Raw genomic sequence first — 144179 nt, 5'->3', positions numbered from 1 at the left:
ACAATGTTTCTCCATTTTGCTAAGTATTACTTGCAGCACAGTATTGCAAAACAGTTTTACAGCTGCGCCAATCAATGAGTTGACCTGAACTTGCATTCGGTTTCAGAATATGCTTATGCTTCAAGCATGGGGATGTGACAGTTTAATTTTATAGCTGGAGAATGTTTGCAAGGATAATCTCATTCTCACTGCTGGATAAATATGTCCTATTCTGTGACTTTGGGCCTATAAAACCATTAACTGTAAATTGTGCACTGGCTTCATGATCTTCTTAACTTGTAAGCCAACATTTACTTGGCAGTTTATTGTTCTGAATAGGCGATTTCCTCATAAAGCTGTCTGACCCCATCCCCTTTTCCATAAAGCTGACAGAATGCAGTGACTGCAATTATCTGTTAATTTCATGCATTTCCTTTGATGTCTGAATTATATGTTTATTATTCAAAATAGGAGGTACAGAGTGTCATTAGGCGTCAAACACAATTGATGTAAAATACCACAGTGAAAGAGTATTGAGCTGTTATATGCAAGCAGTATGGTGAATTTAACATTCATATTTCAGAAGATTTAACAAATCAAAAATGAATGCTGCTCTGTATGGTTAGCTAAGTGATGATTGCAAAAAAGAAATTAGCTATCAAGAGACTGTGTATTCCAACTTTAATTACTGACTGAATTTTTGCCACTTAAGTTCAAAATGATGGCTAAGAATAATAACAACGACAATGACAATTTATTTGAGACTATGAAATTAATATAGTTATGACTTCTTTAATTATCAGCATGTTTTCTTATTTTAATAACTACATGTTTTCTAAATATCAAAAGCTGTTGTCACATTCAAGACAAATATATGTGCAACTGTTTACATATTATGGTAATGGCAGAAAGATACAGACACTTTACTTCTATAATGTTCCCTGTTTAACTGCAAGAATGGCAGACATTTAATGAATGCATCTTAAAGGATATATTCATCTTAAAGAGTACATGCAAAGGTACCAGTGCATTAGTCTTTAATTATAAAATTTGTTCGCACAGGAGAAATCATTACCTTACTGATAGGATAGTGCAAGTCATAGAATTAAAAACTCCCTCCTTTCAGTAACAGATAGAATATTATCATAGGATCATAGGATCACAGGAGATTACTAGGATATCAACCCAGAGGTCATTTTAACCATAGCGGTTTCATCCCAATCTAATACCATAGAAATGCTAGTCAGTACCCAAGATTACATTTATTGATGACTGCCCATGTCCAGGATGGTTGTGGGCACTATTCCCAGTAAGAATTTATAGTGCTTCAGCCACTAGTCCAGGTTCTTCTTGTACAGTGTCATACAGGTGCTCTGGTTCACATGAATTGGTAGCCTGTTACATAGATGTGGCAGATGCTGACAGATAAATATGTCTCTCCAGCATGTTCTATTTAAGTTGATGGCAATATTTAGGTCCCTGGAATGGGTAGCTCTAGTCCTGTTTGATTTACCGATATGTAGCAAGATCATTAGGTTTGGGACTTGGATTGCTCTGTAGGCCAGGCATAAGTCTCCCCTAAGAAGTCTATACAATATAGAGTATAATGACAGGGACTTTATTCAGTCTGTGTAAGGCACATGCTGGAGCCCCTTGATCTTCTTTGTTAGAAAACTCTGAGCTCTCTCTAATTTCTGCAGGTGCTTAGTATGGTACATGACAAACGGGGTCTTATACTAAATTTGGGTTTGGATAAGTGCCAAGTATAGGGGGTTATAACTTCTTTTGCTCTTGAGGTAATGCCTTTATTAATCAATTGTGCTATGTAGAAAGCTTTCCTTACTGCAATAGACACATGGTTGTCAAAGTTAAGGTCACAGTCAACTTATGATCCATGGTTTCTTACCACTTCATGGGTACTTAGGGTATTGTTGTTGATTTGATAGTGTGAAGCAACATTATTTGTGCCAAAGGAAATGGTGATGCATTTCTGTGCATTCAGTTTGAGACTGTGACTAATACACCAGTCACCAGTCTGTGTGAGACCCTCCTGGAGTATACTGACATCATTTGGGGATTCAATGATTGCACCTAGTTTGCAGTTGTCTGCTTACTTGGTCAGCTACAACCCCTCAGTTTTGACCTGAACTTCTGAGAACTATATAACAAACAGTAGGGGGCTGAGCACTGACCCCTGTGGCAACCCACTGGTAACAGGTCTGCTGGTTGATGTGGAGTCATCTACTTTGATAATATATGTCCAGTCTGTGAGCCAGTTGGCAACCAGTCTTAAAACGAAGGGGTTTACATTCAGTTTGCTAAGTCTATCAGTAATACCTAAATGTGGGATTGTGTCAGAAGCCTTTGCCAGGTCAAGATATGCTGTGTGCAAAGATTTTACCTTATCAATGGCCTTGGTCACATTTTCAAAGAAATCCACCAGGTTTAACAGGCAGGATCTGCCCTTCACGAAACCAAATTGGGTAGGATCCAGGGTATAGAAGTTGCTTATGTCTTTACTTATGAGGTCCATAATGATACGTTCCATGGGCTTACAGATGAGCCTGATCAGGCTTATGGGTCTGTAATTCCCCAGATCTATTGCTAGGCCATGTTTATGGAGTGGAATAACTGTTGCTGTTCTCCATACCTCAGGAACAAAGCCTGTGGTTAGGCTATGATTGAAAATGGTAATTAGTGGGACTGCTAGCTCATGTTTTAACCTGTTTAATAGACAGTCTGGGATGTCATTTGTTCCCAAGGAGGCTGTGTTTTTTGCCTAGAACAGGGCTTTAAGGACCTGCTCTTCACATATGTAGGGTGGGGGATGTTTGGGGGAAGGTTTGTTTTATGTTAGGAGGGGATAAAGGAGTGAAATTTTCACCAAAGCTATCAGCTAGCAGGTTTGTTATCTCTGTGGGGTCAGTTTGTGTGATATTGTTGACCACTAGTTCTGCACATGCTTGTGTCCTACCCTTTATTTATTTTATTTATTTATTTTACATTTGTTGACCGGGCTAGTCTAGTTGGATATATTTCCATTTTCAGTAGAGGCCCGGGGAGAAAAGCTCCACACAGAAATACACATAAAAAGGGAAAAAAAACCTTATAATTAAAAAGCAATTACAATAATAACAAATAGCAATATAATGTCAAAATAAAACTTAATTAAAAAAGATATATCAAAAGTCTAACTTGTATGAGTAACTAAGATTCAGGTTAAAGGATGAGATGACAGTAAGAAAACTGATATAGGGTGACAAGTTATTGTACAGAGAGAGTTAGAGGTAAGCAAAAGGGTAAAATATCTCTGTGGGGTCAGTTTTTGTGATATTGTTGACCACTAGTTCTGCACATGCTTGGGTCCTACCCTTTAGGTTATGTAAGTAGCTGTAAAAGGCCTTATGGTTATCCTTGGCTGTACTTGCTAAGTTTCTCTCAAAGGAGCCCTTGGAGGATTTTGACAAGATATCTTATTTTCCTGTGAGGGCTGAGGAGGGTGTTTTTCCATTGTTGCAACTTTGCCTTTGTTTTATTGGACAGCAACTTTTTGTGTTTATTGTAAAGTTTGTTGTTACTGAATGTCCACCATGGCAGCTTGTTTTTACTTGGGCCTCTGGCTTTAATTCTTTCTGGTACAGATAAGTTTATACACTCATGCAAGTGATTGTACAGGGCTTCAGTGTAAGCTTTGGCATAGTTACCACTTACAGCTTTGGGCGGGGCTTGAAATGTATTTATATCTTCACCTAGGAGGGTATAGTTTGCTTTGGTGAAGTTATTTAGTCTGATTTCTCCCTTTGTGAGTTTGGGTGTTAGTGCTAGCTCAAAGGTGACTGATTTGTTGTCAGTTTTAACTAATGAGGGTCTGACGGTTGTGGCAGTGCATCTGTTTGACATGTTGGTGAGGATCAGATCCAGAATGCTTGTTCCCCTTTTCTGGGTATGGAAAATTTGTTCCAGGGCATTTGAATTAACAAAGTCAAGGAACTTTTGCACTAGCGAGTTAGGGCTAGCATAGGTTTCCCAGTTGATGATGGGATAATTGAAATCCTCATAAACTGTGTTTGGCAAATTTTGGATTGTCTTCAGTTTGGAAAAGTAGGCTTCATGGGTGTCATGACCCATGGAGGGGATCTATAACAGGCTATGACTTGAATGTGGGTCTTACCCACCATAACCTGGACCTGGAATAACTCCATGAAGTTGTCCAGTCTAACTGGACGGGAGGTTAATTTATCTGTAATGTAGATTGAACCACCACCTTCTTTGGTTTTCACATGTTCATTTTGTGGTCTAAAGGTGTGGAAGCCATTGTAGCCTTGTAAAGCCAGGGTACTCTCTGAGGCCTTGAACCAGGTTTCTGTAACTGCACAGACATCTACATCTTTTAGTGATAGAAGTGCTTCCAGGGAATGCAGTTTTTGGTTTAAGCACCTAACATTTAGCAGCATGACCCTTATTTTGTCCTGATAAGTTAATTTCATGTCTGGAATGTTGTTTATGAGACCTTGCCTAAAAAAAAGGCACTATGGTGGAGGCAAGAGCCTTTGCCAGCAGCCGAAAGCCTAGAGGTGCCACGTCTAAACCATCTCTGACAAAGCAGTGAGGTTTGTTGACCATGGCTTCCAAGGCTGACAGAAACTGGATCCCTAAAAACAAATGAAATAAAATAAAACCACACCAGTGGTAAAACAGACCCTCATTTTTAATGAAATACAATCAAAATAACTAAGGGCTTTCACCCTACACACAAAAGGGCATCTTCAGTCACCATTTTGTTAAAAACACTTCCTTAAATACAATGATAAATTAAACAATTAACCATCAATTGATTATATCATTAAAAATCTATGCCTTCTAATTCTGTTTTACTGATTAAGACAACAATCCTAACCAACATTCTTAAAACTTTATTTTACTAACTCCAATTAAATATGAAAAAAAGGTCCCCTTCACATGATCGACTTTTCACAAAGTCAAAACTTATATGACCAAAACCATATGATCGACTTTTGAAAAGCTGACCATGGGGAACTGCTATCTCCGTACAGTGCAGAATTGGAAAATTTCCCTCTTCCGCACTGTATTGCGATCTCGGAGTTGGTCTATTTAAGTTAGGGGGGTGTGGGGGGTGAAGCTGCCATGGGGGGGTGCAGGGGGGCTTGCCTCTGCTAACAGTTTTAAGGTAAGTGCTTGTTGTGTTTTTTGTGTTTATTTTACATGGTTGGCTTTCTGAAAGTTGAACATATGGTCTCGGCCATATGAAAGTCGACTTTGTGAAAAGTTGACCATGTAAAGTAGACCCAGAGAGACAAAGTGGCAAATGAGATGAAATGCCAAACAAGAGCCAGGTTTAAATGATTGAATTTCTATTGCAGCATTGCTTAAGCATAGGGCTATGAAGGTTTAATAATACTGAAAAAGTTATATAACTGTTTCTATATCCTGGTTTGTTAAGTAAAGGACTTTTTTTCGGGTCTACTTTACATGGTCGACTTTTCACAAAGTCGACCTTCATATGGCCAAAACCATATGATCGACTTTCAGAAAGCCGACCATGTAAAATAAACACAGAAAAACACAACAAACATTTACCATAAAACTGTTAGCAGGAGGGCAAGCCCCCTTGAACCCCCCATATGGGGCTCCACCCCCCCACACCCCCCCGTAAGTTAAATATACCAACTCCAAGATTGCACTACAGTGTGGAAGAGGGAAATTTTCTCATTTTGCACTGTACAGAGATAGCGGTTCCCCATGGTCGGCTTTTCAAAAGCCGATCATATGGTCTCGGCCATATGAATTTTGACGTTGTGAAAAGTTGATCATGTGAAGGGGACCCGTCTCTCTAGCTTCAACTTCTAATTTAATATTACCACCCCTTTAATTAAATTCCACCTTGTCAATAATAAAAAATAGAAACTCTTAAAATTAATACATAAAGTGCTATGTATATGCAAGGCACTACAAATTTTTCTGTTTCTGATGTCCCTAATATGTTCTGCTATCCTATCTCTTAGTCTCCGTGTGGTTTTCCCTCATAAAATCATGGACACGCTGTACAAGTAGCCACATATACCACATTTCTGGTACAGCACCCTGGACATTGAAGGGTCCTATTGTAACCTGCCTTGGAGACATAAGGTCCATCATTTATAAATGTGCAATAGCTGCAAGCCCCACATATATACATTTTATACGTATAATAACTGTAGCTCCTCTCATGGGACACTAAACAATTTTTTTAAGTTTTTTTCCTCTACTATATCCAACCTTAAGTTTCACCTCTAATTTCACTCTTAGTTCACTGTCTAAACTCCAGTCCCAGATTTTATGAAGCTTAACTACTATGCAAGGTACATCTTTATTGTACTGAATAAGCATGACATCACTACAGAATAAATCACTTAATCTCCCTAAACTTAAATTCCCCTCTTTCCTCAAGATGGAGACAAACACTGTGGGCCTCTTTCTATATATTTCCCACCTGATTTTCAATAGCATTTTGATAGGATAACCTCTATTTTTGAACATTCCAATGAATGAGGACATCTCTTTTTTAAAAGCTTTGTCTTCACTGGTTAGTCTCAGCAACTTAACCATCTGACCTTTGACAACACTCTTTTTTTGATGCAGAGGATGACAGCTGTCATAATGTAACACCGTATTGGAGTAGGTTTCTTTTCTGAAAATGGTAGATGTTAACCTACCATCCGCTTCTCCATTTCTTTTTAATAAAATATCTAAAAAATCCATCTGCTCATCATGGTATCTATGGGTAAATGAAAAAAAGGAGTAGTATTGCTCAAAAATAACATAAATTCAACAATTCCCTCCACCTTACCTGACTATAAAATTAGAATGTCATCCAAAAATCTTAAATATAATCTAATCCTGGACATATAGAGGCATGTGAACACATACGTTTTCTCCCACTCAAGCAAAACTAGATTGGCCAAAACAGGTGCACACTTGGCATCCATTGCCACCCCTGCTACTTGGCAAAAATATTCCCCCTCAAAAAACAGAAAATTGTTATTCAATACTAACTCCATTAAGTCAACCAAAAGGTTGACCTTACCATTTCTCAAAGTGGTCCCATTGCTTAAACTTTTGTAAAATACTCTAATCCAATCTTGACGGGTATAATGGAAAATAAATTTACTACATTCATCAAAACAAAAACATAATGATCATCACATTTAATGTCCCTTAATACTTCCAAACAATGCCATGACTCTCTTAGTATGTGGGTTAGATTTTCTGAAACTGATTTAGAATACTTATCAATGTATGCTGCCAAGGGTTCAGTCTTAGAACCCCTAGCTGCTACTATCAGTCTAAATTGTGGACTGCTCTGTTTTTTATGGATTTTGGGTATTCCAAAAATAACAGGTATAATAGGTGTCTCGGTGTTTAAAAAATGTGACTCTATTGCCTCAGTCATTCCCTGTGAAAAGGCATCAAATAATTCTAAGTCTATCTTTGAATGCACTCTATTAATTTCATTCAATGAAGCTCTTTCATAAGTGGAGGTATCATTGAGGATTTCATACAATTTACAATTTAAGCTTCAGAAATTAAAAAATGATATTGCAGAATTGAATTTAAGTATCACAAGCAATTTGTTGTTTCTACAATATAAGGACAAGTACAATAGAATTTTAATGGACTTAGAAAAGTTTGTTAAAGAGAGTATTGAGAATTAACATTGGGAATTGTAGCAAGATATGAACAAATATGATACTAACAAGGTGTTTCCCTCCACAAGGCAAACTAGAGAGTGGGAACATAGAAATCAAGGTATTTATAAAACAAGGGACAATATTGAGTTAAATGAGGTTAATGCTGTGAAGAGAAAGGGAAACAAATGTGAATTTTTTTAGACAACCCCCCAGAACTGAGATGTTCGGAATGTCTCAAGAATCAGGACAAGCAGATGCAAAAGGGTCAAATGAACAACTGGACTTCCAATGGGAGGGTTGGAAAGGGAGAGGGAAGAGAAATTACTAACTTGTTTGAATTCAAATTGTGAAACACTAAATGGTGAACTTGTCAACTGTGTCAATGATTTGCAGATTGTGAAATATGGTGATCTCTCTATTTACAATTTTAGCAATCTCAATTTAACAATTGTTCATTGTGAGTTGATGAAGGTTTTTTTTTATTTGTTCCCTGCTTTAAAACAGATTTAGCTGAGTTGTTGTTGAATTTAAAGTTGCATACGAGGCAATTAAATTTACAGTTATTTTTTTCTCATCAAAATTAAAGGATCAACAATGATAGTGTAATGAGACATAAAAGTACCTTTATTCCAGCGTACAATGCTAGTGTATTGTCTTTTGAACATATGTGTGAGATTGAGTTTAGGGATATAGTAAGCTGTAACTATGAATATATGGATAAAGTAACCAAAGATGAAAGAAATGTACTCAAGTGATTGGCCAGGGAGAGTGAGAACAGGGTTATGAAACCAGATAAATGTGGGGCTGTCATTATTATGCCTCAAACTAAAAATGTATGTAAAATATATGAACTCCTTAATGACCCCTCCACTTATAAAAGAGTTTCATTGAATGAAATTAATAGGGCATATTCAAAGATAGACTTAGAATTATTTGATGCCTTTTCACAGGGAACGGATGAGGCAGTGGAATTAGATTTTTTAATAATTGAGACACTTATTATACCTGTTATTTTTTGAATACCCAAAATCTTTAAAAAACAGACCAATCTGTCTTTTAGACCCATAGTAGCAGCTAGAGGTTCTAAGACTGAACCCTTGGAAACATACATTGATAAGGATTCTAAATCAGCTTTAGAAAATGTAACCCACATACTAAGAGATTCATGGCATGGTTTGGAAGTATTAATGGACATTACAAGTGATGATCATTATGTTTTTGCTACGGTGGATGTAGTAAATTTATTTTCCATTATATCACACGAGATTGGAGTAGAGTATTTTTGCTAAAGTTTAAGCAGTGGGACCACCTTGAGTAATGGTGAGGTCAGCCTTTTAGTTGACCTTATGGAGTTAGTATTGAGTAACAAGTTTCTGTTTTTTGAGGGGGAATATTTTTGTCAAGAAGCAGGGATGGCAATGGATTACAAGTGTGCCCCTATTTTTGCCAATCTAGTTTTGCTTGAGTATGAGAAAACGTATATGTTCACATCTCTATATATGTCCAAGATTAAATTATATTTAGATTTTTGGATGACATTCTAATTTTGTGGTCACTTAAGGTGGAGGAAACTGTTGAATTTATGGATCTTTTGAACAATACTACTCCTTTTGTTTCATTTACCCATATATACTTTGATGAGCAGATGGATTTTTTAGATATTTTATTAAAAAGAAATGGAGTAGGGGATGGTAGGTTAACATCTATCATTTTCAGAAAAGAAACCTACTCCAATATGTTGTTACATTATGACAGTTGTCATCCTCCACATCAAAAAAGAGTGTTGTCAGAGGTGAGATGGATAGGTTATCGAGACTAACCAATGAGGATGAAAATTTAAAAAAAATGTCCACATTAATTGGAATGTTCAAAAAGAGAGGCTATGCTATGAAACTGCTGTTAAAAATCAGGTGGGAAATATACAGAAAGAGACCAAAAGTGTTTGCCCTCATCTTCAGGAAAGAGTGGAATTTAAGTTTAGGGAGATGAAGTGATTTTATTCGGTAGTGACGTTATGATTATTCAGTACAATAAGACATGCCCCACATAGTAGCTAAGCTTCATAAAATCTGGGACCAGAATTTTGACTGTGAATGAAAAATGAAATTAGGGGTGAAACCTAAGGTTGGATATAGTAGAGGAAAACAGAGTCCCATGAGAGAAGGATCTGCAATTATTATAAGTCTAAAATGTATAAATGTGGGGGTTGCAGTTATTGCAAGTTTATAAACAATAGACCTTATGTCTCCATGGAAGGTTACGAAAGGACCCCTCAATGTCCAGGGTGTTGTAATTGTATCACCAAAAATGTGGTATATGTGACTATTTGTACAGCATGTCCAGGATTTTATGTGGGGAAAAAACACACATAGACTAAGAGATAGGATAGCAGAACATATTAGGGACATCAAAAACAGAAAAAACTTGTAGTGACTTGTATATACATAACACTTTATGTAATAATTTTAAGAGATTTCTATTTTTTCTTATTGACAGGGTAGAATTTAATGAAAGGGGTGATAATATTAAATTAGAAGTTGAAGCTAGAGAGACAAAGTGGCAACTGAGATGAAATGCCAAACAAGAGCCAGGTTTAAATGATTGAATTTCTGTTGCAACATTGCTTAAGCACAGGACTTTGAAGGTTTAATAATACTGAAAAAGTTATATAATTGTTTCTATATCCTGGTTTGTTAAGTAAAGGATGTTTTTTCATGCAATAAAAGACAGCAGCAAACTGGATAAATGATACACTAAGTCCAAATATATAAAAAGTTGTAGCAAAAAATGAGACTGAACCAAACCATGGCAACAGCTATGAGCATGCATATCTATTCAGCACAAAACAGTCGAAAATACTAGGAACAATGCAAGTTTATTGTCAGCCCTTTCGCAGTAACAACTACTGCTTCATCAGACAATGAATACATCCATCCATTCACCTTTTTAAAAAACAATTCAAAAATCAAAGTACTTCTATATCATCACATGACATAATTTAAAGTGCTATATGAAAATACTAGCTAAAACAGGTATGCAAAAAACTATATAAAGAAGCTATATAAAAAATTATATAACAATTAATATATATATATTTTTAAATGCCTTTCATCTCCTTCTGGACCTTGCTTTTAATATAGGTTTAATACATATTTTGTCATTTAATCCACTACCCCTATTTGCCCTCATTCTAATTATCCATTTCATTTCACATGTTTCAGTTGTATTCCTGATGTCTCCCCCTTTTTCACTGGGGGTAATGATATCAATGGTAAAAAACTTAAAACTAGGAGATGTACCTTCTTTTGCAACATGCTTTGCAAGTACATTGGTACTAATCATGTTGTTAATATTATAAGTGTGTTCTCTCACTCTATCATGAAATCTTCTGTCTTATCTATGTAAAAAAATGAACAGTGGGCTAAATAAACCATATGACTTGTGTTACAAGTCACCATTTCTCTAAAAGTCAATTCTCTCCCTGTGTCCAGGTGTAGAAACCTATTTGAGGTATCCAAAAACCTGCAATATTTGCATTTATTGCATAGACAAGTGCCACGTATGTTCTTTATTTCCACTGGGAGATCTATCGTTCTGGGGTAACATAGTCTTCTCTTCAATGACTTTTTATTTTAAAAAACAAAGGTAGGTTTATTGCCCATTACTGATTTAATTTCAGGGTTAGTCAATAAGATACTCCAATGTTTCATCACAACATCGTTTATCCTAGCAATATTGCTGGAATAATCATTGGTACTTTCACAACAGGTTCATATTTATGTTGGGTCTGCCTCACCCAGGGACCTGCCAAAAAATAAGGTTTACCTTCATTTTCTCCAACCCTATGCATCTCATCTAAAACTCTGTCTACTTCATTGGGTTATACCCTCAAAATACAAATCTACCCTTTAAGAGGTTCAGTTCAGTATGAAATCCCTCATCACTTGCATTCAACCTAGAAGCCTATAACCCCTGGCTCTTTATAATGTTTTTAAATATGTGAGGGGGTGCATGCTGTGTCTGTGCAAAAGTGAGTTTCCAAAGCAAGTCTTCCTATAAATCTTCATATTTATTCTGCCTGTGCTATCCTTCATTATACTGAAATCTAAAAAAGTTATACTATTAGGAGAACTATTCATAGTAAATTTTAAAAATGAGGTAAAACTATTCCAGTGGGCACATAAGTTGGTAACTCATCATTATGACCTTCACATATTAAAAATAAGTCGTCAACAAATCTCTGATAGAATATGAACTCCTCTTTGTAAGGTCTAAAATTTATAAATGTGGTGCTTGCAGTTATTGCAAGTTTATAAATGATGGACTTTATGTCTCCATGGAAGGATGCAAAAGGACCCTTCAATGTCCAGGGTGCTGTAATTGTAACACCAAAAATGTGGTATTTGTGGCTACATGTACAGCATGTACAGGATTTTATGCGGGGAAAACCACACAGAGACTAAGAGATACGATAGCAGAACATATTAGGGGCATCAAAAACAGAAAAACATGTTGTGCCTTGTATATACATAGCACTTTCTCTATTAATTTTAAAAGATTTCTGTTTTTTATTACTGGCAAGGTGGAATTTAATGAAAGGAGTGGTAATATTAAAATTAGAAGTTAAAGCTAGAGACAAAGTGGCGACGGAGATTAAATGTCAAACAAAAGCCAGGTTTAAATTATTGAATTTCTATTGCAGCATTGTTTAAGCAGAGGTCTATGAAGGTTTAATCATATTGAAAAAGTTATATAAATGTTTCCATGTCCTGGTTTGTTAAGTAAAGAATTTTTCATATTTAATTGGAGTTAGTAAAATAAAGTTTTAAAAATTTTGGTTATGATTGTTGTATTAAACAGTAAAACAGAACTAGAAGGCATAGTTTTTAATGATGGTTAATTGTTTAATTTACCATTGTATTTAAGGAAGTGTTTTTAACAAAATGGTGACTCTGAAGATGCCCTTTTGTGTGTAGGGCAAAAGCGCTCAGTCACTTTGATGGTATTTCATTAAAAATGAGGCGCAGTTTTACCACTGGTGTGGTTTTATTTTATTTCATTTGTTTTAGTGCCTTTAGCCATTTTTTTTGTTTGTTTATTTGGTGGAGGAACTGGATCCTTTTTGAATGGCACCAAACACTGAGCCAATTATTGAAATCAATCATTTTTGTTTATACTGTGGCATCATTTTAAGTGAGGGTAGTATGTTTTTTAAGGATAGGGACATACCTGCCTGGGACACATACTCAGAGAGCTCAACCATGCCTCTCTTCATATAGGCCAGTGAGATACATCTCAGGCCATTCACAGCAACATGAGCTATGACAAGTCATAATGGTTCTTGTTGCTGAGAAACCTGAGTGCTTGTGTGATCTGATGAATCCTGGCACCAGACAGGCAGCTGACCATGACTTTCTCCTTGTCCAATCTGGTGAGTGGGACATCTGTGTGTCTCACAATTGATTCCCCAATGACAATAACATTTGTTTTTTGAGTGTTACACCTTATTGGCTTGGTCGGTGAGACACTGGTGTTGCTATGTGTTATGGGAACAGTGGGTACTGTGTTAGTTGTAGCAATCTTGTGTTTTGGAGGTCTCTGTTGTATCAGTAAGTTTTTTTAGAGTACCTCCATGTATGTGGATTTACATGTTTGATGTGTACTATGTGTATGAGTAATGGTACTATGAGGATATGTAGTGGTAGGTGAGTTAACACCCTTCTTCATGTTACTGTTTTTTAGTGATACACAGCATGGATTTTAGATTCTTGGTACAAATACATCTCTCACACTCTGTACTAGAGTGTGTTACTAGTAGAGTGTTGTCTGTGTACATGAGGTAATTGCTACCACTGCCTCAAGAGCCCAAAGTCAACAAGGTTGGCAGGAGAAGCAAGGGTAGTCCAACTGTCCATAAAGCTAGTTTGAAGACTGTCACTAGGGGTGGCTATTTAGAATTGATCACAGAGGAGCTCAGTAGATGGATATTTCTGCTTGGGTTTGGGGAAAATTTGTTGAATTTGACTGTCGAGCTTTGACACACAACTGCACAGCAGTGCTCAGTGCTGAGTGATGCACAAACAGGCGGAAACCTGCTGAAATGCGAGGCCTAAATACCAGAAGCTAAAAATTTGAAAAAAAATTTAAAAAGATCCAAAAGGACAAATGAGGGTGCTTATTGCAAGCCCTGGACCAGCATCCCTTTACCAGACAGGTCCCAGTCAGCACAATTCTCTCACAAATGGGCAGATAGGCCCCTTCCAATAGAAGATGGCCTGGAAAATGTGCTCAGAAGAAACAAACCACTACAAACAATTCCAGAAGCAGCCAGCCTTTATGATATGGCTACTAGCTACCCTAGTTTCAGCAGGAAACACTAGACAACGTTTAAAACAGCAGAAAAATAGCAATGAGGCACTAAAACATGTTTAAAACAGGAGAAAATCAGCAAAGAGACACTAAAGAATGTTTTAAACAGTTAATAAATCAATTATTTAAACTCTGCTTGGTGGTAAAAAAAAAAAACAGAACAAGCAGAACACATAGCTTAAAAACAGTGAAAAATACCAGTTATCCTGATACTCATTATCCTAATGAGGCCTAGAATAAGATCTTCCAGTGGTGGCTTGTGCTATAGGACTTCAGGACTGCAGCCCCCCCACACTTGTAGAAAGAAGGAAGAAAGGAAGATTAAAAAAAACGTGAGTCCCGTAACTCCACGCGTTCGTGCTTGGAGTTCCTGGTACTCACAGAACTCCAGACTGCTGCGTTAGGCAGTCCAGATAGAGGAAAAAGGCATCTCTACCCTGCAGCCCCAGAAATCTGTGTGGTGACAACCACACAGAATGGAAGAACACCGGACTGCATCGCCCTCAAGCTGGAGCCTCCGGCCTACTCTCATGTGCCAAGAGAATGGAAACCAGCTGATGCTGAGAGGAAACAAGCCGTTAGCCTTGCAGGTACGAAAGATTTAGCTGTTGCAGAAGAATCAGCCTTGCAGGTACGGAGGATTGGCTGCTGCCGAGGAACTGTTAGCCTTGCAGGTACAGAGGATTATTTTGCTGCTGCGGAACCAGCCTTGCAGGTACACAGGATGTACCAGCCATTAGCGGTACAGAGGATTTAGCATGTGTGTCTGTGTGTGTGTGTGTGTGTGTGTGTGTGTGTGTGTGTGTGTGTGTGTGTGTGTGTGTGTGTGTGTGAGAGAGAGATGCCCCAGGTGCTATATACAGGTGGGTACAGATACTCAGTCCTGAACCCTGTACCTTGGGTGCAGGTGGCAAGGGCCTGAATTCCCTACCCACCACCATTTGTAAAACATTTGCAGATTTTTGCCTCATATTTGCTCTGTTCCTCATAAAATCTGTGGTTTCTGTATCTTCATTTTTCCTTGCAAAGTCTATGGTGCAGTGGTGCACTGGTAGCATTGTTGCCTAACAACTACAGGTTCTCTGGTTTGATTCTTGGCTGGGGTGCCTTCTTTGTGGAGTTTGCATGTCCTTCCATCTTACAAAGACATGTCTGGAGTGCTTCTCCCTGCTCTGCTGAAAATTGGCTTTTATTCCAAGTCAGACTACTTTCCTGGTTAACAAATGTTTAAAAATAATAGGCATTTGAATTTCAGACTTCATATTCTTCAGAAAGTACATGGTAACACAAAACCTTTTATTCTAGCAATTTTCTAAGTTTATAACATGGATATCTGAAATGTGTCCCTATTTTTGGGACTGTATTCCCCCATTATTGGCTTTGTCCAGGTATTTTGTGCTAAGGTTGAGAGCTATGGTGAGAATTGAATTCAATGAATATGTTTGGGGGCTGTATTCCCCATTATTGGCTTTGTTCAGGTGTTTTGTGCTAAGAGGTTGACAGCTATGGTAAGAACTGAATTCACTAAATGGTACCCATTTAAGTTTCAGTCTTCCTCTCTTTCACAAAATAGCTGATTTGGCATAGTGGTATGTTTCTCTGACTGTTTTGCACAGGGAACCTTGGGTTCAAGACTTGGCAGTGAAATGTATGGTGGTAACACAGCATTTTATTCTAGCAACTTTCCAACATTATACAAGCAATGTTTAAAATATATCCCTGGTTTTGGGCTTTTGCCCCCCCCCCCAATACATTTCGGATTTTTCCAGATTTCGTGTGCTGAAAAGTTCAGAGATACAGCTGAGTGTTGAGTAGATTTTACAAGTTAACTGAGAGCTGCAGGGGAACAAAAGTTTAGTGCTGCTTATGCTGAAGTTGCTTGCATTGTTAATAGCACAACAGGTAGTATACTTGGACTATCCCAGTCAACAAATGAAAAATAAAATAAATAAAAATAAAATCAGATTTATAGATTACTTTTATTTCAGAAATGCATGCAGATGCTCTTATTTTGTTAGCTGCTCAAGTTAACAGTGTTACTATTAAAAAGGTGCCCCTTCTTTGACAGATTCCCAGCTGTATTGTGTGGCAATTTTATATTTTTGCATCACATTTTTGGTCTGTTTTTCATAAAATTGTGGTTTTCTGGCAAATTAGTGGCAAATCATTAAAGATTGAAGTTAGAAAATAATGGAAGACATTTGGGTTTCAGATTTCATACCCTTCAGAAAATTCATACTAATGCAAGACCTACTACTGTTCTATTACCTTTCTAAGTTTATAAGAGAAATATTTAAAAATTGTCATTATTTTTGGGCCTGTGTCCCACTTCTAGTTTTATGTATGGCTTTGTCCAGATTTCTTGCTCTGAAGTTGAGAGGTATGTGTGTCAGAGCCATCACCGTTAGCCAGCGACATTTCAAATTGTGACATACTTGTTGCACCCCACTCCCCATTGTAGTGACTCTGGATGTGTCCAATTAAGGTAAAAAGCAGTTATGCAGTGTAAGTGTGCAGAGTATTCCCCATCCAAGGCAGACCACAAGTACGACCTTGGCTTTTCATCTGTCCTTGATTTTGCAAAATGTTCTGGTTTTCTGTCATATTTTTATACTGTTGATTTATGCTTCTTATTATACAGGAAATGCATGCTGTCGCAGTGCCTTGTTTCTCTCTGTTTAAGTAGCAATGCTTTAATGACCATCAGGTAAGCTTGTCAGAGATTGTAAGATGCAAGTAAGCTTTAATAAGCATACTGTAAAAGAATTACCAGCACTGAAAGCCTTTTCGTTGTTGCCATGCAGAGTATATTTACATAACTAGATACTGTATAAGCCTTGGGTATTGAAATGCATATGACGGAATTTGTAATAAAGGACAGGATTACAGTATTTTCAGAAGCTCATTACATTTGTTGGAGACTTGCACTCATTTCTTGTTGGAGACTTGCAGTCATCTTCGCAACCTTTACCTGTAAACTAAACAGAATGCCAATCTATCAGGTGTGGTCCATAACTTGTGCAGGAATCCTTTAAGCAATTTATATTGAGCTTGTTTCTTGTTTGCTGTTCATTTTTTACTTTGATCATGTCTCCCCATGAAACAAGTAGATAGTTGTCAGGCAGCAGGTGTTTTTTGGATAAGAAACATTTTTACAAGTGGGGGTATCACAGAGATTGCTACTTTCAGTGTGTTACTTGGTAATTTTATAAATCTGAATATAAGTTATAATTAGAACTGCAGTGCAAGGAGAAGTGGTTGGAGTTCAGTGCTGCTTGTTTTTTTTTATACTTGATTTTGACTGGCATTCCAGTAATGCATTTAAAAAGTAATTTATTTTTTCATGCCTTACAACCTGTGTTTCCATCTAGATATTAAGTAAGTTGTCATGTAGCCAATGCATTGAAATATTTTCTTCTTCCACACTTCATTTTGTCTTGATTGGACTCTCATAATGACTAGCACCCAGGGCAGCGTATTTAATTAAAGTTCCAGTGGTGGTTTTGAACATAACCCCACCCCCTTTTCATTGGCCACACCCTTCCCATTGGCCCCACCCATTCAGCTGTCTCCTGCAGCCCCCCTTTAATTTGAAGTCACCAGCAGCCACTGAGATCTTCCAAGAAGTTCTGTCTCTTTTTAATTCACTTTGTTGATTTATCATATACATGGCAATTGTACTACATGTGTTTAAAATTTGCTTTGTAACTTAGGCTTCATGTTTAAAGACATTATGCTTAATGTATTTTTGTTAGTACTTTTTGCCACCATTGCCAGGTCTGAAGTTGAAATCCATCCTATTTCTATGGATATCTATAGTTTGTATTTCACATTATTTATATTATGACTTGCAGCATTTTTCATGTGCATACTGATATTTTTTGGGCAATTTTAATTTTCTTGCTACTGAATATAGTATGTTTGATTTAATGCAGGTCTAAATATGGCCCTTGTCATCAGCATACTCACTTGTTTTTGCAAATAAATTATACCACTGATAAATTATAATTGATATAAAATACTTCAATGAGAAAGTAACACTCTTCAAATTCTCAGTGAACCCTTTCTCACCCTTTCACTTCCAATGACTGAAGTTTGTTTTTTTAGTATCGGCTGCCACATATCCTTGCTAGCTGTAACCTAGCTTTATACCTTTAAAAAATATTATGTCTTATATACTGAAATCTGAGTTAAGCTAAAATAGATAATATAATTTAATACAATGTAAGTACATGGCATTTGTCTTAGGAAGGAAGTTATTTACTACCTTTAGCAGAACAGCCACACTGTGGAATTATGAAAAGATCTTTCTTTTCATTAAAAAAATTAAACTGCTCTGCAAATGTCAAGCAATTTATCAATTACACACATTTTATGTGTCTGTGACTTTAAGGAGAAAATGAAAAAAAAAATGCACCCATAATGGGAAGGGTAACTTAGTTGATTAAGTATTACTAAAAACAACCAGCAGGATGAGTACTAACTCATGTTAGTCATATTGATCAAAGCTGTAGTAGCCTTAGATATATGGGTTATATCCTGCCAAGGATATAACAGCTGGCCAGCTTCAAAAGCTTCAAGGAACCTTCCCCATGCCCAAACTGTCAAGCAGCTCAAACTCAGATAACTAAAAAGGAAGTTTGGGTGTAAAGTCCTTTAGAGCTTTATGCCACCAAAGAGTATGCTCTGCTGAGGCTTTTGAGGATCAATGGCAGATGAGTTCTGTTTGGGGGGGGGGACTTTCATTTTCTTACTTTTTAATGTTTTATTACTTCCATCATTAGGAAAGTTATTTTAAGGAGTTTTGTGTTTTAACAGATTGTCTTGATATTGTAACATACTTTTAAACAGATTGTGTCTGTCAGATTAAAAGTAGTGTTATCTCACTGATTAACTACTTTTTGGATTATTTTAAGTTCATGGGACTGCCTCAGTTTTTGAAAGTGCTTTTTCCTGTGTTTTGTTCTGTCAAAAAGTATCTTTTATGGACCGGTACTGGTATTGTTGTTTCCTTTCCCTAGGATTGTGGCATCATTTTCAGCTTGGCCATGGAACAGATTGTTACTTTCATATTTGGTCTTTCTTGTAGCCACAAAAAGACATTGCAAATGGAGAGCATAGAAAGAGAGATTTTGAATTTGTGTAGGCAGTCATGTAGTGGCTATCTTATGGTTATGGATTGCCCAGGGAATTCATGGACAGATGTTATGCACAGGGTATGAATCCCTGTAATGCACCCTGCAAGTGTTGAAATATGTGACTGAATATTTAGTGTTTTAAATTCCTAAAGCCATATTTTTTTTTTGGAATGCCCATTTGCGTGGCGTGGTGCAGAGCACAGCGGTGCTGAACTGCACTCACATCTATACAGCTGACATGCTAGACCTCTAATTATAGAAACCAGATGTAATTAGTTATTATATCTGTTTTTATTTATTTATTTATTTTTTATTGCATGTTTGCACGGTGCGCAGTGCAGCAAAGCTGAGCTGCTATTACATACACAGACCTGACACCTGCCAGACATCTAAAAATAGAAAACAGATGTAATTATTTATGTCTGGATATGTTTGAGCCCATTTGCATGGCAGAGCATGGTCCTTAGCAACTCTAACATGTAGCTTAGTAATACATGTGAAGGTTCCCTATTACAATGTCACAGACGCAGTTTGTCAAATGCATCTTCATTGAACCGAAAAGCGCAAAAAGGCAAAATAGTGAAGTGGCTTTTCAGTGAATTCTTTCCCTGGGAAATAATTTGCTTGGCTGCTTTTGTTACTTTGCTGTTTTCAGCACCGTAGTATGATCTCGGAGTTGGTATATTTAAGTAGGGGGGTGTGGGGGCAAAGCCCCCCACATTATGTAATGTTTTAAAGTTTTTTTTTTCGGAACAGCAATTTTTTTCCCTTGGATAAAAATTGCTGTTCTGAGGTTTTGGCGTTGTAATCTTTCGCTTACATGGGGTCGATTATTTGTCGTTCGCTGTTGTGAGGGTGCGATATTATAATATAGACCCCATGAGAAGGTATACTAGTTTACATACTATCCAAATAGCTAAATGGTTAGAGTCATGGCCTAAAGCTTAGTAGGTCCTGGGTTTGAGTCCCTAACAGTCATACATTTTTTAGTAATGTAAGTGAATGTTTTGCTTAATTTAAAAACAAATTCGTGATAAGCACTGCTTAAACATGGTTAATGGCTACTACTGTTTGTGTATTGCTAAGCTTCACTAAAACATGGTTGTGTGAGTTTACACAATGCTAAGCAGGTTTGCGTGATGCTAAGTAATGCAGCACTTTTTTGAAGGTTGCAGCATGACGTGTAAGAGCGGGAGAACAGCCTATGGGCAGGAACTCTACAACATTTGTTAAAGTTTTTCTAACTGTTGGTATGCCAGGTGGTGTTGGAGAAGGTGCTCTCTTTTGGGAGCAGAGGTGGCGTGTGCAGGAGTCCAGGGTGTTTGTTTGGTTCCTGGTACAGAATTATGAACCTAGGTTATTGCAGGGAGATTACCAGGGCTCAGAATATAAGGCTGAGGCCTGGGATCAGTTGGCCAGGGATCTTACCAATGTTACTTGTATCCCCCACACTGGTGAGCAGTGTTGTCACCACTATGATGACCTGTAGTGACTGAAGAGGGGAACTTTGGACACCTGGGTCCAAAAGGCCAGGGATGGGCATTTCCCACATATAAGTAAGTATTTTTGCCACTACTTTACTAAAATGCAAGCTGAGTCTGTGCAAAACTGGTATGGACAATGGTGTTCTTCTCTTCTAAAAGCTGCAGCTGAGAGACCTCATGCAGTCTAATGGTGGGTGCCTGGCCACGATGTGCTGTGAGTGTGGTAAGTATGGATATTTTATAACTGTAGTGCAATAAACAATAAACAATAAAAAACTGTAGTGCAATAAACAATAACCAATTAAGAATACAAATAACAGTAAGCAATAAGGTATAAAGCAGGATTATGGTATCATAACATAATTGCAGTAAAGCTGTATGCATTGCATTCCTATTGTAATGTTGCTGCAGTTAACTGTAAAACTGCAATAACTGTGGAATGCAACAGTAATTGCCTTTCAGTTCTATAATGCTCTCTTTTCCTTCACTCCAGGAATAAAGTATATGGGTGAGGTAGCCCACTTTATGGGCAGATATTGTGTGCATACTTCACAGATACTTAGCAGCAATGCCAATAAAGTGTAAAGCATGATTGTTTTTTCATAACTAAATGTACCTATATCCTTGCCAGTATGGGCTGTATTCATTGCATGTCTGTTCTAATGTCACTGCAGTCAACTGTAAAACTGTAATAACTGTAGACTGCAGCAGTAATTGCCCAATAAATTCATTGCACAATCCACAGAATGTTCAAGGCTGTCTCCAGGCCACTTTCAGTCACATAATAGTCTCTTTTCCTCCCACTCCAGGAACAAAGTACATAGATGAGGTAGCCAAATTTATGGGCAGATATTGTGGGTATACTTCACAGATACTTATCAGCAGTACCAATAAAGTGTAAAGCAGGATTGTGATTTCAAAACTAAATGTGTCTAAATCCTTGGAGCAGGGCTATATTCACTGCATGTCTGTTTTAAGTTGCTGCAGTCAACTGTTACTTTATTTGCAGATGTCCACTGCAGTCACTCCTTTTGGGTTTTACTCTCATGCCTGCCAATTAAGACATGACAGCTTTCTAGTCTACTTAATGTACACAAACATACCTCTCAAATGCCAAGATTTTTTGTAATGTAAATATAACCACACAATCTGTCTGGTCCATGATTAGCAGATAAATGATTATCTGGACTGCAATGTATTTTCAAATCTATTTACAGAACACCTTGGCAGTCATGTACATGCACAGTATGTGAAACAGTTCCTTGTAGTTGCGTACTTGCATTTGTTAGCGCTTGGCCCATACTGTCCCATGCTAATAGTGTGAGAGGTATGTACATGCTACATCATCTATAGAAGAACTGTAGTCACTGTACTCACAACTGACACTGCACACTAGTAGAATTATGTATTAGCAGTCTTTTTAGGAATATCATCTGCAATGTCACTAATGGTATGTTTTTCTCTCTCACCGTATGTCTTACCTTCTTTAATTTATTATTATTTATTATTATGATTTAATATTAATATATTCTGTTAAAATAACTGCTTTGTTGGCCCTATGGGTTATTTCATACTGGCTTGCTGTTAGCATACTTACTGCTATGTTATTTAATGTTGTGTTCCACATAATATACCTTAATATGTATTTTTATTAATCAAGATTATATCCATTATATTAATATTAACATTGGGTATGGTTATTCCTAACCTTAACTTACTGTTATAACTAATTTAATGCAGTGCATCAAGGTAGGCCAGTTCCTGGTGATCCACCTACTTTGCCTCCTCCGGCTGTGGCAGCTGGGCCCAGCATGTCTGGGACCCAGCCTGGTGGTGATCCCTCTGCTGCCCATACACTACCTGTGGTGTCCAGTAGTTCTGACCCTCAGCACAGGGCTCATGCCCCCTCTGAGATTGGTGTTAGAGGTGGAGTTGTCACCTGTGAGGAACTGCCAGGTTTTGTATGGATGATTTTGTACTGTGGGTTTGGACACTGCCTGCAGCAGATGGAGAGCATGCTGGCCACCCTTGTGAGGCAGGTTTGCCCCAGAGCCCAGCCTCAACCACTGCCACATCCGGGGCAGTGACAAAGCACCGTTGACAGTCCCAAGGGTGAGGACATGAGTCATGCTGCTACCCTGTGGAGGCACATGAGACTGCGATTCCACAACACCATCCCCATCCAAGGTGTTCACCATCTCTTGTGTCACACACCACTCCTGTCTGCTGCCTTGTCTGTCTTTTCTGTCTGCTAAAGCTTCTTCACCTACCCAACTTACCTTCCCTATATGTATCTATGCTTCTTCCCCAACATTCCACTCTCACCTTAAAAAAAAATGGGCACCTGTCCCAAAAGAAATCTTCTCATACATAACTCTCCATTTTAAACAAGTGTCCACTGGACACACATAATTTGGTCCAATAGGCCTGTCAATGTAGTTATGTTGTCCTCATCCCTCTGTCTGGGGGTGACATTCCAAATCCATCTATAAATTCTCAAAAGTGAACAGTTGTTGATGTACAAGAAATGGATAGCTATGTTTTTTTCTACATCTTTCCTACACATACCTACCTGCCTTTCACTATGTTTCCCCCCTGCTTGCACCCCATTTTAACACTTTCCTATTTACTCATTTTTCTTTTCTTAGAGATTTTTTGTGAGACGCTGCACAAAGCGACACATCATGCAGCATTGCTAAGCTCAGCTAAATGGAGTTATAGTGATATATGTGTTTTAAATAATATACATGTACAAAATAAACACCTGTCAAACTCAAGACCATTGCACCTACAAACCACTGCATTAACATGCCATGTCACACAGCTGTTAAATAAAACAGGTGGTGCAAGCAAAATATAGTAACTGCAATTTGCAGGTATTAGGTGAGTTTAAGCAGAGCTGTGCATCACACCATATCATGCAAACTTGCTTAAAGAGTAGTGAAAGAAATGGGAGTGTAATTTGGAACGTGGTGCAAGAGTACAGCAGTAGAAAGCCAGGCACAGAATAATGAATGCAAGTGAGGTCTCTAATAGCAGGTAAATGTGCATGTTTATCAGCAACATTTAGAAATACGCCAGCTAAAACATTAATGGCAACATACATGTTCATCTGGGACTCTGATGGAGAAATGCATCTATATGAAGCTATTCACATAATGAAGGATGTAAATAAAGTATAACACAGCCTGTATGTGTGCACTGATATCCTGACAAATACACCTACTGTATCAGTGACTCAGTAGCTCAGTCTGTTAAATAATGTGCAAACAGTAAGTTTTGCCACTAGCAGTTCTGGGTTCAAATCCATTGATGTGTAGCATTTAAATTACATTATTGTGAAGCCAGCAATTAATGACTAAGTCATGCATTCTTTATCCACACAATGCATTCCAAATGAAATGTCTGCTTTTCATTGATGGAAGTCACAGGCCTGCAGATAGGAAAATACTTTGCATATCCTTATAGCAACACTATAAGTGCATAAACTCTCAGGTCATGCATTAATATGCATTTACAGAGGATGTTAACTTAGGTAATGCAAATGAGGCCCACTAATATCAGAGTGCCACACACAATCCTTTCATAATCATGTTACAGATTAGCACAGCTGCACAACTAACATACACATATGAAGCCCCTGCTAGTAACAAGGGCTGCCAGCATACATGTTCCAAATGAGTACCACACTGTAACACATGGCCTCACAGTTGCCCAAATGGTTGACTTAATGTTATTTTTACCCCCTATGTTGCTCAAAGACACAACAAACATGTTGTTTAGTACTTTGCTAGTGATATTATTGCCTAACATACTTACCTTAAACATATGCCTTAATATGAGTGGAAGGTGTATCCTCACTCTGGCTCTGCCTCTACAACAAGGCTGACACAGCTCCCACAGTAACTCTAACAGCTTGTTGTTCTTCAAAGTGTTCACACTCTCTGCTTATGCCTATTGTCTGCAGCAGCAGCAGCTGCAGCCTGTGGAACACACATCTGTATGTAAAAGTAGCTGCTACAGACCCGCCCCTCTGTGATGACGTAGTCTCTTGGCCCCAGTAATGTCCGGCACAACATATCAGAAAGGGCTTCTACTCTACATGAAGACCTTATATTTAATTCACTGGTTGCATGTCATTGGCTGATGATACTGCAAATCAGCTGTGTTGGCTGCAATTAGCATTTCACAACCACAGATTGGTTAACAGGCAATCACCTGGTACTGAGAAGCATGTTAAAAAGGCAAACAGCTGTCTATGGGAAACCAGTGTGTTTGAGACTTTCTTCACACAGTAAACACATTGCCAAAAACTGTATATATATGCACATATCAACAGAGGAGTATTGTACTCCATCAAGTATGTAACCTTTTTGTTTACAACATGATGCATATGTGTGAATATACTTAGAGGGAATGGGGATTACAGCATTAAGCCTTTCTTAGAACTGTAATGATGATGTGTCATTGATCTTCAGATTTGCTACACCTACAGATGACATACAATACATCAAGGGTGGAATTTTTTTTGTCAATGTGGCATACTGGTCTCGTGGGACTGTCCCTTTATAGTAGTTGTAATAGTACACTGCTATTTGTTTGGCACTGCTGCTTTGAGATATTATCAGGGGGTTGCCCTAGGGGACACACTACAATGGACTCCAGTGTTGGGTGTATGATCATACAGCAGTATCTGCATGGCACACATAGGAATAGCTGACTATTGCTAGTATCTTAGTTGTAATCACATGCTTAGTATGTTTGCACACTGTGAAATATGACATGTGTGATCAAGCATTGGATACTGCCAGAGATTATGTTCTTTTTGTTATCTCTACATTGTGTACTTCCAAGTATGTGATCACATTTTGTTGCCTTTCAGGAAACATGTTTCCCAGACATTGTGCCCCTTTCATGGATGCAGAGAATGATATAATACTGGAAGGTTTCCATCAACACCATGAACTCCTACTGTCCAGGGGAGGCAAAGCAGAGAACAGCAGGCAGCATTGTGGGCTGGTCTTGTCCGTGATGTGAATGCACTAGGTCACCAGAGCAGGACATATGAGCAGGTTTGACACTGTGCAACAGACATGATTAATTCTGCATGCAGAAGAGTAGAAGATGTAGCTAGGGATCATGGTATTACCAGTGAAGGGCCTGCTGCAGAACAACCACTCTTAGCCACTGAGGAATTCTTGATGAACCTAGGAACACACAACAGCTCACAGGCATCCGTCACATCATACATCGTGGATGTGAGTGCCACAGTTCCCATGGCAGAGGAGTTTCCAGGTAACCTTAGTCTGATCAGCATTGGAATTCAGTAGCATTCAGTGTGTCAGGGTGTACATACTGTTATGTGGATGTCAGGTCTTTGTTCTTTGGAGGGGTGGTTAACAGCAGTTTGAATCACATGCTCAGCTTTTGACCAACATAACAATTAACACAGTGGCTACTGTAAATGTGAGATATATGGACCTATTACCTTGTTATAGTGGAACATGCAATGGTACTTACATTACTCCCCCAACCTTTCACAGGTCCGTCAGGTATCGGACAAGGCCGTGGTCCTGATCGAGGTAAGCACAACACTGTTTTTTACAGATGTAGATATACAGCGATGTATTCCCTAAAGTGTCATCCCAAGCCTGCTGCCTGGATTGCTGTACTGTCAGCCAACTTCACAGATATTTTCTGACTGTACACACGTTAGAGTCATACCTATGCCTTGTAGGTGAGACCACACTGATAGATGTGACAGCATTGTCAGGACATTACAGATTGCCATATGTGTCAACTGTGCAGAGTCTTCACAAATTTCAACAGTGTACCTGATCAGTATCAGTAAGAAACTAAGGTCCCTCATGAAATCATCCAAGACTAACTTTGAAAGAAAAATAGCCAAGGATTCAAAAGATAACCTCAAAGCCTTCTTTAGCTATGTTAAGAATCTAAGTGGCAACTCACAGATATGCACTGAACTAGTGCAAAACAGCAAAAAATATACTGAACCTACTGATATTGCCAACATCCTGGCAGATAGATTCAGTGCAAACTTCACCACCCTCTCACCTCCAAAAGGGCCCACAACAATACCAAAAAAGTGTAGTGTCCCAAAAATCACAGATGCACAGGTGAAAATAGCCCTTTCAAAATCCAAAACCACAGCGTCAATGGGACAAGATGGTGTCCCAGGCTGCGTCTTGCACGAACTAAGGAACGAACTAACCCCCCACCTAAACACGCTGTTCAACCTCAGCCTCTCCACAGGCTACATGCCCATAGAATGGTGCACAGCAACGGTTATTCCTCTCCACAAAGGAGGGGCCACAACTGACCCTGGTAACTATCCCCCCATAAGTCTGACTAGCCTGGTCTGCAAGGCTATGGAGCGCATCATCATGTAACTCATTAACAAAGACATTGGGAACCTCCAAACACTTGACTCAACCAAGTTTGGCTTTGTTAAGGGCAGATCATGCCTACTAAACCTGGTTGACTTCTTTGAGACAGTCACCAAGGCCATAGATGAGGGAAAGGTGGTTCACACAGCCTACCTTGACCTTCGCAAGGCTTTTGACACCATTCCCCACTCAGGTATTACAGAAAATCTCACCAGCCTGAACATAAACCCCTATGTCACGAGATGGGTAGCCAAATGGCTTGCAAACAGAACTCACACGGTAAGAATAGCAGGCTCCAGGTCTGATTATAAACCAGTCACAAGTGATGTCCCGCAAGGCTCGGTCCTGGGACCGCTACTGTTCGGCATATACTTCTCAGAAGTACAGGCAAACACAGGAGGAATATGGCTAACCAAGTTCACCGATGACTGCAAACTGGGAGCCATAATTGACTCTCCGGCTGACACGGGCATCCTCCAAAAGGGCCTTACTGACACGGACACCTGGTGTCAAAGTCATAGCCTCAAGCTAAATGCCAAAAAATGCATAGTCATCCCATTTGGGAAAAACAAAACACCCATGAATTACCACATAGGTGGCAGCCCCCTTAATACAGAACAGGTAATAAGAGATCTGGGAACCCAGGCAGATAGTAATCTCTCCTTTGACAATCATATTGCCAAAGTAGTTAGGAAATCCTTCTATGTGGCCCATCTAATTACTAAAGTGTTCACATCTAGAAATAAAGAGGTTATAGTGCCCCTCTACTCGTCACTCATTAGACCCATCATAGAGGACAATGCCCCATTTGGGATGTAACTCACAAGACACTTCCAACAGCTGGAAAGACCAGAAAGGTACCTCTCCAAGAGGATTACTGGCCTCAAACATATGTCCTATGCAGCCCAACTGAAAAAACTCTGGCTGTACTTAATGGCATATCGCTTACTCAGAGGTGATTTCTGCCTGACTTACAAAGCCATGTCCAACTCAGAATTGATGGACATGCTCCACCTAAAGAAATCCAAGTCACTGCGAGCCACGCGTTCTAGTGAACTAAACCACACCACAACAATAAATAGAACATGCTGGAGAGATAGATTCCTGTCACAGAGACTCCCCATGCTTTGGAACAAAATTCCAAATTACATCAGGCAGAGCCCCTCACTAACACTCTTCAAGAGAAACTTTGACGAGTGGATGGGTAACAGAAAATACACCCCTGGGATCACTTCATTGACTCTGCTTGACAGAGGTTCAGTTAATTAATCAATGGGGTGGCGAAAGCCGACACACTCTGGCTAGGCTTATAAATGCTCTCGGGCAGATAGCCTAGTATTTACCTATGAACCTATGAACCTATGAACCACATAATTGCTGATGAGATTGCTGTGTAAGGAGCTTTTATTTGCAAGTAACTATGACTGTTTGTGGGAAAAGTGTCCTCATGTCCTACTATATGAGGTTGGGTTTTAAACAGGTCTGTATAAGTGACAACTATGTATAGAGCTTTACATATATTGCAACATAGTACTGCAGGGCATAATAGTACAAGTATTAATGTACTGCTTTTCACTTTCTTATCACAGGTGATCAGGGAATTGGTCTCTGTCCCCTTCACAACCTGATGTCAGTGTCTCTTCCGACTCTGATGATTATGCTGGCCAGAATGAGGCACAGGTGGGGGTTTCAGGGGTGGAATCTGTCCCAGAGGTTGACATCCCTCTTCTGCCTCATTGTCACCACAAACAGTATGCCTACACATGCCCAGTCCCCGGTGGCTACAGATATTGGACAGTCAGAGCTTGGGGACATTGAACAGGAAAGTGTGTCAACTGTGGCTCCAGTGAATGTAGACACTGGTCATAGCCAGAAAACTGGTGAGGATCCACACAGGAAGATTGATAGGGGTGCTCATAGGATGCCTGTTGTCCTTCCACCATCTGTTGCAGGTGTCAAATCACGGTTCACTCGGTGTATGTTTTGGGCTGTCATGGAGACAAAGGCACATTCTGAAAGGAACTCTAGATGTATGCTCTGGGTTATGGATGCAGCACAGCTTGACATCTATGATTATACCTTCCAGTCATACTTGAATTCCTCTGTATTTACCAGTTTTGAGGGCAAAATAATGGGATGCCATGAATTTCTAAGTGGCCCCTTCAATTGCTGATATTTGCTGGAAGCAAAGAAAACACTTTTCTACTGAAACTATGCAAGTGTTAAAAAAGAAGTCCAATCTTTTGAAAATACCATAGGTAATAAGACTCTACTTAGTCCTTGTTATCTTTTAAAAGGTATCCAAAATCCAAGTAATACCCTGTAGTAACACCTCCTGTGACCATGGACTGTCGTGATTCATTAGATCACTGAGCTCATGTGATGTTTGTGTGGGCACTACAGTGTGCAGGCACTGCTGAAAATTGCTTGTCTACAATGAGACAAGCTAGTCCTGCATGACAGCAAAGAAGTTATCTCTGACCAAGAAAGAGTGCAACAGTGACAGTTAATATCACACCATCGAGTACCGTTTACTTCCTTCCTAACATTCAAAAGCTACAAGACACTTCAGAATCACAGTGCTGGCTATCTTTACTATAAAACTCCAAACAGCTATCTTTTACTTTAACTTCTTCTTTTAGGTACAGAAACACAATCACCCTTAAATTCGGCTTCCATCTTGAGTTACACCTTCTGGAGACACATATGGTATTTCAGAATTCAAATGGCTGTCAGAATACATAAATATAGCCAAAAATAAAAAAAAAAGTTTCATGACAAGAGTAAGAAATAAATAAAAATTGCGGAACACAAATCCATAAAGCTTTCTCAAATAATGGGTTTTAATCATGGGTAGCCATTTAAGTTCCCCATAATCCCATAAAAATAGCAGAACATTTAAAATTAATGCAAACTCTGGTAATCCACCTCTAAATCAAAAATCTGGCAGACAAAAACAGCCCTACACACATTTGACATACTTATCACTTTAGTCTGTCAGTAGAGCATCGAAATAAAATTGCCCTGAGCAACTAACTTGATATTTTACACAACTTTCAGCTCCACCCAAGTCCAACCAAAATGGGCACGCATGCTATGTGCCTTATCCTTAGATAACCGAGCTCTCCAATGGTTTCAAGTCTACCTGAATGGTAGGCAACAAGCCGTATCATGGCAGAACAAGCTCTCTTTCCTGTTACCTAATATCATAGGAGTTCCCCAGGGCTCCATATTAGTACCCCTTCTCTTTTTGATCTTTATTAATGATCTCCACACAGCCATCCCAGATGCTACCTGCATTCAATATGTGGATGACTCCACACTGGTATGCTTTGACACCTCTGCAACAAATCTACTGTCAATAACACAGAATGCATTCACCATAGATGAAAACTGGCTCTCTCATTGGCACCTGATCTTAAACCCAAGCAAAACCAAACTACTACTTTTCTCAACCACCAATAAATCCTCAGCAGTATCCTTTACCATTAAATCTAATAATGGCACCATCATCTCCCCAGACCCCTACACAAAACTCCTAGGTGTAATTGTTGGTAACAATCTTAGATTTGACATTGATGTCAATCAAACCATTAAAACCATAAATAGAAAACGTGGGTCACTATACAGGATTAAATCTTTCCTAACTCCATCAATTAGAACAGCCATTGCCCGCTATCATCTTCTCTCTACCCTTCTTTATGCCTCTCCTATGCTTACTAACCTTAGTAAATCTGCCCTTAGCAAACTCTCCAGCTGCTATAATCACATCGCCAGACTTGCCACTGGTATGCCCTATAGGACACATCACTGCCTCAATCTAAAAGACCTCGTGTGGATAGAACTGCATAGCCTTCTCCAGCTAAACCAGCTTATAGAAGCATATGAAATCCTCAAACAACCAGGCAACACCCCAGCACTGGAAAATATAATCATCCCATACAGCAATCTAAGCTCACTCCGCTCATCAAATAGACTGCTTGTCCAAACAGTCAAATCCTATAACTCAGTTGGAAATTCTCTATTCACTAATGCTGTTGGTAGAACATGGAACTCCCTCCCTGCCAACCTTACTCTCATGATCTCCTTAGCCCAATTCAAGAAAAGTCTCAAACTCCACTTCAAATCACACTGGCTATGTCCATGTTCTAGCCTTGATTAGCTCCTTACTCTAAAACTTCGTACTAAAAAATGCTCTTGCAAAAAATTAGTATCCATCTAACCTTATTCATTTCTGGATATGATGTAACTCTATACTTGTTTTGACTGAGTCAGTCTACAAAAAGATGCCTTTATCATGATTAATACCATATATAAATATCTATTTGCACGTATGTATACTGGAGCCTCAATAGGAGCTATGTATACAAACTAAGTTTATTTCTGCATTTGATGTAACTGAATAACTAGCTGGCTTGAACAAGTCTGCAAAAAGAAGTATTTCTCATAAATAATACTATATGTAATATTTTCTGAATGTATGTATGCTGGAGCTTTTCTCCCCATGCCTCCACTGAAAATGGTCATGTATCCAGTCGGACTATCCCAGTCAACACATGTAAAATAAATAAAATGTGATGTTCTAAAGAGCATAAAGACGCCCAAGTAACTTTGTATATAAAGAAGTTGTAATATGCTATCAAGCTGTTATGTAAATAAACTAGTATTGGTTCTCAAAAAAAAAAAAACAGTCATGCTTTCAGATTAATCATCCATTTCCAAGAATCAGATGATGCCATCTGAAAGGTACAGGATTATATAAAATTAAGAAAAACTTTTTGATTTAAGATGGGACTGTGTATGATGACCGGTACTTAACACTTCATTTGTTTGTGTGAAGAAAAAAGTAATAAGCTCCATTCAGGTGTTCCTTTTTAACAATTATGATTTGCTTCCTGGACAGGCAGGGGCTGCCTCAGTAAAAGAAATGTGAATAACTTTTGTTTGATTGAAAGGTGATGACCGACATCAGACAAAAAGTTTTCAGATACCCCGTAACTGCAGAGGGCTATGGATACTAAATGCATGTGGTGGGAGGAGGCGTGAAACTGATAGTCTCGAATTTCATTTATTGTCTGCAGGCTGCATTTGTATTGGTGGGCTGTTGAATTCCATTAAATGCAGATGCAGATAATGTATCAGCCCTACTGTTTGAGCTTTTGAATAAATTACTTAAGTGACAATTTGCCGATTCCGCTTCTGTCACGATCACGCATATTGCAGTTGAATCAAAAGCCAGTAATCTTGATTACTTAATAATGCTGGGCTCTAAAGTTTGCTGTGTTTATGTGTTGCTTTTGTTTCTCTGCCAGCTGCTTTTGTGGCGGTTTTCTTGTAGGTTGCAGTCAGGGAAATGAAATATTTTAGATATTTTTTTTTTTTTTGGTTTTTCTGCAGCAAGGCAGTTTAGAACTGGCAAAGTTATTAATTAATTTATTTTTTTGCTTCCATTTAACACCCATAGTTCATAAGAACATCCAAACACTTTTCATACTGGCCTACTGAAACAGTTGACTTTCCAATTAATATTAGGTAGCTGGAGAAACAGAAAGGTATAAATAAAAATTATACTACTATCGTTAAATCTATAATAGCCTACAGTGGAAATGTTCATTTTTCACTTGTTCATAGTTTTACATTTACATTCATATTTTAAAAACTCATCTGGGAGAACTACATTTTATTAAGGGCATTGTATGAAAACCAGTTGTGGGAGACAGAAAAATGTATTGTCAATATTCATTTACAACAGGGAGGGTCTTGTAAAGATTACTGTTTCGTAACATTTCTCTCTTAGATTCTCACTAACTACCTTGATATCATGTTTTTATCTGTTTTTGTGTTTCCATTTCACAGATACACAACAATATTTCACAGTGACACAATGTCATCACTGGAAGGTCAAATGCATCTTGCAAAGGCAGTTAGACCCCTAAAAAATGAAAAAAAATGAATGCTGCATTTTGATCACTTTCTTGCTGTTGTCAAAATTTGTGCAGTGTCTACGCTAGTATATTAATCCATCCATCCACAGTCTCTTTTTCCCATTTTTGCAGATGGGGTCAGGTTTTCACATCAGCAGTGACAATCAACTTTAGCCAATGTTCACAGTGAACACTGGCTAAAGATGACTGTCACTGTTCTGTTAAGATTAATAGAGTGAATATTTCTTTTATATATGATGTTACAGTTACTGATGTATGTTATTTTAATGAATTTTTGTAAGGGTGCAGCTAACGTAATGGTGATGTTAGCGTGTGCATGCCAGAAGTGTGGCAGGGCAGAAAGCAGAATGCAAAAATTGTTTTCCATACCTAATATTGCCTACTACTTCCCTTAAGATTTTTTGTTAATGTCGTAAAAGGACGTTAACTGGTGTTTCTGTGTGAATGTATATTTTCATAGTTAAGGGTAAATTGGGGAACATTTTCACAATTATTTAAATGTTGGTATCCCACAATCCCATTGGAATGGGCAGAGTTACATTATTTCATATGCAATTTTATGTTGATTAGTGGCCAGATTTCTGGCCAGTTGTACCTACTTTTGATGGGCTTTTGTCCAGATTTTGATGTCTAAGTTTGACACATATGTCCATGACTGCCTACACTGCATTGGTGACACCCTGGATCAGTTCACTGATGTAATGGATAGAAGGTGGTCTGAGACAGATCACACAGTATCTGTCTTGGAATGCACATTGTCTGTGCTGGACCATCTGGTTGCAACTGAATATCAGACTTGTGGATGTAGGTCAGCACCCCCATCGACTGAGAGTCCTCTTGGCCATACGCAATCACACTACCTTAGTGGTAGTACATCCAGCACTCCAGAGGAGAGTGTGTTGTCCAAGATGTGGCAGGCCATGGGCTTATAGTCCTGGGTGTTGCTGTGGAGGACACGGTCCCAGCAGACAGCAGTCACCATCAGGTACTAGCACTGCTTCTGACCTTGGCCATGGAGGTGCCAATCCAACTCCTGGCAGAGCCGGTTCCCATGTTCGTGGGTGGAGATTGTGAACTGTCAGCTCTACCATGCATGATTCAAAGCTGTCCAGCATGCACACATGTATGTCTAGCACTGAGCTTGACTATTTCATGCACACAGTCACACACCACTGTCAAATTCAGGTCACCTACAGACCACATGGTACATTTCCATGGTCCATCTTGCCTGCTTCCCTTCCTGACTCACACACATGCTTTCAACCACCCCCACACAACACCCTCTGCAAGTGATAATACCTGTGCTACATCCCTGTCATCAATGCAGGGAAATTAAGCTATGTGTCTGATGCACAGGGTGACTATATAAATTAATATGTACTTCTGTAATGCAGTGTTGCTTTGCCATGCCACTTGTACTGATCACTGACAGATACCATATGATGACATTTGTAATGAGTAAGTCACATAATTTTATGTACCTTATGTTGTATGATGTTGTACTGGCTGTATACTTACACGATGAAAGGTGTGGCATGGGCCTGTTTATTTTTCAGTTTCAGGAGTCTGTAGGGGACACCTATGAATACACAGTGACAATAAACCCATAGACATCACAGCACAGGATGGAATTTCAACACAGAAGAAATATATCTTCAGCAATTCACAGCACTATAGGTGCATGGCTCCATAGGTTCATATGTGTATAATTGGCTAGCAAGGACAATGGCATCAATCAGCCTACTCATGCATCCCTAATCTATGAAAAGATCTGATACCCTTAATAAGTGTCACCAGTGTTTCAAGAGCTAACACATCTGAAAGCTGTGGTGATGGAGATGACCCATCTACAGTTTCTCTGTGTCCATTACAGACATTTGTCTTATACCAGTTATGAATGTCTTGTTCCGCATCCCATTGCGTAACTTGCACATGATGTGTGTTACAGCAGATGTGTGCTTCACATGTATGGGCACCTGTTACATGTAGGATGTAATGTCTTTGTTGCATACCTGTCTCTTCACCATATACTATTTTTTACCACAGTGATGGCATAGGTGTGTAGAAAAGGTAAGACATGTTAGTCCTGTCTTGGATATGTGGGTGGTACACAGAGGGATCTGACAACTCCCAATATGGCAACCATACACACACCCACCAAAGCAGGTAGGACACAGACTACACATGTACAGTCTTGACAAGGACTGCACAGGACATGTTATCTACAATGTGCATTGGTTTACGATGAACCTGTTTGGCTGCTACAGCTGTAAGATACGCCTGTGTAGTGACATAGCAAAGGTGCCATTAGACTCAATGAGAGGTGTTATGAGTGCCAAATTTGGTATAGCAGTGATAGTCTGGGATTTACATGCCATACCTTTCTGCATAGGTTGTACAAATCTGAATGGCTCTCCACTTCTTACTGACCAGTGAAAGTCAAAGGCTACATTACTGTCTGTGTCCATAACTCCATGAGCAATGGCTCAACTGTATGCGGTTTGTGGACACTATCATATTTTCCAGGGGTGGATGACTTCCCAAAAGATAGTATTGTGCAGTCATTAATCGAAAAAAAAGAAAAACAAAAAACAAACCAATAAAATGAACATAAAGTGAGTGAAACACAATGAGAGCACAAAATAAAAGCTTGTAAAATCCAAAAGACTGTTTAGTGAGCGCTTTCGGTATGTACTGTGCCTCACATTCATCAGACAAAAGACATCCAATTAACAATCTATTTATATTAATTCCAATCAATTAAATTAGTTAATATAGGCTCGTAAAAAATTAAAGGTAAATCGCAGACAACATCCAAAAAGCAAGTAAATAAGAAATATGCTCTATAGCATATTAATAGTAATAACAAATTAATAAAAGAAATAAATTAATAAAAGAAAAAATATAAAACCAGCAACCGGAGGGTATTAGTGTATATACCCAGTACATAGAGGCAGTCAAAAAACTACTTTATATAACAAAGTCTTACTAAAGCGCATTGTTAAGTTTATGCTGTAACCTAACTGGCCACCCAAATTCAAACTTGTGAATTATTATCATTTAATTAAAGACAAATTAAACTATAAAATATGTATTGATTGACCTTATATATAATATCAATAATGGTTTATCTAAACAAAACTACATAACAGATAAAAATGGGATATTTTACTAGTCTGTCTTAAATGCATGTATATGCCAGTTATCTCCTCAAGGCTAAAAGTCTCAGAATACTTTTAATAGATAAATATTCATTGAGACCCGGAAAAGTATGTGCCCCTGTTCTAATTTGCCACATCAGTTCGTTGATCTCTAATAAGAGTTGCCAAGGTCCCCCTCTTATATCAGAACAGGAGCACATACTTTTCCAGGTCTCAATGAATACTTATCAGGGGGTTTTACACAGGTATTCTGCAGTTGGACACTACCCAAGTGGTGTATACTGGAATGAAACAATTATCTTGTGAAGACTGTTGAAAGCAGGGGAGTCCTTGGAATTGCTCATGCCTGGCAACTACTAATGCTAGTTTCACCAAAACCACTCTCACATAGGATACCATGCTTCAATAAGTTGTCTCTCATCTCATCCAAAATATTTCTTTGAAACTCCTGGTGAGAAGCAAGACACAGCTTGTTTGTTCATCCACATTGTTGCCCCACATCATGAAAGGCTCTGTAAGCTTCACATACCCTTCTGCAGGTTGATGCCTTGATTAGCAAGCTGGGCACTTGGTTGCTTTTTGTATGTATTATGCCTTCTGTTAAAGGATTGGTGGTATGTCACTAGGGAAATGACAAGATGGTGATTAGGAGCACTGCTGTACCATCACAATATAATGTGCAATGTCCAGTGACATAGATGTCTAGGCTTGCTGAAACAAGCAGCACAGCAGTAGTGAGCCATTGTAGGTGACAATTTCACAGCAAGTCATGCATCCTGCCCTTCAACAAATTAATGGTGGATATCTGCATGACATGGCTGGGAGGCCTGCTGCAGCGGACTGGCCACCTTTGGCCAATGTGTGTCCACCTGCCACATGTCCTAGTCATGTCATACTATAGAGTTATGTACCCAAAACACATGTCTGTGTTCCCACATGTCACAGACCAATCAGTGTGCTATCTGTTTTCTTGGCAGGCATCTTATGCTTGCTAGGCCAATGTAATGTCAACAAAGTTGAACAAGTCCTCTTTGCATGCGTGGGCATCCACATCCTCACTGCAAGAGTACATACAAATACTGTATGTCAGGCTGTCAACCCCAAGGGTGTGGCATCATGTCCTTAACTTTGCATGACCTGCTGATGAGATTTAGAAAGTGTACTCAACACTCTACTCCTATGACACACAAACACAATGTGTGACAGATGTCACTGCATTTCAAACATTGCTTCCATTGTGTCTCCAACAACAGTTATAACATATGGCAATGAGCATTTTGCCAACATGCACAGCTCACATCCTGCACCACCTACACCCATATCACACATACCTGCATGTGTGCAGCACCTTAGCAGACACATCCCCAAACAACAGAAACCTCAGAAAATCCTGCCTTTTGAGAGCACAGTGCACATAATATTGCATGCCACTCCATCTCACCAGTCAAATACCTGAGGCAAAACTCAAAATCACACCTTTTATTCATAGGTGGTGGCATTGTGAGATGCAATAACTGTGTCAACAGGCTAAACATGGGTAACATCACAGTTAGCTGTCTGTGAGTTGACACACTATGCCATACCACACATTGCCGCAAATCAAGGAATATCAGTTAACATAATGTTGACATTATAGCTCCTGTAGGTGTATACATTTAGGGACATACGTCATCAGACTGTATGCAGACACATCACTGAGCTTAGACAGTCTGTGTCTCTCATCAGTATGCAAATAACTTTCAGCTGCAGTTGAACCTCTCCTAGAATGATGGTTCCATACACAATGGAAAGTGATGGAAGTCAATAATTGCCTTATCATGTGGTGTCATTGTAAGGGGATCTGCTACCTGTCTGCCGGGGATGCCTTGCTCAACAGACATCAATGTTTCACCAGTGATGACCTTCATTTCTCACCCCTGAGATTTGGAGTACTGGCCAAGGCTGCTGACATCCCCACAATGCATCTTATATGCACTGTCTGGAGGGATACCTTTGAAATGAAAACACCATCTTCATACGTCATAGTTATGCTGGTACACACTGGGAATGGCAACAATGAACCCCACACTGTAGAAGGTGTCCCCACCTTGGAATATGCATACATGTGTGCAGTCAAGGACATCTGGTTCAAGGCTGTGAACAGCACCACAGCCATATCAGACTACACGTCCTTCCACATGTTCACACCTCAAAATGACAATATGCAAGGTAATGCAGGTGGTGTCTATATAGTTATTGAGGATAGATACACATCCAGATTTTGTGAAACACTGATTTCCCAGAGACACTGCAACTGCCATTTACTACTGGAAGGGCATATAATCACGCAATTGTTGGCTACAGGAGCAGCTTCATGAATCCAGACACCCATTGTGCTTATTTGGATGTATGTGTGCCTGTCAAGATATATCTTTACACCATGGTTTGGGATGGCATTAAGTGACAACCAACTGTGCTGCTAAGTCATGCTGAAGCTCACTGCTTAAATGTTTGTCCACATCCTTAAATGCAATGCCCTGGAGCAGTGCTGTGACATCCCCACAAGGGAAGACAATGTACTGCATCATGTGTTTACCAATATGGGTGACCATTGCAGCCCCCCCCCCACTGTGAGGTCTTCCCTGGTGGGATCTGACCACAGATCAGTCTCATTAAAACTACCTGAACTAACTCCCCCCCTGCAGATAATACAGACATATATATCAACAAAGCAAATTATTTCCTCCTGTGGGATGGTATACATAGCTTGACTGCACCTCCCCCCTCAGGTTAGACAGGCAAGTATGTCGAGCTCTACACCCATGCATTATGCAAGCAGCAGTACAACTGCATGAACTTGGCTATACCTGAGAGGAGGAAGCCCGGTCCTTCGTGGTGCAGCAAACCTGCCTGGTGAACAACTGCCATTAGCTGACTGTACAAAAAGAAGTGGACATTGCTGTGTTACAGTTGGAGTGACAGTGCCCCCTAAAATGGCGGCACAACCTCCTTAGCTACAACAAGCATATAGTGTTGTTGTGACAACATGTAGACACAGTAGATGACAAAATTAGCTACCCACACAAAGCAGAACCACAACACACAGTGTAGCTACATGTGTAACCTCAGAGGACAGGCCCAGAATGTCAGTAAACTTGTACATAATGATAATACATATAATGGGTCTGTACTTATTGCTAACCTGTAGTTCCTCGGGTTCTGCTTCAACTTCACACCCCTGTCCCCACCACATGTGCCACATGACATTCCTACAACCTTCCCCATACATTCCATATCGACAGAGCAGGTTGTAACTGCCCTCTCTCTGGGAGATACACAGCTTCTATTGGACATGCTGCAATCCCAGGCTGCATCCTACATGGGATCTGACAAGGATTACTAACACCATTGGGACACTTTGCACTCAAACTGAAACCACTGGCTGCACCCCAGATGACTGGACAATGGCAACTGTTATACCCTTACACAAAGGTGGTGCATCTACTGACCATCAGAACTATAGACCTCTTTGTCTGAGTATCCATATATGTATGCTCGTAGGGCAAATCATCATGGAGCTGATCAGCACACATATATGTGATCTACATAAAGTTGACTGTAAACAGTTTGGATGTCTGACAGGGAGATCATGACTATTAAACATGGTGGGCATGTCCAAGGCAGTCACCAAGGACCTGGGTGAGGGGACATCAGGGCATACAACCCCCTGGACCTAGCCAAGCCATCTGACTATACCCCCCACTCAGGCATTAATTTACAAAAGCACCCACTTAAGCATCCACTGTAATATCATTGTAGGGGTCAGTAAGTGGCCCATTGATGGCACTCATATTCAACATAGGGACATCCGCTTCCAATAGCTGATCTGTGAGCAGCAGTGTTCAACAGGGCTCTGTCCTGGGTCTACTGCTTGGAATCCCTTTAAACATGATATAAGCAAATACTGAATGTCTGTGGCTAACATATGTTGGCTGATGCCTGCAAACTGTGAGCACTCATAGAGTCTGTGAGGTATGTCAATATCCTACAAGAGGGTATTGATGTACAAATGCCTGTTGATATACTAATGGCCAGAATCTCCATGAAGATATATATGTAGTGTCATTTCCATCACTGACACCTATGTAGCTGGTAAGTAGCACATCAGTCACAACATGTGATGTACATACTCAGGGGTGATACAACTGGACACACAAGCCTGGCCACACACATTAACATCTTATGTGCCTGAGATCACCGTGTCTCCCCAGTGGTATGATGTAAATCATATGTCATAACTGAGGGAACAGTCACCTGTAATTGACATACTCATAACTTCCATGTACTACTCCCTCAGCATGCCAGTATCTGAGTGCAATGGCCTTTTAGTAATGTACCTTTCCAAGAACTACTGGCAATTGCACACAACAGTATGGTCCCTCACAAAGGAACTTCACATATTTAGTATCTGTTCAATGGGGATCATCTGAAATCAGTGTCATTGTAGCCTATGGCATATAGACTACTCAAAGGTGATCTCTGCCTTGCATAAGGGCCAGTGTGTGACCTGGCTTGATTGTAAATGCTGCATATCTGTAGGTGGCATGGTACATGGATTAGTCACTCTAAGGACATTAACCTAGTATGAGATGTTAGTAATGCATGCTGGTGGGAGAGATCTGTCTAGCAGACTTTAACACACCTTTGAAACAGAACCCTGCCTAATGGCAAGCAGATCACCTCAGTGCACCACATCACATGCCATCTGTATGATTGGCTGGGCGACTGTCATTTCATCACAGTGCTTCTGACTGTGTCTGTATTGGACTTGGGGAGTATGTGCTGATCATGTAAATAAGAGTATAAAATTGTCTAGGATTATAAGGGCTGTATGGCCATTATGCTAGGGAAGTTAAAACATCCTATGGTTCCATAAGTTGGTGTAAAATGCTCTAACAGCCACACACACAAACCTGACTACAATGAGGATAGCACCATTTCCAATTACTGTTTACAGGACATGGCACTGCACACACATAGTGCAAGTTTGCTGTATGTAGAGATTAGAACACTTACCTACCTAAAGGTGAACACTACAGATCATAGTATGTGATGCAAGCAACAGAACTCATGTCTGCAATTACTATCTCTTTAGGACATATTATGCTTGATGACATCAGTAGGCCTAGTTGTGGTCAGGCATTTGGAAGCTTGCATCACCTGCTACAAATAAAATACTGCAAATCTCTACCTCTTTCTGAGTTACTGAAGTGATCATATAACCGCTATACAGACATACACACACACACACACACACACACACACACACACACACACACACACACACACACACACACACACACACACACACACACACACACACACACACACACACACACACACACACACACCAAATGGCTGGAGTAAGATTATAACTCCTACCTATCTAGTGATCACAGTACTTATCACATGCACCACAGCTTAAGTTTAATATTTCAAAGGCAGCTGGAGTCTTAAGCTTGATGACATCATCAGGCCTTGTAGAAGGAGGCAGTTTGGAAGCCAGCAGCAACTTACAGAGACAAAAAGTGCATAACCATTGCAGTCTGATAGCCAGTGAGAGATTCTTAGTTGTTTTGCAGGGAGATACATACCCACACACACGAGCACACACTGAGTGGCCTGGAGTGAGAATAAAACCCCTATCTATCTAGTGTTACACAATATTTATCACATGCACCACAGCTGATGTCTATTTTATATATGATTGCCAGCAAACTACTTGTGGATTACTCAAACTAGACTTGTGTTGAACAGCATCTGTGGCCTGCAGAGTTATATTTTTTTCAAACTGTTATCTACATCTAGTATACCAGCAGTCAGATAACTGTTATTTATCCTAGCTATGTATCTACAGTTACCAGTATGGCCATATGCAGCTGTTTGCACTTGGATGGGCAAGCCTGAGGGCAGGAACAATGTGCCCTGTCAATGCATGCAGAGACAACATTATACATTACACCACCTGCTCACCTGTTGCTGTTTGTGAGGCGACATCCAGCAGGCACAGGGGTCTGTAGGTAAGTGCATTATGTACTGTTGAACCCTTAATTTGGATCTTTTCAGCAACATTATAGCTGTATGATAGTGCAGCTTTACTCACCATTTTTAGGATATGTAGGACAATAGAGACATCTGCACACATATTTATGTATATAACAGAGATGTATATATAAATGTAGCTATGTGTGTATGATATGTATATGTGTTATGTAGATATATGGGGAGAGACTGAGATGTATGTTTATATACATACATATATATATATATATATATATATATATATATATATATATATATATATATATTTGTAAACACATAGAGCTAGATATATATACTAAGTGAGACACAGATAGTGGCAGATGGATATGTGCATACATATATGTATGCATGTATACACATATCTATATATAACAGGTCATTTTCATCAAGGGGCGTTGTAATTGTGCTCACTTTAACTAATTGTATGAGCATGCCCAGTATGATTGTCAGTACTTATAAAGTGACTCCAGTCCACACCTACCTATACTCCAGTCTAGGATTTTTTGTGTTACAGATAATGACATCTGTCCCTGTTTCTGCAGTACTGCACTTCACTCACAATCTCCATGGCATTCTCCAGCTGTCTGATGTAATTAATATGTGACATACAGCAATAATGTTACACCACACACAGACTGACAGTATGTAAAGAAAAAAAACATATAATTATACCTCACATCCAAAAGATGTGGATATTTCCAGATTATAACCTTCAACACCATCACCCATGCTAATTTCCCTAGTCCACTGAGCCACACAAGCTGCCAGGCAGAGAGGATTCATTCATGACACAGTCAAAAGCATACCTATGTACGTTGTTATTCCTGCGTTAAGTGAGACATATAATGTGTAATCAATTTTTATGTTACTACCCTGAGGTTGCCTGGCCTGCTGATATACCATTGATTAGTTACTGTTAAAGCAGTTATATGGAAACACTGCTGTGTTGGGGGTGGAGGAACAACACCACATGTTCTGCTGGGATACACAGAAGTCCAAATATCATGTGACCCCACTGTTTAACATCTCCTTTGACTCATGTAGTGAATATTCTAACCATGAGGCCTAGTGAATATTAAGGAACACATACTAGTGAACTGGGTATCTGTAAGCCCATGTGGATACTACTTCTGTCCAAATAGCCCACTATATCGACTTGCATTAATTCAGCAAATCCATACATGCAATACCATTTCATAGTAATTGCTTCAAGTACTGTGTAGGTTAGAGACTTACCTTGCAAATGCAGCAGTTGACAGAACTGTATGTCAGGGCTGACTATGTCTGATGCATGCAGTACACAGCTGATACATGGATAGGTACCTGGTCTTGCATCAATTTTAATATATGTATGTGAGTAGTAGTAAGGTGTCACCCTCTAGGTCCCTAGGTTATCAGTGAATGTGCTATGCATTGTCTCTTAGCCAAAGCCAGGGCATACTGAGCATGCCTACATCTGCTTACAGGGACATCAGCAGGGAGTGCCTCCTCTGAGTCCTCCTGTGGCTGTAGCTGTGGTGAGTTAGGCACTGGTAGTGAGGTGTGTATTCCTTCCCTTTGTTGATCTAATTGCAGCTGTTTCTGCAGGATCATATTGTGTACAATAGCACATACTGTGAACATATGTGCACATGTGGCTAGAGAGTACTGCAGGGCTCCACCAGATATATCTAGGTACCAGAACTGTGACTTTAGAAGCCCAAACACAAAGTCTATGATATTACTAGTTTGTGTGTGTGCCTCATTCTGGTGTTCTTCCATGGGTGCGTGTGCATTTCTGATGGGTTTCATCATCCACGGTTCCAGGGTTTAGCCAGAATCCCCTAGTAAATGGCCATGTGGGATGCCCCCCAGCAAACATCTGGTACAGCTGTGAGGTGTGCCAGATATGGGAGTCAGGATAACTGCCAGGGCTGCCAGCACACATATTCAGGATAATCCCCTGGACATTGCACAAGACCTGGCAGTTAATGGAGTGGTACATCTGGCGGTTGTCAGAGATTCTATACTCCTCACTGGGTGGCGTATTGATGTGTACATGAGTATAATCTATAGTGCCTAGTACTTCAGGGTAGTGTGCTACACAGTAGAAGTGTTGCATATTGCTGGCCCTCACCTCAGTGGTTCACCTGACACATTCTCTATCCAGGCCTATTGTCAGCAGCACCAGTGGCATTGACTTTAGTATATAGCACATAGAGATGTAGCAGACCTGCAGCAGCTCCTAGCATTATCTCAGTTAAAATTCCAAAGTTTGTACTCCAATGGTGCAGAGTATTGGTAGAAAATCAGAATGTATGGTGTATACATTCTTAGAAGTCAGTGGACACACACACACCCATATTCCAACTACATCCAGTGTAAGCATCAACATGGGTCTAAGAACCTGCACAAATGGGATATCTGGACACGATTACTCCTTTCTGCTATTCAGTAACTCCACCTCATCTGCATACATATCTATGCTCACAGCCTGGAAATTACAAGCTTCATAACCCTATCAGGTTAGCAACAGCAGCAATGTGCCATTTTAGGGGCCCTACGCAAGGTCCTGTAATACATTTCTGTCACATCATATTACATTTTTTTCCAATTTCTTTTTCTATAAAGCATGCTTGTGCACTTTGGTGTGCAGTGCAAACATGCTGAAATTATTAAAAAAAAATTGAATTTAACTTATGTCCTTTATTCTTTCTAACATGCAGGATAATAGTTTTGCTCATATATGTATGTGGTATTACATTTTCAGGAAATATATGTCCATATAGCTACAGTTTTTCACCGCCTTTTGTCTGTCTACCCTTTTGTACACAGACTGTTTCCATGTACACTATGGACAGTGACATTGGGTCTGAACAGATGTCTTTCAGCTTATTGAATCATGCTACCTGACTCATTTGTATGAGTTTCACCTGCTTATGACCTGATTTGCACGCCACGGAAATTTCCATGTTTGAGCTTGCATGCGTGCTACTCAGCAGCATTTTCTGAATCTCAGAATGTTCACACCCATGTAAGCACCACGGCGGGATGCCTACACAGAAAAAAAAAATGTGTAGGCTTTATTAAAATTCCCCCGTATGAGTTGTTACAGAGAGATTTTACAGAAACTGCACCCATTCTTCCTGTCATGTCTGCTTTAGAGGATGTGTGTCATGCTGCCTGCAATCTTCTTGATAGTCATCCAGCTGTCTCTAAAGAGGCAGATAGGATGTATTAAGTTCCTCAGTCTTTTAAATTGTTATACACTATTCCCAAATCTGACCCAGCAGCTATAGCCTTAGTTTATTCCTCTGCTGCTAAGCAGTTAGTTAATTCCAGTCCTACTCTTTCTAATAAGAATGGGAAATTATTGATAGATATGGGAAAAAGTGTATACTTCTGCAGCTTTGAATTTCAGAATTTTATATTGTCAGGCTCATATGTTAAAGTTTATTATGACATACTGTGAAAGTATGAGCAATGCTTTATCTACATTTTTTTCTTGTGAAGAGAAGTCTGCTTAAAATAACTTAGTTTCTTTGAATTCCACAGGTCACTACTCATTGTTTGCAGTGTGTTATGACTCTTTTGATACTTCTTCCAGGGCTATGGCCACTGGTATGGTTTTTAGGAAGTTTGCTTGGCTGAACTCTCAGAACTTCCAGATGATGTTAAAAATTACATTTTAAATTCTCTCTTGGAGCATCATTCTCCCTTGCAGCATACAGAGGTGATCAAAAAGTATGATGAAAGGGGCAAGCTGATCCAGGGAATCTCTATGACTTTTCAGCCATCATTTTCCATATTGTCCAAAAGATTCTTTTTCTCTACATCCGATTTCAGCCAAGAACAGAATAAACAGTCTCAACAGAATTCGAGTAAACAGATGTTTAAGAAGAAGTGGCAAAGAGGTTTCAAAAGTAAGTCTCAAACCTCCCAAAACTAAGAACACTCCAACAAGTCTGAATGCCTTCTTAAGAGACCTTGTGACCCCCTCCAACCTTGGCCCTATTTCTCTTCCAGAAAGTCCGAATCTCCATTTTTATCTTTGGCAATAGATTATTTCAGACAGAGTCTGAAAATCATTCATTATGGCTGCAGATGGCAGTGGGAGGAAATTCCTCCATTCCAGGGGGTCATCCTGCAGATCAGATTATTTTGTTTACACCTGTTCTTCATCACATGCTGTCCCAAGGAGTGAGAGAACCACTCCTTCCTTCCCAGGCAGGGAAGGGGTTTTATTTATGGATGTTCCTAGTGCCAAAGAAAGAAAACATCCAGAGATCAGTTCTGTATCTTTCTTTCTTAAACCTGCTTGTGATAGTGTCCAAATTCAAAATGATGTCACTTCACAGCCCGTTGCCTCTTCTTCTTATTTCAAGTTTCCTGGTAACACTATAATTAAAAGATGCTTATCATCACATTCCTATTCATCCAGACTTTAGACATTTCTTAAGGCTTTGTGTATATGGATCACATCATCAGTTCTCTGCCTTACCATTTGGGCTATCCATTGCACCAAGAGTGTTCACAAAGAGTTTAGCTCCAGTTATAGCTCATTGCATCCTGCAGGGTATCCACATTTTTCTGTATTTAGATTACTTGCTTATCTTTGCAGAGTTTTTTTCAAAATGTCAGGAATGTCTTTCTTGGGTGAGAGATCTGTTGCAGAAGCTGGGATTCCAAAACATTCAAAAGTCTTTTTTAACTTCCACACACAGGATTGTGTTTCTGGGTTGTCAACTGACACTTCAGTTCAAGGAACTCTACTTGCACAGGAACAAAAATATCTTTATTTAGATCTGTTTCTAATGTTTTGCACCCAGACTTGGTGGAGACAACAGATGTCCTTAAATCCCTTCATCCTCCAAAGCAGTTAGCCAACATAGATGTTCCAGACTTAGTTTGGTGAGCAATCTCAGGAGAGATAAAAATGCAGGGGCTGTGGGAGACTAAGTACAGATGCAAGCACAGAAATATCAAGGAGATACTTGCCTGATCAAGGCACTCAATTCTTATAACTATCTTTGGTCCCCGGGACCTCTTCAAGTAGTTATAGACAATATCACAGTGATGTTGTACATCAACAAGCAAAGGGGAACCAGGACAAACCCCCTTTGCAGACTAACCATATTAGCTTGGAACATAGTTTCACAGCACAGTCTCAGTCTATAGGCATCCTACATTCTATCAAAGCAGAATTGTGTGGCAGACAAGCTGAGTAGGACTAGGGCAGACTGTCACAAATAGAAACTAGATCAAGGCTTTCCAAGATTTGATCCATCTGTGGAGAATTCCTCAAACAGAACTCTTTGTCTCGTCTCTGAAAAATCAACTGGCAACATTCTGTTCTAGGACTTCATGGAAAAAGGCCTGGAAGACAGATGCTTTTCTACCCTTTCGTCTAATATCCAGCGTACGTTTCTTCTGAAAATTCAGAAGGAATCCCCCAAGATCATTGTGGTGACTCCCTTCTGGTCCAGGCAATGTGGTTCTCAAATCTTTTGGAAATGGCCAAGGGCAATTACCACAAGCATCCTCACAGAATGGATCTACTCACACAGGAACAAGGGTATTTGTTAAACCCTGACATCAATCATCTTTGATTGCTTGGATGACAGGGTCTTAATTCCTTTTACGCACCTGTTTCTAGAGAATGTGCATCAGATATTAATGGAGTGAAGAAAGCACACTACTAGAAAATCATATATTAGCAAATGGAAAGGGTTTTCGAGTTGGTGCCAACAACATAACCAGCACCCATATCTGTGTGAGTTACTATCCTACTGTCTTTCTTATTTCTCTGTCATGGTTCATTTACTGGCCATTTCAGTATGTCTACCCAAGGACCCTTCTCTTTCAAGGCAGTTGAATGGCAAAATGTTCTTGAAAAGTTTTTTTTTGTTTCTTTGTTTTTTATTTTGATAAGATACCTCCAAGTAATCTGGTGATGTGTTCTTGGATCTTAATTTTGTTTTAGAGAAACTAACACTTGCTCCATTCTTAACATGGAAAACAGTTTTATTGATTGCTCCAACCACTGCAAGAAAGGTATCTGAATTGCAAGCTCTTATGTTAAGTCAACCCTACATCATTTTCCACAATAACAGGGTTTCTTCGAGGACTAATCCTTCTTATATACCTAAATGGTATCTGAGTTCACTTTCAGTCAAATTATCCATCTCATGATTTCTTTCCTGAAACTAAAGAGAATGGATACTCTATACTTTAAATGAACACAGAAAACACAGGCACTATATTGACAGAACTAAATCTTTCATATCTTCAGATTAATTGTTCGGTTATTGTGAAGGGAATAAGAAGAGGCAACCTGTATCAGACTGTTTCCAAATGGTCATCTAAGGCTATTACCTTTTACTATACTCACCATGACAAATCTATTCCAGACAGTGTCAATGCCCAGTCTATCAGGACCCTGGCTTCACCTGTGTTTTTATTTTGGAAAAGCTTGGATTATAGAAGTATTTTAGATGCTGCTACTTGGTCCTCTGTACATACTTTTACAAAACACTACAAGCTGGATTCCTTCTCTAGGTCTAGATCATGCTTTGCTAGGACCATTCTCCAGGGACTCTTGACCCTTTCTCCTTTACCTCCCAAGTATAGGTAGCTAAGATAATCTTCCCATATAGCAGCAGTATTCAGTATATGAAGAGCATTGTGCAATTGTGTAAGTTGAACTTACCATAACAGTAGATGTTTGAATGATCACTTCTGCAGTAGCCACTCCCTCCCTCATCCTCATTTATTTTTTGTTATTCCTAGCCTTCTCCTTACAGGGTTCAGCATCACTTCCTCTGCTGCCAGGAAAGCTCTGAAGGGCTCCATCCCCTTTTAGTTAGCTCAGCTCAAGCTGCTTGACAGTTTGGGCACATGGAAAGTGCCTGAAATTTTGGAAGCTGGGCAGATGTTATATTCTTAACAATATTTAGTAGAACTGACTTTGTACATTTTGCATTGTAAAACTGTCTTGTTCACGCTAAAGAGTGCAGTACTGAACTGTCACACAGTGCAGCTCAAACATAATCTGACTTGTTAAGTAATGCTACTTAGATTGCAAGTCACTGCATTACCTCGTTCCTGACTCACTTCTTCCTGTTTGTATCCTACTATTACTGTTTAAACTTGGAAGATGCCTTTCAACAGAAAACAAACAGCATAGCTCCAGATGAAAGAGGGTATATTTCTGCTATAAACACAGACTTCAATACATTGTTTTGGAATACTGTTGTGCATTCAGTGTTTGATTTTGATAAAATGGCAAGATTCAAGATGAAGGAAGATAACTCTTTCTTTAATTAAAATCTCCCTCATTACTGTAACTTCAGAGTTAGTCTGACTGCAGGAAAAGCAAATAGATCACTTTGCAGTGCAGTCCTGTACTAGCCAGGTAACTTCATTCACCATTTCTTTACAGAATGTAATAATGATAATAATATGATCCATAGCTAATTTATCCAGCTATAAAAGTAATTATGACTGACTTTTAAGCTATCATTCAGAAGTGCTAAGTCCTGATTTGAATTCTGTCATTAGATTACAGTAGGCGACAACATCTCTACCCTTGAAAATTTTCTTCACTGGGCCTCAACTGAAATAAAATATGAAACTTACATTATTGGCGACGTTAATATAGACTGGAATAAAATCAACTCACCTTCCCCTTCTCTATCCATGAACCTATACAACTTCACCCAAGTAATCCATTCAACAACTCGTCCTAACAAAATCCACCCTCCTGGATCCATCTTGGACTGGATTCTAGTTTCTCCTCCCAACAAAATAATTCTCTCAGGCACCATCCCCGATACTTTCAGTGACCATCTCCCTGCCTTCACACATCGGTCAGCTAATTCCACCCAATTTCATCACCAGTACATTCAAACTCGAAATCTTAGCAACTTTAACCTTACAATTTTCACAAACACCTTCAAACTAATCAACGGGCAAATCCTTAACACTCTCCCCTAGACAATGCTGTAGAACATTTCAACTCTATTTTCCTAGACACTCTAAATTCCCTAGCCCCTCTAAGAAACAAACAAATCAAAACTAACTCTGCTCCTTGGCTGACAAAAGATACTAAACAAATCATGCATCACAGAGACAAAGCCTGGAAGCATTATCAGAAAAATAAACTGCCTTCTTCCTTGCTCCAATACACCCAACTTCGCAACCAAGTAAAAAAACTAATCACTTTAGACAAAAAAAACTACTATAGTAAACTTCAGTCTAACAATAATAAGAACCCAAAACAATTTTGGAAATCAGTTAACTCCCTTCTCCACCCAGGGTCCAAGAATAATCCCTGCCCAGACCCTAGTTTAACTGACAAGGAAATGAGTTCTCACTTCAACACCTTCTTCATAGAATCCATAGCTAATCTAACCAAAACATTCCCAAACAATAATCCACCTAACATCCTCTCCTCAACACCCAATAACCTTAATAAATGTCTCTTGAATTTCCAGTTCAAACCAGTTTCAACCAGCTTCATAAAAAAGGCTCTTATCTAATCTTAAACCATGCTCCAATGCCCCTGACAACATACCCTCCTCCTTCCTCAAATGCGCAGCTGAAGGTATTGCTCTCCCTATTAGCATCCTGATAAACAGATCCTTAAATGAGTCATATGTACCCAAACTCTGGCATTCAGCCTACATCCTACCTCTCCACAAAGGAGGTAAAAACACCACTATCTCTAATTTCTGCCCCATCGCCCTACTCTCTCCAATATCTAAAGTCCTAGAAAAATGTGTCCACCACCAGCTTTTACCTTTCCTAACACAGAATCACCTACTTACTTCCACCCAACACGGCTTCTGCCCCGGCCACAGCACCATTACTGCCTTACTATCCTTCCTTGAAACAGTCAACCGAGCCTGAGACTCTGGACTCCTTGTATCCACAGTACTTCTAGATCTATCCAAAGCCTTTGACACCATCTCCCATACACACCTACTCTTTCATCTCGCCAACCTTAATCTCTCCCCACATACTCTTTCCTGGTTCTCCAGTTACCTATCTGAAAGATCTCAAGCTGTCAGATGGATGAACTCTACCTCTTCCTTCTTGCCCACACCTACCGGTGTTCCCCAGGGGTCCATCCTCGGACCCATGCTCTTCAACATCTTTATAAATAATCTACACTCTGTCATACCTGATACCACAGTCATCCAATACGCTGATGACTCCAGCTTAGTTTGTGCTGCCTCTAACATTTCTGAACTCCAGACTAAAACACAAATAGCCTTTTCCACCACAGAGAACTGGATGCACCAAAACCACCTCTCCCTCAACTCTAATAAATCCAAAATTCTAATTTTACCCCTTCCAGAGTTTCCTCATCCTTTGACTAAGATTCCTTCAAAGTCCTCAGCCAAACCAACACTGCTATAGAAGTAGTGCCTTCCGCTAAACTACTTGGCATTACCATAGACGAACACCTAAAATTCGATCTCCACATTCAACAAAACATAAAGAAAACCCACCAAAAGTTAGGTATGCTGTACAGAAACAACCAATTTCATTCCATCTCCTCTAGGCACACCCTGGTGATTACATATCTTCTACCCTCTCTTCTTTATGGAGCCCCTCTTTTAACCAATATGTCTATTTCCAACATCTCAAAACTTGAAACTTGCTATAATAAGATCTCTAAATTCGCAACCAAATCCAAAACCTCAACTCACCACTGCCTTACCCTTCAATCTCTAAATTGGCTTGAACTTCCTAACCACTTGGACTATCTCCAGCTAACCACTGCTCACAAACTAATATTCTACCCAGACTCATGCCCTGCCTTAATAAACATCCTTCCACCATACACCGCAAACAGATCTCTGAGATCTGAACACCAAAACCTTATCTCCATTCACAAACCTAAACGTCCTGCCAGCCAACTTCTACTCTCCTTCTCTCTAGGTAAAAAATGGAACTCCCTCCCTCCTTCTCTTAGGACTATACCTAAATCCGAATCCTTCAAGACCCTACTTCTCAAATACCTGTCATCCAAATGGAAATATTCCTGCTCTCACCAGATATAATTTCCAGGGATCTCTTTCCCTGAGCTCTCCATTTCCTGCCCCTCTCTACCCCCAAGCTTTTCCTGACTTTTCTAACTTTCTCCTGACTCCAACTTTTTTCAGTCTGTAAAAAAGAAAAAAAAAAACTTTTGCACATCTATGTATTATCATTATTTTTCTCTGCACTGTATTGCTTTATTATGCTTGCTCATTATGCACATTTTATGTAAATGTATTTCCTGACTGTATGAATCTTACTCTTGTATTATACCATTAACTTTATGTAACCATGTTTCATTGTATTGCTTGTGGAGCTTTTCTCCCCGGGCCTCCACTGAAAATGGACACTTCTTGGCCCAGTGGACTTCCCCGGTAATCAAACTGAAATAAATAAATAAATAAATAAATAAATAAATAGATTTAATGAAATAATATGCTACTTTTCATCTGTAAACATGTCTGAAAGGTTCTGTCTCTTATTATCAGTAAAAAAGAACTGATAATTACCATGCTGGATGCAGGTTGTCTTACCCAATGTGCAAAATAATTGACTTCAACAATTGGCTAAGCTTCTAGTGTCATTCTAAAGGGATCCAGTATCTGTCTGCTTGGGATGACATGGTCGACAGACAGCAATGCTTTGCCAGAGATGGCCTGCACCTGTCAACCCTGGGATTCCGGATAATGGCTAAGGTTCTAGCCGCCCCTATAGTGCCTTTTTTAGGCAAGGTTCAAATGACAAATTCACCACTGTAACAGGAACAGGCAAGCAAAAACTGAGAGTGATGCTACTCAATGCTATAAGACTAAATCTCAAAATGCACTCACTCGAGGCACTCCTTAAAATGGAGAACATCGATATCTGTGCAATGACTGAGACCTGGTTCAAGGCTACAGAGAGCACCCCTGCACTACCAGGTTATAACTTATACCACACTTTTCAGTCATGTAACCTGGACTGGAACACCAAAGGCGGAGGTGTGTCAATATTCATTAAGGATATCCACACCTCCAGACTAGTTGCTCAGCATAACGCATCCGAGGTTATCCAAGTGCAACTATCTCTGGGCAAAACTGCAATCCAAATTTTAGCTTGCTACAGATCCCCCACTATGTCCTAGGATTCCCACTCATCTTTTCTTGATGTACTGGAAAATATTAGGGTTCAACCAAACACCCTAATAATGGGCAATTTCAACTACCCCACCATTAACTGGGAAAACTACTCATTTACCAACTCCTTCGCTCAACGCTTTATGTTATTCATAAACTCCAATGCCCTGGATCAACTTATCTACACTCCCACCAGGGGCAACAATATCCTAGACCTAGTTATTACCAACATGAGAGACCGGTGTTCCACACCTGAAGTCAACGCCTCATTGGTCCGATCCGACCATGAGCTAATCACAAAAAATATCCACATCCTGCCCCCAGCCCCATTAAGGAAACCACGGTAAAATATTTCTCGAAAGCCATCTTCATGCTTCTTAAGACAAAAGTGGTGAACTTGATGACACCCTTGCAGATGAACAATACAGTTATGGCTACTGAATCCTAGACAATTGCACTTTATAAACACTTACACAAGTGCATGGATCATGCTATCCCAAAAAGAACCAAGACACTATCCTCCAAAAAAGGAAGCCAATCTGGTGGTCCCCTGCAACAAACAAACTGTACAACAGAAGGAAGAAACTGTTGCAAAAGAGAGTAAAATCCCATGAGTGGAGGAGCTCCCTGGTTAGCCTCAGTAAGAAGCTGTGATCTCCCTCATAAAATCCTCCAAAGCTAGTTACGAAATCAAAATCATCACTGATTCTAAAGACAACCACAAAGCATTCTATAGCTATGTCAAGAATCTCAATGGAAACACTCAGATCTGCTCTAAGTTACAGCACAATGGCACTAAATATACACACCCAACTGATATTGCCAACATCCTGGCAGATAGGTTCAGTGCTAACTTTACCCCCCTCTCACTCCCTAAAAGGCCCATTTCTATACCAGAAGAATGCAAAGTTCCTATAATCATGGCTGCACAGGTAAAAACCACACTCTGCAAAGCCAAGAACACAGCACCCATGGGACCAGACAACATCTCAGGCTGCGTTCTACATGAACTACAGAATAAACTGGCACCCCACCTAAGTGCCATGTTCAGTAATAGCCTCGCCTCAGGCTTTGTGCCCACTGAATGGTGCACAGCAATGGTTATCCTACTCCACAAAGGTGCAGCCACCATGGACCCAAGAACTACCACCCCATTAGCCTGACAAGCCTGGTCTGCAAGGGCATGGAACATATCATCATTCAACTTATAAACAAAGACAATGGTAATATCCAAACTCTGGACCCCACCCAGTTTGGGTTTGTAAAAGGCAGATCATGTTTCCTAAACCTGATAGACTTCTTTGAAGCAGTCACCAAAGCCGTAGACGAGGATAAGGTGGTTCACACAGCCTATCTAGATCTTGCCAAGGCTTTCGACACCATCCCCCACTCTGGTATTAAAGATAAACTCACTAAACTAGGTATAAATCCCTATGTCACAAGATGGGTTGCCAACTGGCTCACTGACAGAACCCACACTGTGAAAGTAGCAGGCTCCAAATCCCACTTCAGACCAGTGACAAGTGGAGTACCACAGGGTTCAGTCCTGAGTCCTCTCCTGTTTGGTATCTACTTCCCTGAAGTACAGGCTAACACAGAAGGTCTTTGGCTAATGTAGTTCACATATGACTACAAGCTAGGAGCCATAATTGATACTCTTAACGATCTGGACATCCTACAAAAGGGCCTCAGTGAGACCGATGCCTGGTGTCAAAGCCATGGCCTCAAGTTCAATGCCAAAAAGAACATTGTCATCCCCTTTGGTAAAATCTCTGTACCCATGAACTACAACATAGGCGGTAGTATACTTAACACCGAAAGTGTGATAAGAGACCTTGGGACACAGGTGGACAGTAGCCTCTCCTTTGATAATCACATTGCCACAGTAGTCAGGAAATCCTTCTATGTGACACACCTCATCACAAAAGGTTTCTCATTCAGGAAAAAAGAGGTCATTGTTCTTCTCTACTCATCACTCATTAGACCCATTATAGAGTACAATGCCCCTTTTGGTATGTACCTCACAAGACATCTACAACAACTGGAAAGGCCGCAGAAATACCTCACAAAGAGGATTACCAGCCTCAAACAGATGCCCTGCGCAGACCATCTAAAAAAACTCCAGCTTTACTCTGTCGCATATCGCCTACTCAGAGGTGATCTCTGCCTAACACACAAAGCTAAGTCAAACCCAGAGCTGTAGGACATGCTCCACTTAAGGAAATCCCAATCCCTCCGAACTATATGCTCTTGGGACCTAAAGCTTGTCACCACAATAAACAGAACATGCCGGAGGGATAGATTCCTGTCCCAGAGACTTCCCATACTCTAGAATAAACTACTTGTCTATATCAAACAAAGCTCCTCATTAGCACTCTTCAAAAAAAATCTTGATGATTGGATAGGAAATTCACCCCGGGGATCACTTCTATGGCTCTGCTCGACAGTGGCACAGGAAAATAATTTTCTTGGGTGGCAAAAACCAGGGTACCTTTTTGGTTGGGCTTATGTAGGCCCTAGGGCCGATAGCCTAGTACCTACCTATGAACCTATGAACTTATGAACCTATGAATTCAACTTGTTCCACTGAAGCACGATATGTTTGATTAACAACTTACTCCAGTTTTGGTTACACACCACACACACACAGACACAGACTCATGCACACATACACAGATACACGCACACACAAACACACACACTCTCACAAACATGAACACATATATATGTATCTATATCTATGTACCTATCTATCCATCATCTATCTATCTATCTATCTATCTATCTATCTATCTATCTATCTATCTATTTATCTATCTATCTAAATATCTGTCTATCTATCTATATATCTCTCTATCTGTCTAAAATCCAAAGTTTCTAAATTGATTTCCAAATCACTGACTCTTGGCTTGGTAAAAAAAAAAAAAATGCTCTGAGTACAAAATCGATGGTCACTGTCTTGAAGCCAGGGACTCAGGCATCTTGTAGCTCATACAGGCAGCTTTTCACCCTCAAACTTAACTATGAGTTCAGTCAAACAGCTGCTTTGTCTTACTCAAAAACATTATTGGAGTTAGAGGGAGGTACATGCGACAGCTGTAGAGATGAAATGGGAGGTGATGGGGTCCAGGTTAGGGCAATGATCTGGAAAGGGATTTAGGTTTAGGCAACAGGAGGGAGATTTTATGGTTAGGGAAAGAATGAGGATTTTAGGTCTAGGGCGCAAGAAGAAAGGTTTAGGGTTAGGGAGTGGGAAGTGTTAGGGTCAGGGTTGGGAAATGGGAAGGGTTAGGGTTACTGTTAGGGTTAGGGACTGGGAACAGAGCTTTAAGATTAAGAAGTGGGAGAGGAACTTTAAGATTAGGCAGTGGGAGGGAAGTTTTAGCCGTAGGGAGCAGAAATGGAATTTAGTGTTAGGAAAAGATTGGGGAATTTAGGTTTTGGGAGAGGGGTTAAAGTTCTAAGTTAAGGAGGTGTTTAGGGATTTTTGGCTAAGGTAGCACAGTGGAAGTTTAGGGACTCATGTTAGGAAGTGAATGTTAGAGTTTTAAGATTAGAGTAAGTGCTACACAGTTTAATAGGGTCAGGTGCTGGGAGGGCTAAATAGTTAAGTAAGATCATGCGACTAGGAGTGAAAACACTTGCCTTTTCAATTAAGTGACTGCAAGTAAGTGTGTTGTGAACTAATAGCATGTGACCAATTATAGTAGGCTTAAAACAAAGAACAAAGCTTCTGTGAACTGCAGTATGTGAATAGTTTTTTTTTCCCCACAGGCAAGACACCCCAGCCTCAGTCAAGCAAGCATATATGGGACTACTTGAGCAGACTGAAAATCCATTAAATCCATTTCATTGAATCTTAGTTAACTGAGACAACAACACCAAAGCCTTAATTAATTAATGTTTACATCACCAAAATATTAATGCAGGAAAGGAGGCAGTTGGTCAACATTAAAAAACAAACACACAGAAACAGCCCACTCCCCCCCCAACTAAATATGCTAACTCCAAGGTTGCACTATAATGGGGAAAGGGCAAATTTCCCCATATTGACCAACTGCCTCCTTTCCTGGATTAAAATTCCGGTGATGTGAAGATTAAATGGATTTTCGCTCTATTCAAGTAGACCCATATATATATATATATATATATATATATATATATATATATATATATATATATATATATATATATATATATATATATATATAATTTAGGCAAATTGTATTCCTTTAAACAGGCTGCAAACAGATGGGCTGCAATACATTGGGATTTGGTCAAAAAGGATCAAGATGAACATAGAAATGGATGCTTTCTACAGCAGCAAAGAAGTAAAAATCATGCTGATTGGTCTTTCTTTTCTTCTAAATGCTATACTATCATTTTTCCATAGGGAGGGTCCCACATCTTCTGTGTGAGCATTTTCCAGTTTGGGGCATTATTCTTGAAGAACAGATGTTCTTCTGCTTCTGTTTCAAATGTGCAATGAGATTCATTAACAGTGATTAGCAGTGGTCTTTATGAATGTCACTGCTGATATCCATGGCATTCACTGATATTAGTCACTTTCCTGAAAGCATACCATGTATTTTTGCTCAAAAACATAACAAAAATCACTATGTTTCTCAATGATGTATCTTTTGCTGTCCTGCTCTTTATAAAGATATAAGCCTCTTTGCTACTTAGTATGAGAGTGGAAAAAAAATCCTGCTCTTACGTCCCCATGTTGCCAAGCTGCATTTACGGCCAGACATTTATTTATTATTAAGATACTTGCAGCAGTTTTTCTTTTTCCTGTGATATAGTTTTGCCTTGATAGAAGTAAAATATATAAATTCATGCTTCAGAAAATAAAACATATTTCCTGATTTGTTATTTCTTTAAGGCAAGTAGTATCCCACTATCATTCGACCTGTTATTGCTTCTCAGGGTGCCTTTGTTTTTTTTTATAATAAATGGACAAGTAAATAAAATAATTTATGCTGTTTTAAAACATTTACAGTGCTTTAATCATGGAAATTCCAAATCCAGGTGTTTAAGTTTCTTAGCAGGGATAATCTGATTTGGCGATTGCCTTTTTTCATCAAAGTGCCTGGGACCAAAGTGCCTGGGACCAAAGCTTCATATAAGCAAGTCAAATGAATAAAGACACATAGTATAAGAAAAGTTATTACACAATCAATATTTGATAAATTTAATAAAATGAAATAAGAAAAAATAAGCACATTAACGAAAAATATTTAAATAGAACAAATGTATTTGTGTTTGGCACAATTCCCCACTCAAGGAACATTGAGAATCTCTCCCAGCTGGGTATTAATCTATTTGTCCCTAGATGAGTAGCAAACTGGCTCACAGATAGAATGCACACTGTTAAGGCTGGGGAATCCACTTCCACTAGTAGGACCAGTTACCAGTGGTGTACCACAAGGATCTGTACTGGGCCATCTACTGTTTGGAATTTATTTTTCTGAAGTCCAGTCAAACATAGATGGCCTGTGGCTTACTAAGTTTGCAGACAAATATAAACTGGGTGCAATCATAGAGTCCCCCCAACAAAATCAACAAATTACAGAAGGGACTCCACAAATGATTGGTGCCAGGGCCATGGACTGAAACTAAATGCAAAACAATTCCTCATTATCCCCTTTGTCAAAGAAGTAGCCCCTGCTAATTATGATATAGATAGCACCTCTCTAACCTCATTCACAGTGGTATGAGAGTTGGGAACACAGGTTGATAACAACCTGAACTTTGATCACCATGTGTCCACAGTAGTAAGGAAAGCCTTCTACACTGCCAATCTCATAAATAAGGGCATTGCATCCAAGACCAGGAAGGTCATCACTCCACTTTACATGGCCCTCATCAGGCCACTGATTGAGTACAATGCTCCTTTCTGTATGTACCTCACCAAATACCTGCATCAGTTGGACAGATAACAGAGGTTCTAACCAAGAGAATTTAGGGCCTCTAAGACATGATCTAGATGGAAAAACTGAAAGCCCTATCACTGTACTCTGTATCATACAGGCTGCTGAGAGCCAACTTGTGCCTGTCCTACAGAGATGTCTTTGACCCTGCCCTAATAGAAATGCTGCACATCTGCATATCAAAGGGGACAAGAGTCACTCACTTCAGGGATCTCAACCTAGCCTGTGACATTAGTACATCTTGTGCAAGAGACAGATATGTCTCCCAGAGATTGCTGCTTGTCTGGAATAATCTCCCACTTCATGTAAAATAGAGCTCCTCAATGATTCTATTTAAGCGCAACCTTAAAAATTAGATGGGGAACTGCAAATTCACCCTGGGTTGGCACCTATGACCCTCATGGGCATAGTTAGTATCTCTATGTAAACAATGACCACTTAACTATGGTCATCTAGGGTACTTGAGATTTTTTACATGGCTAGGTTTATAAAGGCCCGAGGGCCATTAGCCTACTAACCTCCTCTCTTTATGAACTTATTTACAGAAGAGATAATGTTTTGTAAAGAGATAGGACAAACAGAGATACTTCGATATGGTTTGCTAACAGAATGTGGAACGGCACTTATGTGAAACTGGGATGGCTGGATGTGTGTTTTCCAGTTTCTGTAATGCAGATCTAGAAATGTTCGAGTCCTCACTAGCGAATGGTTGTGTGCATTCACTAAACTGGGACTGACGTTCTGATAATTGCCCCAACAATGTGTGTTTTCCAGTTTCTGTAATGCAGATCTAGAAATGTTCAAGTCCTCACTAGCGAATGGTTGTGTGCATTCACTAAACTGGGACTGACGTTCTGATAATGGGTTGCACTACAGCGGGGATCTGGAAACTTACCATTTTCTTCACTGTAGTGTGATCTTGCAGTTGGAATATGTAGTATGCATGGGGTGTGTGGGGTGCAGCGGGGTTTGTCCCCCTGCAAAACTGCAAAACTTGTGCTGTAAATGTATAAATCCTATGGCAACTTCAGCACAAATGCCTGAGGGTCTGATGTCACCTCCTGACATTTCGAATAAGTTTGAATGCTGATGTCGCGGTAATGATTTCTGACATTTTGCAAAAATGACATCTTACAATTCAAAATGTCAGTTCAAGCAATTAAATAGATTTTTTTTTGAGATTCAACATTTTGACACTAAACCTATATATATATATATATATATATATATATATATATATATATATATATATATATATATATAAGATCAAGCCTGAAAACTTGAAAACGTGGAAGTGCAAATGGCATGGACCTTCTTTGTGCTGGGCCATAGTACAGTCAGGATTGAGTTATGATCCCTTCCTCACAATAGTGTGATCTCGGATTTGATACAAATAATTAGATGGATATGTCTCAGGGTGCAGCCCCTTACATTGGGAATGCATGGGGCCTTGGTTGCCTTAAAAAACAGGTGTTGTGTTTGTCCTGTTCTGTTTGAGCGTCCAGGTTTTCAAGTTTCCAGTCTTGATCTTCTATGATTTTCTCCTTTGAGTATATATATATATATATATATATATATATATATATTTAGACACACATATATATATATATATATATATATATATATATATATATATATATATATATATATATGTATGTATGTAAGTATGTATACACACACACACACACACACACACACACACACACACACACACACACACACGTGTACAGACTAATAAACTAAGCAGTAATGTAGTAATGGAAGAGAGGAAGTATGAAATAGCAAGGTCAATAGATGATTTATGGGCAGAAATTAGCAGAAAATAAGAAAAAGGCAAGGAAAGAAAGAGAAATATGCACAAATTGGTGAGGAGCAGGAAAGAGACTGAGAGGTGGAGCGAGAGGAAAGGAGGTAATTAGGGTGAGGAAAGACATAATAATGAACAGAAAAAAGGGAACTGACCAAAGGGGTGTAGGTGAGCTTAAGAGGGAAGTCCATTGAATGAGTTAAAAGAAAAGTATGGAAGAACCATGGGAAATTTAGAAAATGAAAAGACATGGAATGGTAGAAGCATTATATCTGAAAAGTTGTGAGGAAATAACTACTGAAATGAAATGGTTCACAAAGTTTTGAATTTTCCATGCTTTCGGTGAACTTTACTAATTACAGGAAATGTAAACATTTTTTTTAATTCACTGTCTCCCTTTAATTTACGTGGTAACAGTCCTTTGAAAACATAGTGTGCCAACTGTATAAAAGAAGCGTAACCTAACATTTCCATTATGTACTTTCTGCCGCTTTCCCTTGTCATCTTTCAGACCATCTTGCCTTAAAAATATGTGTATTTTCAAACACTGCACTAAACAAATAGTAATCATAATTTTGTCTTGAGATGGTTCATTCCAGTATGCATGTCATAAATTATGTTATGCAAGAGAGATTAGATTAAATAGTGGTATACACACAAAAAAAAATTCTGACTTCAGTAAATCTATTTTAAAGGTTCATAGGTAAGAACTAGGCTATCTTAAAAAGTGGGCCATATTAAGACACACACACACACACACACTCTCACACACACACACACACACACACACACACACACACACACACACACACACCCCTACATGCGAATGTAAGGCAACATTAAGTAAAAAGAACCAAAGTATCTGGAACTTAAAACCATATTGACATTTCTCTGGTTCATTCATAGTGACAACTCAGCTTGTTTGTGTATAGTTTTTTAACGGAACAATTTCAAACAGTATAAGTGTCATGAAGGCCTTCACTGTAGCTGAAATGTTCTTTTAGATTATTCTCTTTACATATAAATCGTTCACTTCAAATAGTTGTTTTTGCTGTTGGGCAAGATAAGAAAATTAGAAAACACAGTGAATAGTTTTTCTGCTGTTGCATGAATAGATGCAAAGAGGCAGAATAAATGAGGAAGAAAGCAAAAAAAAAGTGCAAGCCATAGTGCATGAAATTAAAATACATGAGAATATAACTTGGTAGGCTGGGCGCTTTATTATATTTTGCTTTTGTTCTCTGCTGACCATACTGCAGATAAACAATACGAACGTTTTATATTAGCAATGCTTTTCTGACAGTATCAGGGAGGTCTCATTTATGCACTGTACCATAGAAAATATTCAGTTTCACCTTTCCAAACCAATTTATAAGAAATGAAAAGTAGACAATACCCATCTTGCTAAAGGTTATTCAATATAAAAAAGAGTCAGTATGTCAAAATATACTGGCAGCTATTTATGAAAATGTTGTCATAGCCATGGACATAATATACATGATCAGACATAAGGGTTTAATAATATGAAGTTTTTGATGTTTCCAGTAAAGTATCCATTCAGAAAAGGCCTCCAAGACTCTGGAATGAGTATGTAAACTCTATAACCTTGGAATATACCTGCAGGACTGAATAAAGGCTATGGCGGCTATGTGCACATTAATAATCTTTGAAATTCCTAACACAGACGTAATTCCTGTCTTTAAACAACAAATGTGCAGTCACTTTAGGGAAAAATTGGGAAAAAATAATGCTTCAGTGTTTTATTATAAGTGCGAGTTAAATTGTTCTTTTTATTGCCTGTTAGGACATTTTTGTAATCTATTGTGAAATATAGCTAAGAATTTTGTAGTCTGTTCTAGTATAGTTATGGATCTGAAATGTATGGTCAAAGCAAAGACTTAGCAATCTTTTTTTTTTCTCACTGTCAAGCATAAATCAAACTCTTCTATATCTCCATCATTGATGAGGAACAGAGATAGGGTGAAAGTCAAATGACAGGTAATTTGCACTTATATCTTTGATAAATTGTATTTAGTTCAGCACATGTATCTGTGTTATGCTTTAGAATAACTAAGTATCTTTATGTTTACCATGCATGAAACAAGATGCAAGCTATTATTGTTGGAGATGGCAAAAAGATTATAGAAACTCAAATGTGCAGCTCAGAATTAATATGTATTTAAGTAGAAATCATCAGAAAAAAAACACCTATGTCCTGCAGAGGTGCACTCTGTTTTCAAAACATATAATGATCTTTCTCTTTTTACCTGTTCCTGTTTTGGTGTGATTCTTATCACTAAGGGAAGCATACTAATCACAATGATAATGATTTGAGTATTTGAGTATTTGAGTATCCGTATGACACCTAAATCACACATAACTGATCCTTATACTTCATTTAAAGCTGGACATACTGGCAAATGTCTGTGAGCAGCCATGAATAATGCATACATTCTGCTAGTCTGTATCTTAACTAAGCAGGAACAGCATTGACATCATCTAATGATCAAACATAAGGCTCTGTCAAATGAGTCCCCCAGTCTCTCCTTAAACATGCATTTTTCTCTGTCTCTCTCTCTCTCTCAATATATATATATATATATATATATATATATATATATATATATATATATATATATATATATATAATATGTTAAATACACTGGATTCTCACTATGCAGTTTAAGTGCAGTTTATTTATAGTACAGGTATAAGGTGTGATTTACTTACAGTGGTAGCATACCAGACTTAAAGTTCTTCCAACCAAAGAAAACAGAAATGTATACTTTTTAATCATCTTCATAAAAAGATACACATTATTTACGGTGCCCATGGGTCAGTTTATTTTTTAATTCTCTGTAGATGTCCTTCTATATCTATGTTGCAGTATTCTTGTTGTGGGATATCTTGCCTTCAGGCAACCCATACATTGGCTCCTATATGGTGCCCATAGGTCAGTTTATTTTTTAATTCTCTGTAGATGTTCTTCTATTCCTATGTTGCAGTATTCTTGTTGTGGGATTTCCTGCCTTCAGGCAACCCATACATTGGCTCCTATACATTGACTGCTAACCTTCCGGTTTTGTTTCAGTTGGTTTGTTGTGCCGGTTTTCGTTTAGTTTGTCCTATACAAAAGCTTCAGCTTGGCTGTTGCACCAGCATTAGACGTCACACGTAGGGCCATAAACCAGGGACCCTATGTGTGAAGTCTGCATGCACAGTCCTCAGAACTTTTCAGCCACAGTCGACTTCACATCGTATGATCACTCTCCAGATATCAGATCGACTATAAATAAATAACCCACTGGGTTTTTTGCATTTCTAATTTTTTACCGATCTTTCACATTGCTTAAGCTTGGTTGTTGTAGCTTTCAGTTGATGTCAGGTAAAAAGGGAAAGAGCCAATGTGGGTGCCAAATTCCCCATAAGGAAGCCCATGACAAATGTGTTTTCTGCTTAGGCCGGGAACATGACCATAACGCCTGCCCTATTTGTAAATCTTTTGTACCTAAGACCTTACGTAGCCATCTGGCAGCTTTAAACCTTTACTTAGAAAACCAATGCCTCAAACAGCTGGCTCTCAGGATGGATCCCACTTCAGAGGCCACCCAAGAACCTCCACATAAGAAGGTCAAGATGCCTAGGTTTTCACCGCCTACCGCTTCACACCCAGGCACCCCCCCAACTACCGACATAGGAGTTGAGGAGCGTTAGGCAGATAAGTTGGTTCCATTGACCTCCCTCTCGGATGCCACTGCAGAGCCGATGTCCAGCATGTCCACAGAACTTTCTCAGACACCGACACCTGTCAATGTCAAGGGGGAACCAGATTTGGGGGTGCCTTTGAACGGGATCCAGACCCCGGATACAGCCGCTGTCAAACGCAGCTCTAGACCGTCTCCAACCAAAAAGAAACAGAAAACTAAACATATTATGCCTGCTTCTGAAGCCCCTCTGGAATGGGAGGCCTTCACCTCCTCTCTTATTCAGGCATTTATGGCCCTTAGACCTTCTGCCTCACCCACAACTACATTGTCTCTGCAAAGCCCTAAACCTACTTCTGCTTCTTCTATTCCCATGGCTCCCTTCCTTGATGAAGGAGAAGAACATGAATCTACCTACTCTTTCTCAGATGAATCTATCTCTTACACATCCCAGATTGCTTCTCCCAAGGAATATTACTCTCCTGATGAGGATTTTGTGGGGGGGGGGGGATTCTCCACCTGAAGACATTACGTTTGGTGAAACCATCACCAAAATGAAAGACTACTTCAAATGGGATACTTCCCAAATGACAGAAACCCCAAAAAACTACTTTGAACTGCTGCAAGTGGAGTCCCCCTCCCCTTCAGCTGTGCCCCCTGTTCTTCCTGCATGTGTGGATGCCTTTACTGCAGCTGCTAGAACTCCTGGCTTACAGCCTCCCACACCTAAACACCCAGACCGCCTCTACAAGGAGCCAGAGGAACAAAGATTCCTCATAAAGCCACCCTTAGCAGACCCAACAGTGATTGCCATTGCTCCTGATAAAAAGTCTAGGTTGATACCTTCTGCCTCTCTATTGTCCATGGATAAAGATAGCAAATCCATGGATAGGATAGGCAAAAAGCTGTACACCTCCTCCACTTTGGCCTTCGGAGCCATTAACTATCAAACAAACATGACCAAGTATGCCCTGGACTTAGTATCCCAAGCCACCACTATGCTGGCTTCAATTCCTGACTGTCCTATTAAAACAGATATCTTCTCCAAATTGTCCTTAGCACTACAAGTTGCTAGACACTCTATAAGATGCAGCTAAGATGCTGCAGAAGATTTTGTTTGCTCTGCAGCATCAGCATCTGTCCTTAGGAGATATTCCTGGCTTAGACTACAGAATCTGCCAGAGGACTTCAAGTCCAAAATCTTGGATGTTCCCCTGGATAACAACTTCCTCTTTGGAAAGCAATCTTCGGACCTATTTAAGAATCTGAAAGAAAAAAGCAGAGTTACAGGATATTAAACATCTCCTGGTAACCCCTATACCCAAATTTTATATAAACTACCTGGCTAAGACTACCTTTGTTAGGCGTAACCCACATTCTGCTGCCTCCTCCTCCAGACCCAGAAGAGGAACAAGAAGACATTCCTCATCCAGGCCCACTGGCCCACCTCCTCAACCAAGACAGCCCTTTCAGGACAGGGGAGGTCCCAATAATGCGTGACTGCCTTGCTCATCTGCCCCTCTCAGCTGGCCTTACCCACCATTTCCCCTTCTGGCAGAAAATCACCACAGACCAATGAGTATTAACCATTATTCAAAAAGGATACTTTCTATCCTGGAAACAAATTCCCCCCTGGAAAGGCATTCCATTTCCCCCCAAAAAACAATGCCATCTCCTTCCACAAATTCTGTCAGACCTGCAACAACAAGGCACAATAAAGCCTGTTCCCACAGGGCAGGAAGGAAAGGGATTCTACTCCCGTCTATTTCTGGTCCCTTGAAAGGACTGTCCCTGGAGACCCATTTTGGATCTCTCCTTCCTAAACCTTTACCTGCAGGAACCATCCTTCAAAATGCTGTCACTTCCCACTCTCCCACCCCTCATACCCTTAAATGCTTTCATGGTCACCTTGGACCTAAAAGATGCTTATCTGCATATTCCCATCAGGGACTCACACAGATGTTTCCTGCATTTCTGTGGCCCATCCTCACACTTCCAATTTATGGCCTTGCCCTTTGGCTTATCCACTGCCCCAAGAGTGTTTACAAAGTGCCTAGCTCCAGCCATTGCCTTCTGCAGGACCCAAGGAATCCAGATTTACCCATATCTGGACGACATCCTTATCCTAGCACAGTCAGAAGATTCCCTCTTAAGACATCTACACTTCACTATGTCCCTTCTACAAACTCTAGGGTTCACTCCAAACCTCAGGAAGTCTTCCTTGAACCCAGACAAGGACAAGATATTCCTGGGTTGCAGAATCAATACAGAACGAATGAAAGCCTTTCTCCCACATGACAAGGTTCTATCTCTAACTTCCCACTTCCAGGAAGTCTTCCTCTCCCAGACAGTCACTGCAAGGCAATTTTTTTGACTCCTGGGATTGATGGCAGCAACCATTCCCATGCTACCATTGGCCAGAATGCACATGCGAAAACTGCAGTGGTACCTAAAAAATATCTGGTCACAACACCAGAACCACTTGGAACAAATTATTTCCCTTCTTCCCTGTTTAAAGAAGGAAATCATTTGGTGGATCCAACAAGTACAAATACACCCAGTCCTTCCACTGCAGCCCCCACAACCCACACAAATTTTGCATACAGATGCCTCAGACTCAGGTTGGGAAGCCACCTTGCACTCTTACAGAGTCCAAGCCCAGTGGCAACCTCCCATGAAAACCAAACACATCAATGTAAAGGAGATGATAGCAGTTCTTTTAGCTCTTCAGATCTTCCTACCCCTACTTCTACCAGGTCTTCTTCTGATAGTGACAGACAATACCACTGTAATGTGGTACATCAACAAATAGGGAGGTACCAAGGCATACCAATTGTGCAGGCTAGCCTTACTAATTTGGAACCTAGCATCCCAGCACAACCTATCCCTGCAAGCCAGCTACATCCCTTCACAAGACTACAAGCAAGCAGACCTTCTGAGCAGAACATCCTCTCCACAACACGAATGGATCCTGGACAGGACAGTCTTCCTAGACATAGTCCACTGGTGGGGCACTCCACAAGTAGACCTGTTTGCCTCCTCCCATAACATGCAGCTGCAGACCTTCTGCACTAAGACTTACTCCCCCCAAGCTTGGAGAGTAGACACCTTCAGTTTTACCTGGGAGGGAAAGTTCCTGTATGCCTTCCCCCCTTCCCTCTGATTCAGAAATTCCTTCTGAAGATCAGGAAGGACAAACCAAAAATCTTGCTAGTGACTCCCTACCGGCCAAGGCAGCACTGTTTCTCCTTTCTATACAATTTAGCCAAGGGCAATCACTGCAAGTTACCCCACAAGGTGGACATTCTGACAAGACAAGACAAAGGAACTCTCCTACAACCACACTTGCAAATGCTATCCCTGACTCTGTGGGGACAAATTACTAACCCCATTTAGACACCACTATTCAGAGGATGTGCTATCAGTCCTGAGGGTTGGCAGGGAAACCCACTAATAGAAAATCATACCTTGCTAAATGGAAAAGATTTACTCAGTGGTGTCTGGGACAGGAAAGGGACCCTTACGAGGCTGACACCCCCCTTAGTCCTCTCATATATGTACAGGAGTCCAGTACCACGAATAAAGTGCAAAACTCAATTTTAATAACTTGAAAAGCTAGTAAATGAGCGCTTTCATCTGAGACACAGACTTCTTCATCTGAAGAAGTCTGTGTCTCAGATGAAAGCGCTCATTTACTAGCTTTTCAAGTTATTAAAATTGATTGTTGCACTTTATTCGTGGTACTGGACTCCTTTTCATTTTTGGATTTGGTATTAGTCGTATTTTGTTGATTTCCTCTCATATATGTGTCAACTTATAAAGGGTGGACTTTCCTATTCATCAGTGAAAGATCACCTCTCCACATTATCAGCCTGTTTACCTCTAGATCCTCCCTTGTTACTGTCTGTGCATCCAACAGAGTTCCACTTCTCCAGCTAATGGTTGTTGCAATGCCCTGACACAGACATGGGTACTAGCATATGCAGGAGTATCATGTAGACATTTTAGAGTTGTCTAACTGTGTTATGACCTTTTGACCATGCCTACTACAAACAGTTATATGACCACCCACATAGCTGTATGGCCTCAGCAATACCTTACTTGTACAACCTGTCTCCACCAAAGTATAGTAAAGTAAACCCCTATTATGGACAGCAGTAATGCACAAAGCACATAATGGGATGCTATATTGGCTGTACAGGGAAAAGTAGGACCAGGCTCTAACTGGCCAGCATGTCATCTTTTGTCTAAATTACCATAATAGGTCACAGGTGGATTACTGTAAAGCTGACTATGAGTACAAATCAGACACATCAACTGAGGGCAACCAGAAGGCCATCTTCACATATGTCTGCAGTCTCAGAGGAAAAAGCCCAACCCACCCTTTAATGGAGGTCAATCACACTACATACACACACACCATAGCTACAGTCAACCTGCTGCAGACACGTTTAGGCTAAACATCACTTCCCTGCCTCAATATCAGTACAAGTGGATATGCACACCACACACACCCATACCCTCATCATCATGGATCAGGTGCAAACTGCCTACTTAAACGTGAAAATAGCAAGTCCCCTTAGGGACTGATAACATTCCTGTCTGCATCCTACAAGAACCCAGAAATATGCTTCTAGCTCCATTACCCATTGTATGCAAGCCAACCCTCAGCAGCATTAACATCCGATCTGCAAGGAGCATGGACACTGTCACCACTCTACACAAATGTGAATGGTTGTTTATGAAATGTACTGGCCCTTAATGGGGTGAACATGATACAACAAAACCAGGAGTACAATGCATGTTCATACAGTGATGCTGGGTATGGGGTATGATGTGTTTCTATGTAGTGGTTACTGATACTCATTAGTCATGTGAAACTCTATAAAGAACTCTGGGCAATGTCTGTGGTCCTGTGATGTGTTTCCCTGTTTATGTCTTCCAGATGTCATGCAACACCAGCCGCCCTATTCAGAACAGGAGGCTATAGCCATAAGTGAGGTCATTCTGCGGAACTATGACATCCTCTTCAGTCGGGGTCGCCAACATCAGCAGGAGAGGACTGCCTTATGGGATAATTCAATACAAAGAGTCAACACCTTGGGCCACCATGGATGCACATACGATCAGGTCAGGCACAAAGTGATTGACCTGATTCAGTGTGCCCTGCAAATAACTGCTATTGTAGTGAGGGACCATGCTGCTACCGGTGGGGCACCAGCCAGATAGGCCCCACTTACGGCAATGGAGGAGCTCCTGGCCAACCTTGGGGTAGCCCCCACATGACCATCTACACAGGAAATATCAGTCATGGAGTTGGGTGGCACCCAGGCAACAGGTGAGGAGCATCCAGGTAAGGAAATTGTGCACATCAATATACTGAGGTAGCATTACAACTGTGTTCTATAGAGTCTTTAGCTGCATATGTCAGTGCAGAACAGATGAGTGGGCAGGGATTAGTAATGCACACAAGTGCACATCTATGGTGAAGGACAGCGAATTGTGTAATATCATAGTTTATATTGTACCTGTGCATAAATGTAGCATTAATCTTGGACTAATGCCTATTGTGGATCTGCTGACAATACCTGTCCCTCCCTACTACCTACTTCCCTCTCATCTATGAGGTACAGCAGCCTGAAGCCGGTGGGTATGAGATTTTACTGTTGTGGCTCACCACTACCCCAGGCATGTCAAGGTCATGCATGTGACCATGTACACAACTGTTACACTCAGCAGCCATTTGCCAATATCTGCATGATCACTTGTGGTGGGGTTCACTGCATAATATCACAGAGGATATCACAGGGGCATATTTGCATGAGATGTCACATATCTGTAGCATATCTCACAAACCTGTCATTGCAGGACATCTGGATAAAGATTGCCAAAGTGTGGAGACAAAGGGCAAAAAGTGGGGACATATTGTATACATTAGTGTTATACAGTGCATATAAAAGGTGTACACACCTGTTAGAATGCCAGGTATTTGTGATATACGACAATGTGAACACAATACACAACACCAAATCCATCCAACATTTCATGTGACTTATAATCTGAACAATGCAATTGTGAAACAAACAAATCTGTTAGGGGAACAAGTATGTGACATGGAAATTGTCCAAGAAGCTAGATGCATATGTGTGCACAGGGTAAAGCTCATGCTGTAGTGTAGCAGCATTTGATAAAAAACACAGCAGTACATTATATTAGATACACACCTGCCATCAGTTATGGACCCTTGGATTAACTGCAAATAACAGTCAACTCATATACCAAGAATATCCTAACATACACCCACAATTGCCTGCTACAGCAAAAGCCATGGTTCACATACAGCTTAACATGTTGCAAATGGATCACATTTTAGAAAGGTATCAGCCTGGAGAAGGCTACAAACACATACCCACCACATTGCATATGCCATGGAACACAGTGCAAATAGTCATCTAAAGGTGTTCAAGATATGGTGCAACAGTGACATTGTGAAGACATGGACATCCCTACATGTATTTTGAGAATACAATACCAAATATGTCCAAGAAAGCTGCCAGGATTCATACAGCAACACTGAAGGACTTTCAGACATATCTGGCAAGTACTGGGTGTGTCCTACATGTGACAACAATCTTCTGTGGTGGCCACATGCCTTGCCTATAGAGTGTGTTTGGAAGATGGCAGCTATTCCTCACAACAAACAACATCCAGCCCTGGGTAACATCTGGACAACAATACATCAGCTTTTCAAAAAGCATGTGCGGAAATGTGGTAAGGTGTTATGAGACCAAGGTTAAACTCTCTTTGTCCACAAATCGGTCATATTAGTTTGGCCCAATAATAGCACTGCACAACAGCAGAACAACACTACCCACAAAGTGAAGCAGGGTGATGGCAGTGCCCTGCTTTGGCTTTGCTGTTCACCAGCTTGAACTGGGGCTGTAGCTGATATGGAGTGTAGTATGACCAGTTTCAAACACCAATCCCCTGTGAGTATAATCCTTCTGGTGTCTGCCTCATAGCTGTGGATGGGGAGGAATTCCAACATTGCACACAACAATGGCCCACACTTTACACCCAACTGAACAAAAGGATAACTTCACAAGAACACAATCAACAGTCTGCAGTGGCCAATCCTGAGTCTACACCTGAATACAATACATGAACTGTGTGGTGACCTGACGAGCACTGTGCACAGGGAATGGCCTTGCAATCTGACAGATGTGAAGATGTTTTGCAAGGGAGAGTGTGTAAACATTGCAATATCAAGATGTGCCATGCTGATACACACCTTCCCAATAGGACTGAGTGCTGTGATGAGATCAACAAATGCTTTACCAAAGTATCAGTTTACAGGTGTGCACCCCCATGCAACTTGGCTATTGTACTGATCTCATTTACAGTATCTTACCCCTACCTGCTGTGTATGTTTTTAACTTGCAGTACACAGGTTATATGTAATGCAAAATGTTGGAAATGTTATGACAATATCACTGGTGTCTTATGTGATCTGTCATAAAATCCTTGCATGTTAAAAAGGGTTTGTACACTTACTATATCCACTGTAAGCTTGAGAAGTTGTTTGAGTAACCACCCTTGTTTTCACATACATGTACTGCAGGTTATGACATCTGAAAATCACAGTATGACATTAAGTAGGTTTACCAACCAACTGGTCAAACCAGTAATGTATCAGACAAACATAGCAGGTATGAGTAGCAGACAGGAAATATGACCCACATATCTAGATATTCCTGGAAACCCTGTACAGTTGGTTGGTATGTTCTGTAGATTTAGTCACAGTGCTATACAGGTGAACAGCACTAATGTTTACATGGGTGAAGTATATTCTAGGTGAAGGCTCACCAACAACTGAAAACACTCACGTATTCCAGTGGTGTAAATTAGTAGTAACAGTAAGTTCAAAGTATGCACTGCATGGTGTTGAGGACCTGTCCAGAGTGTGTCTGTTTTGGTCTGAGTGTGTTATGGCTGTCATTTATTGCCTAATGTGAAGTCTGTGGAATGCCTCTGGGACATCTCACATGTGTATGTGAGTGGGTGCGTGTGAGTGAGTGCACAGGTAGACTTAGTGGTTGCAGTCCCTCCTGCTGTGTAAGTGATGTTAGTTTGTTTGGCGACTCTGACCATGATGACACTCATAGTGAGGCACAGGAGGGATTGTCAGGGGCTGCAGCTGTGTTATCGGTTGGCATCTCACCTTTGTCAATCCCATCCCCGCACACAGTCACAATGCCCAAACATTGCCCATCACCAGTGGCCACAATTGAAGGACAGCTGAGCACTGGCATTGAACATGTAAGTGTAGTGACTATGGCAAGTGAGCATCCAGCACTAGCCATAGCCAGAGTGCTGGAGAGGTCCCACACAGGCAGGTGGAAGGGGTGCTCAGAGGGGGATGTCTGCCCATACAGCCCATGTTGAAAGTGTTACAGCTGCAGTAACCAGGCACATGTTTTGGGCTGTAATGGATGTTCAGGCATGTAATGCATGTAACACAAGAAAAGTGCACAGGCTGGTGGAAGAACATCCCCCTAGTGTCCGTGGCGATTTACGTGAACTTATGGGTGGTCATGCTTGAGGGCAATGAGATTTCAGATAGACGGTGGGGTCAGGTCATGGCACTCCTTCACCATGGACTATCTGCGCTCGAGCGTTTGGAGGAGGGGAGGCAGCAGCCATGTGGATGTGGCTCAGCAGCATGATCAGCTGGGGTTCCATGTTACAATGTACCATCACACTCCCCTAGGGGCAGTGACACTAGCACTGCTGAGGGTGGTGTGCTATCCACGCCAATACACAGCAGGTCATGGGCAGGTGGTCCTGGCCAGTCCCAACATGGACGTGGATCCAGCAGACATCAGTCATCATCAGGGAGCAGTACTGTCTCTGGTGTTGTCCCTGGTGGTGCCAGTGATACCCCTGGCAGGTCCAATTCCCATGTCCATGGCCAGAGATGTTGAACTGTACACCCTGCTATTCATAGCCCACAACTGTCAAAAAAATCAGTGTAGGGCAGCCACATGGTGTGACTTTGTGCATACACACACACACACACACACACACACACACACACACACACACACACACACACACACAAAATCAGAAAAAGGTCACCTCCACACACATGCACCACACCTGTACAGACCATGTCATTCCCACACCCCAAATGCACACCCATAATGTCAACTGATTGGCATAGCCTAGGCCTCTGGCAAAACCACACAACACCCTGTGCATATGATGAAACCTGTGTCAGATACCTGCCATCCAAACCATTGATGCAGGGACATGCAAATATGGGTCTGATGCACAGGGTGAACTTACTAAATTGTAGCTATGTAATGCTGTGTATGGTGCTGCCATCTGGCATTTGTAAGGGCTACACATCAGAGTGTGTGTACAGTTTCAGCCAGAATACATTAATGCTATTAGTAATGCTGAGTGAATCTGTTTTCACATGCTGTATCCTGTTTGTGTTCTAGGCATCTGTGTGTCACCAGGATGTGGCCCTGCAGCAAGGCCAAGGGGTATGGCAGTGTGGTAACACATCATCCATTTCATAGGCAAGGTACAGCTGTATATGCACTGATTTCCAGGTCTGTATAACAGTGATTGCATATGCCTCACAGCTTATAGGGCTGAGGGTTTTTTATAGGTATATGGTGATTGACATCATCTGTTGTAGAGTGGAGAATGGTAAGTGTATTGGGTTGGACACACCTCTTTTTGCTAATAACCACACCCCCAGGGGATATTCATCAACCAAACATACTGAGATTGCTATTCACACACACACACACACACACACACACACACACACACACACACACACACACACACACACACACACACACACACACACACACACACACACACATGCACAGGATCCCCATAAAGTTGTGGCACCACAGTGCTATTCAGTTATGGCCATTGGCATGGAACTACTAATATGAGGAGTGTAACGAGGTACCTGTATGGTGGAGAGCATCACGTGTCCTTGTGCAGAATGGCAAAGGTGGGTGTAAAAGGCCACTGTACACATTCATTGGGCTACTGAGGGGAGGGTACAGGGTGACTATGGCCTTTTACTTGCTGAATAACACACACTTAGTGAGCAGATGTAACACATCGAAGAACGTTCTGTTGTCAGTGGCACTGCTGTTGTGGTGAACAGGCAGCTCACTGTCAACCTGTGTTCCCCATTCTATTATAACAATGGCAAGGTTCAGTGAACTATCAGCAATGTATTACTTCATGTGAGCCATGGTGTTCCCAAAGGTAATGGCGGCACATCTCCTGGCATTGAGCTAATGTCCAGGTTTCTGACAACAATCATAGTCTCAGAGAGGCCTTTGTGCATGATGTCAACATCACATGGGGGTAATGATAGCACCCACCTTACAGTTGTATGCAAACATTGTCAGCCAGGGTGCCTTTGTGTTGGCCTGCACCTCAGAGGTGTAGATCCCAAACATGAGAGGACACAGGTCCACACACTGTGGGACTCCACTCATGTCTGGTCATCAGTTTGACATGGAGTCCACAGCATTCACACCGTGGTTTCTATCTGTGATGCAGTTTGCAAGACAACTAGTGATATAGGGGTTGATGCCTAGTCAAGTTTGTTTGTGTAAGATTCCTGAGTGGACAGTGGTCTCTGAGTATTAGAAGGGCTGCCTATCTTGATACCTATTCCATACTGTCACATAGTCATTGCACATGGCACAACACTTTTATAGCTGCAGCTTGTCTACACCTACCTCTACACTGGTTGACAACTGTTGGCCTTGTAATGTGGACATTGGGACATATACTAGTTCATCAATATAATCATTTAGCAAAACCCAACCCTCAATGGATCCTGTTATTACACAATCACACCAACCCCCACACAGGATACTGTTGTCATACCCTTGCCAGTACTAAGATTAGAACCCTCAACTATCTATGTTTTGCTACTATGGTGTTACAAATTTATCACATGCACAACAGAGCTTGCAGGGTGGGAATTGTCTGAAGGTACTTCTAAGGTGTGGAACATTATCAGCCCTTGTAAATTATGGGAATGAATGATGTACTAGGAGAGAGATTTCATAAAATACTTTATCCTACACACACACACTTTTACATTTGCCAGAATTGAGGTTAGAACCTTTATCTAACTAGGGTTTTATACTTTTATGTTATGCAGTTACCACACATACCACTGAGCGTACATGGCTCAGGGTTGCCAAAAGGTACTTCTAAGGTGAATGATACCTGCAGGACTGCTAAAGTAGGGCACTGTGAAGTGTGCTGGGTGTAAATGAGACCAAAATCTTTAAGCTACAAACACACATATATACATGTGTGTGTGTGTGTGTATGTATATACATATATATATATATATATATATATATATATATATATATATATATATATATATACACACACACACACACACACACACAATTACATTTACCAGGACTGAGATTAAAATTTCTACCTAACTAGTTATTTATACTAAAGTGTTACACAGTTATCACACAAACCATGGAGCTTATAAGGCTCAGGACTACCGACAGGTACTTCTAAGGTGAATGATATCTGCAGGACTGCTAAACTAGGGCATTGAGAAGTGTACAGGGTGTAAATGGGACCAAAATCTTGATGCTACAAGCACACACACATGCACACACACACACACACACACACACGCGCACACGCACACACACACATAAATATATATATATATATATATATATATATATATATATATATATATATATATATATATACACACACACACACACACACACACACACACACACACACCCATACACACAAACACACTTTTACATTTACCAGGACTGAGAGTAGAACTCCTGCCTAGCTAGTTGTTTATACTAGAGTGTTATGCAGCTATTACACGTGCCACAGAACTTATAAGGGTCGGGTTTCCCGACAGATACTTCTAAGGTGAATGACATCTACAAGACTGCTAACATAGGGCAATGAGAAGTGTACTGGATGTAAATGGAGCCAAAATCTTTAAGCTACAAACACATTGTGAAGATTTGAGTAAGATGGGTGAAGGCTGCCAGACTAGTCAAATAGAATTTGATACATAATTCTATCAATTGTTTAAATAAATGTAAAATACAGGCTTGTGTTTTTAAATGAAAGAAAACACTGTAAAATGTGAACTTCAACATTGTTGCAACATTGCCATCTGTTATAAGGAAAACCAAGTCAAGCATTTCAAATGGGTCTTTTGAAGTTGAAAAGATCTTATGAATCTCTTTGATGTTTTACAAGTCAGCTCCAGTGAGTCTGGATGAAGGTTTCATGCCCATTGTTGTAAGGTTAAAGTTAAGGGCCAGAAATTACATGGGGAAGGTGTGTTATTGCTCTGGTTTCTGCTAGAGTGTATATGTGAAATGCCTTTTATTGTTGTAGTCTCCTGAGCAGGTGTTAACTTGCTAAATAATGCAGTTTGTGGCCTGGGAACTCCAGACTAAGTGTCAAAATGATATAATTTGGGAGGGCCTTAGAGAGCTGTTGGTTAGTGTTTAAAAACTATTGTTGAGTGAGAGACTAAGAAGCATTTTGATCTTGGACATCTAACCCAGCACTGCTTATGCTTTATGTATGTAAGTAGGATTATAGCACTGTGATTTCCCTTACTAATAGTTAAACTTAGAAGAAGTTAGACTAAGTATTTTTCTTTGAAATCACATCTTTCCTACAATATTCTTTTAGGTTTCTGTGTGATCTCTGAACTTGTGTAGCATTGTACTGTAGTTGTTTTGTCTTGTGTTTTAATAATTATTAAATATTTTAAAACCTTTACCTGTGGCTGGTTTATGTAGAGATACTCTAACCTCTAAAGTGCATTACATATTTACAGATTTTACTGTCTAAATCACTCCAAATTAAGCCTTGACTGTCTAGTCATACTACCATTGGATTATAATATTGCACAGTAATAACTGGACACCCTTTTAAGGGCCTTTTAGTAGCTGATAATTATTAGCTGGGTGGTGGCAGGAATTACTACCATATGGTCTGGGTAATAGGGGCACAGCTGGAGAGCCTGTGCCAGCCTTTTCCCAGGAGGGTCTGTGTGGTTGTATAACCTCTTCTCAAAGTGTGGGTGTGTTGTGTCAGCTACTTGGGCAGGGACACGAAGCATTGGTTGGACAGAGAGGGTACTGGAGGTTTTAGCTTGCTCAGCTAGGCTGATACCTGGACCCTGTAGCTGTGCCAGTGGGGAGTCTTACTGGGGACCTGGCGAGCATGGGAGCAATCAGCCCCAGACTGACTGTGATCTCTGTGTGCACTTAAGGGAAATTGTACTTTACTGTGTGTATTAGTTATTCTTTCCTCCTCTAGGAGTCACCCTCTCTGGTGTCAGTGGTGAGGATTGAGGCTCCTTGATTGCTCGGCCAGGGCTCAGGTGTCTCACACACATGCACACACAAACAAACACACACACACACACACACACACACACACACACACACACACACACACACACACACACACATACACACACACACACACACACACACACACACACACACACACACACACACACACACACATATATATATATATATATATATATATATATATATATATATGTGTATATATACATACACACACACACACACACACACACACACACACACACACACACACACACACACACACACACACACACACACTCACACACATTTTCCAAGACTGAGATAAGAACTCCTACCTAACTAGTTATTTATACTAAAGTGTTACACACTTATCACACACACCACAGAGCTTATAAGGGTTAGAACTGCAGAAAGGTACTTCTAATGTGACTAACATCTGCAGGACCACTAAAGTAGGGCAATGGGCAGTGTACTGGGTTGAGAAGGTTTGTTATTTCCCACATCTTACAGACACTTCTCTAAGTGTATACGCATGCCCAGTGTGACCTTCTATAGTACATGTGGGACTCCATTCCAGAGATTGTTGTACTCCAGTCCAGGGATTTATGTGCTACAGCCATGCATCTCCACCTGTTAGTGCATGATATGTGGAGATGGCCTATTTAGATAAGGGAACCTTAGGCCATACATAGGGGTGATTGTGACTATATCTGTTATTGTCTGAGGTGCTGTGGTTACAGGGTTTGTTTGGGCAGAGATTTTGTCTGGCATATTTGATGTTTTACACTATAATTTCTTGTTGCAGTACCTCCAGACATATGTCCTCAGATCATCATGGTGAGTTACCAGAGGAATACAGCCTGGATGATGCACAAACAAATATTATGGGCCAACTGCTAGGCATTCTTGCACAATCCAGCCTGTTGAGATGTGTGGCTACAGACAATTGACTGCTGATGCTGTGTAAATGGTCAAGCATGTTGGTGATAAACTAGGATATGGGAATCTGTGTAAATTTCTGTTCTGGCATGGTTTGGTTACCAGTACATGGTTGGGTAATACAAGTCAGGCAGGATCAGGGTGACAGGTGGACTCCAGATACATTTGTCAAGGGTAAGATATGTGTTTGGGGGGATTGGGTAAGATATGTTGGCCTGTAGCTACCAACTGTTTGCATAGTGGCCATGTCAAGGGTTGACTACACCTGGGGATCTTGTATGTCTCACACTGTTTGACCAGACTAGAGGTGTGTGTCTATCTCACATATATGTATACCCCCACATCATTTTGCTTGTCTGCCCACATTTTTGAGTCATGTTGTTGTATGGAATGAATGCTCAGGGAAGGCTTCTGTTGTTCCCCATGGTTGTAGGCCAGGTTTCTGTGGGTGCAGACAGGTCACCATCTTTCAGGGTTAGGATTCCCTGCAGTGTGTGCATTCTCTTGTTTAGACTCCTAGCCATACCTCTAGACTGTAGAGGGTTTCACAGAATGTCCAGATTCATGACTCATATATCTGGTAAGATATCCATACAGGTGTGGTTTTCAAGCTAGTGTTTTGCAACTCAGTCAGGGTTGAGGTCAGATATTAGTGACAGTAAAATTGCAGTTTCAGACTTCATACCCTTTAGACATTCCATGGTAATACAACACTTTTCCACTCGATCAACTTTATTACATTATTCCAGCTGAGTTTCACATGTGCCCTTCTATTTTGACCTTTATTACCCCATTATTTGTGATGTATCCAGATAGCTGAGTCTCTCTGAGTTTGGTAGGTATGCTCCTAGCATTTAGCAGCATGGCCTTTCTCCGCATTTTGTTGACTATGTTATATTGGTGTTATGGACTTCCTGACACTCCCTAAAATGGCACTGTGTGTGAGCCATGGGCCTTTGCCAGAGGCATGTCGGCCAGGTGTGGCAGATGTAGGCCATCTGTAGCAAGGCAGTGCATTCTGATGAGCATATGTTCCCAGGCTACAAGGCATTGGAAACCCCTGGGATGGCACCAGTAGGTGGACTGAGCATTACCGACACTTGTTTCAGTTTATATTCAGTCATCACTCTGGGTGATAGCTGGATGCTGCTTATAGGCTATGTAGATGTTACTGCATTTCTATGGGACTGTGGGGGTGGGGGCACACCTGCCCACAATATACATTTGCACAGACTGTGCTGCTATTTGCTTAACATTTTGGTCCCATTTAGCATAGTGGTGTGCCCTATCTTTGAGAATAAGGGATAACAGTATAGACCAGAGGTCAGGTTGCTGTTGCATACACATGTTTAGTTTGGGGGCTTCTTAACTTTCAGAGCCATACCGCCACTGGCTGACCTGCTGTGATATCACTGTGTAAAAGTCTGTAGGTGGACATTTCATGGCTTTCGGCATTTGAGGCCATTTGCCAGACATTTCTCTCTGGCTTTCAACAGCTGACTTGCTGGGTGAAGCTGAGGGTGAGTATGGGTCCCCCACTTTGAAATCCATACATGTGAATTATTACCCCCCAGTTATTTAACTCACCACATGTACTGCAGTGGACTTTTTGTTAAATGCAGTGCTATTGCATAGTGTGGAGAAGGCAGTACTGTGCATACAATCCCCGTTGTCCCATATAGCTGTCAGGTGTCTGCTGCTATCCCATACAGTCACCCCATTTCCTTGGCATGCTTGCATCAATACCATAGATATGCTATTAGAACATTGTACACCATTCCTTTATTGTAATGACATTGACTTACCTTGTGCCTGAAGCAGTTGTGAGGACAGTGCTTGAGGGCTGACTATGTTGGATGCATGCAGTAGACTATGTATACATGGTAAGGTTTAGCTAGTGTGATGTTTGGCATCCATTTTAATGTTTGTATGAGTTGGAGAGAGAGATATCAGTCCCTGGGTCCCTACAGTGTCAATGTATGTGCTATGGGTTGCCTCTTTGCCAAGGCCTGGTCATACAGGGCATGCCTCCTTCTGCCTAGAGGGCCTGGCTCAGGATGTTCCTCTTCTGAGTCCCTCTGTGCCTGTGTTAACCCTGGCAATGGTGGGGGGCTGTGTGGTCCTTCCCTGTTATGTTCCTGCTGTAGCTGTTTCCACAGGATCATATTGTGTAGCATGGCACATATTATGAACATGTGTGCACATGTAACTGGAGCATACTGCAAGGCTCCACCGGATATGTCAAGGCAGTGGAAACATGATTTGAGCATCACAAACATATGCTCTATAATGATCCTTGTTTGTGCATGGGCCTCATTATGGCGTTCTTGTGTGGGTGTGTGTGCATTTCTGATGGGGGTCATCAGACACGGTTCCAGTGCATAGCCAGCATCCCCCATCAGATGGCCGTACAGGATGTCCCCACTGGCAAATGCCTGGAACAGCTGTGATATGCCAGATTTGGGAGTCATGGTAACTTTCAGCGCTGCCAGCACACACATTCATGATAATGCCCTGGGCATTGCACACGACCTGGCAGTTGATGGAGTGGAAACCCTTGCGGTTTACTTAGACTCTACCCCACTCACCGGGTGGTGCTTTGATGTGGATATGCGTGCAGCCTACAGCACCCAGTACCTCCGGGTCGTCTGCTACTTGGTGGAAAAGATGCATATTGCTAGCGCTCTTCTCACTGGTGGTAGGGAATTGAATATGCTTAGCGGCATGTGGTTGTATGTCATCCAGGAGGTGAAGTATCCTGGATGCGGATGCCTGTGAGACCCCCATGATATCCCTCAGTAGGCCTTTGGAAGGTACCTGTAGTTAGTATTCTTAAGGCTACACATACCTTGGTATCCACTGGGATCGGTTCCCCACTGTTGGCTCTGGCTGTGAGGCAAGGCCGGCAACGATCAATGATTTGCTGAAGTAGGTTCCTGTCCACCCTGTAGCGCTCTACTATCTCCAGATCATGTAGCCCCTGGTGGGTTACCCTAGGCCTGAACACTGTTCTCCTCCTCCTCATAAGTCTGGGGCAGTTGTCAGCATTATCCTCTTCACCACCCTCAGCCTCTAGCATGCATTGATGGAGTAAAGCAGCAGCAGCCTCTGACATTTGTGTACACCGGTGGTGTAGAGTTGGTGGGAAAAACCAGACTGAAAGGTGTTTGCATAGTTTATAGTGGTGTGCTACAGCTGCTGGCTGTGTAATTGGCTGACTATAATACATTTCACCTGCCAGCTATATTATTTGCATTTAACTGGCTGTATTCTGCTATTTCCCTTTTATTTTTTTTGTTCCATTTGCCAGTTCCTTTGTTTTTTTTTTGTTTTTGTTTCAGTCCTGGTACATGCCGCGCACACCCATTTAGGCAAGGTAAACATGGCTATACAGCCTCAGACATCCCCCTTGCTTACGTGTACAAAGTGCTGCCATTTCGTGTTTTTTTTTTTTTGGTTTAGGACCTGGTGCGTGCTGCACACACCTATTTAGGCAATGTAAACCAAGGTTTACAGCCTCAGACACATCCCCTTGCTTAGCTGTGCTTACCTAAGCACAAACACAGGCTGCGAAGCTCCAATGTACTTAAAACAAGCATGATACCCCCCCCCCTTCATGTTCATTGTTCCTCCTGGCTAGATGATCGTCTTAGAACACCTACATGTTTAGGTGCAGGTTTTGGACTTAGACTAATTTGTGATTCAGTAAATTTCCCCTCATTTGCATACCCCACCGCCCATAGTTACTGCAGTAAGACAGACCCTTTCCCCTTGACAACCACTGTTCCTTGGTATTGTTTTCATTCTGCATTCCATACACTATAATGGCAAAATGCAGATTTCCCATAAGATTGGGTTTTCTCATTTTTTTTTTTTTATTTTCAGCATGATCCTGTTTGCACGCCACTGCCCTATGCTTAAATGGCCGAAATCGGCTAAAAAAAATCTGATTTTTATAAAAATTAAACAGGTTTTCATGCCAGTGGCCTTATATTTGGCCATTGGCATGTCTAATGAACGTAATACATGCTTTTTTACGAGCTGTCATGCCTCCGTTTTGTTATTTGCAGAAATGTACACTGTTATTAAGCTAATACATTTCTGCACTGACACTTTTCTTGCACGGAGATCTGGCAGCTTATTGAATTGCTAATTCACCCCATTTGCATGTTTTTTTCACCAGCAAATGAGGTAATTAGCATGCTGCAGGGTTTTCCATGCAAGAACAGTGTAGAGATGCGTGTTCATGCTAATTCAGTAGTTTATTGATTCACTTAGCTGTCTTTTTTCCATGCAAGAGCAGTTACATGGTTCTTGCACAGAAAAATGACTTTATTGAATTCCAGGGTGTATCTTCAGGTTCTAAAACAGTTTGTTTTATCATTGCACTTGGCATGCTAATATGGTCCTCAGTATTGCTTTGTTCAGTTGGTTGAAAGACTCTGTTGTTCTCCATATTAACCACAATTCTCACCTTCAGAAAGTTAATGCAAAATACTCCATTCGTCTTAACAAAAACTGATTTTCCTTTTGCTGGGTTGTTGCAGGAGTATAACCTTTTTATATAAGTTTGGCAAAAGAAGCAAGTGATGACAATAATTGTTCCAATTTACTGTTTGTTTCTTCAGAAGATTTGCTCTGGATTTTACTTTCAATCTCCCAGATGGCTCTTAGTATTTAGCTCAATTATTTATTATCTATTTATTGGCATTTGTTTACCAGGAAAGTCCACTGTGCAAAAAAAAAAGCCCATTTTCAGTGGAGGCCAGGACAAAAAAGCTCCAAGGTAACAAAAACTCTTACATAAAGTTTCAAGAAGTTTCCATAAAAATTTCCAAAAAAGATCAAGGGAATTACATAAATGAAATTGGTACAAAATGTACATAAAAAATTATAGGAAATAGTTAAAACTGATATAACATTATACTAACAGTAAATTTAAACATTTTCATAATACAGACAATAATAACAAAAACTAGGCAAAACAAAATAGTGCAAAAATTATATAGTTATGAGCACCATGGAATGCATGTAAATTCAGGGATTATATTGAATAAAAAAGCATATGTATATACATACGTACATACACACACACACACACACACACACACACACATATATTTATATATATATATATATATATATATATATATATATATATATACACACACAGGGAGAGAGAGAGAGTGAGAGAGAAAGGGTTATGAGGCATACTTTGTAATATATATATATATATATATATAAGACGAAAGAAGGAGGAAACAAAAGGGGGAATGAGGAAGATGAGAGGTGGAAGAGAGAACTCTAGATAGGATGGAATGTAAAAAGAAGGTAGGAGAGAAGGAAGTAGAAGAAAAGTGGATAGAGGGAGGGTACAGAGAGAAAATGGTTAGGGAGTAATAGAAATGCAAGACAAGGATTGAAGTAGTTAAGTTTGTTAGGAATTATCAAGAAAACAAAATTTGGAGCTGGAAGTAGATAAAAACAGTTTTAGATTCAAATGGTGAATTAAGTAATGACAGATGAAGGAAATGAGCAGTTACATGTCCAATTGGAAAGGAGATGATTGTGCACTGCAGTTTTGAAGTTACAAGGGTTTTCTGTAGGCAGACAGATGTAGGCAGATTATTACATATTCTGGCCATGTTACAAGAGTTTAATAACTGGTCTGCAGGTGTCTTAGTTTTATGAACTTGAAGATGTTGGTGTTCAGGTTGCAGAGACCTAATGGAGTTTTAAAAGCTGAGTAGGGAGCCAAGGGCAGGGTAGTCTTGTGGTTTATGAATGAGTTTGTGTATTGTTGTGAGCTGAAGGAGTGATAGGTAGTGGGGTAATTCCAGCCACTGTACTTTTTTTTTTTTTTTAAGGGCAATACAGTGATGAATAGAGTGGCAACTGTTTATAGCAAATTTAGCAATCTTGTTTTAGCATGTTTCTAATTTTGTTTTCAAGGAGGACTGCAGGTTGGTTAGCAAAGGTGCATTGTAAGTTACTAAAGGTAACAGGTAAGACAGTGCTAATACTCTAGTTGGGAGGGAGAGGAGCTTATTGTGTCTATAGAGTAATCCAAGTTTTTTGTGGGTCTTATATTATTTTAGATGTGCAAATCGAATTTAAGGTTTTCATTGATTATTACTCCTAACAATTTAATTTGGCATACTAGCTCAATTTTAGTAGAGTTAAGAGAGAATATATTGACATTGGCTTTATTGTATGGGGTATTTCTTGGGAGTGAAGACCATAAGTTCAGGTTTTTTGGGATTTAAAGAAAGGTAATTTTTGTGAAGCCAAGTTATCACAGTGGAAAATACTACTTGGGTGAGTTGTTGTAGTATATTTGTGGTGGCAGAAGAGCAGACTATAGTGGAGCCATCTGTATACTGGACTAGGGAGCCCTGCAAGATGACTTGGTGGAGGTTTTTGATAAAAATATTAAACAGAAGAGGGCCTAAAATTGAACCTTGGGGTACACCTGTAGGGTTGTGAAGGTAATGGGAAATGGAATTCTGCCATTTAGCAGCATGCTTTCTGTTAGATAGATAGCTTCTAAACCAATTAAATGACTGGGGAGATAGTCCTATATTAGAGAGCTGGGTGAGGATGATATAATGAGAGGTGGTATCGAATGCATTTGATAGGTCCAAGAAAAGGGCTGATACAATGTGTCCTGAGTCTCTGGCTTTGTTGACGATGTCTAAGAAGGACATGAGAGCAGTAGATGTGCTGTAACCTGGGCGGAACTCATGCTGTGCTGGGGAGAGGATTTTGTTCTTTAGAAGGTTGCTTAAGAGTTTTTTTGCACATATTTTTCAATAATTTTAGAGATGGGGAAAGTATAGCAATGGTTTGGAAATTAGAGATATTGGTTGATGGGCCACCTTTTTGAGGTGGTAGGATGATTGCTTTCTTCCAGAGGCAAGGGACAAGTTATTCTTGCATAGATCTTTTAATAAGAATGCTAATTGGATATGCCACAGCATCAGCAGTGATTTTAACAAATTGGGCAGGAATTGTGTTGGCTGAATTTGAGCAGGGCTTTAATTTCAGAAGGAGTTTTTTATGTAGGAAGTAGGGATGGGAGAGAGAGATTACATTCTGGCTGGAAAGATTGTTGTGTGCAGTTTGGAGGGGGTGTTGAAGCTTGGAGTGGGATAATGTAAAGCAAATGAGGCATTGTGGAAGTTCTGAGGTAAAGTGTATTGAAGGGGAAATTGAGGAAAAGACAATGTAAGAATAATATTATTAGGGAGAGGTAGAGAAAAAGTAGCAGTAATATTGACAATGGTGTCAATAAAGTAGGAGTTACAGATGCTAGCTGTTTGTTCAGGAGGCATGTCGGGGTGTGGCCTGGGATTAGCTTTGATGCCAGGGTTTAGGAGATTATTGATGGAAGACCAGAAAATTTGGGGGTTATTTTTTTCTATTTGTTTGCTGTTTCCAGAAGTGCTGTTTGTCTTTAGAGATGATTTTTTAGCTTGGTTTAGGAGCTGTTTATAATGAATGAGGTTGGAGGGTTTATTTGATTTAAGCCAGAGTTTCCAAGCGTTCTTCCTCTTACTCATCATTTCTTTGGTAGCTTTGTTAACCGTAGGGCCATAGGGCTTGATTGCAAGCTGAAAATAAGCTCAAGAATAACAACATACCTTTAAGCCATTATGTAACATAATCTTCAATTTCTTTCTGGCAACATATTTAGAAGGCTTTCATTCTTCATGAGTTTTATTCAGATCCCAGATGTGTTGGTTAAATGTAATTTTTTTAAATATAGCCAATTTGAATTCCTCGGTAGTAAGTGCCAGCAATTCACTTTAATTTATATTTTCAGTTTTCTTATGTTGTATAAGGTGGGACACTGTATTATTATGTGTAGGTGTTTCTGTGCATTTCTTAATTTGTTCTCATTCTCTTGATGCTTTCCCTTTAAGAGCTTATTTTCAGTTTGCAAATTCTGAAAGTTTTTTTTAGGTCATTTGTAGCAATGTTAATAATTTGCAGCTCTTGACACATTTTTTTCATTCTGTAGATAGACAATGCCAGCTTCAAACAGAAACTGACTTCTCTTTTGTCTTTCAAGTTCCAGCAACAGTTCATTTTGCTGTTTTTTTGGGTTTTTTTGACATTTGATGTCACATTCAGGCATACTCATATGATTCACTATATCAGCTTTCATGGTAACTTCAGAGTCTTCTTAATAAATCATCCATTCTTTCTGACTGTTTTATTTGCCATTTCCTTTACTGGGAAAGATCATTCAAAAACTTTGTAAAGCAATCTTCCATTTATACGACCGCACTGCTATTGATTACTTTGCCTAGAAACAACACTTCTTGGCTGCCTTAACATTTCTGCAGTCTCAGTTAATGCACCGATACCATGTTGCAAAACTATACCATACTGAGACAATGAGCCATTTACCTTTATTTGTTCCTGAGTATGTCTCTGATGTGTAAACAGGTTTCTTGAACTGATTTCTATTGCATTTCCTCCAAGCTCTTGTTTCTTAACATCACTAATTTAAAACATAAGCTTTGTCTTGTGGCATTCTTTATTCTGTCTCTCTTACAGCCCTTATACTGAGTCATCACTCTTTGGTAAGGGTATTTTCTTTGCATAGTTGTAATGCTGCACTACAAAGCATCCATTTGCTCTTGCCTATCCAACATAATCTGATGCAAGTCCTTCTGATTCTTCTGCATCACTGCATTGTTTATAACAGATGTAGCTGGCTCATACCACTTCCTTTTGTGAAGCCATCTTGTTACATCTCAGGAAAGCTTAACTTGTGTTCAACATACATGACAAAAGCACTTATATCGTTTTGCTTATTATCTCCTTTAATATAATTTTCAAATGTAGACATGTCACAAGTAGTTTAATCAGTTTTACAGAGAATGTCCTTTCTTCCAGGGCACAGCAATGAACCCATTTTTCCTTCTCATGGGGTTTAACATTTAGAATGGAGCACTTTACAAAAACTTTTGTCTCGAAAAATGCCCACAAAATTGTAGTAAAACAATGTTACCAGACACACCCAATTTTGCTGCAAGCCGATAGCATCTATCAAAATTACTTTTCAAACCAACCCTTTAGCTGTCATGAAGTCACTTGTCTCCTGCAGCTATCCACTGTCAGACTGCAGAGGCTCTCCTCAGTCTTCATACTTGGTCCAATAAGGCTTTCATCCTGTATAATGAATAAATGAGCTTGGATCGCATTCCTCCATAGGAGGAATAAATGGACTGATAGCATTCTAAGAGGAAAGCCATTTAACAGATAATATGAGAAAAAATACAGAACATGGATAAACAGGTGTCCAGAATCAGAAATGTAAGTTCATTTTCTGGTAATCAAAAAATGAAATAAAGAACACTAAAAACGGTGCAAAAGTTTCCCTGCAAGGAATACACTGCAGGCACAGTATACCAGATAAGGACTTTTTTCCTTTAATAGTAACAATGGAACTTCATCAGATAACACACAGTAAAATCATTTCCTTTCTACACAAAAAAGTGCCAATCAAAAATGTGCATTAATTAAAATCTTAGTGGAGACAAAGTAACCTCCTCCTTCTCTACTATCATGAATTATTAAAACATCTTGTATGTTTAAAGCCAAAGTAAAAAAAGTTTGTATTAAAACCAATATATAAAAACAGAAAGTACTTTCAGTACTGGTGAAAGAAAGTTTTTTTCTTTATACAAATGAATAATGATTTAAATTGTATCTGCTTTTATAGCTAGTAAGATATTTATAGATATACAGTCATTTATTCCTCGACTCTGTCTAGTATTTGAAAGAATCTGCCAATAGGTTCCCTATATTCCACACAGGAAGACCAATTGCCTCCCCTTTCATTCATTGCTACTTTTTCCAGGACATACAACATAAACTTTTTAAAATTAGAACAACTCATGGAGTGTCTAAAAAGAGCATTGGTGCAATCTTTTTTCCTAATAGCATAGTTGTGTTGGTATATATGTTTTTATTGATGGAATTCTTCATCTTTCCTATGTCGAAAGATGTGCATGGTGAACACAGTGCAACATATATCACACCCTTAATAGTACCATCGAACGTGCTTGGTATAGAAAAATTCTAATGTTCCCTACCATCACATATGTGACTTTTTGATTTTATCCTGTTGTATCCTGGCTGAACTTTGATTTTTTTTTTTTTTTTTTCAAATATGTTCTTAATATTCTTGCCTTTTCTGAAGATTATCTTAGGTGATGGTCCCAAATTTTCTGTGAGTTTGAAACACCAAAATACCCCTTCCAGTTTTTTTCTATTATGTGTCTTGAAGTAAAAGAACACTGATTGTATGTTAAAACACAAATGTTGAAGTTCTCAAGCTCCATAGTAGTTGCTTTAAGCTGTGAATCTAGGCTCCTTAATAAAGGAGCATACTGAGACATTCTATCTTTCAGAACCAATACTTCCTGGTCTTCTAACATTTGTGTGTGTGTATGCGTGTGTGTGGGGGGTAATTCCGTTCTCTTAACATTTGTTTTAATATGGAAAACTCCTTGCACTAGAATTTATCTTCAATAACCAACTGTGACAATCTTATCATCTAGCCTTTAACCAAATTTCTTTTTTGCCAATATGGATGATTGCTTTCAAAGTGAAGAAAATTATTAGAATAGGCTAGTTTGCTGTAGATGGGTGACTTGTACTGTTTTCTCTCTTTATTTTTATAAAGGTGTATATCTAAGTAGTTACAGCTTTCTGCTTCTATAGTGTGAATAAAGGACAAAAAATTAGTTGTAGTATTATTATAGTTCAAAAAATCTGGTATATTCTGTATATCATCATCCCAAAGGATGAGTATCCAGAAACCTAAAATACTTAAAAACAGAATTGTGGAATACTGATCCAAACATAAACTTGGTCTCCCACAACAACAGGACTGTATATGCAAACACTGGGGCTAAAGGAACCCCCATTGCCACTCGTCTTATCTGTTTAAAATACTTGCCCTGAATTCACACAAAATTATTTTTCAAGACCAGAACCGTGAGTGTTGATATAACATAAATCGAGTCATGTGACATTTTAGTACCCAGCATTAATGCTTCAGTGAAGTAATTAATTCCTTCTTTGTGAGGAGCAGAAAGACATGAGTGTTTCACATCTATATTGAGGAAAATGGCATTCTCATTTTATTCACATTTAGCTAAAGTTCTAAGTAGGTGCCACAAATCTGTCAGGACATGTGTTTTGTCTACAAAATTTCTTTTAAGTAGTGGTCTACAAACTTTGTCAAAGACTCTCTTTTTCAGCCCCTTGCCACCACTATTGGTCTCATGGGGGGTCTAAAATTGATTTGTGGACCTTGGGGATTCCAAATAAGGATGGATCAAAGGCTTTTTTACTTTCAAATATTTAATGTCTTCTGGACTGAGCTGATAGTCTAAAAAATGTTCATCTAGAAATATTAACTTTGTTTGATGACACTGAAATAAACTATTCATGGTCATGCAAGAAATATAGCATTTTGCCAGTCTGTAGATGCTGGTCCATTATAACCACCGCTCCCCCTCCATCTGGTTTCATAAGCTTTATGATGTTGTAGTTAGAAGTTCAGTTAATACTTTCTTTTCTTCCCTACTTAGATTATACTCACTAACTTTAGTGTTGTCTCTGTGGGCTGCTCTTATACCAGCTTCACAAAACTTTTCAAATAATGCTACTGGTGGTAATAACGGGGGATTGTAGGTGCTACTTCTGTGTAAAACTGGTAAAACATCACAAGATACATCCCTACTATTTTCTAGCAACAATTTCAACTTTAAATTTCTTACATATATTTTAATGTCCAGTATTGTATTCACTAACATGGTTCCCCAATGAGGTATAAAGTTAAAACCCCTTGCAAGTAGTATTTCATGTTGTTCTGTTATACTAATATCACTATAATTGTAAATTTTCACTCCTTTGACTTCTGTGACAATGTGGTTTTCAGCAAAGTTTCTTATCACAGGTAGTAGATGTTCCTCCTTTTCCCTCTTCATTGCTGTCTCTGGTTGTATCGAGTATTTTGTTGTTGATTTCTCTGTTGTCAGCTGTTGAAAATGTTGCTATATATTGTTTCTGTCCTTCAGTCTCACCAACCTCCTGGGAAGGGGGGATAAATCATGTTGAAACTGTTGTACTTCTCCACGAACACATTTTGCTTTACCTGTTCTTCTGCGGCCTGGAGCTTCACACAATGATCGGTTTCAATGAAGGAAACGCTGCTGATCTGTCCACTCTTAGCCAAGGGGTATGCTCATTTTTTTGATATTTCACACTATCTCTAACCACCTTTATTCTTTTCTTCTTTTCATACTAGTGACATGCTGATCAACTCTTCTAAAAACCCCTTTATATAGTTCATTATAATATGTAAAAAGTGCATCCTCAGTGATTTCATGTTGAAGCATTATCATCTCTTTTTGCAAGCTGTTAATAGTACACTGATTATCTTTCATTAAGAATTTTATGAATTCAAGCCCCAAATGATCAAAGAATTATAATAGCTCATAGTGTAAAAGGGAACTATTTGTGATATTATTTGGAAATTTATTAACTCTTAAACTCTTAAGTATACGTTTCACTTTGATGCAGTCCTTGAAGAAGGCATTAGTTTATTATAACCCTCTATATTTTTAATCTTTTTTTCAAGTTTAAACAGTTTTTGCTTAAGATTTCTCATTGTATTTTCTCCTCCAATCAGGTTACTTCTTTGGTTAACATTAACCAATGAAAACTCTTTGTTTGACCAATTCTAAAAGTCTCCATTATTGGTCTGATAATCAGGAAAGCCTTCCAATCTGATGTTCTCATTAGTAGGTCATTGTCCATTAATGTTAGCATCTCATGAAGCCACCTCCAAAAAAGTAGGAGCACAGCGAACCATTGTAGCTTTGCTAGTTTGATTCTGCTGAAAAGAGTTGCTCATACCATCAGCTCTGTTCATTCCACTCACTTCCAAAGCAGCAACTTTATCAATTTTGGCATTCATCTGAGTTAGGAGTGCCACAGGCTGCATTAAACTCATGCTGTCCTCATCAGTAAACATTGTTAATTCACCAGTTCCTTCCATATCAAATCTAAATAGTTCATTTTCCAAACATTGCCAAGTAGAAACACCCCACAGTGAAATTGAAGTACTGGTAGTCAAAGAAATGAAATAATGAACATAAACAGGTGGATATTTTGAAAAGACTAGGGAAAGATCTTTGATGCCTTGATCAAATTTCCCTTAGTAGTAAAAATACTATCTCAGGTTTCCACTGAAAAGTGGCTACTGGTCTACTGAAACTAACCTGGTGAACAAATAATATGGATGCTGTGGAGACTCATTGGATGGAGAAGGTTGGAAGGGGCTTAACATGTTAGGTTTGGGGTTCTGTATCTGGGAAATCAGTGATGCTAAGTAAGGCAGAAATACATTTATGATGTAGGAATTGAATAGACTGGTAATAGTATGAAAATCACGTGTGCCAGGTGTTTAGGGGTGGGTTTTGTAGAAAAACTTGGGTTTAAACTTTGAATTATTGAAGGCCATGACATTTTGCTGCTGCTTGTATTAGGTTGTATATCCCAACTTAGTTTTAATTGTAAGGAAAAGTGGTAGGGATAAGAATTTTTATTTTGGTTTTGTTTTTGGGTCATGTTTCAAATTAACTTGGCTGTGAAGAAGTAGGTTGTATTTATATACATAAATATAATATGATAAGAAAAAGTAAGGAGAAATTGACATGTTACTCTCAGCATACAGTTGTTAAATTGGTTTTATTTGGAGTGTAGGAGTTATAGAAGATTGAGGTTGACTATGTGTTGTGCAGAGATGGGGATAAAATGAGATGAAATGAGTTAGGATCAGGAGAGAAGGTAATATAGAGTAAGTAGTTAATATTACATAATTGAGGGTCTAAGATTAAGCAAGAGCAGGACCGATGGGCACACACTGAGGGTGTTTCTATGAAGTAACAGGTAAAAATAAAGGGATGGATTAAAATGTTGTAATTAAATGAATGGGGAAGTATGTTTGATTGATTGAAATATAAATTATCTGGAGTTGTGACTAGCAGAAGTGAAAAATGTGAGTGGTTGTTAAAGAGTATAACCCCTAAATTTTAGACATGATTTGGGAGAGTTGTGAGAGAGGATTGGGGGGTGAGATGAGATGATGTAAAATCATGTAGAAAGTGTGCAAGATTAGAAGAATGTAAGTAAATGAGGATAAGAAGGATGACTTGAATTTAAAGTGACAGTATGAGGTTTAGATGTATGGTTGGTTAGACTAACCTGTAGGTTTGTGATTATTAGTTTGAGAGAGAAGAAGAGATTGATATTGGTTAGATGAAAAGGTGTGTGGGGTTAGTGAGATATAAACCTATAGAAGATGTGGGTGGGTGACAATTGCTTGTAGGGAGGAGATGGGAACAGTGAGAGTGGTTTCATCACTGTGACATGATTTATGTTAACTTTTACAAATATCAAAACTATGCAGCTATCAAACGTGAAATCACAAAAGCCAACTTGATAACATGGATATATTGTTCCATAAAAGTAAAGTGTTAGAATGCCAACACTTGAGTTTATGTGCTGCACTTTCTCTTCCTCCTAGACCCACTGTTAATCTTTCCAATGTTTCATGTTAATGTCATGGTAGCAAAGTTCTTTTTTCTTTTTTATTTTTGGCATCATCCTTTACACAAAGCTTGGCATTGCACATCAGTGACTATCAATGACCACAAGCAGTGAATGCTGCTTCATTTCCTGAGGCAAAAAAGAAATTTAATTTGGAGTGCCATCAGTAATGCAAATAAGACTGTCACTAATGTGCTTCTATCAACAATCTGGACAGTATGGAGTCAATAAAAGTGCCTGTTGAGTACCTTTCTCTGTGGCTCAAGCTGTTAATGCATTAAGCTTGTAGAAATAGTAGATGAAATGCAAGCTTCAAATCCAGACAACAGATAGTTTTGCTGATGGGTCATATTTATTATAATGACCCAAGAAAATCAATCTAATGAATGCTAAATATGTTACTTTTATTCTGTATAATTTGCTAAGCATAACATTAATCATATTTAATTGAAATAACACTTTAATACATATATTGCTAAAATACTTGTAGTATTGACAGTGACACAAATGTTTTTTTGTTGAAAATTGAAATATTTTTGGTAGGAATACCAAATTTTGAGATGCTTAATGTGATCAATGACATTACAAAAGTGAGAGAATAGAAAATCAGTAACATGATAAATGTGGAAATATTTATAATCTTGTTCTTCTTGTGGCTTTTCCTGGTTAGAGGTTGCCACAGTAGAACTCCGGTCTGCTAATGATTGGCAGTAGATTTTTATGATGCCGAGTTGCCAGCCCGATGCCCAGCCTTCAATGAAGGCATGCCCATTCACACATGTCTTTTGAGTGCCTCTCGACCATGGGGAGGACATGCAGACTCCATACAGAAGGCGCTTCAGCCAAGAATCGAATGGGAGAACCTTTTACTGGGAGGAGACAATGCTACCGCTGCACCACCATGGCTGTTTGTATTCTTGATTAATTATGCATATCTCTAAAGCAGTAATTATGACAATAATAATTCCTTTTCTAAATGTGTTATTATAACTTGTATATGATATATGTCAAAAGTGAGTGTATGTAATCCCATAAGTGGCCCTTTTCTTAAGGGTTGTCATTACCTGAAAACTTGATGATGCATGATAGAAACACACTTTATCATGTGGTAAAATGATGAATGTGTCATGTTAATGCCTTAAGTGTCACATTCATTGCTAGATATACCATTTACTTGGATTATTGTGTTGCATGAATTTAGTTCAGTTTTTTTTTTTTTTTTGGCTTCTGCATTTATGGATCTCTTGGTGATGTATAATAATGATTCACATCTAAAGGTAAAAACTCAAAAATTGAATTAGTGCTACTGTCAGTAGTGCAAATGAAACTGGCACTGCTATGGTTCTGTTAATACTCTGGACAGTACTGATTGAAGAAAATACCCATTGCCTTTCTATGTGAATCAAGGTTAAGAAAGTGAGCATGCAGGCATAGCAGAGGTAATGCAAGGTTCAAATTCAGATCTGACTCTTAAAAACATTTAATTTGCAACATAACTATATGTACTGATTGCTGAATAAGTCAGCTATAATTTGCATAACGTATGTTAAACTTAACAATGATAGTTAATTTTAAACTACTCTTGCATGTGTATGATGTGCACAATATTTTTTTTTATAAAAGTGTAATTCATCACATATAATTATTATGTATATTGGATAGTATGCTTTGTAAACCATGTATGACACCTACCACAACATGTTTTTCTGAAGTCATTCAACGGCATGGATATGAAATATATTTACATAAAATATACCGGCTTTTATCTATAAATCCAGTAACATGACAAGTGTCCCAATCCTCACTGTGCACAATCTTGCATGGATTTAACACTGGCAGAAGTGATCAAATGAGTTTAAATCAATTCTGCCAATGTAAAACACATTTGAGATTATGACTGTTTGATTATATGGTGCGTTCCTAGATTCTAAACGTGATACATCATTGTTCAAAAAAATAATATTTCCTTCCAAAATGGCTCAGTGTAAATGCAATTTTGAAACAATTAAAAAAAGTAACATTTTAATACATCAAGTAATTAGATTTTTTTAGTATTTTTGTCATCTATGTATATAGAGAGAATAAAATTACAAAATACAGTTTATTCGATACTGCTTCCATAATTTGAGGAGCTTTTTCATAATTTTCTTACCTTATTAGACTCAAGCAACCTTTGCTGAGAAAACATAAAGAAAACAAAGCCTGAGGAAATAATTGCATCTCATAGTGTTGTTGCTGTTCAGTCATGAGTTCACGTCCGTACTTTGATAATAAGAACTCTATCACAATAGGTTTGCAGCACAGAAGTGTTGTCTGTCAACCACTGCTTAAGTTCTTATATTTTCATGAAAAATTATATACATCATGGCCTTTGTTGACACTTATTTGTTCCTTTGATCTTTTCTAGCTCCATGTCTTCTCCATTGATTTATGTCTTGCATTACATGACCAAAGGTACAGTCACAACTTCCACAACTCCATCAGAGTTTATTACCTTAAGCACTAGTCACAAAAGTTTCCTCCAACATTACACTTCAAAATAATCAGTTTTTGCAGAACACACCTAACTTACAGACAAGTGCTCACAGCCATGCATCATTACAAGATAAATCATAGCTTTGGGTGAACAAAGATGGCTGCCGTTCTATAAGCACTGCAGTACTTCAGCTCTTCAAATACCTGAGAAAAAAATCAACCCTGTGGAGTTATACTTAGAGTAAACAAACTAATTGGCAGTTATTACTAACTTGACCAGAAGTCACTTTTGGTTCTGAGAAAGAAAAATCGAAAAAAAATACTTGGTAATAGTAGGATTGGATCCGATTGTCAGGTTGACTCTGAACAGAGCACCAAACAAAGGACTGATTGATCTCACTTTTGTAACTTTTCTTTGGGAAATAAATCTTTGTGCAGAATTTCGAAATGTCAAAGGAGGACAAAAATATGGAAACTACAACTTCCAAAACCAAGCTGTCAGCTTTGCAATCACCGGAGAAAGAATCTTTAATCAAGAGACAGAAAACTATCAAACAGCAAGAGACTGCAAAAACAGGGCCATCAACAAAATCTGATCAACAGGTCACAATGGAAGAAATCAAATCAGCATTGCTACCTATACAGGATGCCTTAAAAGAGCTAACATCTCAAACACTTTCATTTAGTGACACATGTAATCGGATTCTCAAAAGAATGGAGAAAGCAGAAACTAGAATTGCTACCAATGAAGACAATATATTAATGCTCACTAAAAGAACAGAGACACATGGAACTGACATTCAAATGATGCAAAATAAAATTCTGGACTTGGAAGCAAGATCCAGACATAACAATATAATCATTAGAGGGATCCCAGAATCTATTCAATATAATGACCTGATCACTTCTATTACACAAATATTCGAAATACTGCTCAAGGACTCTGAGGTTGTTAAGCAGATGGTCATAGAAAGGGTGCATAGAGCATACAGAGAATCTCAAGCTTCAAATATACCCAGACCTGTTTATGTTAAAATATTGAACTACCAAGATGTGAGCAAAGTATTGTTAACTATTAAAAAATCTGGTGGATCTATAATGTGGCAAAATAATAAAATTTCTATAGCACAGGATTTACCAACACAAATAAGGCAATCTAGACAAATGCTGGCTCCATATTGTAAGTTTCTGATTGACAAAAATATCAGATTTCAAATGAAATATCCTAATAACCTAATTTTTACTGTGGATAGCATTAAATACTCTGTAAGCACAAGGAAAGAAGCAAGACCTACTTTTTGAAGATTTTTAAGGCTCTCCCATCTTCAGAAATGTGAACAGTCCATTTTGGCTTTCTGCAGCACCAGGGAGAATGGGATGTTTCATTTATGACAATCTGAGGCTTTAAAATCCTTTGTCTGTTCTGTTTCTTGTAGCAGGCCTGGAGTTTTATTTTCTTATCTTCTTATCTCGTAGTTCCAGTTGATTGAACTGCCTTTGCAGTTTAAATAGCTGAGAAGAAAGAGGAACTGCTGGCGAAGTAAAAGGAAACCTGTTTGGACTTATTTTGCAGGAAAAGGACTGTAAGATAGTGTGTGAAGTCAAAGTGATGCAGGTAAACACTGTGGAAATGCATTGTGTATTAAAAAAGGAGATGGTTATGTGTAGTGGCAGAATAAGGTACTGTAGTTTTTTTTTTTATATTTGTTTTCTCTTTTTTTCCTATATCTCTCTTCTCTTTACTCCTTTCCTTTATTCCTGTAGATAGGTGGTATTATTTCTAACTGATAAATGATGTAAAACGTTTAGTTGATCAGATTTAAACAATGTGCATATAATAATAAAAGAACATAAAGAAGTTATTTTTATGTGTAATTTAAGGCATTTTCTTATTTCTTCTCCTTTTGCTGTGCTCCCTTCATGCTTTTTTTTCTTTTTTTTTTATTTTAACCCCTTGGTTCCTCTCTTATTCACATATGGTTATTACAAATGAAAGTGCCATTATAGTTTTATTTTGAACTGCATTGGTTTTCAATATTAATATGTTAGTAGGTAAGTTGTAGGGGAAGAACAAAGCAGATTAAAGTAGTTAGATCATTTTATTCAGTAGATACAGGATGTTGGGAAATGTTAAATAACTGTCTGCTTTCTATGTCAACTAATATTTAATACTGTATAGAACAACAAATTAGAATGTTATTTGCTATTGCTGAATATAAAGCTGAAGTGAATTGAAGTACATTAGAATCTCAGGGTACAATTAGTTTATTTGTATATCCATAAATATGTACAGAGCTGTAGTTACCTATAAGTAGTGTTTAGTAGGGAATGTCAGAATTAGGCTTTGTAGATGTAGAAGTAGTTGTTGTAGGTTTTTTGCATGGGGTTTCATTATTAAATAATAGAATTAGTAGATTAGTTACTCAGATGGTTTCCAGTAATGTAAAAAACCTATGTTCATCCTGGTCCAGAGGAATAGTGGGTAGGCACTGGGTAGGGATAGGATGGCAGTTTTGCTTCCATACAGTTGATGATACGCCAACTTATGTTATTCTAAGGTTGCTCAAAGAGATTAGATATCGAGTTATATTTCTAATGAACGTTAAATGTGGATAATAGAATCTTGGAATGTCAAAGGACTCCAGAACATGAAAAAAAGAAAGCTGTTTTTTCATTTCTTTCTCAAATCATCAGCATGTTGTATTTTATTACAAGAAACGCATATGACTAATGATCAGTGGGAGTCAGTAAAGGATAAGAAATGGGTTAGGAAGATTGTGACGGAAGGAACAACAAATAGTGCAGGGGTGGCAATTTTAGTTAAGAATCACTTTCAGGGAGATATTAGGGATGTGAAAATGGATCAGGAGGGTAGATGGTGTTTGGTCCTTCTCATATCCAAATGTTATGATAAACCTATAGTACTAATATGTGTATATGCCCCTAATGTTAATCAGCATCATTTCATAGCTTCAATCTATTCCATTTTACAGTCATACAATAATTGCTATATAGTGTTGGGAGGTGACTGGAACTCTTATCAAGATCCTAAATTAGACAAGTTGGGTGCTTCTTCAGCGTTCAATAAACAGGCAATGGTAGCATTGAACGAATTGAAAATGGATTTCAAACTCTATGACCCTTTTAAACACATACACTCACAAGGGAAAGCAGAGAATTTTACTTACTATTCAACCTGCCATAAAATGTGGTCGAGAATTGACTTTTTCTTAATTTCAGAGGTGTTGATCTCAGCTGACCCTAGTGTTTCTAATCAAGTCAGACAACTCTCAGACCATTCAAAGATAACTTTAACCTTAAACAGTAGTAATATGGATACTAAGAGGCTTTGAGGGTATAATTGGTCCTTGAACCCATATTTACTAACCAAGGAAGATATATTAATGGAAGTCAAGGAGATACTTAAACAGTCATTAAATAATATTTCCCAAAATAGACACCCAATAGATATAGAATGGGCTACAACTAAAACGCAGCTAAGAGGACTATTTATACAAAAGCTACATATTATAAAAAATTACAAAAGAAGACTCAATTGGATTTAGAAACTAAAATTCAATTACTGGACCAAGATTTGATGAGGAACTATAATGAACAGACAGAAACTGAGCTATTAAGATGTCAAAAGAACTATTTTTACTTCATAATAGAAATTTGTCACTTTATGAACAAAGAAATTTAGTTAAATATGCAAATCACATTCAAACCCCCTCGAAAGCATTAGCTCGTATTATTAACCAGATGAAATCAACACGATTAATTACTGAAATACACTATAACAATACTACATATACTGACAAGGCGGATATCATGAAGACCTTTGAAAAAATTTTTAATCAGATTTATGGTGAGAAGCAGACACTCTTGCAAAATAAAGACAGAAAAGATTTTTTACAGAGAATCACTTTCCCTAATATTGACAAGGAATTTCATAGAGATTTAATCAAACCGATTACAGTTGAGGAGGTGTCCGAAACAATCAAGAAACTGAAGCCTCACAAAGCCCCAGGCCCAGATGGTTTGACCTCGGAATTCTACAAATCTTTTAGTGAGATATTGAGCAGTGTATTGTCACAGACTTTTAATTATATCACTCTAAATAGAATTAATGATCCTCATTTTAATGCCTCAAGGACAGTTCTGATATTAAAAGAGAAACGTGATTCCAAAAATCCTGATAATTACAGGCCTATATCACTTTTGAATATGGACATGAAAATCATGACATCCATTCTGGCGAGTAGGCTGAAAAAGGTAATAAACCCAATAATATCAGAGGAACAGGCGGGGTTTATGGATGGGAGGCAGACCACGGATAATACCTTAACGCTCCATACCTTAATCTCTTATGCGAAATATAAAAACCTGAATTTATATGCCCTAATTATTGATGCTCATAAAGCATTTGATAGGGTTAACTTGGATTATTTATTTGATACATTACCTTATTTTAATATACCGCAGGAGTTTATCTCAATGTTAAGGATACTATATAGAAATGCATACACAAATTTATTTATAAATCACGAATGCTCGAATAGGATAAAAATCATAAATGGTACCCGACAAGGCTGCCCATTATCTCCCATCTTATTTAATCTTTACTTGGAGCCCTTATTTTTACACCTTAAGCAAAATGTTTTTTATAATTCTCCTGTACTGTATGGAATAAAGGTTAGGATGGCTGCCTATGCAGATGATTTAAACATATATTGTACCACACCTGTTTCCGATACTGAAAAAATATTACCTGCAATAGAAATCTTTGAGAGAATTTCCAATTACAAGCTAAATTTTAAAAAATCTAAAATATTCCCATTAAAGACACCCACACCTTTTTCAATGCTACCATTAATAGGACAAGTATTGACGGAAGAAAAGATAAAATATCTGGGAATTGTCTTCTCAACTGAAAATAGAGATTTTTTTATTAACAATGTAAAGTCAACTACAGATCAAATAACATTGGATCTTGAAAGATGGAGTAGATTGAAGTTACTGATGATGGCAAGAGCAGCTATCATAAGAATGAATGTTCTTCCTAGAATGTTATATATTTTAGAGCTGCACAACTCAGAATTACCAAAACATTCTTTAAACAGCTTCATATAAGATTGGGAAGATTTCTTTGGGAACCTAGGAAGACGAGAATTTCATATGAAAAATTGATGGCTCCAAAAATAAGGGGCTGGAATTACCGGATTTCGAAATGTACTATTTAGTGATTCAGGCCAATAGGATTTTAAAGACGTCTTACTTCGATAGTGATAATAGAAAATGGACACCCAAATGGGTGCTCTTAACATACAAGCATATAAATGAAGTGGGAGTCAACGCTAAAGCATTGCCCTTTTTAAATAATTGGACAATGAGTAAATATAAGCTAATAGAGCACATCAAAAGTTATGTAACGGCAATTCAAACTCTTTTTGCTTCCTTAAATTTGCTAAAATATATGATGGTTTTCCAACCGTTTCATAGAAACCCAAATTTAACAATTGGTGGTCAATTGATTGATCTAAAGAAATTCCCTTTAATCATGGAGTTAACTGTACTCGATTTATATCCTTTTCTAGGAGTACCAGTACAGGATATTTTAAAAGAAATAGAGCTCCCTATTTCCTATTTAATTATAGTAAGACAGCTAAAAGACTTGGTTATAAACTATTTTAACAACTTTGAAATGAAAGGGGAAGATTTAATCATTTCTCGTAATCTATGGGAAGCGCTGTTGCAGGATAGAAAATATATAACCGCAGCATATAAATTGATAAAAGAGAGGAAGTATAATAATTATATTCTTTTATCGAGTTACTGGAGAGAGAATTGATATTCCCAGACGACAATAAGATATTGGAGGCATTTAAATTAACATTAAAGTCCGTATCCCTTCAGAAATTGTTATTTACGCAGCTGATGATATTTAACAATGCATACTATACTTGTGTCACTTTGCACAAATTTGATGTGAAGAATTCACCCATATGCCTACATTGCTTTGATCAGACAGCAGATTTGCTTCACATGTTCTGGAGTTGTAAGTGCATTTATAAATTGTGGAATTCATTAAAATTGCAGTTACAAAAAATGGGTTACCAAAATTCAACACTCTCTTGGGAGTTTATGATTCTTCATATTCCCCCGGAGAATCTAAATAAATCAAAAACGATTGTAATTATGAATATTTGCCTATTAATGAAATTATATATAGCCACAAATTGGTTGAACCCAGCCCAGACATTGTGGGAAAATTTCAGATTGTTGGCAATAAAACACATCTTAGCGCATAAACTGTTAATTAGTGATCACAAAATATCAACAACATAAAAATCTGGGAGCAAATTTTTAATATTATTTTGGCTTAAGAGGTTACTATCCACTTTTTGTCGAGAACCAGAATATAGTCTAAATCAACCTTAGATTAGATAGAAAATGTACAGAAAGGACAGATTGTTGGCTTGGATTTGTTAATGTTGAATTTTTTTTTTTATTATTTTCCTTTTGATTGTTAGTGCTGTACCTTTGATCAATACATGAGGTTGATATATATGTGAAATTAACCAATGGAAGCATTTTGTATATGTTGTATATAATGTGTGAATTTGTAATATGGTTGTGAAAAATAATAAAAATGATTATTGAAAAAAAAAAAAAAAACAAGATAAATCATAGCTTTACTGTATGGATCTTTGCTGACAGTGTGAAGACTTTACTCCTTAACATTTTACTCAAGTTTGCCATAATATTCCTCCCAAGAATCTGCAGTTTTTAACAGCATGAATGCAATCACTATATGCAGAGATCTGTGATTCCAGGAAAATAAAATTTGTCATTGCTTACATTACTGCCCTATCTGCTGGCAAAGTCTTGACAAATTATGCAACATTGTACATTTCTTGTTTTTTTTTTTCATTCTTAAAAGCAAGCTAGATTTTCAACATTCTTTTTTCAACTTCATGAACAGGCTTTAGAACTCTTCCTTGATCAACAGGATTTACAACTCTTCCTTACTTTCAGCATTCAAAGTTGTATTATCTGCGTACGTTATTTTCATCAATATTTCTCCAAGTAATTTTGATTCTAGCATCTGATTTACCTAACTCAACATTTCATATATGTTCATCATATAAATTAAATAAGTGTAGTGGCAATATAATGATTTGCCTCACCCTTTTTCCAGTATTGAACTAGTCACTTATTTTGTATTCTATTGTTACTTCTTAGTATGCACATAGTTGCCTCAGGAGGAAAATAAAGAAAACCGGTATCTCAAGTTCTTAAATATCTTGCCAAATTTGTTTTACTGCTGCACGTTTCAATTCTTTATAGTAGTCAGTAAAACAGAAGTTAACATAAAAAAATGTTTGGAACTTCCTGGCTTTTTCTATAACCCAGCTGATGTCAGGAATTTCACCTCTGGTGCCGCTGCCTGTTAAAAGCCCAGCTCATATATCTTTCAGTTCTTAGTAAAAACATTGCTAGAGTCCATCTTACATGATCTTGAGTGTTACCTTACAAGCATGTACAGTAAGAGCATTTTTACAATCACCTAAATTGACATTAAGGGAAAAAAACTTATAGATTTTTAGTGACAGAGTAGAGTAGTTTTCTCATTTTTCTTGACATCTCTTTTCCTTGGTATATAATCCTGTACTTTGATTACACATAGGGCCCCTGTGTCTATATAGTGCTTTACCAGATGGATAGACACTGACTTATTTTTTTTTTTCCTTCATAACCTTTTGACACTGTTCTAAAGCTTCAGCATGCCTTTGTGTGTTTAAATTCTCGAAGCAGAATGTTTTCCCTAAGCTTTTTTTGCATTCTTTGTGATTATGCAGCATAAAAAGTGAATGGTATGCACTTCAGTTAGAAGTGACTAAAGATAGGCTGTTGGGACTGCCAACTGCTATATTACTTCTTCCTCTAGCTTCCTATTTAGAAATCCTTTATTTGTACAACAATCCATTTTAGCATGATACAAATACCCATGGGCAAGTTTGTTAAATATGATTAAAGCAAACGTGTAACTTACCTTCCATCCCATCACCTTCTAACTCTGAAGCATGCACAATTTACTTTACTTTGTTCTCTCACATTAATCCCACTCACCTTTTTCATAAAGTACTTGAATAACTTCTCTTGTACTTTCAAATGCTACTTTCTAAAAAAATGCAAGACATCATTAAAAACAAAGACTACAAGTTCATCTTCCACACATTACTTATAAACACACTCCTACTGTCACTCTCCTCTAAGTCCCCTCTTCTCTCAACCCTGTCTTATAAGATATGTATAGTAAGTACACTATAATAAGCAAAAATTATTTAACTATCAAGCAGAATCATACTGATCTGAATCGTATAATTATAAAGAGCACTTGTCTCATCTATATAGTCTCCTTTGTAATATCTAATGTCTGTATTTAATGTGCAAGTATGTTTCATCTAATATATGTAAAAATGATGGGCTATCCATTATTGTATATTCTTTCTTATATGTGAACACATTCATTGTTGCTCTGTAATAAGCTAATGTAATATACTAATTGTCTATGGAGCTTTTCTCCCTGGGCCTCTGCTGAAAATGGGCACCCACACTGTCAGACTTTCCCAGTAAACAAATGGTCTCTATATTATATTCTGGAAAGCCGACAATGTTGAATCTGACATTGTCGGCATGAGAATATTAAATGCTCAGAATCTCGAGCATGTAAACGGAAATCTCTGTAAGGGGAGATTTCCATTTACTGGAATGTAGTGCGATCTCAGAGTTGGTATATTTAAGTAACAGGGGGTGTGGGGGGTGCAGGGGACTTGCCCACCTGCTTAAACCCATTAGGGTACTTTTTTCTTTTTATTATTTTGTCTTTTTATAAGGTCGACTTTTGAAGACATCGACCATATGGTGTCGACCATATGTTGTTCAATGTTTTCAACCATTGATCTTACAATATAGACCCAACAAATGTCAAATAATAACAAAATGATAATAATACATTCACTACTGACATCCTAAGGTCCCACAACAATTATTACAATTGTCTCCATGCCATGGGCATCATTTGTTGCAATGAAATCGAGGACAGATGTTTCTTATGCAGGTGCTCTACCACTGAGAATGTCAAATGCAGATGCAATCTCATCTGCTCGGTTAGTACAAGAAATTTTTTCAATGCATGTCAACTCGTGGATGTCATGCCAAAAGATTTTGGTGAGAAAAAAGTAATTACCACTTGCTGAGCATCAGTATTTCTAATTCTGCTAACTGCTGTCCTTTCAAAATCACTAATGACAAAATTAGGTTTCTGACTTAGATCTAGGCTGGGCATAGTATTGTAAAATAGTTAAAACATATGTCATACCCTATCCATGATTTGGTATTCATAAATGGATAGGCAGTGAGTAACTGACAGTTAACTGTTACTAACTAACTTTTTGGCAGTCCTTACATGTTCATGCGTAAAATATAGATGTTTATACACATTTATTGATGCAGAGAATGTTTATTATTATCGTAAATGTCCATAGTAGATGGTATATCTTTGCTTGTCATCTCTTTCACCTGGAAAAGAAACTCCTCTTCCCTTTAGAAGGAAGTAGCCAAGATGAAAATCTTTCATGGTTGATAACATATCACTATGGTATATTTATTTCATTCTGCAGGATCAAGTTACTGCCTAGTTGAAACATCCTGTTATAACAATGTATCAACATCCTCAAACAAAATGTTACAAAGTACACCTTGATTAACTTTTGTGTATGACCAGTTTTTGCACTTTGTTATCTGATCCTTGTTTTACCATTTGGCACTGGTGAAATCATGCGGTAATGGGCATGGGTATGTGCATGGGAATGCCAAAATGGGTATGTGCATGGGAATGCCAAAATGGGTATGTGCATGGGAATGCCAAAATGGGTATGTGCATGGGAATGCCAAAATGGTATGTGCATGGGAATGCCAAAGCTTCTCTTGTCTGTGAGCAGGTTTTGTTATAGCCCATCTGCAGCACCTGCTGGCAGACTTCTGTACATAAAACCAATATGCTTGTATCTTGAATTCCGTCTTCTTGTAGTGAAGGTAACTAATGGTAAGACTGAGGGTTCTGTTCCATAATGTACTGCAATCATACATCACACCAACATCTCCAGGGGTAGTATGGTCGTATCTTGCAAAGTTCCTGCCCCTGGATCTTCCTGTGTCACAGTGTAGGACATGCACAGTTAAGAGCTTCAACTTTTAAAATCTACCTGTGTAAATCCATGTTTCCATTGCATGTGTATGTCTGTGTTTTCAGGATGGTGTGCTTCATCTAATGCGCTTATTGTGCACATGGATGAATTTAACTTAATGAGGTTTTGATATGTGGCTGCAGAAGCAAGTAATTATCTTTATTGTTTTGATGATATGCTTAGCTCTACACTGTCATGTATATAGCAGTTCTGTATCATTGCAGCCATTGCTTTGACTTCGCTCAGAAATGAAGACAGAATCACTTAAATACTTGCTATTTTATTGTGCATTTATTAATGTAATAAGGCAAAGTCTGACCCATTTTTAATATATATGCCTGGAAAACTCTCCTGAAGAAGTTAACATCAGAAAAGGGGCACCAATATGGAGCAAGTATCAACTGCAGCAAAAAAAAAAAATAAAAAAAAATAGTTACATTACAAAATATCTTCTGAGATTATTGGACAACTTTCTATTACAATGAAAATTATGTCATTAAAGAGAACAATCTTGATAACTGTCCTAACTCTGTTTTAATTTGATTGTGTGTATGTGTTTGTGTATGTCTTGGAAGTCTTATACCAAAATGGGTTTAATGCAGTCAGTCTTTTTATGTCATAAATTTGACAAATGAAGGTACAAATTAATAGGTCACAAACTGAAAGTGAACTGTATGAACAAATACCGAAATGCATAGTGTGTGAGATCATTTCCTGAGACAGATAACAGCACAGACAGAAATGACATTTGCTTAAGGATTCTCTGTACATTTTTCCTAGTCTGTTATGCTATGAATTGTCTGAATATGAATAAGAATTGTAATGCTATTTAGTCTGCTTTCACAATGATTGCAACATGCTGTCACTTCTACTTAAATATGTTACTGTATCAACAGATCATTATTTTTACATAGTATAAACGCTGTAAAAGGAATGCCTCTACCACTCATTTGCCTGTGACTACACACTATATATCATGTTTTAGTATTGCTGGTTCCAGTTTCTAGTTTAAAGTTTACATTTCTACATTAACTGCTATAGAGTTATATTTCACTAAGATTGCACAGAAACAAAATGAAAGAATGAGATTTAGGGTAGTATACACATTGTATTATGTTTTGTTATTCTAATATTCCGAAATGCATTACTTGGAAAGTTATTTTATATTGCATGCCTTAAGAATATTGCTTATGTAAAATGTTTAGTTTTAAAGCATCATTATTATAAATTGATAGGATTAAGAGCTGTCAGATGCAGTTCTATCTGAAAGGAGTTGACTTACGATACAGTGTTTCTTGAGAAGATGGCATGTAATCATAAAAAATAAACAAGTTATTACACATAAAAAGAATAACTATCAAGGCATAAACTTTTCACCCTGACAAAATCAAAATATTACTAAATAATTGCATCCACATTGTCTTCATCCTGAAAGCTGCATTACAGAATTTTAAAACATTGTAAATGTCTAGATATCTCTGTCTGTACTGGCTATGTGCATGTGTGTATGTACATCGATAGACTGCAAGATAGATATCAAGACAGAAAGATAGATAATTTACACACATATATAAAAGAATACACACACACACACACACACACCCACACACACACGCACACACACACACACATGCGCACACGGAGAGAGAGAGAGAAAAAAAAAAAAAATATATATATATATATATATATATATATATATATATATATATATATATATGGGTCCCCTACTATTTACCAAACCGATTCGACAAAGAAATCACCGACACCAAACGACCGACAACAAAAGTACCGACAACGCAAAACACCAACACCATAACACCGACACACTAAACGACACAGTACACTACAGGACATATCCACTAGCCCTAACCCAAACCCTAACCCTAAGGTCCGACTACCGCACACTCTACCTGCACCCTAACCCTAACTCACTTACCCACCCCTAACCCTAAGCTCCGACACTGCACACTCTCCCTACCTTCACCCTAACCCTAACTCACTTAGCCACCCCTAACCCCATGCTCCGACACTACCGCACACTCTCGCTAGCTGCACCCTAACGCTAACTCACTTAGCGACCCCTAACCCCAAGCTCGGACACTAGCGCACACTCACCTATCACACACCCTAACCCTACATCCCTCACTATTGCACACTTACCTGTCCGCCCCTACTCCTAAATCCCTCACTATCGATACTTACCAGGTCGCTTACATTCCCCTTGGCGGTCTGCCGGCTGTCGGGGTTCCAGCGTGTCGGGCAACTGGGTTGTGGGTCGGTTGGTGTCGGTGATTTCTTTGTCGAATCGGTAATAGTAGGGGACCCATATATATATATATATATACATGGGTCCCATTTTATTCACTGAAATTCCTTTTTGCCAAACCTAACACCAAGTCCACTTTGTCGAAACTACACTAGTCCGATCTTGCACTATGTCAAGTTCCGTGTTACCAAAACTGTTGATGTGACAGTGGTGGTGCGAGACCTCCAGGTACAAATGCATGGTGTTTTGACATACATCCTAGTAATCTTTATTAGATTTAAGATTTTAAAATATATTTCATGATAGGTTTAACAGTAGGTTTATAATTAGGATGTGGAGAATTCTTTTTACAGTGCTTGTAGGTATGATCAGAGATCGCACTATTGTAAGGGCTAAGGAAATTTACCCTTGTTTCCAGTGTAGTGTGATCTCGGAGTTGGTATATATAATATGTAGGGGGTGTGGCTTGTCCCCACTTCAATAACACTAGAGAATGTTTGTTTGTGGTTTTATTTATTTAACTGTAGCTATTTCAGTGTTTTGATGTTTATTGTAGTGGGAGTTCAGACTAGTGTAGTTTTGACAAAGTGGACTCAGTGATGTTAGGGTCGGCAAAATAATATTTTGATGAATACAATGGGACCCATATATATTGCCAACATCCTAGCAGACAGGTTCAGCGCAAACTGCACCCCCCTCTCACCCCCAAAAGGGCCCATAACCATACCAGAAGAATGTAGAGTCCCTGAAATCACAGACACTAAGGTTAAAACAGCCCTCTCCAAAGCCAAAACCACAGCAGCAATGGAACCGGATGGTGTCCCAGGCTGTGTCCTACACAAACTCAAAGATGAACTAACCCCTCGCCTAAACACACTGTTCAAACTCAGCCTCTCCACAGGCTACGTACTCATAGATTGGTGCACAGCAACAGTTATTCCACTCCACAAAGGTGGAACCACAACAGACCCTGGGAAATATCGCCCTATAAGCCTGACTAGCTTGGTATGCAAGGCTATGGAGCGCATCATCATGGAACTCATTAACAGAGACAATGGAAATCTCCAAACACTGGTCCCTACCCAGTTCGGCTTTGTTAAGGGCAGGTCATGCCTCCTAAACCTGGTGGACATCTTTGAGACAGTTACCAAGGCTATAGACGAGGGGAAGGTGGTACACAAAGCCTACCTAGACCTCACTAAGGCCTTCAACACCATTCCCCATTCTGGTATTATAGACAACCTCACCAGCCTGAACATAAACTCCTACATTACAAGATGAATTGCCAGCTGGCTCATGGACAGAACCCACATGGTGAAAGCTGCGGGAGCTAGCTGCGACTCTAAACTGGTTTCAAGTAACATTCCCCTGGGCTCAGTCCTAGGACCCCTCCTGTTTGGCATATACTTCTCAGAGGTACAGGCAAGTACAGGAAGACTATGGCTGACCAAGTTTGCAGACAACTGCAAACTAGGGGCTATAATTGATTCTACTACTGACACAGACATCCTAAAAAAGAGTCTCACTGAGATAGATACCTGGTGTCAAAATCATGGCCTCAATCTAAATGCCAAAAAGTGCATAGTCATCCCCTTTGGAAAAAACAAAGTACCCACAAACTACCACATAAGTGGTAGTCCCCTAAATACAGAAGACGTAATAAGGGATCTGGGGACCCAAGTAGATACTAATCTCACCTTTGATAATCACATTTCCAAAGTGGTTAGAAAATCCTTCTATGTTCCCACCTAATCACAAAAGGGTTTGCATCCAGAACAAAAGAGGTCATTGTGCCCCTCTACTCATCACTCATCAGACCCATCATAGAGTACAATGCCCCATTTGGGTGTACCTTACAAGACACCTGCAACAGCTGGAAAGACCACAGAAGAACCTCACAAAGAGGATCACTGGCCTCAAGCAGATGCCCTATACAGCTCGACTGAAGAAACTACAGCTGTACTCGGTTGCATACCACCTACTCAGAGGTGATCTCTGCCTGACATTCAAGGCCATGACCAATCCAGAATTGATGGACATGCTCCACCTAAAGAAAACCTTATCCCCACGAGACACATGGTCTAGGGATCTAAACCTTACCACAACAATAAATAGGATGTGCTGGAGGGACAGATTCCTGTCCCAGAGACTTCCCATGCTTTGGAACAAGATCCCAATCTACATTAGGCAGAGCTCCTCACTAACAGTCTTCAAAAGAAACCTTGACGAGTGGATGGGAAACAGAAAGTTTACCTCGGGTATCACTTCAGTGGCTCTGCTGGACAGAGGCACAGGGAACTAATCTAAGGGGGTGGTGAAAGCCAACACATTCTGGCTAGGCTTATAAATGCCTTTGGACAGATAGTCTAGTACCTAACTATGAACTTATGAACTATTCCTTTATTCCCCTTTATGTTACTCTCTTAAGCCTTGCTTTTCTCCTCTTTCTGTATTTAGCTTCAGTCTAGTCTCTTACTCTCAACTCACTTATCCCAATGTCTCACTATTACACAAAAACCTCTTTCCACTGTTGAATCCTGGCTCACTGTCAGCTAGTCCTTAACCGTAAAAAAAATTAACTGCTTCTTTTCCAGCCAAAAAACTGCTCTACTGACCAAATTATTTCAAAATTCACTCTGCTGACAATACCACTATTGAAATAGTCTCTGGAGCCTCTGGGTCAGGAATCTATCCCTCCAGCATGTTTTGTTTATTGGGATGACAAGGTTTAGATCCCTGCAGCATGTGAGTCTGAGGGATTGGGATTTCTTTAAGTGGAGCATGTCCAACACCTCAGGGTTTGATGTGGCCTTGTATGTTAAGCAGAGATCACCTCTGAGTAGACGATATGCCACAGAATATAGCTGGAGTTTTTTTAGATGGTCAGCATAGGGCATCTGCTTTAGGCCTGTGATTTTTTTAGTGAGGTACTTCTGCAGCCTTTCCAGCTGTTGCAGATGTCTTGTGAGGTACATACCAAATGGGGCATTATACTCTATAATGGTTCTAATGAGGGATGAGTACAGTGGGACAATGACCTCCTTTTTTCTGGATGAAAAGCCCTTAGTGATGAAGTGTGCCACATAGAAGGATTTTGACCACCAGTTTTGCACAGATCTAGGAGCTTCCTTTGTGAATGCTGACATATGTGAGGAAGGCCTTACTTTTGTCTGTCTTAGATGTGGGCAATTTGGAATCGGTTTTGTCTTTAGTGGATTTCACTGGTGTTTTTCTTTGTTTGTTCAAGCTGAGGGGTGATTATTTCCAATTGTGCACCTGCTCCTTCTTGGTTCTGTTCAGTAATGTTATCCTTGTTTTATATAGTTCCTTTATTGCAGATGTGTGTAGACACATTTACTCTCCCTTGCAGACAGTGATGTTGTCCTGTCAGGTGTTTCTGATTATGTGAATCTCTCTCTATATGCCTGAATATCATTTTGTGTGCATTTGTGTAAGTTGGTGCCTGTTCCTCTGGTGGGGTAGGAGGCTGTTCAGCTGTTTATACCATCCAACTGGTGGAGTGATCAGCTTGAGGGACATCTCCTTTTTACCATGGCTAGAGGGGGGGGGGTCAGGGGTGATGGTGATATGACACATGACCATTTTTCTGTCAAATCTTGCCAGGGGAGATAATACCATAGGGGTGCTACAGTGGTTGATCATGTTGGTTGCTGCCAAGTCTCACATAGGTATCACATATTGTGGATGTATCAAGTGTCTGTCCTAAGGATGTAGCATTGATAAAATGGGGGCATCTCTGTGCATTTCTGTTCTGACATGGTTGGATTTCCAATCCATGGTTGGGTAATATAAGTCAGGCAGAATCAGGGTGACGGGTGGAATCTTGATAGATTTGTAAAGGGACAGATATGTGTGATAGTGTCCTGAGTCAGTTATGTTGGCCTGTAGCTATCTATAATTTGCATAGAGGTCTTTTCAATGGTTGACTGCACTTGGAGTGTCTCGTGTGTGTCAGACTGCTTGTCCAGCCTAGAGGTGTGTGTCTGTCTAACATATTTATACTCCGCCTCCTTTTGCTTTCCTGTCCACATTTTGGGGTCTGGCTGTGTGATAGGATGAGTGATCTGGTAAGGATGTGTTTCTCTCCATGGCTGTGGGTCAGGTTTCTGTGAGTGCCGACATGTCACCATCTTCCAGGGTTTTGCCTGCCTGCAATAAGTGCATTTATTTGTTTAGACTCCTAGCCATACGTCTCAACTGTACAGATTTTTTCAGAATGCCCAGATTCATGCCTCATATATCTGATAGTTTCCCATAACATTGTGGTTTTCAAGCAAGTTTATTGCAAATCACTCAGGGTTGAAGTCAGGATATAATGACAGAGACATTTGAGTTTCAGACTTCATACCCTTCAGATAATACATGCTAGTACAAACCCTGTTATTTTATCAACTTTCTAACATTATAAGTGCAATATTTAAAAAGTATCCCTATATTTGGGCCTTTATCGCCCCATTATTTATGGCTTTGTCCAGATTTTCTGATCAACCAGGATGAGAGGTATGCTCCTAGCATTTAGCAGCATGGCCTTTCATTTGCATTTTGTTGACAATGTTATGTTGGTAGTATGGACCCCATGACATTCCCTATAAATGCACTATGGGTGAGGCATGGGCCTTTGCCAGAGGCCTTTAGGCCAGGTGAGACAGATGCATGCCATCTGTAGCAAGGCAACACGTTCTGTCGATCATATGTTCTCAGGCTGCCAGGCAGTGGAGCTCCTGGAATGACACCAGTAACTGAGCCAAGTGTTACTGACACTGCTTCAGTTGTATTGAGCCATTACTCTGGGTGAAGGAAGGATGCTGCTGAAGGCTAGGGTCACACCTGCATGGGACACATATTCAGCAGGCTGAATCATGTCTGTCTTCCTATAGTCCAGGAGGTACATCTGACATCATTCACACCACCATGGACCAAGCCAGAGAGATACCCGTACCTGTTATGGGATGACTTGAGTGCATGTGTGATATGGCAGATTATGGCAACTGACAAACAAGTAACTGTAACTTTCCCTGTATCCTGCCTGGTGTGTGGCACATCTGTGTGTCTCAGTGGAGTCTTCCATGAGTAATATGTTGGGTGTATGGTAAGTCCTTAGTGTTTGCAAGACCCTGGTGTGTGGACTGTGCGTGGTCTGTGGTCTCTATGTTTGTGGAGGTCTTGTGTGTGCCTCTGAGGTGTCCTTTGCTTGGAGTTTTGAGTTGTTGTGGACCTCAACTTATGTGGTTGTGTGTTGTGTATTTGCAGGTGATGTTTACTGACTCCATACAATGCAGGGCACCTATGTTACTGCAAAATGTGCTCTGGTGTGCACATTCTCCATTTGTTTGGCCAGTGGTTCCCCTTCCCCTTATGTATGTCTCTTTGTCCTACTGTAGTCCAGTCACAGGCTTTGGCTACAGTAACTGCTGTTATGTATTTGTAATTCTGATGTGAGCAGTGTAAATGCTGTAACATCACACACAGGGTTATGGACTTTACACCTCTGAGTGTACCTATTTAGTAGGCTGTCCATCATCACACCACGACACTTGCTGTGGTCCTTAGATGGTTTGTGCTGCTATATGGTATTAGGAGGATACATGTGGGCCTAGCTGTCATACCATCACAGAATGACATCTGGACAGTCCCATATATGACAGTCAGACAAAGGTCCACACACAGGGACAGGGTGTTCATAATGTTCTGCCAAACATAGACAGTTGGGAGACTGGTTTGATAATTGCTAGCTTTCTCTTATGGGTATGACGTCTGCTCCCCCACTGTCTGCCATTGGTGTTTTGACATGACCCTTTCTTGTTTTGCAAATAGTTGGCAGGCAAATGCAATGCTAGGATAAGCAGGACAGATATACAAGGCACACTTGTGCTCCTTCTGTGACAACCTCTGTCATTCCAGGAGTATGGCTGTTGGCCAGTGATATGTTGTCAGTGCTGACACATAAAGGTGGCACCCTTTTATAACGTGGCAGTACACTGACCCTCAGGTACCTGCTGTCTTACTAGGCACCATATCTCCCGGCTTCTTGAAGCCAGACATCTGAACAAAGCCATAAGTAATTTGGGACTAAGGCCTACATATAGGGACCATTGTTAACTACTGGGCTTACAAACCTTGTAAGGTGATAAAATGACAGGTTTTGCACTAACATGCATTTTCCTAAACGGTATGAATCTGAAACCACAATTTGTCAATATTTTCTGACTTTAGTCTTTTGTGATTTGCCAGTAATTTTCCAGGAAACCAAATTTCCTGATAAAGAGACCATGCATATGATGCAAACCTCTGGACATTTTCTAAAATGTCTGTACAGTTGAGGGGTATGCTAGGCAGTGTGTAGGTTATTCTGAGCTGTGCACTGTCCATATGTGTGGCCTCTGTCCCTGACCTGTCCAGCTTTCCTTCAGTAACAGATATTACATCTGGACAGGGTGTACAACTCCTACAACTGCTGCATTTAAGGTGCAGAATGTTTGCACTGTTTTACTTGGAACATGGACCCTGTCAACCATAGTACTGTACCTAGGCCACTAATACACAACAGCCATGAGTAAGTGCAGGCCACATAGTGACAGTATTGACCACACATATATATAGCTCATTGACCCCTGCATATTGTGGACATGCAACAGGTTATCAAGTTGATCGGGACAGCACTGAGAATGTGTACTCTGCTGCTTATACCCTACAAACATTACTGTTACTGCAGTTCTATGGGAACATGGGTTTGTGGGGGTGTGTGTCAGCCATCCACATTTGCACAGACTGTGCTGATGTTCCCTTTACATTTTGGTTCCATTTAGCATAGTATTTTGCCTGTCTTGGAGACTACAGGCATATCACTAAAGACCACAGGTTAGATTGTAATGGCAGACATTTGGGTTTCAGAACTGTCACCCTCCAGAGCATTACTGCAGCTGCAAGACCTGCTGTGATATCACTGTGTAGGTCTGTATGGGCATATTTCCTCATTGTCCCCATTTGTGGGCATTTGCCAGACATTTCGTTATACTTTTCTGTGGCTAACTTGCTGTGTGAGGCTGAAAGGTGAGTATGGGGACCCCACATTGACATCCATGCATGTGATCTATGACCCCCCATTAGTTGGAACCCCCACATATACTGTAGTGGGATTTGTCACCCTGGGTACTACTGCATAGAGTGGGGAAGCCAGTATTGGGCAAAAATTTCCTGCTGTCCCACATAGCTGTCAGATATCTGCTGCTCTCCCAGTAGGCCACCCCATTCCCTGGCATTTATGCAGCAATACCATAGATATGCTACCAGAACATACTACTCCATTCATTTATTGTTAAGAAGACTGACTTACCTTCTGTCTGCGGCAGTTGTGAGGATGGTGGTTGAGGACACCCTATGTGGGATGCATGCAGTACACTGCCTGTACATGGTAAGTTACAGGTAGTGTGATGTGTGTGGCATCCATTTTACTGTGTGTGCGAGTTGGAGAGAGGTGTCAGTCCCTGGATCCCTACAGTGTCAGTCTGTGTGCTATGCATTGCCTCTTTGGTAAGGCCAGAGCATACTGGGCATGCCTCCATCTGCCTACAGGAGCTGGCTCAGTGGGGGTTCCTGCTACAAGTCTCTATGTGCCTGTAGGAACTTTGACAATGGTGGGGGCTGTGTAGCCCTCCCCATGCTGTTCCTGCTATAGCTGTTTCCACAGGATCATATTGTGTAGCATGGCACATACAATGAACATGAGTGCACATGTGGCTGGAGAGTACTGCAAGGATCCACCAGATATGTCAAGGCAGTGGAACCATGACTTGAGAATCCCAAACACATGCTCTATAATGATCCTGGCTTGTGTGTGTGCCTCGTTATGGCATTCTTAAATGGGTGTGTGTGCATTTCTGATGGATGTCATCATCCACGGCTCCAGTGCATAGCCAGGATCCCCCACGAGATGGCCATATGGGATGTACCCCCTAGCAAATCCCTGATACAGCTGTGAGGAATGCCAGATGTGGGAGTCATGATATCTTCCAGGTTTGCCAGCACACACATTAATGAGAATGCCCTGGGCATTGCACACAGCCTGGCAGTTGATGGAGTGAAAACCCTTTTGGTTTCGGATGGCCCTACCCTGCTCACCAGGTGGTGCTTTGATGTGGATATGCATGCAGTCTATAGCACTCAGTACCTTAGAGTAGTCATGGTGGAAGAGGCACATATTGCTGGTCCTCTCCTCATGGGTGCTGGAAAGGAAAGTAAATGTGCTCACCGGCATGTGATAGATGGAACTGTGGAAAACTGGGGATGCCCTGATGCAGACCCCACCCAGACCCCCCCCAGTAGATGTTTGTAAAATTTTGGTGCTAGCAGTGCAGCTAGTATTACCTAGGCTACATATACCTTGTATCCACTGGGATGGGTTCCTTGGCTGGCTCTCCGTCTGAAAGAACGAGTTGCAGTTTCATGTCCTTGTCCACCCTACCTGTCTCCACTCCAGATCCCTCTCTACTATCTCCAGATCTGTCCTGTTGGTGGGTTACCCTGGTTTACCCTCTGTCTTCCTCCTACTCTGTCTGGTGTACAGTCTGGCATTATCCCTTTTACCTTCCTCACTATACCATACATACAATCTAGCGCATAAACACAGCAGTAGCAATGATGGTTTTGGTTAAAAATGGACTGAATGAACATGCAATGGAAGGAAAAATGGACAGTGTTACAGTTAATGTGTAGTTTATATTGTTGTGCTCCAGATGCCTGCTGTATTTGCATTGATCCAGCTATCCATTATATTATATATTTGTTATTTTGTTCTATACTCCTTTTTCCCTGCCTTTTTCTATTTTTCTCCTTTAGCCCTTCCCACTCCCCACACAACCTCCATTTTTTCAAATTAACTTCCTGCAGGGGAGGTTTTCCTTTTTTTTTTTCCATAAAACCCCCTTTTCAAGGGGCATGCTAAATTCCATAAATGAGATCTGGCTTCCATTTCATGGAATAAATATGCATTTATGCTCCCCTGATTTTCACATGCAGCCCAATCATGCCTCAGAAATGTACAGCCTCATGTTGTGTAAGCCTTGTTCACACAAAGTTATCTTCAGAAATGTGTCATAGAGTCTAAAGTGCTTATACTCCTGCTGATACCTGCTGCTTCGTCAGCTGCTTCTCCTGCTGCATTTTTTTACTGGTGCAATACCTTTCATGAAACAGGTTCATGCCTGTTTTGCATTCCCATACAAACTTTGTAGTGTTTCACTACCATTATTCAGCTTACCTTCCAACATTGCAGCTTTAACTACCACACCTTTTCTTTACTTCTTAGCAGTTTTTTTCTCTTCTTAAAAACCAATTATTACCATTCAATGTTTGAAATTTTTTTTCACTTAAAATTGATTTTTTCTACCACATTGATTTTTTTTTTATGATCTTATTTTTTAACATGATCTCTTTTACAAAAGAACTTTGGCCATTGGTTGGCCTAATGATTGCACCATTTTTATAATTTTGATTTTTGCCACATTTCAACTTTTGGCCATTGCAATGCAGTCAGTAACCGAATGCATTTCTGCAATGGAAACTGGGCAGGATTCATGAAGGCTTGCATGGCGTGTAAGAGACGTGTAAGACTCCATGCAAGCCTCGCGATCCAGGAACAGCCCTAAACTCCGTGTAAGAGACCAGCTAAAACGTCTCTTACACGGACTGGGCGTGGACATGCTAAATACCTCACTTGCAGCCGAAAGGTATGCAAATTAGGTATATTAGCGATCCACAAAGCAGAAACCAGCCTGTGTAAGAGACGTTTTAGCTGCAGAAATGTACTCAGTTGACAACTGAGTACATTTCTGCAAAATTCACAATGGAGCCATGTCAGCTCCAAATAAAGGGTGCATATGTGTCAGGCAGCATGCCAATGGCCAAATATGTGGCCATTGGCAAGGTAACCCGATGCAAAAATAATAAAAATATAATTTATTTTTTTGGCGATCGCCGATGTTTAAACCCAGCGCAACCCCGCGCAAACTGGCTGCGCTGTATAAAACATAAAAATGAAGGTTATAAACCCACAAATGTGGGTATTATGCAATACATGGAATGACAATGCAGGGACCAGCAGACCAAAAACAACATGGCCACCGTGTAGTGGTTGCTAAGGGGGGAAGCTGAGTGTAAGACATGTAACTAAGCATTAGTAGGCAATCTCATGTAAATGAGGGTTAGGATACTGAATCTCACAGTCACATAGCAAATGAGCACAGTCTGAGTAGTGTAAGAGATACATAAGGGGGAGGAATAGAGTAGGAGATAGGTGACATCACAGGGTGGGATGCTAGAAAGAAATGCAGTTCATTGGAGATCAGTGTAACATGACAGATGACAGACACAGATCAGGGAAAGAGGAGTGCCACAAGATAAGTCTGGGAAAGTCAAGAAATGGAAGGTGTACACTGTTACTTATACTAAAGTTTCTTGCTGGGCGTGCAACCGCACGTGTGCACGCCATGAAGCGCGAGTAGGGCAGTGTGTGCACGTGTAAGGCAGACTGATTATGTGGGAGCGTGTTGGTAGATGTTTAACACTTTTTGCACTGGTGTGCGCGCGTGTAGGGCAGACCGAGCATGTAGGAGCCTGTTGGCAGACCTGTAACACTGTTTGCATGGGTGTGCGCGTGTTTTAACCCGAATAGGCAGATCCTGAGCCGTGTAAGCATGTGTGCGCGCGTGTAAGCCACTGTGAGCGTGTTTCTGCTGGTATGCATGCTGCTCCCCCCTGAGGAAACAGAAAGGAACAAGGAAGCAACAGAATTAGTAGTAAGCTAGCAGGGAATACTGCTGGAGCTAGCAGGTGAAAACAATTAGAAGCAGGCAATTACACAGGCAGAATAGTAGCCCAGCCCAGCACTTAAAACTCTGCAAACAACAGTGCAGGAGAGACACTGCAAGACAGGAGTAAGCTTATAGAAGTGAAAACTGAAAAAGCTTCACTCAGAGCAGAAATGTTAGGGGCTGCCATAGCTGTCATAATGAGACATAGGCGACTTGCTGAGGGTGGTGACAATGCAGATGGTGCCAGGCAACCCACAGTGAGGAGACGGAGAAGAGTGTACAGGCCCAGGGTCACCTAAAATGGGTTACATGAGCTGGAGATAGTAGAGCGCTATAGAGTACACAGAGAGCTCCTGCAGCAAATAGTTGAGCTGTGCAGGCCACGCCTCACACACAGAACCAACAGAGGGGAACCCATCCCAGTGGAAACCAAGGTATGTGTTGGCCTAAGAATACTAGCAACAGGTACCTTTCAGAGACCAACTGGTGATATGATGGGGATATCACAGGCATCAGCCTCCAGGGTACTGCACCAGTTCCTGGATGCCATGTCAGCACATGTCAGTGATCATGTATATTTCCCCAATGCCCATGAGGTATTGGCCAGCAATGTGCGTCTCTTCCAGCAAATAGCAGAATACCCTGAGGTAGTGGGTGCAATAGACTGCACGCACATACGCATCAAAGCACCAGCCGGTGAGTGGGATAGGGCCTACATTAACTGCAAGGGCTTCCCCTCCATCAACTGCCAGGTCGTGTGTGATACCCAGGGCATAATAATGAATGTGTGTGCTGGCTGCCCTGGGAGTTACCATGATTCCCACATCTGGCATTTGACGCAGCTGTACCAGACATTTGCCAGTGGGGACATCCCACACAGACACCTAGTGGGGGATGCAGGTTATGCACTGGAGCCGTGGCTGATGACACCCATCAGAAACGCACACATACCTGAACAGGAACGCCATAATGAGGCACATGCACAAACACGTAATGTAATAGAGCGTGTGTTTGGGCTGCTGAAGTCACGGTTCCGGTGTCTGGACACATCTGGTGGAGCCTTGCAGTACACACCAACTACATGTACCCAAATTGTCATAGTATGTGCTATGCTACATAATATGATCTTGCGAAAACAGCTGCAGCAGGACCAGCATAGGGCTGGGCCAAACAACCCCCACCATTGCCAAGGCCATCACAGGCAGAGCATACTTCGGAGGAGGAACAACCTGAGCCTGCCCCAGTAGGCAGAAGAAGGCATGCCCAGTATGCCCTGGCCTTGGCAAAGAGGCAACGCATAGCACATACACTGGCTCAGTAGGAACCCTGGGAATTATACCCCCTCTGACTCACTCAAATAATAACATGGATGCCTAAAATGACATGACCTGCTCACAAACATGTACAGGGAGTGTAATATGTGCATCCAACAGAGGCAGCCCTGCAGCACCACCTTAGGCATGAATGCCATGTGCTAAGTAATGTAACACCATGTACTATATGCACACCTGAGGACCCTGACTAACATCCACCCTCACCAAGCATGAAGCCACAAAATGACGATGGGATGATCAAGTGCAATAACTGGCTGAAGTAATGCAGTTAGTCAAAGGGGATCCAATGTGTTTCAGGCTGGTAAGACATGCGGAGCAAGACATGATACACCACCTGTTAGGGGTGGCGTGCACCTATCAGTCCATGCCCCATGGATACTGGCAAAGGCTGTCACTACCCACAGCATGCCCTGAATAGATAAGTATCAAAACACAAACCCACCTTCATAGGTACCACAAGGGATAGGAACCTAGATGTAATGCTACTCAATGCTAGAAGTCTAAACAGCAAGATGTGTGCAGTGTAAACGCACACAGTATGGAGAATGTAGATATCAGTCCTGTAATAGAAAACTGGGTCAAGGCTCACATCAGCACCATAACACTACCAGGTCACACCTCATACTGTGCTGTACAGCCGCAAAACATGGAACAAGCTACAAAAGGAGGGTGACTAGCAATAAATGTCAAGGATAACCACACCCCCATGTTGGTACCACAACAAGAAGCAGCATGGATTAGCCATGGTCAAATACCAATGACTAAAACCGCCTCCCTGTATATAGCCTGCTGCAGACTACTGCCCTAATACCAGGAACTGCACCTGGCCTATGTTGGAATACATGAATATATCAAGCCCCCCAAACCACATTATATTGCTTGACTGAAAATACCCAGGCATACACCAGGAGCATTATACTAGCACCAACACAGTCGGAGAAAAGTTCCCAGAATCCATAAACCAAAATGCCCAGGAACAACGTACCACTCTCACAAGAGGGGAAAGCATACTGGATGTGATAATCAGCAACATGTGTACTGGATGGCAAGATGAGAAGTGTATCCTTCACTGGTAAGACCAGACCATAGAGTAATCACACTGGATATACACATCCAAACCCCAGTCCCTGGCCAGAATACCACAGTGAAAAACATGTGTAAAGCATAGGTTGCACCCCTCCAAACCGATGTGGAATCCATGAAAAGCCCTGTGCAAGTGCACAATATGGGACACACCGCAGAACATGTTATACAGGCATTCCATGAACACAGCAAGGAATGCTTGTAGTATGCAATCACAAATAACAATAAGACACAATGCCATACATGCAGGCATCTGGCATGCTGGACTCCAGCCATTACCAAACCATGCAAGAGAATGAGGAAGCTACCACATGATAGAGCAAACATAAAAAGGGAATTAATCACTGATCAGTAGTATGGCAATAACATATGTCCACACATACAATCCACTAAGGCCAGCCACAACAAGTAGAATCTGTGAATCCAGAGGCAATGTGACACCTGTCCCAAGTACACAGACAACCACAACTCCCCCCAATAAATACAAATATATGTGATAGATGCAACCAGGTATACAAACCAGAGGCTGAGCTCCCCCAACTCAGTACTGTCAAAAGTAGTGAGAAGGAGAAGGTAACCACATACACCACAAACCCAGTCCCACATAGACCTACCACAACTGTAAACCAAACACATAAACACAGAAAAACATTCCTGGAGGCCCTAATTACAAACACGCCACACCAACAGAAGCCTCCAAAGCAGAACACAAGCAAACACAACCTCCAAACATAGCACATGCAACACATAGCACACAAAGCTGGTGTGCCAAACAGTCACAGGCCAGAAGGAGAAACTACATGCCTGATACAGTTGTAATAGGTGTCTGTATAGGCAGACACACTGCTGTCCCACTCACCAGACTGAACAAGGGAAAGGGTACAGTAAGCTACCTGTAGGCTGCAACAGTATGCCACATAATACAAGTACGCAGGTCACCCCAAAGCAAGCAGAAATATGATGCACTCAATGTCCACGCTGGTGTGAATGACCTGAGATGTACCTCCCTGGACTACATGAAAAGAGACATGGATGAGCTCTCTGAGTATGTACCCCAGGTCGGTATGACACTGGTCATGTGCAGCATCCAACCCTCACCAAGAATGATGCCACAGTACAAACACAGAATGCTCATCTTTAACAGGTGACACAGTTACAGCTGTCAGTCCAAGAGGGTCTAATGTCTGTCTGCTTGAGATGTCAAGCATGACAAGCCATGCTGCTGTTCCAGGGATGGCTTGCACCTGTTACCCCTGTGCGTCTGGATACTGGATAAGGCCTTTGCCACCTCCATAGAGCCGTATGTAGGCAAGGCCAAAAAGACTACCCACCACCCTAGAAAACATAAGTGGTAAGAAACATAAGGATAATGCTGACTAATGCCAGATGTGTAAACTGCAATATGCATGCCCCTGAGGTACTTCCCAGTATGGAGAACATCGATGTCTGTGCAGTGACAGAAGCCTGCTGCAAGCCTAGTGATAGCACACCAGCACTACCAGGTTATACCACATATCATGCGTTATGGCCCCAACACCTGGACCAAAACATCAAAGGAGGGGGATTATCCATATGCAGCACAGACACCCATCTGGCCAGGTAACTGACAATGCACAAAGTAGCGGAGACCACCCATGTGCACCTAAGTGTAGTCAAAACTGCTGTACAGTCTGTAGCATGCGACAGACCACACTCTCACACACAAGAACTCCACCCAGACATCCTGAAGACACTGGACAGTATGAATGTCCCACCAAATACCAGACAAGGTACTCACAAATTACCACATAGGTGGTAAACCATTATGTATGCAATGAGTAATCAGGGGCCTAGGGACACAAGTCGACAGTAATCTGTCATGTGACACTCACAATGCCAATGTGGCTAGGAAGATTGTCGATATTGGACACTGTATCATGAAAGGATTCACATCTACATCAACAGAGGTCACTGTGCCCCTGTACTGTTCCCTTATCAGACCCATAATCTAGTACAATGATTCATATGGGAGGTACCGTACGTGACACCTGCAGCGGTTCGGAAGACCTCAAAGTTACCCCACCAAGAGGATAAAGGATGTGAAATATATGTCATATGCTGCCTGGCTGTAGGCAGCCCAGCTGAATGCAGTCACAGACTGCCTACACAGAGGCATTGTATGTCTGTTGTACAAGGCCATGTCCAACACAGGAGTAATGGACATGCTCCACCACAGGAAATCAAAGCCATTGGAGCTGTGATAGTGAAGATGTCAGCCTCAACACATAATGAAATAGGATGTGCTGGAGGGACAGATACATAACCCAGAGGCTCCCCACACCCAGAAACAGGATCCCAATCCATGTTAGGCAGAGCCCCTCACTGACACCCCTCAACAGGAATATTGCCAAGTGGATGGATGATCATACATGTATACTGCGGGTCTTCACTGTGTCACGACCAGACAGAGACACAGTAAAGAAAATCATAAATGGCCATAATAGTCACATAGCAAGGGGCGGCGAAAGACACACACACTCTGGCTTGGCTTACTAATGCCCTAGGGTGGATAGCCTAGTATGAACCCATGAACCTATGAAGATACAAATTGTACAGGACACTAAGGATAATCACAAGGCTTACTTAACTGATGGTAGGAACCATGTTGGGAATCCACAGATATGCTCCGAATCACACAGATATTACAAACAACATACCAAACACACACACATATTGCTAACATACAACCTGACAGGTGCAGTGCAACCGCGCCCCGTCCCAGAATGCAAAATATCTATCCCAGCAGACTGCTGGTCCCTGACATTGCAGATGCTGAGGTAACAGCCATCATCTGCAAAGCAAAACACACAGCAGCAAAGGTATGTGATGGTGTCCTGGGCAGAGGCCAACATGGACTCCAAGAATAATGGAATGCCAAATCACACTACTGCCCAATGTCAGCCTTACCACAGGATATGTACCCAAAGAGCAGTGTACAACAACAGTGGTCCTTCACAACAAAGGTGTTGCCTGAATGGATACTGCAAACTACCACCCAAGGATCCTGACAAGCTAGGTCTGCACAGCTATGGAAAGGATCAGTATGTACCGCAGACATAAAGCTATTGTGGACCTACTGATACTGGACCCTACAAAGTGTGGCTGTCGTACCTGCAGATCCTGCCCCTAAACATGTTTGACCCATTTGAAGCAGTCATTAAGGTCATTGATGAGGGCAATGTGGTCCACACAGTGTAGCTGGACCGTGCATATGCTTCTAGACAATATCCTACGAGTTCAGTATGGATATGTTCACCAGCTTAAATATATACCCCTATGTCAGTAGAGGGGTTTCAAACCAGACCAAGGACAGAACTGACATGGTCAGACATGCTGCATCCATGTCAGACTACAAAGCAGATATGAGTGGCATCCCACAAGGCTTGGTCCTGCCCCCCCCCCATTCTGTATATATGTCCCATAGGTATAGGCCAACATGGAAGGACTGTGACTGAACATGTATGCAAAGGAGTACAAACAGCCCACCATATCCGACCCCCAGCTGACACAAGCAACCCACAAAAGGGCCACCTACAAACAGACAACTGGAGCCATAGCCATGTCAGCAAGCTAATTGCAGAACTGTGTATAGACAACCACCGTGGATATACAGTAAGTGCCCACAAATTACCACACAGGTGTTAACCCATTACGTACCTAACATGTAATGAGAGACCTGGGGACAAAAGGTGATAGATATCCTGCACTGGACAAACATGTGGCTGTAGTGTTCGCAGAAACATACCATATACTCACCCAATCATGAAGGTTGTCAGATGTAGATAAGGGGTGGTCACTGTGGCTCTGCAGTCATCCTTCATCAGCATCACAATTGACTACAATAGCCCCTGTGGGATATACCTCAGCAGACACCTCCATCAACTGTAAAGTCCACAACAGTACCCCACCAGGAGTAGCAAAGAGCATGAACAGATGCCATGTGTTGCCTGAGTAAACAAACTGCAGCCCCACACACTGCCATACTGACCAGCTACAGGCAAGCTGTGCCTGATGTATGAAGCCATGTCCAACCTGGAATCAATGAACATGCTGCACCTTGTACAATCTGAATGGCAGTGAGCTATGCACATGAGAGACCTGAACCCCAGCACTGACATACATAGGACAAGCTGTACAGAATGATCCATAATACAGAAGGCACCCCCACTCTTGAGTAAACTCCCAGTACAGGTTAGACAGAGAGTCACCTATCGACACCCCCTCAAGAGGAATCCCGATGAGTGGATGGGAGATGGTAGGTTAACCCTGGGTATCACTGTTATTTCAGAGGTAGACGGTGGCACAGTATACTAACCATGACATATGTCATGGCAAACTCCAGTTACAATATGTGTCGAAGGACAAACACACCCTGTGACTAGCATCAGAAATGGCCTAGGGAACATCGCTAGTGTTTGCCAATGTCCATCTATGTAGTGGAATACACTACCAATGTTGGACGAGCCTGGTGTAGGTAGTCCATATCTGAACATAATGCAACATGGTCATATGTGCACAACTAGCCCCTACACAGTCTGTTGTGCTCACTATGAAGATGACAAGTAGTGATAAGACTAAAGCCCAGGTTACTGTCCACCACAGTGAAAGTAGTGAACCAGTACACTATACGGTACTATAGTGTTAGGTCATTATGAAAGTATGTTGACAACTGTCTGCAAAGTATCCCATGCAATCCCTGCAGGCACAGTATAATCCCTGTTGTGGCAGACATGAAGCAGTTTGCCAGTTAGTACACAACATGACACCCAACACACAACCATAAACGTGAGATATTGTTGAAGTTCACACACACCCAACTATGTGGTGGACTTCACAGTGCAACATATGGAAAGCTCACACTGGGCATGCTCGTCCAACATTGGTAGTGTATTCCACAACATAGATGGACATTGGCAAACACTAGCGATGTTCCCTAGGCCATTTCTGATGCTAGTCACAGGGTGTGTTTGTCCTTCGACACACATTGTAACTGGAGTTTGCCATGACATATGTCATGGTTAGTATACTGTGCCTCCGTCTACCTCTGAATTTACTTTGATAAATGAGGCATATGTCAGACAACATGCCATGCTGAACTGGGCATGCTCACACACTTAGGCCATATCTCCGATTAGCAGTTGGCCACACATATCTGATATTTGTACGTGTCATTCCAGGAACCAACCACAACACAGCAATCTGCCCAGTGCACACAGTAAATGACTACAGAGACATAAGTGATATAGTGGATTGCCGTCATATGCAAACATCTTCCACAGATACACAAGTTGGTCATAGGAACAGGGAATGCTATGGCAATAAAGACCTGCAAACAGTAGAACAGCACAACAAATATTGTGCATCTGACATTTGAACATATGGGTGTAGAGGTCAATACTAGGCTTGTTGCCCTAGGGAATGACAGCTCAGCCAGAGTGTGCTTGGCATCTGCATCCCCAGTACAGTAGACTACTGTGCCACTGTAAAGTAGGTCACATAAGGCAACGTGTGAGGCTAGTGAGCTGTGCCTCTGTCAAGCAGGGGCACAGTGGAGATCCCAGGGTTTGAATGTGCTAAGCCACAGCCATGTTGTTGGTGTGTGCTGGAAGAGGGTTGCTGAGGATCTCTAACAGTAAGTGGCCATCAATAACAGACTGAGGGGAGCCCTATCTGCATTGTCTGGACAATTCCACTGTCAACACTGTGTTGTGATGATTATGTGTGAATGAAGTGCCATGCCGGAACTGTTCACAGATGTCCTCCCTCTGTGGGCTACAGCTCTGCAATGTATTAGCTCACTCTGTCTGTTGTACGGCTCATATATGGCTGGTGTACACCTGACAGGTGTCTTGTTGTGGAGCAGTCATGGGTATATGTGGGATAGCATGATCAATGCAAACCGTACACATGCTCATAGAATGCAATTGTCAAGGATTATGCTGAGTGGCCAGTATAGTCCCCCAGCATGGGTCCTTTGAAGTCGTCCACCCCAGTCTTCACAAGTGTAGAGTTTGCTTGAGCTAAATACAGTTTGTGTGCAGTGACAACCTTGCCTGGGGGTGGGGATGGGATATGGATGTCCAGGGAAAGGTGGGTATGTTTCGATATCAACAATGGTGGTCTACCTCTGGTGTGGAACAGTGAGTACCCATGTTGCAGATGGACAGGTGCAATATGTATTCCCCCATGTGGCTGTGGTGTGTGGTTCTGCCATAGCACATGGACCCACAAATTGTAGTGGCTGTAGGGTAAAGTGGTAGAGGCCTGAGTTGTTCTCACACACAATATGCCTGTACCTGATGTTAACAACTGGAATGGTGTATGTGAACACATGCATATCCCAGCACTGTTCCCAGGGAAGCTAAGTGTGTGTCCTGGATGTGGGTGTGGTGTTCTGGACTGGTTGTGTTGTGTGTTACAGGTCCTGTGGTCATGAAGCATGGTATAGAACATAACCTGCCAGTGCGATGTGCATATCTGACCCTGACGTAGGTGGCTGCAAATGCATATATATGCTATCCCCCACCTGACAGGTAGTACTAGATGTACATACCTCTGTAGAAATAAAGATGTCAGCACCCTATAAATACTGCAGGTGCAGACCAGATGCCCAGTAATTCGGTTAGCGCGCTCTGCTAATACGTCTCCCTCTAGTGTCATAATATAGGTAGGTAGGAGCTCGAACCATGCAATTGCTCAGTGTGCGTGTGTGTGTGTGAGCGGGTTTGATGTGTGTGCAAGTCTGTGTGAGGAAGATGTCCTTTTTGGCAACTGTGAAAGCACTCTACAGGATGCACATTCCCCTATCTCAGCACGGATGATGTCAGCACCCTATAAGTACAGCAGGAGAATGGAAACCCCTCACTAATTCAAATAGCGTGCTCTGCTAATGCGTCCGTCATGAGTGTCCTAACATAATTAGGTAGGGGTTTGAATCTTGCAACAGCCCAGTGTGTGTGGATGGGGGTTGACGTGTGAGGAAGATGTCCCTTTTGGCAACTGTGAAAGCACTCTACAGGATGCACATTCCCCTATCTCAGCACGGATGATGTCAGCACCCTATAAGTACAGCAGGAGAAAAAAAAAACCCCAGTCATTTGAATAGTGCGCTCTGCTAATGCATCCGTCACGAGTGTCATAACATAATTAGGTAGGGGTTTGAATCCTGCAACTGGCCCGTGTGTGTAGAGGGAGGTTAGTGTGTGTGCAAGTCTGTGTGAGGGGAATGTCCCTTTTGGCAACTGTGAATGCACTCTACAGGGTGCACATTCCGCTATCTCAGCACAGATGATGTCAGCACCCTATAAGTACAGCAGGAGAAGGGAAATTTCTCAGTAATTCGAGTAGCGCACTCTACTAATGCATCTGTTACATGTGTCAGGACATAGTTAGATAGGGATTTGAATCTTGCAACTGCCCAGTTTGTGTGAGGAAAATGTCCCTTTTGGCAACTGTGAAAGCACTCTACAGGGTGCACATTCCCCTATCTCAGCACGGATGATGTCAACACCCTATAAGTACAGCAGGAGAGGGGAAACCTTCTATTAATTCAAATAGCACATTCTGATTATGTGTCCGTCACAAGTGTCATAACATAGTTAAGTAGGAGTTTGAATCCTGCAACTGCCCAGTGTGTGTGGAAAGGGGTTAGTATGTGTGCAAGTCTGTGTGAGAGAGATGTCCCTTTTGGCAACTGTGAATGCACTCTACAGGGTGCACATTCCCCTATCTCAGCATGGATGATGTCAGCACCCTATAAGTAAAGCAGGAGAAAGAAAATCTCACATGAATTCGAATAGCGCGCTCCGCTAATGCGTCTGTCACGAGTGTCATAACATAGTTAGAGAAGGGTTTGAATCCTGCAATTGCCCAGTGTGGGTGGAGGGGGGTTAGTGTGTGTGTGAGGGAGGCGTCCCTTTTGGCAACTGTGAATGTACTCTACAGGGTGCACATTCCCCTCTCTCAGCACGGATGATGTCAGCACCCTATAAGTACAGCAGGAAAAGGGAAACCTCCCAGTAATTTGAATAGCGGGCTCTACTAATGCGAGTGTCATAGGATAGTTAAGTAGGGGTTTGAATCTTTCAACTGCCCAGTGTGTATGCAAGTCTGTGTGAGGGAGATGTCCCTTTTGGCAACTGTGAAAGCACTCTACAGGGTGCACATTCCCCTATCTCAGCACAGATGATGTCAGCACCCTATAAGTACAGCAGGAGAAAGAAAACCTCCCAGTATTTCGAATAACACACTCCGCTAATGCGTTTTTCATGAGTGTCGTAACATAATTAGGTAGGAGTTTGAAACTTGCAAATGGTAAGTGTGTGTGTGTTTGGATGTGGGGAGTTTGTGTGTGTGCAATTCTGTATGAAAAACATGTACTTTTTCGCAATCAGGAGATCACACTATATGAGGCACATTACCCTTTCCAAACAGTGATAATGTCAGCACCCTATACATACAGCTGGAGAAGAGACACCTACCAGTAATCTGAATAGCGCAGTTTGCTACAGCGTCATTCTCAAGTATCATAACATAATTAAGTAGGGGTTTGAAACCTGCAAGTGTGTGTGTGTTTGGATGTGTGGAGTTTGTGTGTGTGTAATTCTGTATGAAAAACATGTTAGTTTTGGCAATCAGGAGATCACACTACCTGAGGCACATTACCCTTTCAAAACACTGATGATGTCAGCACCCTATAAGTATAGCCAGAGAAAACAAACTTCTTTGTAATCCGAATAGTGCGCTTCACTAATGCATTTCTCTCATGTGTCGTGACTTAATTAGGTAGGGGTTTGAATCCGGCACGTGTGTGGGGGTAGTAGGGTGTGTGTAAATGCAAGTGTGAGAAAACAGATCCTTTTGGCAAATACTACAATACACCAGATGCTGCATATTCCCCCAGTAAACACAGGGGATGTCACCACACTATCGGCACAGCCAAACAGGGCTAGTTGGCCAGTAATGCCAATAGTGCGCTCTGCTACTGGGTCTATTACCATTGTCAGAGTACAGATATGCATGTTTTGGTAACCCACAACTGCCACGTGTGGTTGTGTCACACATTATGACCTTGTGTGGGTCTTTGTGCATAACAATGCATGCCATTGCCTAAACCAGCAATAGCAATGCACACATGATGTATGTGTGTGACACATGCACATAAATACCTGTGACCTGCAGTAGTTACCATGTCTGACACATGCCTCGAATGGATAAATGGTATTTGCAATGCATAACAATATGACTGTGTCTTACTGTGCAGGGGCCGCACGCGGTATGTGTCTATACAGTGTGGGTGTATATGGTAAAATACCTACAGCAGGGGATACACATCTGTTCTGGGCCATATAGTCTACATGTAGTCGATGTACAGGTGCTGCATGTTCCCACCTGTTGTGGGAGTGGTAACATGTCATTCCACTGCAATTCAGTGACCACATGCTGGGAACCCTTCAACTAGTGTGTTGTAGCTACAGTAATGCTCACGCACAATGTTTGGCTGGATGCAGTCCAGCCATATAAAGACAGTTCTTGAGACTGTCATATTGCCAGTGTTGTTATGGAGGATAGGTGGGTTTCCTGTGTATAAGAGGGTTGTGTGTGCCAGGCTATGAACCAGATGGCAGTCCGACACACTGTTAGCTGCACATGAATAGGCCCTGATGCTTTGTGCTGTGCCAACAACCTGGAGGTGTGTGTATCTGTGGTGCCTTGTGATACCACCCCCCTGTCCATGTGTGTTACATGTGTAGGGGTTGACAGGCATGGTATGAGGTATAACCTGGCAGTGATGGGTTGCACCTGTGAGCCATGAATCAGGACTCTGGTACTGCACAGACATTGCAGTTCACCGTGCTGAGGACAGTGTCCAGTGCATGCATCTTGCGGTGTACACTGCTGGTGTTGTGTAGCATCACTGTTAGTGTCCTATCCTGTGTGATACCCGTGGAGGTGGCTATGTAATCCATGTCCTGCAGCATAAGGCAGTATGTGTGTATCAAGGGGCTTCGCCAATATACATTGGGCCATGGGTGTCACGTGCAAGCTGCCCCTCGCACATCATTGTGGCTTCCCTAGCATGTAAGCACAAGTTGACAGCCGGTGGATACCCTATGAATGACAATGGAGACTGAGCAGAATGTAGACATAGAGCACCCTTCCTACATATAGTTCATAGGTTCATAGGTTCATAGGTTCATACTAGGCTATCTGCCCTAGGGAATTTATAAGCCTAGCCAGAGTTGTATGGCTTTCACCACCCCTTAGGTTGAAGAATACTATACCCATTAGTTTGCCGTGCCTCTGTCCAGCAGTGATACAGAGATGATCCTCGGGGTAAACCTACGATCTCCCATCCACTGGTCAAGATTCCTCTTGAACAGAGCCAGCAAGGTGCTCTGTCTCACATGGACCGGGATTCTGTTCCACAGCATAGGGAGTCTCTGGGTGATGAATCTGTCCCTCCAGCACATCCTATTTATATCCGTGTTGAGGTTTAAGTCTCTTGCTCTTGTGGCTCTGGTGGATTTGGATTTTTTGAGGTGGAGCATGTCCATTAATTCCGGGTTGGACATGGCCTTGTATGTCAGGCACAGGTCACCTCTGAGCAGACGGTATGCGACTGAATAGAGCTGGAGTTTCTTCAGTCGGGCAGCATATGGCATATTTTTGAGTCCCTTTATCGTTTTGGTGAAGAACTTTTGGGGTCTTTCCAATTGCTGCAGCTTTCGGGTAAGATACATTCCGAATGGGGAATTGTACTCAACCATTGGTCTGATAAGTGAAGAGTACAGGGGAACAATGACCTCCCTTGATCTGGATGTGAATCCCTTCATAATCAGGTGGGAAATGTAGAAGGTCCTCCTAACCACTTTGGCAATGTGAGTGTCAAAATAAAGGTTACTGTCAACTTGGGTCCCCAGGTCCCTGATAACCTCTTCTGTGCTTAATGGATTGCCACCTATGTGGTAACTTGGAGTTACCTTGTTTTTACCAAAGGGTATGACTATACATTTTTTGGCGTTTAGCTTAAGGCCATGGCTCTGGTACCAGTTATCCCTTTCTATGAGATCTCTCTGAAGGATATCTGTGTCTGATGGATTTTCAACTATGGCGCCCAGTTTGCAGTCATCTGCAAATTTTGTCAGCCACAATCCTCCTATGTTTGCCTGCACTTCTGAAAAGTAGATGCCAAACAAGAGGGGGCCCAGGACTGAGCCCTGTGGGACACCACTTGTGACTGGCCTGGAGTCTGACATGGCACCAGCAACTCTAACCCTGTGGGTTCTGTCCTTGAGCCAGTTTGCAACCCACCTTGTGACATATGGGTTTACATTTAAGCTGGTGAGCTTTTCTATGATACCCGAGTGGGGTATTGTGTCGAAAGCTTTTGCAAGGTCAAGGTAGGCTGTGTGAACTGCCTTACCCTCATCAATGGCCTTGGTGACTGTTTCAAAAAAGTCGACCAAGTTCAAGAGGCATGATCTGCCCTTGACAAAGCCGAATTGGGTAGGATCCAATGTCTGTAGGTCCCCTATGTCTTTATTTATGAGTTCCATTATGATCCTCTCCATAGCTTTGCAGACCAGGCTTGTTAAGCTTATGGGGCGGTAATTACCAGGGTCTGTAGAAGCACCGCCTTTGTGGAGTGGGACCACAGTTGTACTCCACTCTTTGGCACGTATCCTGTGGTAAGGCTAAGATTAAACAGCAGCCTTATGTGTGGGTTTAGTTCCTCATTGAGTTCATGTAGCACACAGCCGGGACACCATCCAGTCCCATTGATGCTGTGTTTTTAGCTTTAGAGAGAGCAGCTCTCACCTGGGCATTTGAGATGATTGGGAGGCTACACTCTGCTGGGATAGATATTTCTCCTTTTGGGTGGAGGGAGGGAGAATTTTCACTGAACCTGTCTGCCAGTATGTTTGCAATGTCTGTGGGTTCAGTGATTTTTGTATCATTTTGGACTAATTCTGAGCATATCTGGGAGTTTCCACCCAGATTTCTAACATAGCTAAAGAAGGCCTTATGATTGTCTTTTGAGTCCTTGGCGATTTTTCTCTCAAAGTTGGCCTTGGATGATTTTATGAGTGATTGCAGTTTTTTACTAGTATTGATCAGAGATGTCTTCCCTTTTAGGGATTTTGCTCTATCTTGTAGTAGCTTTCTCCTCTTGTTGTAAAGTTTGTTTATGACTGGGGTCCACCAGATCGGGCGCTTGCCTTTGGTGGAAAGGGTCTTGATTTTATTTGGGATTGCTTGATCCATGCAATCCTGGAGGTGCTCGTAGAAAGCATTTGTAAGAGATTCAGCAGCATGGGTTGTGGTTTCCAATGGCTCAGGGGCCTTGAAGGATACCACACCAGTCTTAAGAAGTGTGAAGTTGGCTTTTGAGAAGTTCTTCACTGTGGTCTCTTTTGTTGGGGTGGGGGCGGATGTGGATCTCCAGTGAGATTAGTTTATGGTCTGATCTCACCAATCAGGGATATACTTCCGTGTGGAGCATTTTGTCCCCATGTTTGTGATAATCAGGTCTAGTATATTTTCACCTCTTGTGGGAATGGTGACAAGTTGTTCCATAGCATTTGAGTTTATGAACTCCAGGAACCTTTGGACTAGGGTATTGGGGCTTGAGTAATGTTCCCAGTCTATGTTTGGGTAGTTGAAGTCACCCAATATGATGGTGTTTGGAGACATTTATACTCCAGTGTCTTCAGGAAGGCAGTGTGGGGTTCCTGAGTTTGAAAGGGTGGCCTGTAACATGCTACAAACTGTAGAGCAGTTTTGCCTATGGTTAATTGCACCTGAATGGTCTCTGATGCTTCATGAGTTGCCACCAGCCTGGAGGTGTGGGTATCCTTGATGAATGGATACACCCCTCCTTTTGTGGTACGGTCCGGTTTTGAGGCCGAACGCATGATATGAGGTAAAACCTGATAGTGCCTGGGTGCTCTCAGGAGCCTTGAACCAGGTTTCAGTCACAGCACAGACATTGATGTTCTCCATACTGAGGAGGGCTTCAAGGGTGCATCTTGAGATTTAGACTTCTGGCATTGAGCAGCATTACCTTTAGTTTTTTCCATTATTGTTTTCTAGGATGGTGGGTTTAGAATTTGAGCCTTGTCTAAAAAGGCACTATGGGGTGGCAAGAGCCTTTGCCAATATCCGGAAACCAGGGGTGACAGGTGCAAGCTGTCCCTTGCTCAGCGTGGCTTGTCAAGCATGTCATTCCAGGCAGACAGACATTGGATCCCTTAGAATGACACCAGAAATTAAGCCAATTATTAAAACTGATCATTTTGTCTCTGTATTGTGGCATCATTCTTGGTGAAGGTAGGATACTGCTCAGGGTCAGGGTCATACCAGCCTGGGCTACATAATCTGAGAGCTCCTTTATGTCTCTTTTCATGTAGTCCAGGAGGAGTGTCTCAGGTCATTCACATCGGCATGGACAATGACTGAGTCATACTTGTACTTGCTGTGGAGTGACCTGAGTGCTTGTGTTATGTGGCGGATTCTAGCGCCCGACAGGCAGCTTACTGTGACCCTCTCCTTGTTCAGTCTGGTGAGTAGGATGTCAGTGTGTCTGACTATGGAGTCACCTATGACAAGTGTGTCTGGCATTGTGTTTGGCCTTAAGGGCTGTGACTGATTTGCACACTGACTTTGTGATCTATGTGTTGCTTGTGTTATGTCATGAGGTGGCAGTTGTTTGGGTGTCTGCTTTGGAGGCCTCTGCTGTTTTGGTAGATTTTTGATCAGTGCCTCCATGTTGACTGCATACTAGTGGTAGCATACCTGGTGAGGGTATGATGGCACCCAAGATCAGGCTCATACTGGCCCATGCCACATGCTGAGAGATCCCTTTTATGTTCCCTATCATGTAGTCCAGGGAGGTATGTCTCAGGTCATCCATAGTGGCATGGTCAATGACTGCATCATATGTGTCCATGACTCTGACTGACCTGTATGCATGTGTTTTGTGGTGGACCATAGTGCCCCAGAGGCATATCACTGTGACCTTCACCATGTACAGCCTGTTGAGCGGGACCCCACTGCAGCGGCCAAGAGAGGTACCTGACACATCTGTAGCAGGTGTGTTGTGTAGCCCTACAGGTTTTGAGTGTGTGACACATGGGATGTGTGTGCCATGTGTGGCATGTGCTCTGTTCCGACGTAACATATGCCTGTGTGCCAGCTGCGGAGGTGTGTGATGCTCAGGCAGGATGCTATTCTGAGTCCCCATGTATGCCCCAGTGTGTGCAGCTTGCTGTCAGTGCGTGTATATGTCTGACTGGTATTGTAGTCACTGTAGTATGACATGCCACCTGACAGGGTATGGCATTACTTGGTTCAGAGTGCTCAGTCCCCAGATTGGCTATGTGGTGGCATCCCACACATGTGTTGTACGTTCCTGGTCAAGGGTGATGGTTAACTGCATACATGTGGCAGCTGTGACATTGCCACATGACTCCCATAAACCACAACTGGACCATAGAGGTGATTCACAGGTTACCTTTGCACTTGCTACCCTAGTAGTGTGATTGCCATGGTGAGTACCAACACATAGGGCCAATGGGGAACAACATACTGAAGGTGTGTATATGTGGGTGTACTGCTACTTTTTCATAGCACTGGCATATATGACTGCACACGTGGGTAAATGCCAGGTAAGACATGTGCAATGTGTCACAGGCAACGTACATGCGAACAGGACAGACAGTGACGTTCTGTCATGTGTAAACTTGACATACGTATCGTACACTATGCAGATGTCACTAGGAGTCCACAGAAGCACTGTAACTCTGCATTGCAGGTGGAAGCAGTGTTCCAGGGAACCCCAAGAGAACATGCATGCAAACAAAGCTACAGTAAGCAGGGCTGGAAGTAGTCCATTGTACAACAAAGAAGGGGTAACACTAACAGTAGGTAACAGTGCAAATATGTAGGCACTATCAACATGTACCCAGGAATGCACAGCGCAGATACCCATGGTAGAACTGATATTATGTCATAGTAAATTGTGATTTGGATTACACTGGTACTGCACACATATCAACATGCGCAAACATCCACATTGCATAGTCGTTGTGGGCAACTTGCCACCATTACTGTACATGTCCATCATTGCATATCACTACTTGCATTAGCTTCCCCCCTGTGCTACCCATGTATATGGCTATCTGTTGACATCCTTACCACTGGTATGCAATAATGTGCAGCTGTTACACTTTGGTACGTACTATGGGTGCAGATAACAATTCAGGACAGTCATATGGTTACTGCATCAGGCATGCTGGGATATACACACAGTCATCTCAGCACAATGTACTGTTACCAACATGATACTACTAATACACTTCTATGTAGTCACCCTGTGCATCAGCAATGTGTTTACCTGTTCCTGCACTGCTGTTGGAGATTGCAGGAGGTGGCACAGTTTCATCATATACACAGGGTGTGAATTAGGTATGCCTGAGTCTGCCACTGATACCACCAATTGACATGTGTGTGTATGTGTGTTAGTGAGGGACAACAGTACAGGGTGGGGCACTGTTGGTGCAGTGTGTGTGTATGTGGTAGCCCTAGGTGTTAACATTTCGCATGTGTGTATGCACGCACACAGTTCCACCTCATGGCTGCCATATACAGGGGTTTGTGGACAGCCACAGACTGCACCTGGTAGGTCATACAGATCAGTGTCTGTGGGCATGGACATGGTACCTGTGCCTGGCAGGGGTGCTACGGACCGTATCCAGTACTAAGCCAGACTGGGTACAGTCATCAGAAGTGGGAGTGTGTTGACTGGACACAGGTCCCTGTTGGGACTGTCCATAGCCATGTGCACTTGGTCTCCTGGGACGTTCCGATGACAGCACAGACCCAGCATTGCTGGGGCTGCTGCTGGCACTATGGGGGCATGTGCGGGCCTGTTGTCGTCTGCGCCGACTGCCAGCTGCTGCTGTCGCTGGCATATGGCCACGTCGACACCGCAACTGCCCACCATTGCCCTGGCTCATGGACATTTGGTTGTGGAACTGCTGTAATATGTCCCCACAACGTCTGTCTATGACATCAGTGAAATTACGGATAGCATCCGAGATGTCACACATACTGTCAGTTATGGCTATGCAACATGCTCTCAGCTCCCTCAGACCCTGTCTGGTGTACCTTTCCATACACGACTGTGCCTGCATGACAGCCCGAAACATAGTTGAGGTTGACAGACCTCTTTGGGCATGTCTGCCAGAGGCAGTAGGCCCATGGATGCTCCCACAAGAACCCATGGCAACTGTCTGTGTGGTACCATTGCAGGACCCTGTCCATGGCTGCTGTGTGGGGAAGCATGTGCCACAGATACCACATTACCCTGGTCAATGCCCACTGTATCCTGTCCATCACCTAGGGACAATGGTGACAAAGGATGTACTGGCAGGATGACTGTGCACAATGATGGGGATGACAGCTGTGTACTGTCAATTGGCTGACCAATGGCGGACCCTGACACACCTTCCTGTGCCATTACACAGATATCATCATTACCAGTACCTGTGGCACCAGATTCAGGTTCCCTGCAGCAGGACACCAGAGCAGCACCAGAACCTGTGGGAGGAAGACAGGAAACACAGTTTACAGTGTCCACACAATGTTACCAGTGATGCACTTATGCACACATGCACACATGGACACAGGCACACATGCACACATGCACACATGCACATGTGGACATGTGTACACATGCACACATGCACACATGCACACGTGGACACATGCACACATGCACACATGCACACGTGGCACAGGCACACATGCACACATGCACACATGCACACGTGGACACAGGCACACATGCACACATGCACACGTGGACAAAGGCACACCTGCACACATGCTCACATGCACACCCCGCAGTATACACACAGAGCACTACTGAGTTACACTAGTATTACTAGCACTATCAGGACTATTATTGGTATTGTTAAACACACTCACCAGCATGGATGGCCTGCCTTGCTGTAACCCTGGAGGGACCTGCGGAAATGAGGAGATTAATGTCAGTGGGCACAACTGTGCCATTGATACTGCATATGATACAGTGCAGTCGTACACCAGTTGCCTTTCACACGTCAGCTGCTGATATTGCCAATATCACACAGGCACAATTACATACTATGTTGACAGCTTCATACCACGGACACAACTTATACATGCATAAACTAACAGTGTACAGAACAGTCAAGTGTACATATGGCATATTAGCTGCACGCTCCATGTCATCCTGCTGTGTGGATCCAGCTTCCACCATGATGCAGGTGTATTGCTGTTGCTGTTCCGGGGCTGGAGCCACAACACTTTGGAGTAGCCCCTCCAGTCTGGTGAGAGGGGGATGTGTGGCCGCCCCACCTCCTGTGGCAACCTGTTGCCTGTGGATATCCGACGCACGCTGACGGACATTTCTGATTAAATCACTGCAGTGATGTCGTACCTGCTCATATGTCCTATTATGCGTGCCAATGTCATTTACCCTACGGACAAGGTCTTGCCACAGTGCAGCCCTCTCCTGCTGATTCTGGCTGGTGCGGGAAAACAGTATGTCATACTCCCGCACCAGGCTCTGGTGTATCTCCTCATCTTCTGCTGCAGAGTAGGTGGGATTACGCTGGACGCCATCTCCCTGGAAGAGAACACAAACAGGATATCAGCAGACTATGTCAGCAATATATGGCACACATACTATACATGATACTGAAGTGTAGTGATATACTACTACTCCCATATGTTGCATGTGTGTGTCTCGTGGTGGATGCACATGTACATGGCCAGATATCAGTGCTCAGCCAACACCTGTGCAACAATACCTGCCACATTCCATACAACATAGTAGCATGCCCCATCGGTCAGCACACTGCGACAGGTCCAATGCACAACATCACTCTGGGGGTTCATACCAAGGTACTGTATGTGGAACGCCATCCACTAGTGTGATGTGGACACAAGTTACTCGGCCTGGATATACATATCCCACCACCACCACCAGCACAGTAGACTACTTCAATATGTACGTGATTAGACATTTATTCACTTGTTAGGACTGAGATGGTATCCATGCTGCCCACTGGGCCAGTGGAAGCCACAACCCACACTGCTGACCCCTTTGCGAATGCTTACCACGGACATCCCACAGATTGCATGGAACTTGCACACACATTTCTAACCCAGACCCTATGCACAAAGGTTAGGCATCCTGTCCAGTGGACCCCAGCCAGAGGCAGATTGTATAACAATAGCAGGAGGCTACTGCAGGACAGAGCAGATTCACATTAAGGGAAGGCATCTGTGGTCAGCACTGGTAATACGCTACGGTCTCTCATAACAATGGCCACGGCCTACTCTGGGAGGGAAATGGCCACAAACACTATAGATAACCACAAGGCCTTTTTCAGTTATGTTACACATATGGACCAAACGCCTCAGAAATGCTCTCAGTTACTACACACCTACTTAACATTCACCGAACACACAGATATTGGCAACATTCTTGCAGACAGGTTCGGTGCACGTATCCCCCCTCCTTCTGCCCCACAAGTAGAAATACTTATCACAGCTGAATGTAACCTCTCTATCATCTCACATGTCCAGGTGAGGGCCGCCCTCAGCAAAGCAGAACACACAGCATCACTGTGACCTGATGGTATCCCTGGATGTGTGCTACGTGCACTCCAAGAGGACATACAACCGCATATAAGACTGATATTTAACCTTGGCCGTACTACAGGATATGTACCTGAACACTAACAGTGGTCCCACACCACCAAGGAGGCACCTCTACTGACCCTGGGAACTACCGCATCATAAGCATAACCAGCCTGGTCTGCTAAGCTATGGAATTATTCAGTATGGGATGCATATACAGCAATATTGGGTACCTGCAGACACTTGTTCCTGGCCAGTTTGCCTTTGTGATGGGCTGATCCTGCCTTTTGAACCTGGCTGACCTTTCAAAACAGTCACTACAGCCATTGATGAGGGCAACGCACAGACAACTGCTGCCAGGATCATGGCCTAACACTGACTGACATCTAATGTATAGTCATCCCCTTTTGGTGGAACTACGTACACACAACATATCACATGGACATACCTATAGATACAGACCTATGACACATTTGGAGGGTTCACAGTATGCAGACTATTAACCTGCTACTTTACATTACCTGTGTTTGTCACAGCTGGTTGCGTTACCACTACTTCTGCTTCCTGCAGCTGCTGGCACGGCTTGCTACTGTCACTGCTGACAGCTTAGACTCAGTGTGTACCGTGTTTTTTTTTTTCTCTCACTCTCTGTCTCTGTCTGTCTCTCTCCCTCTGTCTGCTTCCAGGCAGTGCAATGAACGTATTGCATGTGTGGAGTGTTAGTACAGGATGCTTTTGCAGGTATCTGCATAGGTCCATGTGATGGCCTCTGCACCAATTGAAAGCCAGCATTTGCTAATTGCATGCGGCCAGTTGTGTACTGATTGCAGTTCTCACTGTGATTTCAGGACAGTGCTATAAAAGGGTATGTGAGATAGGCATTGCCCTTTCAGATTGTAAGGGCGGGGACCATGCTGGTATGCTGTGGACACTGTTCTGTGAGTGTAAAGGTTAGTATCTCTCTCATGATTCAGGCTGTGTTGTAGATTCACATCTCTCCATTCCTCTCTCCTGTTCCCTGTAGTAAGTGTGTATGCACAATGACACCTACAACTATATATATATATATATATATATATATATATATATATATATATATATATATATATATATATATATATATATATATATATATGTAAATATACATACATTTATATATGTACATTAACTGACATTATTACCTACTAGCTACCAACTAGCATGGCTGTTTCTGTTCAGACACTACTATTATGGAAATCCACTACTTTTGACAGTAATTCTAAATGACATGCTTTGTGTACTACACATCCTATATTCCCTTTACATTCATTCCTACTATTACATGATATATTTATTTTAGCACAATGTTCTTGTATAAGAGTCATGGCTTAGTGGTAGGTCATGCAGACTACTTTTTCCTGGGTTCGGGACTAACAGTGGGATTTTATTTTGCTTTTGAACTGACTACAGGACCTGTCAATCAGAGTGACTAAGGCACTTTTAAGCAGTTGTAACCGGGTTAGCGCTGGTTTGCGCGGAGCTCACACATGCGCACTGGCGTTCAGCTCCACGCACACCCGCTTACAACCGCTTAACAGTGCTTACTCTGGCGCACACCTGCGCTATTTTCTTTAAAAGAAATGAAAATGGGGAGATAGGAAAGTGGTGAAAAAGGGGTCACAAAGAGGGTAACAAGCTTGGGATTTGCAGGAGGGATGTAGGTAAGGCCCATAGCTGCCCATTTCTTCATCAACAACAGCTGTGCATATGTATGTAATTTGGTGTGACATTTGAAACCTTCCACCCCTGAGAGAGGTGTCAGGACAACAATAATACTTGTTGTACAGCCAATTGTAATTGATAGTTTCCATGTCCAGCAGACATGTGTGCAGAATGGGCAGCTATATATGGGGCGTCATTTTTTTGTGGGTACGGAGTGCGCTTTTTTTTTTTTTTTTCAGGTGAGAGTGGTATGTCAGGTGAAGGAAGTCGGTATAGCTGGGGAGGTAGGTTGGGTAGGTCAACAGACAAGACAAACAAGATGCATACAGGGGCGGTGTATGACACATGTGAGGGGGTTACACAATTGACGGGGACGGAAGTTTGGATATCCAGAGCCCATGAGCTCACAGATGGCAACAGTGGAACTGATATCCCCACCCATGGGCAGTTGCCACTGTTCCTTCACTGCCCAGGATAGGGCTGTGCTGGGGGCTGTGTAGGCCGGGCAACAGGCATGCCCGTAAGTTGTGCCACTTGTGCCTCAAGCTGGCATAGGGGCCCAAGAACAGAGTCCTGGATCTCCCTACGCACCACAGTCTGGATGCTACGGAGGGTGAGTGATGGTTCTCCTCCAGCCAAACTTGCAGAGGTGGGGACGAGCCCCATCCCCTGCAGTGCTTCCACCCGCAGGTGGCACAGGGCCACCAGTGGAGGGTCCAGACTGGGCACTAGTGCCAGGTGCACTCGCCAGCTGAGGTGGGAGAGGTGGGTCCGCTGGAACCCGCCTTCCCTGTCGTCCTATGTTTTGCATTATGTCATTACAGTTTGGGTTAGTAACATATAATACCATTCACAATTAGTTGTAACAGCATGCATTAGTATTCCCATTAACCAAACACCCAGATATTCACACCATTGAACAGCGAGCATAACACATGCATAATTTGAACAGCAATACACAGTCCAACAACATGCAGGGTTGATTGATGGCAACAGGCCATCAGGTTTGGATGTATGAACAGGGCAGATGCATCAACGGACATGCAAATATTTATGACCCAACAGGACAAATGTCCAGGGGTGTTAATTGTGATTGCACATACCATTTTCATGTGGAATGGGTTATATGTGGTTATAGGGTGGGGTGAAGAAAATAATATTAACACCTTCGAATACCAATACATATGCTGTACATTTCTAATAGCCGCACATATATACACACTACTGTTCTAGCTACAGTTTCCTATATGATAACTACTTCTATTTGGTGATAGGACTGTTACTGCTACATCAATATACATTTTATTGTTCTTCATACACATTCATATCTGGCTTTGTTCAGCTACGTCATCCTGCTACATTTGCTTTATATAGCTATAGACAACTGTGGATGTTTGGTATGTCAGACAATCATATTATCTGCATATTGCAGACTGAGAGCAACATATCCAGATTTTGGGATACACATTCCAGCTGCGGCAACACTTTGAACAGATTTTACTGTTTGGTTTTGCTTCTTACATGCATTTCATTCTGTACTGACTGCAGTATACTTTATTCAGGGGTTATTACTACTTTATTGGTGGATTCATAACACTTTCTCACACTCTCTCACTTGTTTTCATTTTACTATTCAGGATGGTACTTACTTCTA

This window comes from Protopterus annectens, chromosome 2.part0 (genome assembly GCF_019279795.1).
Source record: "Protopterus annectens isolate FY-2018-M chromosome 2.part0, PAN1.0, whole genome shotgun sequence".
NCBI lineage: Eukaryota > Metazoa > Chordata > Ceratodontiformes > Protopteridae > Protopterus > Protopterus annectens.
This window is presented reverse-complemented; position numbering follows the sequence as displayed.